Source organism: Chenopodium album, chromosome 6 (assembly GCF_948465745.1).
Source record: "Chenopodium album chromosome 6, dcCheAlbu1.1, whole genome shotgun sequence".
NCBI lineage: Eukaryota > Viridiplantae > Streptophyta > Magnoliopsida > Caryophyllales > Amaranthaceae > Chenopodium > Chenopodium album.
The window spans coordinates 9,739,610-9,883,788 of record NC_137839.1 but is presented as its reverse complement, the minus strand read 5'-3'; the positions used below and the strand labels follow the sequence as shown (position 1 = coordinate 9,883,788).

The 144,179-nt window shown below is 34.1% G+C and overlaps 12 protein-coding genes, 1 long non-coding RNA gene and 1 other non-coding gene across 17 annotated transcripts; 10 read left to right on the top strand and 4 right to left on the bottom strand.

The window, feature by feature from the left end:
• Window positions 1-17,184: 17,184 nt before the first annotated feature.
• LOC145636651 (uncharacterized) lies at window positions 17,185-24,344 on the bottom strand. Its single transcript, XM_081688216.1, has 6 exons — window positions 24,030-24,344; window positions 23,763-23,933; window positions 21,033-21,494; window positions 19,686-20,991; window positions 17,716-17,818; window positions 17,185-17,458 (listed from the first exon to the last, which is right to left on the bottom strand). Exons 1-6 carry the CDS (start codon window positions 24,342-24,344, stop codon window positions 17,185-17,187), a joined length of 2,631 nt encoding a protein of 876 aa, XP_081544342.1.
• Window positions 24,345-37,098: 12,754 nt separating this feature from the next.
• On the top strand, window positions 37,099-44,421 carry LOC145635830 (protein phosphatase 2C 50-like). Its single transcript, XM_081687195.1, has 5 exons — window positions 37,099-37,435; window positions 38,053-39,128; window positions 39,352-39,708; window positions 39,808-39,913; window positions 43,739-44,421. The coding sequence occupies exons 2-5, from the start codon at window positions 38,268-38,270 to the stop codon at window positions 44,071-44,073; spliced, it is 1,659 nt and encodes a 552-aa protein (XP_081543321.1). The 5' UTR covers window positions 37,099-37,435; window positions 38,053-38,267; the 3' UTR covers window positions 44,074-44,421.
• An 11,292-nt stretch (window positions 44,422-55,713) lies between these two features.
• On the top strand, window positions 55,714-61,403 carry LOC145635828 (protein phosphatase 2C 50-like). Of its 2 annotated transcripts, none has more exons than XM_081687193.1 (5): window positions 55,714-56,085; window positions 56,537-57,611; window positions 57,828-58,160; window positions 58,268-58,373; window positions 60,738-61,403. In XM_081687193.1, exons 2-5 carry the CDS (start codon window positions 56,892-56,894, stop codon window positions 61,070-61,072), a joined length of 1,494 nt encoding a protein of 497 aa, XP_081543319.1. In that variant the 5' UTR covers window positions 55,714-56,085; window positions 56,537-56,891; the 3' UTR covers window positions 61,073-61,403. The 2 variants fall into 2 exon arrangements, with proteins under 2 accessions (XP_081543319.1, XP_081543318.1); XM_081687192.1 differs by having other exon boundaries at window positions 56,528-57,611.
• A 650-nt stretch (window positions 61,404-62,053) lies between these two features.
• LOC145635829 (mitogen-activated protein kinase kinase SIPKK-like) lies at window positions 62,054-70,014 on the bottom strand. The gene is made up of 9 exons (XM_081687194.1): window positions 69,792-70,014; window positions 69,615-69,699; window positions 67,463-67,600; window positions 65,751-65,975; window positions 65,453-65,635; window positions 65,115-65,338; window positions 63,626-63,671; window positions 63,410-63,510; window positions 62,054-62,445 (listed from the first exon to the last, which is right to left on the bottom strand). The coding sequence occupies exons 1-8, from the start codon at window positions 69,860-69,862 to the stop codon at window positions 63,421-63,423; spliced, it is 1,062 nt and encodes a 353-aa protein (XP_081543320.1). The 5' UTR covers window positions 69,863-70,014; the 3' UTR covers window positions 62,054-62,445; window positions 63,410-63,420.
• A 545-nt stretch (window positions 70,015-70,559) lies between these two features.
• LOC145634562 (uncharacterized) lies at window positions 70,560-72,731 on the top strand. Of its 3 annotated transcripts, XM_081685984.1 has the most exons (4): window positions 70,561-70,816; window positions 70,924-71,027; window positions 71,498-71,807; window positions 71,907-72,731. In XM_081685984.1, exons 3-4 carry the CDS (start codon window positions 71,514-71,516, stop codon window positions 72,534-72,536), a joined length of 924 nt encoding a protein of 307 aa, XP_081542110.1. In that variant the 5' UTR covers window positions 70,561-70,816; window positions 70,924-71,027; window positions 71,498-71,513; the 3' UTR covers window positions 72,537-72,731. The 3 variants fall into 3 exon arrangements, with proteins under 3 accessions (XP_081542109.1, XP_081542110.1, XP_081542111.1); XM_081685983.1 differs by having other exon boundaries at window positions 70,560-70,816; window positions 70,924-71,807; XM_081685985.1 differs by having other exon boundaries at window positions 70,561-71,027.
• Window positions 72,732-75,719: 2,988 nt separating this feature from the next.
• On the bottom strand, window positions 75,720-79,191 carry LOC145634561 (pre-mRNA cleavage factor Im 25 kDa subunit 1-like). Its single transcript, XM_081685982.1, has 7 exons — window positions 78,676-79,191; window positions 78,522-78,567; window positions 77,461-77,554; window positions 77,307-77,380; window positions 77,116-77,202; window positions 76,912-77,022; window positions 75,720-76,131 (listed from the first exon to the last, which is right to left on the bottom strand). Exons 1-7 carry the CDS (start codon window positions 78,855-78,857, stop codon window positions 76,060-76,062), a joined length of 666 nt encoding a protein of 221 aa, XP_081542108.1. The 5' UTR covers window positions 78,858-79,191; the 3' UTR covers window positions 75,720-76,059.
• A 15,412-nt stretch (window positions 79,192-94,603) lies between these two features.
• Window positions 94,604-95,089, top strand: LOC145636649 (uncharacterized). Its single transcript, XM_081688215.1, has one exon. The coding sequence runs from the start codon at window positions 94,604-94,606 to the stop codon at window positions 95,087-95,089; it is 486 nt and encodes a 161-aa protein (XP_081544341.1).
• A 2,921-nt stretch (window positions 95,090-98,010) lies between these two features.
• LOC145634560 (uncharacterized) lies at window positions 98,011-102,079 on the top strand. Its single transcript, XM_081685981.1, has 5 exons — window positions 98,011-98,343; window positions 99,125-99,207; window positions 100,988-101,114; window positions 101,459-101,576; window positions 101,668-102,079. Exons 2-5 carry the CDS (start codon window positions 99,183-99,185, stop codon window positions 101,743-101,745), a joined length of 348 nt encoding a protein of 115 aa, XP_081542107.1. The 5' UTR covers window positions 98,011-98,343; window positions 99,125-99,182; the 3' UTR covers window positions 101,746-102,079.
• Window positions 102,080-115,332: 13,253 nt separating this feature from the next.
• Window positions 115,333-119,353, bottom strand: LOC145634558 (uncharacterized). Its single transcript, XM_081685980.1, has 6 exons — window positions 119,174-119,353; window positions 118,976-119,050; window positions 117,928-118,055; window positions 116,889-117,384; window positions 115,713-115,826; window positions 115,333-115,630 (listed from the first exon to the last, which is right to left on the bottom strand). The coding sequence occupies exons 1-6, from the start codon at window positions 119,258-119,260 to the stop codon at window positions 115,574-115,576; spliced, it is 957 nt and encodes a 318-aa protein (XP_081542106.1). The 5' UTR covers window positions 119,261-119,353; the 3' UTR covers window positions 115,333-115,573.
• Window positions 119,354-119,465: 112 nt separating this feature from the next.
• Window positions 119,466-119,537, top strand: TRNAP-UGG (transfer RNA proline (anticodon UGG)). The gene has a single exon. It is a non-coding gene; the product is annotated as a tRNA-Pro (tRNA).
• Window positions 119,538-127,946: 8,409 nt separating this feature from the next.
• LOC145636648 (uncharacterized) lies at window positions 127,947-129,550 on the top strand. Its single transcript, XM_081688214.1, has 2 exons — window positions 127,947-128,871; window positions 129,249-129,550. The coding sequence occupies exons 1-2, from the start codon at window positions 127,947-127,949 to the stop codon at window positions 129,548-129,550; spliced, it is 1,227 nt and encodes a 408-aa protein (XP_081544340.1).
• A 6-nt stretch (window positions 129,551-129,556) lies between these two features.
• LOC145636647 (uncharacterized) lies at window positions 129,557-131,275 on the top strand. The gene is made up of 3 exons (XM_081688213.1): window positions 129,557-130,304; window positions 130,545-130,590; window positions 130,678-131,275. The coding sequence occupies exons 1-3, from the start codon at window positions 129,557-129,559 to the stop codon at window positions 131,273-131,275; spliced, it is 1,392 nt and encodes a 463-aa protein (XP_081544339.1).
• Window positions 131,276-131,831: 556 nt separating this feature from the next.
• Window positions 131,832-132,785, top strand: LOC145634557 (uncharacterized). Its single transcript, XR_014113428.1, has 3 exons — window positions 131,832-131,920; window positions 132,197-132,350; window positions 132,484-132,785. It is a non-coding gene; the product is annotated as an uncharacterized LOC145634557 (long non-coding RNA).
• Window positions 132,786-133,752: 967 nt separating this feature from the next.
• Window positions 133,753-135,125, top strand: LOC145634556 (uncharacterized). Its single transcript, XM_081685979.1, has 2 exons — window positions 133,753-133,873; window positions 133,960-135,125. Exon 2 carries the CDS (start codon window positions 134,355-134,357, stop codon window positions 134,883-134,885), a length of 531 nt encoding a protein of 176 aa, XP_081542105.1. The 5' UTR covers window positions 133,753-133,873; window positions 133,960-134,354; the 3' UTR covers window positions 134,886-135,125.
• The last annotated feature ends 9,054 nt before the right edge of the window (window positions 135,126-144,179 follow it).

Sequence of the window (144,179 nt, the reverse complement as noted above, 5' to 3'; positions counted from 1 at the left end):
TTATGATGATTATTATTATTATCATGATTATTATTATGTTGCTTGATACATTATTATTGTTATTGCTTGATCACCTTTTTATTGCATGTTTAAAGGGAATTGGTATTTGCAATCACGCTTAATAAGATAATTAATAATCTTGTTAGGGTTAATTTTGATTATAATTCAAGTGATCGCCAATAATAGTTTATTTGTGCATTAAATTCAACCAACATAGATTAAACAGGTTTAGGGTTAAACCTATTGATTGTATGTTAATCAGAAAGCGCACGTGAATACGAGCAGAATAAAGTAGAGGCCTATTATTAGGGCAGGTTCAATCTCTTTTAGGTTGGATTTTTACCATCATCCCCGAACCCTTATTTGGTTCATGACCTTATGGAGTTGACGATCTCTTGGATCGTTAAGGGGTGTAACCTTCACCTCGTGAACGGTTTACAAGTTCCTTAAAAACTTGTTGGCGACTCTTTTGCTCTATCTTCTTCCCTTTTGGACGCCACCGTACTTTAGTGTATGATCACAGTGGGGTTCAAGCTAGTGGGATTTTAAAGCCGTGATTAGGCGCTTTAAGCTAAGTGAGACGATCTTTCATCAGGTCGATCACTTATTGCAATTGTAATCAAACTGACTACTTAATCATGTCAAATTGCTTATAGGGGCTAACTGGCGTACCAAGGAACCCAAAATTGTTGTATGAAGTCGAAATCACCTTTCTGAGAGGCTTTCGAGCTCTGTTGTTGTTGAGATATTTCTGGCGCCAAGAATTGATTCTGTCGCCGAACGCTGTGATAGGGTCTTCCCTTTTCTGCTACACCTGTATTTATTTTTGAATATAGAACTTTGCCAATCTTTTTAATTATCTTAGGGTTGACCTAAGGCTTAAAATTGCTTGACTCATCGACTTGACACGACTCAAGGTATAAACTTGACTCGATATGTTTGACTGACTCGAGGTTGACTCGACTCGAAGTGTAATGACACATGTGTTAGAATCAAATCAAAGTGATATGGCACGACATGACTCAATGTGTACATGACTCGTGTGTGAATTGTAATGTGATCGTGCGACTCGAAAAAATGCAAAAAGCAAAAATTTTCCGTCATTTTTGTGGAGGGTACCGACTTGAAGCCGAAAAAGAAAGACGTGAAAAAGAAAATCAAAAGTTTGAAGATGTATGTTGAATGAGCTTAGTCAAATGTTGTTTGATACTATTTCTCAAGGTTAAAGGATTAATTCATCCTAGGCTATCTCAACTGTTGACTCCATGATGAAAGTATTTGGGTAACTTAGGCACGGAGGCTAAGCACTTCATACTTCGATGCTATGATGATTATGATTGATGAGTGATTTTGATGAAGCATGCTTCACCGTTAAGATTTCATGACAAAGGGTTCCTAAGGGAAATATATTTGGTCATGTATGCGTGAATGTGTGTGATAGTGACACTAAAGCTAGGCCGCAAGAGCTAAATGTGTGGAAAATTATATTGAAAAGAGTCAAATGGTGGTGACTCTTGGCTAGGTAAGCTAATAATGTAGGGATCAAGCCCCCAAGTCTAGCTCTAAGTGAATAGGGATGAGCATTGGAGATCCCTTGATATGATCATGGTGTAAGTGTGTGAATGTGAATATGAATGCATGTTTATTACGGCCGCACCTCGATGTGAGGTTGCCTACGTATCCATTAGGAATCAGGCCAAACGTAGCTCTAGCCAAACCTCGCACAAGTGTGTGTATACCTCAAAAAGGTCTTTTAAGGGTTGTAACGTGGTTAGGCTAAAGGCTGGAGAAGAAGGGGATAAAGGCTCAAGACCCTAGATAAGCCCCCAAGGTGTGCAACCTCGCTTTTGAATCTTTATAATTTTATGCTTGAGTTTCTACTCTTTTTAGCTCTTTTTGCTTTAGCATTTATTTTATTTTTATAAATGTGGGCAATCCCGATCATGCGGTCTATCACTCACTTGGCATTCATGTTTCTCAGGCACGGTACTGAGCACTCGATAAGAGACGCAATCTGAGACGTGCTCTTATCGAAGATATTTTCACATCAAAGACATGTGAACACTTACCCTTTTGTACACTTTTATTTATTTTTTTGCTTTTGCTTATTTTTATTTTGATCTTTTGAATTACTCAAGCTTGTTTTTTTAGAATTGCATAAGTTGCACACCATCCCATCCCAAGGTTAGGTAGATGTAGGTTGAAAAAATAAAGGTCTATCGTTAGACGAAGCTCAAAGTGGTTTATGAAGAAAAGATTGTAAATTTGAAAGGTGAAAGGAGATATGATGTGGCTACAAGGGGTGCCTCAAATCATTGGTATACCTTTTGCTTAATCCGACATGGTTTTTTTTTTTTTTTTTTTTTTTTGAATGCAATGTAATGAAATGATCATATGCAAGGAAATAAATGCTCATTTTATTAAAAAGGGAATAGAAAAGAAAAACTACAAAAATAATCTAAAGGAAAAGAAAAGGTGCCTATGCTAGACTTATTGGGGAAAGTAAAAAATGAAAAAGAAATAGAAAAAGAGGTCATGAAATCTTTTCGTTGAAACTCGCCTCTTGTCTTGTGTTGTTTCATCATTACCCTCATTTTTTGTTTGTCAATCATATGACTCAAACTCGATTCAACACACATGGATGGAAGGAGTGAAGAAAGATGGAATAGAAAGTGAAAAAAGAAAAAAATGATGGAGGTGGAGGGATATGAAGAATTAGGGATAGAATGTACCCCCTAACTCAAATGACGGAAAAAACCGACTCATGCATGAACCTAAGACATGGCCATGGTGATGTATACTCAAAGTGTGTGCTAAGACTAGTGAGTGTAGGTGACATGTTAAGACTCGTGTCATGACCATGTGGCTAGACTATGTAACTAGACTCAAGCAAAGATTAAGTTAAGACTTCACGTATATGCATTAAACTGGACAGACTGTGGTATTTTAGTCATACCTTTTGATCTGCGACTCTGATTGGGATGAAACCAACTCCAAATTAAAGATAAAACTCGGGGCTACAGATCCACAGGTGGTACGACTCGTAGTTCTTTATAGAACTCCAGATATGACCAAAACAAGTTGACGTTTGTGCAGTATACGGGAATAAAAATCCGGGTTGACTTAAAGGAACTTTGACTCGATTTTATGTTTATTTATTAGCTCAAATTAATTAATTAATTAATTAAACAAAGTCCTTTAGTCATTAATTAGTTTATTTAGTCTTAGCACAAGTCAAACAAACGGTTATGAAAAATCACATAGAGTATGCACAACAAATAATGTACAATTAGTCAAGTAGGCACAATATGATGCAATGAGTTCGCAACCTAACCATGGCTCTAGTTCTCTAAAGTTCGGGATATGGTTTAGTCAAATAGGGTCCATGGTTAATTTTCCAGATGCACCGCGTAGAACCCTAACCGTAAAGGGTTAACGCGTGTGGATAGAACATCGCGAGTTTTTAGAAAAAACTCACTTCCATGGTTTGGTGAACTCAACCTCTCAGATGTACCCTTTGTTGCCAGGAGCGTTCAATCGGGTAGATAGAGCATGAATTCCCAGAGGGTTATGTCCATATGTAGAACACATATGGGTTTCAGAAAAGTGAGAAAAAAATTCAATCAGGAAGCAGGATCGAGCAAACAATACGAAAAACCGGTCGAAATTAGAACGCATATTTCTGGCTCGATATTGGGGGAAATTGGCGCCAGCAAACAGAGACTGGCGCCAACTTTTAACTGTAGTTCCTGGCGCCAATACTAGCGTCTGGCGCTACGGCTAAAAGTTTGGCGCCAAGCTCTGGCCCTTGACGCTACTTCCCACATGCCTCAGCAGCTTTCTGTGCTCAATAAAATCATCCAGTTTCGCGTGGTGTTATTTCAGTCCTAGTTGTGAAAGACATTTCTCAAATTTCCTACGTGTAAAATCCTATGTTTTTGACTCATTACGGATGGTCTTTCCAATGAGAACCTTTTTATGCATATGACAATAATGTTAATCAAAATTACGCACATGAAATACTTAGAACTTTTCGAGTCTCATCCACTCATTCTAAATCATTGCCGAAACAAATTCAGGAATTAAAATAGAAATCCTCCCCAGCGGAGTCGCCAAAAACTGTAGGGAATAATTTCAAGCCTTTAAAATCCCACTAGCTTGAACCCCACTGTGATCATACACTAAAGTACGGTGGCGTCCAAAAGGGAAGAAGATAGAGCAAAAGAGTCGCCAACAAGTTTTTAAGGAACTTGTAAATCGTTCACGAGGTGAAGGTTACACCCCTTAACGATCCAAGAGATCGTCAACTCCATAAGGTCATGAACCAAATAAGGGCTCGGGGATGATGGTACAAATCCAACCTAAAAGATATTGAACCTGCCCTAATAATAGGCCTCTACTTTATTCTGCTCGTATTCATGTGCGCTTTCTGATTAACATACAATCAATAGGTTAACCCTAAACCTGTTTAATTTATGTTGGTTGAATATTAATGCACAAATATACTATTATTGGCGATCACTTGAATTATAATCACAATTAACCCTAACAAGATTATTAATTATCTTATTAAGCGTGGTTACAAGTACAAATTCCCTTTAAACATGCAATAAAAAGGTGATCAAGCAATAACAATAAAATAATAAGCATCAAGCAACATAATAAATAATAATCAACATCATTAATAATAATAATATCAATCATAATCATGTTAAAGCATAGCAAGATCCTAGGCATGATACTAACAAGATTAATAACAAACCCTAGCATGTCACTAAACAATAAAAATCAAATCTTTAGCTCTAACATGATACTAACAATCATAAATATTAGGAAGAATATAGGAAGCATCGTACTTTTAATCATACTTAATATTAAAGTTACCCTAGACATGATACTAGAAATCAAAATAACAATCTAAGCATGATGTCTACATCATAATATCAATTAAACCATTAAAGTACTTACTTGGATGCCTCGTACCTTTTTCTAATAACAAAATACACGCGTTAGTAACTTCAAGGAAAGTAATAAACAAACAATTAAATTAAATAATTGAAAAAGAGATTTGGGACCAAACCCTCATAAATTAAAACCTTTCACGTCTAGGGCGAAGGCAACTTCGAATATGGCTAGGTGTTTCTAGATTTAATGAATGCGGAATTTTGTGTGTGAAAAGCAAAGTTTAGAAAAGAAAGAAAGAAAACAATTCTAATGAAAGAGATGAATGAATGAATAATGAATGAAAAGAATTAATGAATGATTTGTGAATGAAGAGAATGAATGAAGAAGCGAATTGATGATTCTTCGTGAATGAAAACGGAATTTTTAATACGATATTTATAGAGAAAATCATCCAAAAAATATAATTTAACAAAACAGAGTCTGAAGATCGCAAAAACACCTTGGCGCCAGCCCTGGCTAGTTGGCGCCAGGCACCAGTGGCTAGCGCCTGGCGCCAATCCTGGTTCCAGGTGCCAAGGCCTGGGGTTGGACGCCAAAGCGGTTTTCAACGCGTTTTCGAAAATCTGATAAATTTCCCGTACTGGAAGATAAAATAATATAATTTCTTCAAAAATGCTATTTGATCTTGATTAAAACTCTAAAAAGTCCTAATTGAATTAGGAATGAAAAGAACCTTCTAGAATATTCTAGAAAACTAAAACCATTCCTAATTACATTAGGAATGATAAATTATATTAGGCCCTCCCCTAGATCATTAGGCCGTACTTAAAGCTCAAACCGGGCCCAGTTTAGTAAATTGGCCATAACTTCCTCAATATTCATCGGAATTGGGCTTATAAGATATCGTTGGAAAGGTCTTTGCAAACCCCATCCAATTACACCACTATTGGACCCATATCATGGACCAACCAAACTGGATTGGCTGTTTTCTTTAAAATAAAGTTTTCAAAAACAGGGAGAAGAGAAAAGAAATAAAAACTTTCCGCAACACTAAACCTTTCCACACTTTCGTTTCATTTGATTATGATTCGACGTGAAAGGCACTCATCACTGGGTTTGGTTTTGGGGAGCCACAAATGGGTGTCTACAACGATGTTTTGGAATTATGTGTTGCATTAATATTAAACCAATTTAGCATAATAATAGTTTGGAGCAAATTGAATCTTTGTTTGTATGCCTTTGAGATCGCAGGAATCACTTTTCACAATAAGAATCGAGTAGAGGCCAATACGGGCGAATGTGACTTCATGACTCACTTCGTATCATCATCCCCGATCCTCCTTTTGTGGTTCCGAACCATATGGAGTTAGTAATCTCATGGATTATGAACGGGGTGTAACCTTCACGGGTCAATCGTTGTTGCCTATCGTTGTCCCTTTATCGTGCTTGCCTTTTATGATCCGTGAACGGTTTACAAGTTCCTTAAAAACTTGTTGGCGGCTCCCTACTTTCCTTGTCCCTAATCGTATATGTCAATTCCCACTTCCTATGAGTGCCAAACATATTCACACATGCTTAACATAGGCGCACTTCGAGCGACGCCTACAGGTGCCGTGGTGGTTTGGTCGGATCTAGGTCTGTTTAAGGGGCTAAGCGTAACACCCCCAAATCTCCCTCTACGAAAATACCAGTATAATACGTATAATTATACCGTATAGATAGACAATGGCGTATTACCGCCTTGTGATTACGCAAGGCTACTCAACTTACTAAACAAAACAATACTTTGCAGCGGAAACTTCAGTACTCTTCTTTATTAATAATAACTAGAAATAGTAACCAATGTTATGAGTACTCAAAATAGATACAAAACCAACATTTCTAATTTGGTGAAACCAAATCCCGGGACTCCAATGCATCACTTTATTCACTTCACCTGAAATAACACTGCTTACCATTACGGTAAACAGGGCGAACCAAAACATATAAGAAGTACGGGTTAGCAAAATATGCTAAGTACGACAAGTGCAAGATAATTAAACTCAAATTATATTCAAACATGCTTTACAACCAGTTTCAATAATTAATCTAATAACTCCAAACTCATGATTCAAAACCAATTCTAAATATTCCAATAACCATAAAACCAATACCAATCATTTAAAACCAATTCCTCATATTAAAACCAATTCCTCATAATAAGCCAATGAAACCAATTAAACAATTCCTCTCCCAAGTGTCCACACCCCCCAAGCTAGTCTCCTTATGTTACAAGGCTATTCTTGAGGAAAGACCCGGTCATACAAAGTCCAAGGCCTTATCAATAAACCAAATCCGCATAGTGGGATTACTAACATGCTTATAAAGCATAAATAATAATAAATCAATGATTCTATAAATCCTTTTTTAAATCCAATAATTTAACTTTTAATAATAATAATCCAAACTCCTTTTTTCTAATAAATTCAACATGCTTTTAAAATCAATCCCTTTTTAAACATGAATAATAAATTAATAAAAACATGTTATAAAAATCAATACTCCAATTTAAATATTAAAACCAATCTTTTAAACATACTTTTATTTCATAAACCATAATTCAAGTCAATTTAATTCAAGCAACATCAATCATTCAAACATGTTCATTCAAATCGATCACTTTCAAGGTATCTAGCCACCTAAAGTAACTTGATCCTTGCTTATCCAAAATCACTTCAAAAGAACTCTCAAGTAGCTTGATCAAAAACACCCTACAAGTAATTATAACCTAATCAATATAATGTTAACAAATAATCACAAATAATTAAATTGAACCCTCCCAACTATATGTACATGAACCTTTTAAATTTATTCAACATAAACATTATTAAAATCTGATTTTATATAATTAAAACTACTCATAATAATTTTATATTAATCTCCCATAATAATAATAATAATAATAATAATAATAATAATAATAATAATAATTGAATAAGAGAAAAGGAGAAGAAGTGTAAGAAACCAAGGAGAAGAGAGGGGAGGTGGTGGCGGCAGCAGGTGGTGCCGGAGGTTAGAGGGTGGCGGTAAGTGGCGGCCGGAGTGGAGGTGATGTATGGTGGTGGTGGTGGCGCAAGGAAAGAAAAGAAAAGAAAAGAATAAGGAATTGCTTAGAGAATTTGAGAGAGAATTATGACAATTTTGTGTGAGGTTTGATCATGAATTGAAGGGGTATTTATAGGCTAGTATGATAATGAATTATGCTAGGAAAATGTAGGAAGAATTATGGTAAGTAGGGTTTTAGGGATTACTTGAAGAAGTGAGTAAAGATTTAAGGAAAGTTTTGATATTGAAGAGATTGTGTATAATTGAATATGAAAGGTATGTATGTCATGAAAAATATTAAGGAAATTGAAATTACTTGAGGAATAATTAAGAAGAATGAATGGCAAGAAAATATAATGATTGGATATTAAAAAGATGGAAAATTAGAATTAAGGATAATAGGAGATTTTAAGGAGATAATTAAAAATACAAATCACCAAAATATTTTTCCCAAAATCTACATGGGATGGCCGAAATTTTTGAGCTTTCCCAAGCTCATACTTTAGGCCCTTCTATTTAGTATTTAGGAAATTATTTTGCTAGTTTTAAGGAATTAAAATAATTGTGTAAATAATATTTATAATAATAATTAAATAATAAAATACCAAATATTCACCAAATAATTTAACTAATAAAATCATATTTTCACATAGGAAAATCCAAAATTTATTAGTCAAATAAATAATATTTTCAAACTTATTAAAATAATAATAAAATATAGCTTTTGCCTTAGTTAAAATATCCGAAATATATAAATAATCCGATTTTTAAAATAAAACAAATGGATAATAAATCTTATCCAAAATAATAATTTGTTTTAAAAATACTTTTGGCGCCAAAATTCAAATATCATTTTGGCTCCAAGATTTAAATAGTAAGTTGAATTACTAAAATACCTTTTTTAGAAAATAATAATTAATTAATTAATTAGGAAAATGCGTATGAAAATACAGGGTATTACACTAAGTGGGTGGGTTAGCCTTTGTGTTAGAAGGGTAGGTCGGATAGAAGGTTAGGAGGGTGGGTCGGTGTAGGGAATATTTCAAGCCACCCCACACTTGAGCCCCACTGTGATCATACACTTAAGCATGGTGGCGTCCAAAGGGAAGGAAGCTAGAGCAAAAGTGTCGCCAACAAGTTTTAGGAACTTGTAAACCGTTCACATGGTGAAGGTTACACCCCTTAACGATCTAGGAGATCGTTAACTCCAATAGGTCTGGAACCATGACTGGAAGTTCGGAGATGAAGGTACAAATCCAACCTAAAAGAGTTTAAACTTACCCTAAAAATAGGCTTCTACTTTATTCTTCTCGTATTCATGTGCGCTTTCTGACTAACATACAATCAATAGGTTTACTCTAAACCTGTTTAATCTATGTTGGTTGAATATTAATGCACAAACAAATCTATTATTGGCGATCACTTGAATTATAATCATGTTAACCTAAATAAGATTATTAATTAATTTATTAAGTGTGATTACAAGTACAAATTCCCTTTAAACATGCATAAAAGACGTGATTTAGCAATAATAATAATAATAAAAATCAAGCGACATAATAATCATAATAATTATAATCATAATCGAAATAACAATCATAATTAAAATAATCATGTTAAGGCATAATATTAATAGCAAGATCCTAGGCATGATACTAACAAGATTAATAACAAACCCTAGCATGTCACTAAATAATAAATATTAAATCTTTAGCCCTAACATTAATATGATATTAGGAAAAAAAAAAAAGGAAGCATCATAAAAATAAAACATGATATTAGAAATTTAATTAAACCTAAACATGATACTAGAAAGCAATAAAACATCTTAACATGATACTAGGATTAAAAAAAATAATCTAAGCATGATTTCTATATCAAAAGATCAATAAAACAATTAAAGTACTTACTTTGATGTCTCGTACCTCTTTCTAATAACAAAATACACACGTTAGTAACTTCAAGGAAGAGAATATTAAAACAAAACAATTAAATTAAATAATTGAAATAGGGATTTGGGATCAAACCCTCAGATTTATCAAACCTTTCACGTCTAGGGCGAAGGCAACTTCGAACTTGGCTAGGTGTGTCTAGAGCTAATGTATGAGGAATTTTGTAAAAGGGAAGGTTTAGAAAAAGAATAGAGAGAGAGAGAGAGAGAGAGAGAATAAGTTTCTAGCTTTTAGAGATAGAATTAGAGAATTCTGGGTGTTGATGATTTGAAAATAGGAAGATACGACCCCTATTTTTAGGAAAAATAGCACGGGATAGAAGAAAATCATATTCGAAATAAAATACCTCATATTGCAAACGACAAAAATCAACGCCAGACGAAAAAGGTTAGCGCTTGGCGAAGACTCTGTCGTCTCGCGCTGGTCCAAAAGTCAACGCGCTTTTCCACGCGTAATTACCTTTAACACCGGTTGTAGGTAATTATGCATCCAAGCAGTTTTCGAAATCAAATTTAAATATTTTATTCTAAATAAAACATCTTTAAAAGTATAATTATCAATCCTAACCTTTTTAGAATTAAAAAGAACCTTCTAGATATTCCTAGAAGACTAAAATCATTCCTAATCACTTTAGGAATAATAATTAATAGGCCCTCCTCTAGATCACTGGGCCACCTTTAAAATCACTGGGCCTAATATAATTTAATCCATAACTTCCTCATAATTCATCGGAATTGGGCTTATTATATATCATTGGAAAGCTCTTTTCGAGCCCAATCCAACTACACTATTATTGGACCCTTATTATGGACCAAACCAAATTGGACTGGCTATTTTTCATAAATAAGAGTAAGAAAAGAAATATTTTCAAAAATTGAAAGAGAAATATTTTAATAAAAACATCCTCATCATTAGACTTTCCACACTTTCACTTTGTTTGATAATCAAATGACGTGAAAGGTATACGCCACTAGGTTCGGTTTTGGGGAGACACATTTGGGTGTCTACAGTCGGTTTAGGGTTAGGTGGTTGGGTCAGTTTTAGGGTTAGGTGGGTGACGGCTGAAGGGAGGGATGTGGTGGTGTGTAGACTGGGTTTTAGGTGGGTGGGGATTTTTTTAATGTTTTTTTTGTTGCGGTTAGGTTGTTTGGCGGTAGGGGCTGGTGGGTAGTGGAGGTGGTGGTCTATTTAGGCTGGTTGGTGGGTAGTGGAGGTGGTGGTCTGTTTGGGGTTGGAGGTGGTAATACGCCACGCCGGTGGTGGTGTGGTGTTTTTTTAACTTATTTCGGTTGAAACGTCATCCGACCGTATTTACAATTCCGTCGGAAATTTATAACGGACTATTCCGGTGTCGAAAATTATCAAACGACGGAAAATTCCGTTGGGAATCCCGTCGGAAAAGTGTTTCCAATGGAATTTCTAACGAAAAAGGTGATTTTTCCTACCAAGCCGTTTCGGACAACCACTTCCAACGGAGATACTGTCGAAAACCCTTTTTCCGACGGTATTCAGGGTGTTTTCGACGGAATTTTTCCGTCTAAAATGGGCCTATTTCTAGTAGTGCCTTCCTCTAGCGTGTCGGCGTCGACGCTCTACTCCCGTACCACCTAAATTACCTATTTCAACCACAAAACCACCATTATCAAATTCAGAATTCCTTATCCGCCCAGCCCCACCGCAAAACCCTCTAAATGGCCATCCCCTACTCTCGAAAACCTAGCGAATAGGGTTCCAAGGGTGGGAGAGGGCCGATTAGGGTGTTTGTGCGGTGGGGCTACAACATAATTGGTTAAACTTTTAGAATTAGTTTTCAACCAATATAAGTTCTTTTGGTGCAATTTCACTCATATACATCGGATTTATCTTATGATGAGAAAGTTCTTAGAAAATCATTTATCATAAAACTAATCCCTACCAAGTACGTTTAACTATCACTAGTAGAAAAAAGTAAATGGGCAGCCGCAAATGGCAAGCGGTTGTTGAATTCTGCTTCTATAAACACCTAAAAAAAACCCTGAAACAAGTACATGGCAAGCGGTTTGGACATTGAACGGCTTGCCATTTGCTAAAAAAACCTAAAATCGTATGCGACCTTCTTCTTATTTCTCACGCCTCTTTTTCTTCTATCACCTTTCTTATTTCCCACGCTCATTTCTCTCTCCTCTCACACCTCCTTCTCTCTCCTCCTCTCCCCTCATTTCTCACGCCTCCATCTCCTCTCTTTATCTCCTTATCTTTCTCCACAACAACCATTAGCCCACCCAACAACAGCCTACAACACCAACAACAACATCGACGAGCCTGCAACACCAACAACAACATCAACGAGCTTCTTTCTCTTTGTTCTTTCTTTCTCACGACCTTCAATTTTCATGGTTTTTTATGTCAAATTTGACCATGAAAACTCTAGATCTAGAGTTTTCATGATCGAATGTGACCGTTAAAATCCAAATTTCAAGCCAATTTTGAGATTTTGGTGGAATTCAAGGTATGTTTGCTTTTTTCTATCTTTTATTTTTTTAAAAAATTTTATGGTGATGTGTGGTTATATTGGCTTGTTTCAGGCGAATCTGGTTTTGGTGAGGGTCGTGGTAGGTGAAGTGGGTTTATTCTTTGTTTTTTAAGGTGGTTGGTAGTGGGGGTGAATCGAGATAGGGTGTTGGTGGTGGTGGTGGTGGTACGGTGGTGGTGATGCGAGTTAAGGTTGTTGTTGGTGGTGTTGATATATTTGGTGGCGCTGCGCGGCTGGTGATGCGCATGGCTGGTGGTGGAACTGGACAAAAGCAGCAACCATTTTATCAATTTATTTAATGTTTTTTTTTATGAAAATCAGAAAATGTAATATTGAAGCAATTGATTAATGAAAATAATTATGTTTATACATATGTTAAGTTCTTTTGTATCAATTTAATTAAAAAAAAACAATTTTTTTAATTATTATAGGCGTAATGGCAACCGATTTTGGAAGTGGTTTCACGCCAATTAAAACCGCTTGCCATTAACTTCAAATGGAAAGCGGTTTTGAATTGCTTTCCATTTAAATGGAAAATGGGAAATCCCCCAAGCGCAAGCGATTCAAAAATCGCTTTCCATTAAGGTTTTGAGCCGCTGGCCATTTACTATTTTCTACTAGTGTATGAATTGAAATATCTTAATATACATATACTCCAATGTGTAATGATAATGATCAACTTGTTTATCATTAGTTCAAGTCTAACTATTTATACAAGCTACATTTAAACACATATGGACCATAATACATCTAATTAATTACCTAAGACACTTAGAGCATGTTCTGATTTACTTAACTGAACTGAACTAATTGGAGCTGAACAAAATTGAACTAATTTGAATTAAACTGAACTGAGTTGGAACGAATTGTTTATGAGAGAAGGTTATTAGGAGCTGAACTGAACTGAACTAAACTAAAATTAAGGTGAAGAGAATAGGCCCTAAACCCAAATATATACTTACACTAAAGCCTAAACTACAAAATAATAATACTCGTAATAATCCACAATAGTATAAATTTCTAAAATAAAGATGCATCTTGGTTCTACCACATTTTTTATACTTTCATTCACTAAATCACAGTGTCACCTATAGAAGCAATTTCATGAGATTTTGAAAATTTTCAATAGCTTTTAGAGTATGTAGTCTACCAAGTAACAAAGGTTCAAATGTTGTTTTCAGTGAAAATTCCAAAGAATAATAATGTTACAATTAGTGCATAATTTAAGAAATAATATATGGTTTCACGTCACACTTAGCCTCTATTCTACCATTGTGGATGTTCTATATTATTTATTAATTGCAAGCAGATCCATATATGATAGCTTTGTTATGCAACCTTATTCTCTCTTTTTTTTTTAACAATCAGACACTAAGCTAGTTGGCTTTAATATGATAGTAGAGTATAGAAATCTAATGAAAGTATTGTATAATATATATATATATATATATATATATATATATATATGTGTGTGTGTGTGTGTGTGTGTGTGTGTGTGTGTGTGTGTGTGTGTGTGTGTGTGTGTGTGTGTGTGTGGTTTAAGCACCAAGTGTCTCATATGCCAATCCAAAATTGTTCAACAATCTCATAAGAGTACTTTGTCACGAAAATTCTTCAAAAGGATTCCTACCAATGAGAGATGTCTCCATCTCGGAAGTGAAGATACCTATCAAAAAATTAAATCCACCAAGCTTAAGGTTGCGAATAAGCCAATGAAACATCTTTGCATTTTTTGCTGCTGGTACTCACGGCCATGTAAGGAAATACCTAGTTGAGAAATGGAGGGATAAGAAAGATGAAGAAATTCGAGTTTGCAAGTACCTTCCCAAAAACCTAAACTACCTCAAAATGTTAGGGCGAAGCAAGTATTGCTTGTGCCCCCTAGTGGTTATGAAGTGGCAAGTCAAAAGGTAGTCGAAGCTATGTATGCAAAATGTATAATAGTGATTATCAAAGATAATTACACTTTCAATTTTAATGATGTTCTTGATTGGAGTGAATTTTCAATCCATACTCCAGTGAGTAGAATTCCTGAGATTAAGACAATTTTGAAAAGAATTTCCACTAAAAAGTAGTTGAAGTTGGTTAAAGGAGTAAGGAGTCTAAAGTGGCACTTTACATTGAATAGGCCTTCAAAGCCATTTGATTTAATTCATATGATATTACATTCTATATGGTTAAACAGGCTTGGTCTAAGATTACCATATTAATAATATTTTTGAGAATTCTATCAAACATCATTAAAATTAATGTATATTATTTAGCAAAACTGTCTTTTTTTTTTTTTTTTTTTTTTTTTCTTTCAATGGAGCTAGAGTTATTAGCAGCAGTATATATACTGACATCTTAATTCTATTGAGTACACAATTGTCAATATCGATATTGAAAAGGGTGCAAAATGCAAACTCACTTTATTAATTTATGAATAAACCACTAGAATGTAATACCTGAGATTTTAAAACTCGATTTACTTTTCTAATTAGATAATATTATTATTTTACAAAATTGATCAACTGGTAGCAAATTATATTTTGAATCTCTATTTTAACAAGTACAATTGTTTTTATATTAATACAAGTACTATTTAAACATCATGTTATTTTTGAAAGCTAATTATTCTAAAGTATTTTTTTATATAATTTATTTTGGATTAAATTATATATGTTTTTTCTATGTTCCATCAAATGTTCAAAGGTTTGTATCAAAGCGCGAGATTTTGCTTAAGAAAATGATTGTTTTAAAACCCATCTTCCACACAAAATAATCTAAAACTCATCCTAATAATTGAATCAATAACATTAATAGTTGATTATCAATGATTATTGAAATTTTTTATTTTAATCAAAGAGAAAATAATTGTGAGTACCAAAGAGAATTTCCCTAAATTCTAATAATGAAAACAAAATGGTATAATCTATGAACCCAAAAAAATTAAATTATAAATATCAATCTACATTCTACTATTACCAATTACTTTTATTTTCAATATTTTCGATTCGATCTTTCATTCACGCTCTCAATGATAGACATACTCAGCTACTATCTCTTTTAGAATTTTGCTTTAATTTTTTTTTTTTACAAATTTTCTAATCATTAGTATGGTAATTTTAATATTTTTATATAATGTATAAATTGAATTTCAGCTGGAAATGAGGTGGGGATGGCGGGGGGTGGGGCGAAAAAGGTTCGCCGGCGCCGGGGAGGGGGTTTGGACGCCGGCCGTGAAGGAGGGGGGTTTTCGAGGGACAAGGAGGGGTTTAAGGGGAGGGGAAACGGAGGGAGATGGGGCTGGGGGTAAGGGAGGGGTGTCGAGAATAGGGGGTGGGCCATCGCCGGCAACTGGCGCAGGGGGAGGGGTGGGAGCTGGCGGCCGGCGCCGTCTGGCAGGGGCTAGTGGTGGGGCGTTGGGGTGGGGTAGGTCTTGGGTGGTAGGGTATTTTTTTTTTAATTTCTTTTTTTAGTTTTTTTTTTAATTTTTTTATAATTAATTAACTAATATTACAACAACCAATTAGAGGCTGCCACGTGGCATATTAGTCGTTAATGACTAACGGTGAAACACCGTTAGTAATTAAGGGCATTTGGTGACATTTTTCTTAAACTCAGGAGTATTTGGTGTATTTGAAAGTTTTGATGGGTATTTGGTGAATAAAAAAATTACTCAGGGGCATTTCATGAAATTTCCGTTTTAATTATCTTTGGTAAACCTCAATTTGTTATATTAAGCAAATGGTAACATTAATGATGTTATTAGGTTAAAGTCTAACCATGGTTAGCTATAGTTAGAGTTTTATAATAATTAAATAGTTTTCAATACCATAGCCAAGTAGCCACCACCTGACCCTCCCAGGCCGGCGGCACCTAGATCTTACAGGCGAACACCACTCCCTTTCTCCCCTGCCGGCAACCCACCCAATTCTCTTATTTTCTCATTCCTCTTTCCGCCATTAAAACACTTTAAATTCACCTCAAAACCTCACATTCTCTCTCCTCAACTCCACTCTCTCCTCCATTGCCATTCATCTCCTCCCTCTATCTTACCCAATCTACACTCTGAGTTGCAACACTAACCTCGACAAACCTTACTTTTTGCAGGTTTCATTTATTTTGTCCTTGAATCCAAAAACTCAACTCAATTTCACTACATTATACGAAGAATTATGCTTGTTCAAACAAACTTGCAAGAAAAATAGGCTGATTTGTAGGACTTTGTGTGCGTAGAATGATGTGAATTCGTCGAGTTTTCGAGGAAGTGGAGGCCGAAAGAGTAAAATTTTGGTGGGGGAGTGAGGAGGAGGGATAGGAATCAGGGTGGGGGAGTGGGAGAGTGGAGATGGGAAATGGGAATCGGGGGTGAGGGAGGGTTGGGGATCGCCGGTGGAAGAGGTGAGCTTGGCGCCGCCGGTCGGAGAGTGGGTCAGGAGGTGGCTGGGTAAATTGGGGGGGGGGGGGGTTTTAATTTTTAATATAATTTTATTATTAAAAAATGAATAATTAACCTTGATTAGGCTTTAGTTGACTAAGGTTAGGTTTTTAATTAGTATAAAAATCATTAATGTTACCACTTGACTATTATAACTAATTAGAGTTTACCAAGGATAATTAAAATTTTTAGTATTCACCATTTTGAAAATTAGAAAGTTTAGTGTTACCATTTTCCCAAATATATTATTCTCATAATAATATCTATACAAAAAATATATCACATATATTTTTCGATATATCATATTTCTAATGTATAATCTCAGACTTACCCTCAACCATTTCAGCATTCTTTAACAAAATTTTGGCCTTGAGAAACCATAATGATCCATCAGATGGACTTGCAGCTATTTTTGTATTAATGTCATCCAAGAGATTAGAGAAAATCATCTCTTTCTTCGTCTCTTTTATTATTCCCTCTAGCATCTCAACTGCCCCCTTAACACCGGACTCAAAAATCAACTTTAATTCGCCATATTTCTTTAGGGCTTTCTCATATTGTTTTGTTGCACGCAATTCATCACTGCAGTAAATGGAAAAATAAATATAAAACTAACCATCTTCACTGATACTTAAACTCGAAGAACCATGCATGATGCATGTGCTATTATGCTAATATTGGGAAGAAAAAAAATTGATAATATTCTGCAGCAAAAGAAATCAACAGAAATCTGAAAAATAGTAAACTCTTCATTCACCAATAAAGAAAACAATAACTAAACAGTTATTGAACCATCATACGTAAAATGATTAAAAACACAAGGAGGAAAAAAGAATTACCCCTCTAATTTCATCTTAAGTGGATTAGAATCTCTTATACTTTTAAATGCATCTTGTTCATGAAGCTTAAGAGACCTTGCTTGATTAATCACTGCAAATGTCTCTACATAAGGAAAATCAAGTTAGCAAGTTAATAAAATAAAACAATACTCCCTCCGTTCCATAATGTTTTTTACATTTGGAATTATGTGCGATTATTAAGAAATTATGTAAAGTTGAGATATGTTGGAATATTTCAATGATTGAAAGTACAATTTTATTGAAAAATACAATGTTAAACATGTGGGGTGAAGAAATTAGAGGAGAGAGGAGAGAGGAGAGAGAAAGTAATAATAAGTGTTGAAAAACTATTACAATAGTACAAAAAGTACCATAGCACATGGAAAGTAAGAACTTTTGAGTATAAAAATTGTAAAACAAGGGTAATTTTGTCTAAGATTTATGACCAAAATAGGAAAGATACTAAATGTAAAGAATAAAAAGGAACACCCTAAATGGAAACATAAAAAACATTTACGCTTTGTTTGGATAGCAAAGAAGGAAGGAAAAGAAGGGGAGGGAAAATGGAGGAAGGGAAGGGAAAAGAAAGGGAGGAGGAGGTGAGCTCCATTTTCCCTCCAAATCTCTCCAATTTTGGAGAGATTATGGTTATTATAGAGAAAGAGAAAATGGATCCCTCCCTCTCCTTCCCCAAATCTTTTACCCAAACAAAAGATTTTGTCCCCCTCCATTTCTCTTCTCTTCTTTTCCTTTCATTTCTTCCTATCCAAACAAAGTGTTAGGAATAGAGGGAGTACTATTAATAAATATATAAGCTTAAGAGACCTTGCTTAACACCCATATTGATTACTTGTATAAAACATGATTTATGGGTGCACAAATTGTTTTAATGTTTTGAATAGTGATCAAGTTGGTTAATTTAGATAGCTTATGTATGGACTTGAAGCAGTTCTTTACCCCTCCTATCTTACACCCACACACACCCCACCCCACCCTCTTTGACTTGTTATTCTACTTGTCAATGCTAAGTGGCTTGTTATTCGAGCATAAGTTCTTTTGTATATCATAATCCATATCTAAGATCTCAGGCGATAATAGCACACTCCCCTCCATAATAATCTTTTGTTTTCCCTAGGTAGAACGGACAACCAAAAGGCCTAGACTTTGTGTGTTCCGCTCCAACACCTCTATGTGCAAGTGATTGATGATTCTGAAATGCACACTCTTGCTTTTGCTTCTACAATGTAGAAACCTATTTCAAAGGACTTGAGCTTTTCATCAGGTACCACCGTTGTAAGTATACGTATACTATAATGATAAAATATAATGAATAATTCTCTCTGTATTTCTCATTCAACATAAACGGCCACATACAAGTATATATGATGAGCATAGGAAACTTGGAGGGCAAGACCAAATAACCTAAAAGATATGCACAATATATTCTAAGATATATATCCCAAATATTCACAATATTATCTTTCCTAATACCCCCCCTCAAGTTGGAGAGTAAGGATCCCGGACGCCCAACTTGCGCAATAAAAACTGGAATTTAGCTTTTCCCAAAGCTTTTGTAAAAATGTCGGCCAACTAAACCGTCGTAGGAACATACGAGGGTATTATCGTCCCATCTGTAATCGCATCACGAACAAAGTGACAATCTGACTCAATATGCTTTGTTCGTTCATGAAACACTGGATTCTGCGCAATATATAACGCAGACTGACTATCACAATAAAGATGCATCTCATTCTCATGTCGAACACCTAAATCACCAAGTAATCGCTTCAACCACTTTAATTCACAAGTCGTTGCATTCATACAACGATATTCGGCTTCCGATGAAGAAAGGGCCACAGTAGGCTACTTCTTGGTTTTCCATGATACTGGAGACAAACCAAGAAGCACAAACCAACCACTCAAGGACCGTCTAGAGAGAGGACAACCTTCCTAATGTGAATCACACCAACCTTCCAACTGTAAAGCACTATCAGATCTCAATAAAATGCCCTGTCCCGGACTCTTCTTCAAATATCTAACAACTCGCAGAGCTGCTTCCCAATGGTCAATCCTGGGTTTTTGCATAAACTGTGATAAAATGTGTACAGAATATGCTAAATCGGGTCTCGTAACAGACAAATAAATCAGACGACCTATGAGGCGACGATATTTCTCAATATCATGAAAATACTCTCCCTGAGATAAAGCTAACTTGTGATTTTGTTCCATAGGGAACTCTGCAAGTTTAGCATCAAGCAAACCAGCTTCAGTAATAATATCCAGTGCATACTTCCTCTGACAAATAAAAATTCCATGTTTATTCCGGGCTACCTCTAGCCCCAGAAAATATTTCAACACTCCAAGATCTGTCATCTTGAAACAATCTCCCAGATACGATTTAAAATTGAGCATAGCATTTTTATCATTGCCTGCAACAATTAAATCATCAACATATACTAACACATTAAGCTGCATTTTACCTTTTGTCAGAGTAAATAAAGAATAATCATAGTATGACTGTTTAAAGCCATAATTTTTCAAAGCTGTAGCGAGCTTTGCAAACCAGCATCGAGGAGCTTGTTTAAGCCCGTACAATGATTTCAGCATCCTGCAAACTTTGTCAGAATTGTCTTTCTCAAAACCAGGAGGGATTTTCATATATACCTCTTCTTCCAAATCACCATGAAGAAAAGCGTTATGAACGTCCAATTGATGAACTTCCCAATTTTTCACCGCCGCTACTGCAAGAAAAGTTCGAACAGTCACCATCTTTGCAACCGGAGCAAATGTCTCATTGTAGTCTAACCCTTCAACCTGATGATTACCAAAGATGACTAATCTTGCTTTTAATCTCTGCAAATTCCCATGCTCCTCATATTTTTCTTTGTAAACCCATTTGCTTCCAAGTGCCTTTTTGCCCGGTGGAAGTTTCTCTAGCACCCAAGTGCCTTGCTCTTCTAGAGCCTCGATCTCATCCGCCATTGCTTTCCTCCAACCCTCGTGTTTCATGGCCTCCCTGAAATTTTTGGGTTCATTTCCACCTGTAATAGCAGCAATATATGTTCTATGCTTCACAGAAAACCGGTGAGAATCAATAAAATGTGTTATAGGGTAAACTGAGGAAAGTAATGTCGTAGGTGAACGCTGAGATGATGTAGATGGACTTTTATTTCTTATTGTGTGTGTCACAAAGTCACAGTGCTTCACATTCGGAAATTTCTGTCTCATGCCTTTACCCAAGGCTTCGGTCTCACTTGAGATGTTACTTTGATCACCCTGCTGCACAACATTCTGCTCACTTAGAGCAGTTTGCTCACTCCATTCTGCTTCCCAGCATGCTCTTCTGTGCTGCTGCACTCATCTGCCGCACCAGAGCGCACGGAAGAGGGGTTGGCAGGCTCCTCCGCAGCCTGGTCGCGGCCTGTGGGCTCCTGCCGCAGCCCAACCGTGGTTCCCCCTGCTGTCCCCGCAACACCATCAACTCTCCCACCTCCCTCGTGCTCCATATCATTTCCCTCACCATTCACATTCTCTGCCACACACCAATCATCATCACTCACACTCCCAACATCACAATTCCCAACATCACGAGTCAACGAGGCATTCATCAAATCTTTGTTCATACTAGAAGCAATGAACAGGAATTCACTCTCATTAAAAATCACATCCCTTGAAACAAAAATTTCATGGGTCTCTAAGTCATAAACCTTCCACCCCTTTTTCCCGAAAGGATATCCTATAAATACACACTTTCGGCTTCGACTCGCAAACTTATCACCCTTAGTTTTTAGATTGTGCGCATAACACAAACACCCAAACACCCGAATATACTCATATGAAGGTGGTTTGCCAAATAACACATCACAAGGGGTTTTATAATCAAGCAATCGAGAAGGAGTTCTATTAATTAAATGACATGCCGCTTGCACACACTCCCCCCAAAATTTTAAAGGTAAATTTGCTTGAAAACGTAAGGCTCTAGCAACATTCAAAATATGTTGATGTTTTCTCTCAACACGCCCATTTTGTTGAGGCGTGCCCACACATGAGGTCTCAAAATAAATCCCATTGTCAAAAAAATACTCTTTCAAGGAATTGAATTCCGTACCATTATCACTACGGACCACTTTAATTTCTTGAGAAAATTGACGACGAACAATCGCAACAAAATTAAGAAACATATAATAAACTTCTGTTTTATTTCTTAACAAATAAGTCCACACACCCCTAGAGTAATCATCTACTATAGTAAAAAAATAATGAGCACCACAAGAAGATAGAGTCTTGTAAGGCCCCCATAAATCTAAGTGAACAAGCTCAAAAATTCGACTTGCTTTATTTTGACTCAAAGGGAAACTACTCCTATGTTTTTTTGCCCGAGGACTGATGTGTCCATTCTATATAGTATTTTACCCCCGTCCCTTGGTCATAATTAGTAGTGTTTTTGGCTCTTTAGAGCCACTTTTATTACTAATTGGTGTTTTCTAGTGTTTTCGTAGATTTGGTTGACTTTTGCAGGGATTTATGCTTTTGGAGTATTTTCCCGGGATATTTAGGAGCAATCACGAGCATTGGAAAAGCACGACCAGAGTTTATAGCCCAGGGTCGGTTAGAGACATTGAACCGGTGATTAAGGGCTCGGTAGAGGTGATACCGGGGCGTTTGGACCGAGTATTCAAGACCCAAAGAGGAAACCCAGATTGGCCCGAAGAATTTGAGCCCAATCGAAGTCCAAATAGTGGCCCAAATGATCCGCCCGGCCAAAAAGGCTGGCGCCCGGAGGCGCGCCCGGCCGGGCGCGAGATTGTTATTAGAGGTGAAAAAAGGCGCTCCCGATCGGGCGCGTGTTTATTTAGGAAACAATTAGAGTCGTTTTAATTTCTTTTAGTTTAGGATTTTTGTACGGAGTATAAATACTCCTCCGTAATGCGATTTTAGGATCTCTTCTTCTTCTCTTAATCTTTTCTCCTAGACTTTCTCTCTCTACTTAGTTTTCTCTCTCTAAACTCTCTCTCTCTAAACCTTTGTTATTATTTCTTAAATTAATTTCAGAATTATTTTGGTAATGATTTCTCTTCCCTTAATCTTAGTTATTTATTCTATTCCTTTGATCATGATTTATTTTATTGTTTTGCTTAGTTTATATTTAATTATGTGTGAGTAGTTTAATTTCTAGGGTTTGTGGGGATCCATAAATAATATGAAGGGGTAATTTATTGTTGTTAATTATCAATGCTAGATTAATTTCCTATTGATTGATTTAATGCTCTGTGACTAGATTAGGTCTATCTTTTATGCATGAGTTTGACAATATTGATTCAAGAATCGAGAGATGAGAATTAATGTTTAGGTCTAGTTTCAATAGGCAAATTAACTTATAAATGGTTAAGTCAAGATTCGAGAGATGAGATTTAATACCGATAAATTAATTGTGTGATTGTAATAAGTAGCGAGAGTCCTTTACAATTTGATTAATTGATGCATTGATGATTGACTATTATTGATTGTTGGTATTGCATGATGATTTCTTATTGGATTGTTTTAATGTTTTACAATTGCGGCTTGTAAAAGTATAGTAATATTAAATTGATGAATCGAGCAGATGTTAATTTGATATTAAAGGTTATTTTCAATAAGAACTTAGATCTAGTAAATTGCGAGAGCCTGTTAGGTCTATGTTGGTTAATAAATTGCGAGAGCCTGTTAATCATGTTATTTATGCAATGTCAATGATTGATTACCCTATTTTACCCCGGAGTATTGTTTATTGGTGAACCTATGCCCTAAATCCTTTTATATATTATTTTCTCCCTTTTCCTACTCTTTTTAGTTTAGTTTCATATTCAACTTTTAATATTGGTTACTTACATAATTTAGATTATAATATTTAATTAGGATAAAAAGACTTGTTTCCCTGTGGAGATCGACCCTACTTCCCTATCTACTTTAGTTAGTGAATTAGGTAATTATTTTTTATTAGGAGATACGACTTTACCCTATCAAGGACACACATCACATGATTTAAATTTAGTACTACTACGACTCACAAATGGAAGCTGTTGAAGTACTTTACCCGAAGGATGCCCCAATCGTTTATGCCACAACTCTGTGGAATGATCCCTGTCTATCTTCATCGCCTTCACCATAGGAACACCCCGAAAATAATAAAGTCCATCTACTCGTTCACCTGCTCCAATCACGTTCCTCGTTGTGAGGTCCTGTATAACACAAAGTTTGTTAGTAAATTGCATAATACAATTAGATTCGTCACTCAATTGAGTCACCGAAATTAAATTGCAATTTAATTGGAGTACATAAAGAACATTGTCGATTTTTAAACCCCCTTGCAATATCACCGATCCAATTTTTGATGCGTTAGCATTTTTTCCATCCGGCAATCCCACCGGACAATGGCTCACATTGGTCACATTGGTCAAAAGAGACAAATCACATGTCACATGATTCGAGGCCCCTGTATCTATTATCCAACCCAAATCATTTTTATCATGAAACTTGGATTTAATGGATGTCAAGTAGTTCAACAATTGTTGAACTTGAATCGAAGTCACTCCCGCAAGACCACCCACATCAACGTGTGCGGCCTTCACCAAATTCTGATCACCATCCATCAATGGAATCACAAATAATAGTCACTCACAGGTGCTTTGAGAAGAAAAAAAAAATTAAATGATGTTTGTGAACTCTCACAATCTCTCAAGGTTATGCGTAATAATGAATATTACATATAATTGCAATCTCTAGTAAATTATTGTTGGATCAAACCTAAGCTCTTGATACCATGATAAAATATAATGAATAATTCTCTCTTTATTTCTCATTCAACATAAACGGCCACATACAAGTATATATAGAATAGGAAACTTGGAGGGCAAGACCAAATAACCTAAAAGATATGCATAGTATATTCTAAGATATATATCCCAAATATTCACAATATTATCTTTCCTAATATATAATGACACTCGAAGTGCCCTGGTTGGTTGGTGTAAGACAGATATATCTGCAGTTCTTGTAGCTTTCTTCTCTTCCTTTTTTCACCACTTTGATAATCCATTAAATTCTTGTTTTGCTATGTCTCATTCTTAATTTTTTAAATTTATGATGAATTTGACAAGCTAGTTAAGTTTGTATAGTGATAATTAGCAATCGTAGAAATCCACATTTGCCATTTTAGGATACAGTTTATAAAAGGCAAAAGATTGTCCTTTCTGAGATTGCTGATGATCTTACACGAAATGCCTTCTCATTTTTGTTATTAAATTTTTGGTAAATTATCCCAAGTAACCCTGTACTTTAGCACTTTTTCCAAAATAACTCTGACCTTTGCATCCCTATCCATGGTAACCCTAAACTTGTAAAAATGAAAATTTTGGAGAGTTTTTTTTTACGGAGACTTAGCATTGTTACCTTTTTCTTCTTCCTCTCTCACCCCTGTTGTGTTTCCCCTTCAAATTCCCCTATTAAACTACTAAAACCTCAATTACTTTATTTGTTTTCTTAGCTATTTTAACAAATTAACAATGATATTCAACCCCTGTGAGCGAATTGACAATTGATACGTGCCCCATGTGGGCCCATTATATATGAAACGTTAAGTCTCCGTTAAAAAGAATACCAAAAATTTCACTTTTACAAGTTCAGGGTTACCATGGAGGGGGGTGTAAAGGTCAGGGTTATTTTGGAAAAAATGCTAAAGTACAGAGTTACCTGGGATTTCCCTAAAAAAAATTTATTGCTCATGACTCGCATATTGATTATTGTGGAATTTGATGCAAGTAGTGGCTCATAAATGATTGCTAAAAATTGTGTAAAAAGGAATAACTAAGGTAGCTTTTGACCGAGGTGGTTACCCTTACCATGGACGTGTTAAAGCCCTTGTTGATGCACTCTGAACATGGCCTTGTATTTTGAAGCTAATTGTAACTATATTCTCCTTTCTATCAGATTATCATTTTCCTGTGTGTTTCATTTTTTTAACTGCAAATTCCAATGCATATATTTGGTTTTATACAATTAAAATTTTAAGATTATTTTGGGATAATTTTTCACCTCCTGGTAAATTATTGATTTATTTTATATAATTGTAAAGATTTTTTTTACATCAATTTTATTTTTGCTAACAATAATTTATCTACTATTTTAAATTAGAGGTAGTTGGTTGTGAATGAAGTTGATGATTCTATCGAAATAGAAGATAAATTATATATATACTTTTAGTTATTTTAACAAGTTTTGGATTTGAACAATTTTTTTTGTTGATTATAAATTTTATAAATATAATTTGATCTACGAAAAAGAATGTTTATGAGTGATATAGTTATCCTTTGGCGAATGAGATACCATATTTATAATTTATTTATTAATTATAAATACAATTTTCACATAACTAACACCAATGAATTATAAACACTATCCTTTTCTAACAAGAAAATTAATCTAAAAAACAAGCAAATTAATCAAAATATTATATGGTTTAATAAAAAAATATTTTCTTTTTGTGAGATGAATAATTAAATCTATATAAAAAAAAAGCAAATTAATCAAAATATTACATGGTTTAATTATGAATATTATTTCTAAGTGAGATGAATAATACTCCGTAAAAACTATAAAACAAAAAAAAATCTTTTTCTATCAAGAAAATTAATCAAAATATTATATAGTTTAATTAATAATAGGAAAAATTTCCCGGAATAATCCTACTTTTGAGTCGTCCGCCCAAAATAATTTCACATTTGGCTTATTTTTAAATAATTCGACCTTTATAGTCAATCCGCTCCTAATGATCACAACCGGTCAACTAACCTATTATAACAAGTCGCTTGACACACGTTAGCCTGCGATTGGTAAAAAAAAGAATTTTTTTTTTCTTTTTAGAAAAAAAAATTAATCTATACTACTATTTCAAAACAAGAAGTTGGAAGGACATGTGTCCTCTTCATGTTTTTTTGATTAAAAAAATTATTTAACAAAAAAAATCACATGTCTTTACAAATACCTTATTTTTCAAACTATCTTTATACATGAAAATTGATAATGCGTTTTCGAAAAAAAATTGATCATGCCTTTACAAAACAAAACTAACTTTTTTCAAACTAATTGTAAATTTAAGTTCAACCGTTATTTATAAAAAAAAAAATAAATAAAAAAAAGTGAAAAAAGTCTTCACAAAATTACAAAGATGTCACTTTAGTTCGTTTTAAAAATATTAATATAGGGATGCAAAACCCAAATTTAGTTTTTTTTTTTTTTTTCTAAAAAAGAAAGATTATGTTTTTTGTACAAGAAACTTAATTGCTCATAGACCCACCCTATTGAAAATAGTAAGTTCCTTTCTATTTTTCATTCCATTATATATGTATTCATATTTTAAGTTTCATTTATGTTATTATGTATGATCAATTTGTTTGCAAATTTAACATTGAAAGTGAAGATTAAAGCAGGCTTCAAATTATGTTTAGGTAAACCCTTTTCTTCAATTTGGTGTATAATACAGTTTTAATCACATGGAAAATTTTAATTTGTAGTCCTCTTATGTATATTGTACTATATAAGGGAATGCATGATTTGTTTTTGCATGGTTGACACTGTACATATATATGAATGGTATAGTCTTAAAACTTATTTGCCCTTACAATATTGCACATGGCAGGAGAAAAAGAAAGTTAAAGAAGCCTTACATGTGTGCAATGCATATTATAGAATATTAATAATAAGAAAAAGTTACAGAATATTAATCTTGCAAAATAAAATTTGCGAGTTCGACTAAACGACTAGAAGATGATGCTTTCACAATACTTAGTAATACGTTTAAAATATATCTAGAGTATTATTCTTATATATGAAATTGAAATAATTATTATAAGAAAAAATACAATACAAAAATAATTATTATAATACATTAAATAGCCGTGTATTGCAGGGGTTTATGACTAGTTATTTTGAAAAAGCCCACACCAGCCAGAACCACCCTCCTCGTAGCCCGTTTCCACCGGCCAAGCTGCCGACTCCCCTGTCCCACTGTGCTGACCACCCAAAAACTCTCCTGCAGCATCGACAACCTCCTTCCCCTCCCCAGAACCACCAACCTCCATTCTACCACACCACGAAAACCCAAAACTAAAGGTGGCCGGAAACACCTTGCAAACACTCGAAAACCCTTGATCCCAGCCCCCTTCCCCTTCTCCAATCCCTTTTCCGTCTACCTCCCTTCCCCACGCTCCGATTTCATCACTTATCCCCTTCCCACACCTCGATTTTGACCCTTCTCCTCTTCGCATACCTTGATGTCGGTAATGGTTGTGGTGGATTGTTGGCGATGGAAGGGGGTAGGGAGGGTTGGAGAACGGCGCGCGGGGGTCTGCGGTGTGGTCACGGTGGGGCTGACTTCTTTGGGCCTCGTCTAAACTGGTGGTAGGGGCAGAGAGGTGGTTGGGGTGGTTGGGGTCGTTGTGCGGCGGTGTGGTGGTTGATTTAAATTTTAGTTTTCTTTTTTTAAAAAAAATAGTTAATCAATGTTAATTATTAATAATCAATTCTTAAAAACAAAGTTAAAATTAAAACTTGTTTTTTGACCAATCACGTTGTGACAAGTGTAAATAAAACTTAAAAAAAAAATATCCACTCAACCGTTTATAGGTCACTTGGGACCATTGAGAGCAAATTAGCTATAAAATTCAGATTATTTAAAAATAATCCAAAGGTGGAATTATTTTGGGCAGACGACCGAAAGGTGGCATTATTCCGGGCAATTTTTCCATGATAATATTATCTTTTTTTTTACACACGAGGGGCAAGCCCCAAAAAGAGAAAGGAAAACCTAAGACAGAAAGCTAGAAAATTAATATATATATATATATATATATATATATATATATATATATATATATATATATATATATATATATATATATATATATATATATATATATATATATATATATATATATATATATATGCAAACTAGGTTGCTAAGTTAAACAACACAAAGCAGCCTTTTATTCTACATCAAGTGGCTTTAGTTGGGATCTTGTCCCTTGTTACTCCCCTCAAGTCCTTCAATAAAATGGTTTGAAAATAAACTAGGACTGCCTCAAAGATGACTATCTTAGCTTTTCCGTAGTCGTTACTCCATAATTAGCTAATTAACCAATCTGCAACCCGATTAGCCTCTCTGTAGCAATGACTAATAGTAAGCTCCCAATCACGCTTAGCTATAAGGGTCTTACATTTTCGTAATAGATGAATATAAGGAGAGTTGAGGGGAATTGGATCCACCAACATACGAACAATTACCTCCGAGTCCACTGTAACTAGGATTTTTCTATGCCCTTCATTCCAAGCTATAGAAAGACCCCTCAAGACTGGAAGCAATTCAACTTTAGTATTCGAACAAATTCCACAGTTGGAAGCAAAGCATTCAAATAACTCACCCCAATGTCTTCTATTAATACCTTCTGTACTTGGTGGGTCAGGGTTGCCACGTGAAGCTCCATCTGTATTCAAACGAACCAAATTCTCACGAGGAGCTATCCACCGAATTAAGACTTGAGTATGTTTTCTTTTGCGCATGTTAGAGCCCACAATATCCTTCTCAAAAGAACGGCGAATGTCACCCACTTTAGTCATTATAAAGCTATACAGTGATCAAGTGGAATCACAACGTCCCTTTCAAAGCATCTCTCGTTCCTCCATCTCCAAATCCACCAACAAGTGGTAGCAAATATTAGGTTCCACTCACTGCCATCTTCTATCTTGGTTGGGTTCAAATTATTAATAACTCAATTATGGAAATTTAAGTTGTTCACTCACCATTGCAAGCATTTCCCATTTGCGCAATACTACAAGCTGCTAGACACTCTCTCAAAATATGATTCATATTTTCCTCAACATAGCTACACATAGAGCACCTCAAAAGCCCGTAAGATGCCTAAGGAATCGATTTGCATTGGTCATAAGTTTATCATTGTATGCTAACCACATAAATAATCGAGTTCTTTGGGGGGGCTTATATCTTCCAAATATCCTTTCCATCTAATAGTTTCTTGAGGACATTCAACATTACCTGTTCGAATGATATTGAGGGCAGACTTCAAGGAGAAACCACCACCAGGCGAGCCATTCCACACAATACTATCAATGGCTTCTTCATCGTCAATCAACTCATGAGAGTAAATCTCTTGCAGCACATTAGCTGGTAAAAAATCAGCAAAGTATTCAATTTTCCATCTAATTGCAGGGTCCTACATCTCATCCACTAGGTAATCAACCATTGTAGTAGGAGGAGCCACTACTACAAAAAATGGCTAAGAAACCATTCAAAATAGGTCTAAAAAACCAACAATTGTATGATTTCTATATCAATGGTCTCTTAGCATAAGAAACCATACTTTTAGTATGGTTTGTTAGATTGAACAAAAAGACCATGGTTACAAGATGTATGGTTTTTTAGATACCTTTTAATTTGTCTATTCAAGAAGACAAAGGCACCATTTTTGAACAAAAAATGGTTTCTTTGTATGGAGATAAGAGACCACATTTGTAAGAAGTCTGGTGTCTTTGAACATTTTTTTTTTAAAAGGGCCACCGCGCACCGCGCATCATACCCACCATGCTAGCTGCCCCTTCTACCACCCACCCACGCTGCCCCTCCACCTCCACCAAAGTGACCCAATCGACACCTTCAACCACCCACCAAACAAAATTACCATACATGAACAAATTATATCACAAACACCGTATATGAACATCAATCGAAAATTTATATCACAAAAAATAAATTTACAAGTTCAAATTACAATCATCCCACAAAACATTATACTATTAAATTCTTTAATAATAATAATAAAAAAAAGATATAATCTAACAAAAAAATTAATTTTTTTTTACAAAAATTACAACAAATTATGAGGTGATAGGAGTAATTAATAAAACTAATAGATCTAAAACTGAAAAAATAAATAACAAAATAATCAAATTAACTAAAATAACTATGGGGTTAATTTTTCCTCCTCTTGTTCTTCCTATCAAAGATGATTTAATGGAGGAGAAGCACAAAGAAGGTGCATCAATGGATTGGATCGAGGTAAAATCGCTCAATCTAGAACCCGTATTTGGCTCATAGCTGCTTCAATGGAGGAAAACGACGAATATCAACGACTGCTGGAGATGTGACGCGGTGGAAATGTTGATGCTCCGACGAGACACTGACAGTTACAACAATAATAATAAGGCGGTGAAATATTGAAAGATCAGTGAGGTTGGTTTTGGCCTGCAATGTAATTCAATCTTACTCATACTTTGATACTATTAATGATGAGAATGAAATGAGACTAAAAACGTTTGGAGTGATGATATGAACAAAAAATGAAAATGTTAGGGTTTGGGATTTTGCTTTTCACTTAATTAAAAAAGATAAGAGACTATTCGTCCCTAATTTGTGGTGTCTTAGGTTGATTACGTATCTACGTATTCATTATTTTATCTAAGAAACCATTTATCTCTATGTTGTGGTATCTTATTAATTTTCTAAGAAACCACACATCTCAAATATATGGTTTTTTAATCTAAGAAACCTTACAAGTGACTTATATATATGGTGACTTAGATATGGTTCTTTATCCATATTTTGTTGTAGTGAGCATCTATAACTGATTCAATAAGAGGAGCTTTGGTAGCCCAACGTTGATTTAAGTACTCCGTAAAACATAAATGAACAAATAAAAAAAATATGTGCATCGCACGGGCTTTTATCTAATATATTACTATTGTGATTTTTAAAAATTATAGCGATCCACACATCACAATATCTAGAACCGTGCATCGCACGAGCTTACATCTAGTATTAAAACTCAAGGGATTACACATGTTGATGACATGTGTCAATCTTATGTCATCATAAAACTTATGACATAGCGCCACATAGATAATGACATGATAAATTGATAACACATTAGTATTTGGATTAGATTTGAACAATTGCATCCCTTGGAATTTTCAACTTTTTGTTACCACTGTTATATCAAGTAGCCATGGATTAAATTCATTTTTATTCTAGTATAACATTTGTTGTTTCTATTCCACAATTAATGTCACTTTATTACTTAATTTTTTTTACACGGTAAGATACGAGGGGTGTCCCTCCTATCGCAGGAGGGGTGGGTGATGATCGAACCCTGGTCACTAGCATGGACGGAGCTACATGGGGGGCTGGCAGGTGCCCGACCCCCGTAGCCCATTCCCGCGGCCTTTAAAATTTCTATTTGGCCCTTGTAAACTTTTACAATATATACAAATTAACTAACTCATTTGCTAATGATATTTCCTTGGCTTAGTAGTTAACATCTATCCTTGTGTCAAGTATCTTTGGTCAGAGCCTCTGAGGTTCGACTCCCCTCAACAATATTTCCTCTATCAATTTAGTGTTGAAAAAAAGAAAATACATTGTAGTATTCTACTAAAATTATCAAAATATTATCACCGCTAATTAATATAAATAGTTTTGAGTCCGAGCCTAACCGAATGCAAAAAGTCCTCATTGAGAGACTACAAGTCAAGTGTTTAGCTAAGGTCAAATCTGGAACTAAACTATACAAAATTCGGCCCCCGTAGGTTCCAAATCCTGGCTTCGCCCTTGGTCACTAGGGGAGATGGAGGGAAAAACCGTCCCTCAACTCCATGATCCTCAACTGTATTACTTAACTAGCTTAAGGCCCGTGCCATGCACGGTTCGTCTAATTTGCTTAATATCCAACAAATTAAATTTGATAAAACATACAAATCAAATATATAGAAATTATAATGTCACAATCTATATTTATAGCAAAACAACAAATCATCTAAAAAATGGATTTGTAAGTCTGCCCAAACTCGAGAATTTTTCAGGCAGGACTTGATCAGGTCTAGTGTCATATTAGTGAATACTTATTTATAAATGCACTTTTAGTAAACATAAAAAACAATTGAACAACAAACTAAAACCTCCACTAAAATTATTAGCAAAAGTGCAAATATACACAAAATTACAAATAATGTATCACCTTTATATCTAAAAAATTATTTGTTAAACACAACCATTTATTTTATAGCTATACTATACTCTAGAAATCAATTTGTGATAACATGTACATATAGTAGTAAAATTTCATATTCAAATTGTAATTAACTTGAATGTATAGTTATATTGAATTGAAACTGAAATAAAATATTTAAAAAAAATTAGTGATTTTTTAAAGTAATTTCTTTAACATCTATTAAATGAATCAATTTATTTCCCTTAAAAAAAATCAATTTATTATAACTTTTTTGGCAAAATCTAATAATACTCCATTAAAAAAGATAGTTAAAAAGGAGTTGAATTTTTTTTTTTTTTTTTTTGAAAGAAGTTGAAATAATTACTTAAGTAGATTTACATAGAATAATTACATATATGAACACCAAATAAAAAGAAATATATATTTTTCATAATGATGATATAAATATTTGGAATGATTTTATTATAAATTAAATTTTTTATAAAAATAAAAGTTAAAAAGGGATGGGGAGTTTTGGAGGGAAAAAACAACACCAAGATGTGACACGTGTCACTCTTGGTGTCTGTTTTAGTATTATGTTACTAGGTTGGTCCCCGTTCCATGCACGATAATTTACAACAATCATAATTAAATTTTATAAACAAAAAAAAATTAAATTCTAAAAACTTAGTCGACAAAATTTGATCAAAATGAATGATTATGAATAGTATATTAGATATAAAATGATGTAGAAACTAATCAAAATTATGTTAAGAAATTGTTTTATAGCTATATAAATATTTGTGTTAAAGAATCAAATCTTTTTATTCAAAGTAATATATAGTATAAGATTAGGGAATTTTTGTGTTTTTTTGAAAACAGATTAGGGAATTATTTTTTATAAGATTTGTTTCTTTATTAGAGTTTAATAAAAAAAATAAGGACACACCAGAAGATGACACGTGTCATTGCTGGTGTGTCTTTTAGTATATAGTTGACTGATTGATTTTCTTTTCCTTTTTTTTTCTATTCCTCCTATTTTATTTGTCATGTTTTCTTTTCTTTTCCTCTTCTTGTTTTTGGTGCATAAACGATTCACCATCTCTTGCCGCCAGAGGTTAGTTGCTTCTACTTTATCTCTCTTTTATGTTTTTTTGAAAACAAATTAGGGAATGAGTTTTTATAAGATTTATTTCTTTATTAGAATTTAATAAAATAAATAAACTAAGGACACACCAGGAAATGACACATGTCATTATTGTTGGCGTGTCTTTTAGTATAAAGCTATTGATACTAGGTTAGTCCCCGTTCCATGCACGATAATTTACAACAATCATAATTAAATTTTATAAACAAAAAAGTTAAATTCTAAAAACTTAGTTGACAAAATTTGATCAAAATGAATGATTATGAAAAGTATGTTAGATATAAAATGATGTAGAAACTAATCAAAATTATGTTAAGAAATTGTTTTATAGCTATATAAATATTTGTGTTAAAGAATCAAATCTTTTTATTTAAAGTAATATATAGTATAAGATTAGGGAATTTTTGTGTTTTTTTTAAAACATATTAGGGAATTATTTTTTATAAGATTTGTTTCTTTATTAGAGTTTAATAAAAAAAAATAAGGACACACCAGGAGATGATACGTGTCATTGCTGGTGTGTCTTTTAGTACATAGTTGACTGATTGATTTTCTTTTCCTTTTTTTTTTTTCTATTATCCTGTTTTATTTTTGTCATGTTTTCTTTTCTTTTCCCCTTCTTGTTTTTGGTGCATAAACGATTCACCTTCTCTTGCCGCCAGAGGTTAGTTGCTTCTCCTTTATCTCTCTTTTATGTTTTTTTGAAAACAAATTAGGGAATTATTTTTTATAAGATTTGTTTCTTTATTAGAATTTAATAAAAATAAATAAACTAATTTAAGGACACACCAGGAGATGACACATGTCATTGCTGGTGTGTCTTTTAGTATATAGTTATTTATTATTGATTGATTAATTAAGATTCATGAATTGTAACTTTCCATTAAGAATTCTAAAAGTTTTTATATGCAATTTTTTTTTATCATTTTTATGTTATTATTTAAACTTAAGGTAATATTCCAAGATATTATTTAAACTCAAGGTAATTTATTTCATTTTGTATTTAAACATAACCCGGGGCATTGTCCGAACCCCAAACTAGTTATATGTTTATACATTCAACCAGAAATTCAACTCTAAGTATTAATTACATGGTTGATAATTTACATTATTACATTCAACAAGAGCTTCAACTTAATTGGTTTCGAAAAACCTAAAAATAGTTTTTTAAAAAAAATTAAAAAAACAATTTAAACTTTAATTTTTTTTTTTTTATTTTAAATATCATTTTTTTATTTTTGAATTTTATTGTTATTTTAAAAATATATATTAATTCATCTTAATTGCATTATTGATCAAAATAAATCGTGAATATTGGATTGCCATTTAATATATATATACTGTCATCTACATTTTTGACACATCAAATATCAATTACAGGTTTATTGCCTATGATGTTGTTTAGAATTACATAAAATAATTTAAAACTTTGTTCTCTTTATTATTGTACAATTTTAAAAATTGTAAATTTCAATTTTTATTTTAAATATATATTTTCATTTTATTAGTAGTTTTCATTTAAATATTTTGTGGAATATTGTGTCTCCTATTTTATACAAAATAAGTGAATAATACATCTTTAACATATCGAAGATAAAAGGATTTAGGTATGTACGTTGGAATTCTGATGAACCATCACAAACAGTGTTACAAGGGATACGTTTAAATATATGTGTGAAAGAATTTATTGAAGACTTGTTGGCTAGAAACCTTTAATATAATCCGTTTGTGGGAATAATCATGCTAGCCAACTTCACCATTAGGAAAATGCATGGCTTCATATGCTATGTAGACGACAGAAATACTGAAGACAATCCATCTGTGATGATATAGAAAAAAGGACAAGAAGATTTGTATGGGGTGGGATTGAGGAGTAATGTCGCATACAACTTTATCTAGGAGGATTGGAAATTAAGTCCATCAGACAAGCAACTTCAACCTTCTAACAAAGTTAGAGTAAACTGAGGGTGATCACTAATTTGTGTTCTTTGACTGAGAATCTTAAAAAGCAAATGTTGCAAGGGGAGAATCGACATTGACATGTTTGAGCCTAAAGATGACAAGCAAATGCAACCTTTTTTTTTTTTTTTTTTTTTTTTTTTTTTTTTTTCATTGAGTCTAGGTTGAAGGGGCTTACTAATCTAAATGTTCTTTGGTTGAGAGTCTTAAGAAGCATATATATTGCAAGGGGTTATGCGACATTGACGTGTTTGAGCCTAAAGCTAACATGCATGTCAAACATTTTTTTTGAGAAAAGACAAAATTTTATTAAATCTCAAAAAAGATTACACGGAGGCTACTAAGCCCCTAAGCACAATTGCTTGACCCAAGCTAAGTCCTTAGCTCTAACTTTACAAGATGCTATACTACTAATTCTGTTATATACATCCAGACACAATCTATTAATAACTAATGCATGTCAACCATGTGGAGCAGAATTACGAATATTGCTTAAATTTGTATGAGGATTCTAGAATGGTGATTGGTATTGTCCAAAACATTATTTGGAACCATCATGTCTATGGATCATCGAAAAACACTTCAAGAGCTTGCATTGTACGGAGCTACACCCAATAGTGGATGTTGCTAACTTGCTATGTCTATAGTAGTAATTGTTACCTATTTATTTATTTATTATTATGTGTTCTCTTTCTAGGCCTTGCCCTTTGGTTGTACAAAAGAAAAAAAAATATATAATATCTATAATAAGAGTTCTATTGTGAAAGGTAAATTTAATAATCTTGGAATGATTTGATAACTAGAAGATTGTCTATCAATAATGATTTTGCCTTCATCAATGACAAGCTTAATCCCACAATGAAGAACTATAACTTCTACAACAAAGGACATCGAATAATCCGCAAGTGGTACTTAATAAGCTGCAGTTATGACATCTTCCGTTAAGGATCGCGAAACTCCTCACAGGCTTAAACGAATCAAACTTGATCAATGATTACCTAACATGATGTTACATGACTAACTGGATAAAAGCTTTTTCAGATTGATTAGTAGCAAGTTAGCAACAAATGTTTAGTTCGTCAATAAGTTACAATTTCAGACAACATATATACACTCGCAATCTAATCTCTCTTTGTGCATAATAATGGGAATAAACTAACAAGTATAATACCCTATATAAAGATTGTTTCCCACCAAACTTTCCATGCTTATTCTGTTTGTTTTCATGATGACAATTTTGTGAAGTAAAACAAGCAAAAAGGGAGCTTGCGTTCACCTAAAAAAAAAAATACCATACCACTTTTCTGGGTTTCATCGGTTGTGACACGTGTATGTGTTCTCCCCTCCATTGTCACTTTCACCTTTAATTTCTCCCCTAATTATTTCCCATTTACTTGTTTTATCCGTTAAAATAAACAAATCTTTCAAATTTCCAAACTTTAATACAGATTATATTAGTATTAATTACATTTCATTAATCAAATTTATTTTAATTAATTACTAAAAAAAGCATTTTTCTTGCTTTAATTTCTGTTGCGTCTTCTTCTTCTCATTCTCTCCTTCTCTCAGCTCTTTTATACTGGTAAGCAACTCTGTCGCCTCATCTTCTAGCCCCTTTTATTGGTTTTTTTTTTTTAATAGTAATTATTATTATTAATGTATTTCTTTTTTCTTGAACATTAATGATGAATTAAGTTGAGTTTCTTCATTTTATTATCTGGGTTTTTTCTGGGGTAGATTAATTTTGTGATTTGGTGAAGTTGAAAGGTACAGATGATTGAAGGGTGCAGAAAGATTGCCTCAGATCTGGGTAACATACAGTGGACTTTTTAATTTGGGAATAAGGGCATTCATGTGATTATTTTTTTTATATATAATTATTTTTATTGTTAAAAATTTTCATGACCCTTTGCTTTATCTCTAATTTTTGAGATTTTCGGAATCGTAAATAGAAATAAAACTAAAAAAACGTTCTTGTTGGGTTTTTTTTTTCCCATAATTTTCTGGGTTATTAGTAGTTAGATTATTTGAAAGTATTTGAGTTCATTTGATTGATAAGGGTTACTTGAAAAGAAATGGTGTTAGATTTATATGAAATGGAATTGGGTATTTAGTAAAATTGTACAGGATTTATTGATAATAAACTGATCAAAATTTTGTTTGATCTTTGTTGCTGTTTATTTTTGTTTGTTTGAGCAGTAATATTTGTGGGGAGTAGTGAGGGGAGAGAGGAAGGTGATTTTGAATAGATTTAGGTACCGCCTATTTGATGAACTTGGTAGTTTTTGCCTTGGTGTTGAGTGATTGAGAAGTTGATTTGGTACCGGATTCCTTATCCGAGTTTCGTGATCAACACTTATGACTCATACTGAAGTGGGAAGAAAGGTGAAATTGTGTTAATTGGTTTATGATAGATGGAGTTTGTGGAGGAGATTCCGAAAGCAGTTAGTATGCCGTTAATGATTGGCAATCTTGTTAGTGAGGATAAGGCTATTAGTACGCCTCTGCAGCTTGCTGGGCTTGTGCTGAAAGCAAATTCGTATAGCCTGTCTCCGGATAGACCTGAAACAAAAGCACTCTTGGTGCCTAGTACTGTTGGGAATAAGGTTTTTAATTGCAATGATCAGCCTGCCAAACTCAGTACATCTGTAGAATCTTTCTGTGTTAAGAATCACAAGGAAGAGCCTGAATTACTGAGGGTGGTGGTCTCCAATCATAGTTCTGGTGTTTCTAATGATATCATTGGTCAGGAAAACGGGGAAGAAGATTTTGTATCCTACTCACAGTCTTTGGCTAGTGAAAATAGCAGCAATTATGGTGAGGAATCCCTAGCTGTCGAGTCTAATTCTGATGCAAACTCACCGGCCTCAAGTGATACCGAGAAGAACACCCAATCAGTTGCCCCCCAAAAGTATAATACTATGGGATCAAATTCAATGTCGAAGCCTGTTAGAGATGTGTTTGCAGTTGCAGAAGATCTTGATGTGGACGATACTCGTCGACATGATCGAAATATGACGATGGGTCTTCTTGAAGCATCGCATGATAAGATCAACAGAACAAAGAGCAGCCATTGCATATTTGAAATGGGTTCTATACCTCTTTGGGGTTTCACATCTATCTGTGGGAGGAGACCAGAAATGGAAGATGCTCTTGCTGTTATACCGTGTCTCCAAAAGCTTCCAATGAAAGTTTTGGCCGGAGACCACATTTTGAATGGAATGAGTCAGACTGCACATTTTTATGCTGTCTATGATGGACATGGAGGTTCTCAGGTAAATATTGGTGTATTGTTTCTTCAGTTTGCTGCAGATGCGTTTGGTCTATACTTGTGGCCGTGATGGCGTGATGCAATTAAGATTGACCAATTTTCGGACCTCTCTAGTTTATATTTGTCTTTTTTTTTTAAAGTTGCAAGAATAGCACTAATGGTTTTTGTATAAAGAGGGTTATATTACGCAAATTATTGATCTTATTATGTGATTGTTTTTTATTTAGGTTGCTAATTATTGCCGAGATCATCTCCATGTTGCATTGTCCGAAGAGATAGAATTTATGAAGAGGGGTTCCCAAAATGGAAGTTTTCTAGATAACTCAGAGGAGAAATGGGAAAAAGCATTCTTTCGTGCTTTTCATAAAATTGATGCTGAGGTTGGAGGAGTTCATCAAGGCCATACTGGTGTGAATGATGATTCATCTGAGACTAGTCTTGAACCCATCGCACCTGAGACTGTTGGGTCAACAGCTATTGTGGCTGTTGTTTGCTCAACACATATCCTAGTAGCTAACTGTGGTGATTCAAGGGCAGTGCTATGTCGTGCAAAAGCACCCATGCCTTTGTCAGTTGATCATAAAGTAAGACATACGTTATATTCTTGTCCTTTTTTTTCCTCACTTCAGTAACTGCTTGGATGTGATGATTGATCTTCATCTCGCCTTTCATTTTGTTTTCAGCCTGACCGAAAAGATGAATTGGATAGGATAGAAGCTGCAGATGGAAAAGTCATACAATGGAATGGCTACCGTGTTTTTGGTGTACTTGCAATGTCAAGGTCCATTGGTTAGTGATTTCACACCTTGCAAAGCTATTCTTGTCTCCCTTAGTTAACAGTACATAATTTTGGGCTTCTTGCTGTTTCAAGATTTTTTGCTTACTGTTTTTGTCATGATACAAGAATATTGCAACATCTCGCAAGGTCTATATTAATTTATATTCTCAACCTGAATTTTTTTTTTTGGTACTTTGATATAAAGATCATGGCTTCTGTTGCAGAATATCAAGCAACCAAATATCTAACCTTACCACTTTTGGCTAGCTTTTTTTTTTTTTATTTTTTATTTTTTACTTTTTATTTTTATTTTTAATCTAAACAGTCGTGAATCATTTCATTTTTGGTTTAGTAGAATCAATTACAAATCAGTGCAATAGGTTAGAGTGGAAGCAATGAGCTAACATCTTAAAAACAGATTCCATTGATGGCTTAGCTGCATGAATTATTAGCTAAATCTAGATGATTTATTAGACTGCATAGGTACCTTATTTGTTAAATTAGGCAAATAATGTACCACTTTCATTTATAATTCACTTTCTCAGTTGGTGGGGCTGTTGGGGAATTAGGTAACACAAGATTAGATTTGTAATTCGTTGAGTCGTGTTTGCAACTTGCAAGTTCAACCAACTTTTGCGATTGTTTTATAAACTTTATTTATTATATGCTCTATAGGAATCAGCCTAGTGCTAATCAATATATCAATATATTATTATTAAAACTCAATGGCAAGACATGGAATCCCGCCAAATGTCACCATTACTTATGTGGCGTCATGTCGTACTACAATCAATCACCAACGTTTTCCCACTGTAAAAATTGTAATTTGTGATAATTGAACCCATGACCTCACTGCTGCAATGACATAACGTATGACAATGAAGTCATATTAAATAGTGTTAATCGCGTTCATAAATTCTAAAATTTTAACTGTCAGCTTATGTGTAATATCAACAACAATATATATGATTACAAAATTCATCTCATTTATTTCATTTACTCATTCATAATTCTTATATATAGATTATATGTATTTATTATATGTAACCTAAATGTGCATAACAATTTTAAAGGTTTTTTTTATTCACCAAAAAATACGTTTACTTTATTAAGGAATTTTTAATGACAACCGAAGATAAAATCCTTTTAATGAATAAATAAAACAAATATAAAATTAAGGCTACTGCAGATTGAATTATGTATTTTGATGTTCAATTAATTGATTTTTTTAAATAAAACAATGAGCCGAGGCATCGTCCGGGCCAAAAACTAGTTTGGTTATTAATCAAATCAACCTCTGTATGAGCTTTGACTTTTCATGTGGAGATACTTGATTGGAGACTGTTCTATTATCCAGGATCTTATTCTATGAAATTTGACTAGCTATATAAGACTGTTTTGATCACCAAAAACTGTACCTATAGTAGGGGGATGAATGTTGGGTTGATATTGTCCCATCATGTCCAGACAATTAACATTGTGAACATAGTAAAGTCCACACAGGGCAATGTTGGGTTTCTTTGTTATCAGTGTTGTTGTAATTGATGAATTCAACGTGATCAGTGGTTGTAATTCAAACTCTTGGGTTAGTTATTCATGGTATCATTTAGTGAATCTATTAAGATGATTCTGCTCTACAAGCATGCTTGAGAATATGAACTAAATTAAAATCTTATCCTTTTCAAGTCTAGTCTGTCTACTTATGATGACCCTATCGGGTAATACCACTATGATATTAGCATATCATTAGCACTATTGTTGGCTAATCTATTTTTTGGCCTAGGCGATGCCCTGGGTCATTGTTTTATTAAAAAAACAATTGTTTATTTTTGCAAATATTATTGAACATCAAATTCATTACTCAATCTGCAATAACTTAAATTTTACATAAGTTTAATTTATTTGTTAAAACGATTTTATTCTTTGGTTGTCATACAAAATTCCTTGCTAAAGCAAACATATTTTGTGGTTAATGGAAAACCCTTTACATGTGCATTTTTAGGTTACATATTTACCTATATATAAAAACAATGAATGAGTAAATGAAAGAAATGAAATTAATTTTGTAATCATATTGTTGTTGAAATATACACATGTAAGTTGACATTTAAAATTTTAGGGTTTATGGAATGAGTATAACCCTTTCTAATATGACTTTATTGTCATAAGTTGTGTCATTGGAGCGGTGGTTAAATATTACCGCTAACAAATTACAATTTTTTTTAAATGAGGAAACATTACTGATTGATTGTAGTACGACATGACGCCACATAAGCAATGGCGACATATGGTGGGATTGTATGTCTTGCCATTGTGTTTTTATAATTTATATTGATTGATATTGATATGCAAATAGGATAGCTAATTGAGCAATGAAGGACAACTAAAAGTATAAAAGCTTTACTAATTGTGAAATTTAGCACTATTGGTAACTAAATATGCAAATAGGGTATCTAATTATGCTTCTTATATTATTAGTTATTGACCTTTTTTTATTGGTTTTGCTATTTATGTTAATTGTTATCCACTTTCCCGTATTATTAGACATGTTATATACAAATATAAGATTAGTTACCAGATGCACGTCATGTGTAATATGAAATAAGACTGTCATATAATTGTTCTCTCACTTCATGAAACTATTGCGATAGCACTGCATTTGTTCCAGTCGCTGATGCACAATTGTCTCCACAGTTGTGTCAAGCATAGTGCTTTAGAGACTCCTTTTATTGAGCTACAGTGAGCCAGGAAAAAGAGAAACGCTTATCTGTTACTCGTAAAACTTAGGATCAGCTGGAAGATACGATTGTTATAAGGGGGTGGTAGAAAGTTGATTACATTGCTTTACAACTTCTGATGATGTTGCCAGGTTCCAAATTCAGCAGTAAAAGATATATCGTGCCTGATGCATTGGTCAAACATGTGGGTTCCATTGCCACTTCTTCAAGAAAGTGCACACCAAGTATAAAAAAAATGATATTATTCCTTTCATTTTTGCTTTTCTCCTTGGGTGCTCCACTTCTATATGGGTCCCTAGTATAATGGTAATAAACTCTATTCAGTATTTCAGGGTAAGGGAATTTGAGTTATGTTTGGTTTCAAAATAATTTTTTTGGCAGCTAAATTTTATGTATCAGGGAAAACCTTTCAGAATCCAGCTTTCGAATGTCACTTTTCATTGTTTGGTTCATTTGTTAAACATATTGGGAGAGGAAGGGGGAGGAAGTGGAGGATAGGAAGGCATTCTTTGGAAAATACGGCAGTGCTTTCTGAAATGTTTCCAACCTTGGAACTGCATTCTTCTTAACAAAAAAAATCGGGTTTATTTTTCTAATGATGAATGTTTGCAATCTACATTCTGAAAAGGTTCCATTCAAACATGTGTATTCCCATGTTAAGAAATTTCTGGGAAATGCTAAATAGGTAATTGTGTTTAATAGAGCCTTAGGCCATGTTTTCAATTAAGTACTTCATATATATCTGGTGGAATGAGATTCAATTTTGAAGACATGAGTTGTTTAAGTTGTTAGATTGGTGCAGTGATAGTGATGTCGCGAATTTAGATACATATTGCCACTGACCATTGCGCTGCACTTGGTGTAGCTTTACAATGCCTTGTTATAAACTATAAAGTCCTGTCAGGTATAAAGGCTTACCCCTGGTTGCAGGTGCATTCTGCATCCCTTGCATAGTCAAACAATGAGGTTTGAGGACTGCATGGATTAACGGGGTTATAGTGTTAAAAAAAATCTGTTAATTCTATTTAATTCATATTTTATCAAGGTAATACTTTGTTTCAATTTGCTTATACTTTGCACTTTCATTTGCTTTTCCAGGGGATAGATATCTAAAGCCGTGGATTATTCCAGATCCAGAAGTAATGGTAATTCCTAGGTTGAAGGATGATGATTGCCTCATTTTAGCTAGTGATGGCTTATGGGATGTGCTGACGAATGAAGAAGCCTGTGAAGCAGCACGAAGGCGAATTTTGCTGTGGCATAAAAAGAATGGAGGCAGCATGTCCCTGGAGCGGGGAAAGAGTATTGATCCTGCTGCTCAAGCTGCAGCCGATTACCTTGCCAAGCTTGCTTTACAAAAGGGTAGCAAGGATAACATCACGGTTATCGTGGTGGATTTGAAACCTCATAGGAAGTTGAAATGCAAAACTTAGAGGTAACACCGCCCTATTTGAGAGTGGAGTTAGTAATATTTTTTACAATCTTTTTACTCCTTAAGTCTTAGTTATGAGGTTTTCTCTTTGTTTTTTCTTTAGACATGATATAGAAATATCATCTGAGCTATATGGTAACAAATAGCCAAGTAGCTCCGTATAGTTTTTGTAAGGAGCTCCTGGAGTAGCATGATGTATATATGTTATGTATACCCAATTAGTGGAGTGGATGACATAAAATGTCATGCACGCACTGATAGTTTGATAATTAGCCTAAAGTGATCAATAAATTGTGCATTTTCTTTGCTAAGGTAATTGATTATTGATTGTGATAGTTTTATTCACAAATGAGAAGCACTATCCGTACATTCGAGAAATTTGATTTGTATGAGATTGAGTTATGGCTGTTGGTTGAATACATGAATGGAATAATTAGTGAAGGGAGAAGAACTCGTGGAGGGAGCACACACTTTCTTTGCTGCGCCTTACTGGCCTTTGTGCTCTCTTGATATGTGAAGGATGCTGCCAACAGGCCCAACAATTCAACCAGTGAGCTTCCTTTAACTTAACTTATTATAATACTGTTACACGAAAACTTTATATTTTTTGGGGTGTTGAGCCACTAGGACGGGTGATGAGAATCGATTCCAACATTCCTCGAGATTGGAAGGGAAGCTTTTAACCACTTGAGCTATCCCTCTTGAGCAATCCCTCCTATCATTTAACTTTTTTTTTGACAAGTCGTGTGCTCTGCCTAGCTCAGTTGTAGATAAACCACAAGTAGACTTGCAATCCTGACCCGACCTGATTGACCCGACTTGAATGACCCGATTCATAATCCGAAAGTTGACCCAAAAATGACCCGAACCGAACTAACCCAACCCGACCCGAAAAAAAGTTGACCTGAACATGACCCGAAGTGACCCAACCCGAACTTGACCCGACCCGAAACCCAATATGACTCGACTCGATTTTAACCCAAATTGATTGACCCGAATCGACACGACCGATAGTGACCCGACCCGAATTGACTCGAATCCTAAGTGAATAGGGTGAAATAGTGAATTACTTAGTTTAGGGCTTCTTTATTTCCTACGAAATAGGTACTCATGATTTTTTTATTATTATTATTTTTAGGAAATTTTGATTTTTACCACCTTAAAATAATGACTTTATTGAATTTACCACCTCCATAAAAAAAAGATTTACTTTACCACCTCATAAAAAAATTAAACATCAGTTTTCCCACCTCCACCCTGACTCCGGTGACGGAAACTGCCAGTGGGGCCCACTAACTGCCACTTTCCTCCAATGTATTTCATTTAAACACGATTTACCTCTCTCTCCTCCTTTTCTCACCGAATTTCTCACCAAATTTCTCACCTCCTCATCAATTTCGTCTCTCTCTCCTTTGATTTTTGCTGTTTCTCACTGTAACACCTTCTCTTTCCTTAGATTTTTCTCTTTCTCTCTGTAAAAATTGAAACCCTAAACTAGTTTGGGTGGTGAATCGCGCTGGAACCACAAAATTGCTACACATCGGCTTTGCTTGTCATCTTCATCAGGTGGAGGGAAATTAATTGTATTTCAACACCAATCACCATTATCTAACCCTAATTTCAGTAACCAATTAAGAAATCAAAAAACCCCAAATTAATTTAATGTTGCATGAACCCTAAATTTTTAAATCAAATTGGGGTTGAATTGATATAACAAAGCGTTTTATTTCAATTACTCTAAACAAATGCATCAAAATCGCACAAAGATTTGCAAAATATTACAACAGAATTAACACAAATTGCTTACCTGATTGATGTTTGATGTCGAAGAGTTCAACTGATTGCTTCACAATTTGACGGTTTAGGATTGTTAAGGTTGCCCAAAAATACTGATTTGTGAAGAAAATCGCAAAAAAAAATACCCCAAATTTGAAGAATTTGGTGTAGAAATGAAGACCTAGGTTTAAATAGAAGAGAAATCGAAAGAAATTGGGGATAAATTCAAAAAGTAGTCGTTATGGTGGGTCCCCATGCGTTTTCCGTCACCTGAGCTCAGACGAGGTGGGAAAACTGATGTTTAATTTTTTTATGAGGTGGTAAAGTAAATCTTTTTTTTTTGGAGGTGGTAAATTCGACATAGTCGTTATTGGAACGTGGTAAAAATCAAAATTTCCTTATTTTTAACGATTTTACTTTATTTTTCCAACTATTTTTTTTAAAGTGAATCTATTTTGGTGACCCGACACAAACTTGACCCGTATAGACCCGACCCGAATTGACTCGATCTGAATTTGACCCGACCCGAAATTGACCCGAAAATTGATCTTAAAAATTAACCCAACCCGAACAGACCCGACCCGAATTTGACCTGACCCGAACTTGACCCGACCCGAAGTGCTGACCCGATTTTGACCCGAAACTCGAATCAACCCGACTCGACCCAAACCCGACCCGAACATTTACTGACCTGAATTGACCCGACCCGAACCCGACCTGAATGACCTGTTTGCCAGGTATAACCTCAAGTCTTCAGACTCATTTCATATTGATGAGATAAGTAAAGTTAGCCATTAGCCCATTATTATCTTGCATGATAACTGAGTGGGCTAAGTTGATAAAAATACAACGAAGGCCTACAATGCAGTGATGCACAACATGCCTTTCTCAAAGCGAGTGAACGAAGAGTTTCCTAATAAATCCAAGAGATAAACCATTAAATAATGACCTCATTAGCCAGGTTTAGTGTAAGGTTTGATAATAGATTTTTCTGTCCAATTGCCTATTGGTATATGCAACATAGCATGCCACTTACCATAGAAAATGGTGTTAAGAACTGCAACATATGTGATGGATTCCTTGGATTTATGTGGAAGACAATTTTGGCTTACTTTTTTTTTTTTTATTATTTTATTTTATTTTATTATTATTATTATTATTATTATTATTATTATTATTATTATTATTATTATTATTATTATTATTATTATTATTTATTTTTTTTATGTTTTTGTCCCTCCTTTATCGTTTAGATTTTCTTTATGGAGGGGTGTTACAACTTTGGTAGCTTGGTACTTAGTTTTCGTGCCTATCTTTTCCCCTTATCTGCTAGTGTTGTAAATCTATGCTTGTCTTGAGCAAGTGTTTGCTAATTTATATATTCTTCATTCTCTTAAAGAAAATATTTGAAAATAAGGATTGGAAATGGGAATAGAAAGTGAATAAAAGGCACCACATAAGTAATTATTACCAATATTAACTGAAAGACAAATTTTCTAACGCGTTATCTAATAGATATGATCAATACATGAACAAAAAACACTTAGAATGAATGATCGTAAGTCCTCCCACTTAGGTTTGGGATTGTATTAAAGGTTTTCACAATGAAACGTTTCTTCCCACCAACAACAAGAAGTGCAAGCTTTAATGGGGGGTGAGAATACTATTGCTGCTAAGAAGGTTATAAAAGTTCCAACAGCTTCCAAAAGTGAAATCAAGATTGACAGTTGGAAGGTTGTTACAGAGCATGTCATGTCAGCAAAGGCAATTACGAGTTTGTTACAGAACAAGCCATGTCAGCAAAGTTATTATGAGTTATTGTATAAAATTAGTTGATCATAGCTCCTGTTTTAGTTATTCAATTTATTTGTCATAAACTTCATTTGTAAGCTCGAGCTACATAAATAAAGATCAAATATTTTATGCTTTTCTTGTTCATTCTTTAATTTGTTTAATTCGTTCAGTTAATCTTAGATCACAGATTATTACATGGTATCAGAGCTTTTGGTACAATTCTGGAAAACGCTTAGTTCTTCGTTTTAAACATTTTCATTTCAGAAATTTTAGTTCAAATTTATGCTAAAAAATGGCACAAAATCAAACATTAGATCCATCGCAAAATACTTCCCCACCTTACTATATTCATCCTTTCGACAATCCAAGAATGAAATTGGTTTCAAAGAAATTTACAAGTGAAGCTTATAGTGATTGGAAGAGATCAATGATGATTAGCTTATTAGCTAAAAACAAGCTAGGTTTCATCGATGGTAGCATTATAAATCCAAATCCAAAATATGAATTGATTAAATCCCGGGAAAGATTCAATAACATGTTAATTTCCTGGATTGTTGGAGTTTTGGATCAAAATTTGGCAAGAAGTGTAGTGTTTTACTTCAATACAACAAGAGAGATCTGGTTGATTCCTCAAGAGCGTTTTGGTGTATCATCATTAGGGTCAGTGTTGTATACTTTTTACCAGAGTTTGAATGACAAAAAGTAAGGTACAAATGATGTTATAATATCTTTCACCAAAATCAAGAGGTTTTGGGATCAATTGGATTATTTCGATCCTACAATTATACGAACTATTCTTGTCTAACCACTCAGAAATTGTTGAAATCCTAGCAAGATAGAAGATTGATTCAATTCTTGATGAAATTGAATGTTGGTTTTGAGATTGTCAAAGGTAATCTGTTACTCATGCAGCCTTTGCCCGTTATTGCTCATGCTTACAGATTGCTAGTACAAGAAGAGAAACACAAGTGGATCTATAAGCCAGATACAGATTAACCAATGGCTTTTGTAGTAGGCAACATAAGGTTCCATGATGCTCCAAGACTGAACAATTATCATGGCACATGAAAAAGGTCTTACAATGATAACAAGAGAGTTAACTATTATCGTGATCATTGTAAGATTCCTGGTCATAGTATTCAGAGGTATTACAAGGTGAATGGTCATCCTTAAAGATTTTGTAAAGGAAAAAGGGTTGCTGCTGTACTTCAGAAGATTTATGAGTGAACATGGATTCAAAACAATAGGATTTGCCATTTTCTAATGAGCAATATCAACAAATGGTGGAGTACTATGCAAAGTAGAATGATGGTTTAAGTGTTGCAGGATCATCTAAGTTAGCTTATGTGGCAAGTAAACTCATTTCTTCTACACCATTTCCTTGAATAATGGATAGTGGAGCCACAGATAACATATTCTATGATTTGTCATATTTTAGTATCATTGTGCTAGGGTCATGATAATTTCATTACAATTCCTGATGGGACAAGAGTTAAGGTTACTCATATTGGTACAGTTCATCTAGGAAGTGGCATATATAGTGCTGAATGATGTCTTATATATTTCTAATTTCAGGTTCAATCACATTTCTATTCCCAAGATCTGTGTAGATATGAGTTGTTATGATGTTTTTACTAATGACAAATGTGCTTCAGAGTTCTATGATGAAGCCATTGCTTATTGGTAGTCTTTCAGAGGATTATATATATGGTGGAGAGTTCTTTAATCAATGAAAGAAGAACGTGGTATTAAAGATGTAGTTAGAGGTTTTGACGATATGTTGCTTTAGTGAATAATAGTTCTGTTTAAGATGATAAACCAAATTATGGCATCTTAGGATGGGTCATATATCTTTTTCTCAGCTTAAACATCTTTTAGGTTTAGTTTCCAATAATTTGGGTGTTGTAAGTAATTACTATCAAGTCGATCTGTCCAATATCCAAATATACTAGATTACCCTTTGGTGTTAGATGTATAAAGTCTCAGAAATTTTTTGAGCTGTTACTTATAGATATTGGTGTCCTTACAATGTCTTAAATCATAATGGTTGTAATCTATTTCTTACCATAGTGGATGATTTTAGTAAAATGACTTGGGTGTATCTTTTGAATAATAAATCAGATGGTGTTCCTATTTTTGTCAATTTTGTTGCTTATGTTACAAATCAGTTTGGAGTAAAAGTTAAGAAAGTGAGATCTAATAAAGCAAAGGAGCTTTGTGCAGGAGATATGATTTTTTTTTCTTTTTAAATAAAAAAAGGGGATTGAACATCATAGAAGATTAGAAGTTGTACAGACACTCCTCAACAGAATGAAGTTGTTGAGATAAAACACATGCATCTTTTAAAAACTGCAAGATTTTTGTTCTTTCAAGCTAAACACGCCAATGTCATTCTAGAGGGAAGGGGGGGATCAGTGTTATGTGTTGCATATTGGTTACTAGCAAGGGTAGAAAGTTTACAAGGGATGAATATTGAAACAAAGATCAATTTTTTGCAAGGATGTTGTTTTTATGAGCAACATTTTCCTTTTTATATTTCATAGTCAAACAATCAGTCAATTTTCAAACTTTTCCTTCCTGAAGTGACTAATTTCACACCATTTATTAACTCTCAAATCTTGACATTTTTCATCAAGCTTCAACAGAAAAAAAAAAAAAAAAAAAATTATGATCAAAAAAATTCTTCACAAGAATTGTTTGATGTAGCTTCAAACATTGACATTCCTAAGAATCTTGTCCATGAGAATCATGATGTAGTTGATTATATTCCTAGTCTTAGATAGTCTATTAGAGAAAGGCATCCTCATACTTAGAGGCATGATTATATTTGTAATTCTGTTTCATCAATTTCTTCTCATTGGTGTAACGTAATTTAGTACACTACTCTCAATTTCCCAAGTCGCATCATTCATTTGTTGCTACAATTGAAACTTTGAAAGAACCTGTTACTTATGTTCAAGCAATAAAAGATCAGAGTGGGTAGATGTTATATATATGGAGAAATAAAGAGCTAACTACACTATAGAAGAATAACACTTGGATACTAGTTGAACTTCCTGCTAGTAAGAAGCTAATAGGGTGTAAAGGTTCGATTGGTTGCCATAGGTTATACGCATAAGTTTGGTATAAATTTTCAAAGTCCAGTTGTTAAGATGGGAACAGTCAGGTGTCTCATCGCCATTGTTGCTTCTAAAGGATGGTCTTTGTTCCAATTAGACGTGAATAATGCATTTTTGCATGGATATTTATATGAAAAAGTATTATGATAGTTCCTAAAGGGCTTCCTCAGATGAGAAAATATGCAGATTAGTAAAGTCTCTCTATGGCCTCAAACAGGCATATAGGCAGTGGTTTGCAAAACTATTGTCCGAGTTACAGAAAATGGGATTTCAGCAAAGCAAGAATGATTATTCCTTGTTTATCAAGAAGAGAAATGCCCTTGTAACCATTGCTTGGTTTAGTTCTTTTCTTGGCAAACTAGGCATGTCTAACCGGCCTAATTTAAGGGGGATGATGAGAATAGAATTGCTGCTAATAATATTCTAGAATTTCTAGAAGCTTCTAGAAGTGAAATCAAGATTGGAAGTTACAAGGTTGTTGTAGAGCATGCCATGTCAGCAAAGGCAATTACGAGTTTGTTACAAAACAAGTCATGTCAGCAAAGTTGTTATTTAGTTTGATGTGTCTATTTTATATAGTATTTTACCCCCGTCCCTTGGTCATAATTAGTAGTGTTTTTGGCTCTTTAGAGCCACTTTTATTACTAATTGGTGTTTTCTAGTGTTTTCGTAGATTTGGTTGACTTTTGCAGGGAAATATGCTTTTGGAGTATTTTCCCGAGATATTTTGGAGCAATCACAAACATTGGAGAAACACGACCAGATTCTATAGCCCAGGGCCGGTTAGCTAGAGCCATCGAACCGGTGATTAAGGGCTCGGTATAGGTGATACCGGGGCATTTGGACCGAGTATTCAAGACCGGAAGAGGAAACCCAGATTGGCCCGAAGAATTGGAGCCCAATCGTAGTCCAAATAATGGCCCAAGTGAGCCGCCCGACCAAAAAGGCTGGCGCCCGGAGGCGCGCCCGGCCGGGCGGGAGAAGCTAAGGTTGGCGCCCGGTGACGCGCCCGATCGGGTGCGAGATTTGTACTAGAGAGTAAAAAGGCGCGCCCGATCGGGCGCGTGTATTTATTAGGAGACGATTAGCGTCGTTTTAGTTTAGGATTTGTACGGAGTATAAATACTCCTCCGTAATACGATTTTAACTCTCTCTTCTCTTCTTTTACACTTTCTTCACTCTCTTAATGGTTTTCTTAGATTTCTTTCTCTTAAACCTTTGTTCTTAATCTACTCCTAATTCCAGATTTATTTTGGTAACAATTTTTCTTCTCTTAATCTTAGTTGTTTATTTTATTCCTTTCATTATTTCTTACTTTATTGCTTTGATTAGTTTAGTTTTTACCATGTGTGAGTAGTTTTATTTCTAGGGTTTATGGGGATCCATAAATAATATGAAGGGGTAATTTATTGTTGTTAATTATCAATGCTAGATTAATTTCCTATTGATTGGTTTAATGCTCTGTGACTAGATTCGCGCAGATCTTTTATGCATGAGTTTGACAATATTGAGTCGAGATTCGAGAGATGAGAATTGATGTTTAGGTCTAGTTTCAATAGGCAAATTAATTTATAAATGGTTAAGTCGAGATTCGAGAGATGAGATTTAATACCGGTAGATTAATTCTGTGATTGTAATACGTAGCGAAAGCCCTTTATAATCTGGTTAATTGATGCATTGATGATTGACTAATATTGGTTCTTGATATTGCATGCTAATTTCTTATTGAATTGTTTTAACGCTTTATAATTATGGCTTGTAAAAGCATAGCAATATTGAATTGATGAATCGAGCAGATGTTGATTTGATATTAAAGGCTATTTTCAATGGGAACTTAGATCTAGTAAATTGCGAGAGTCTGTTAGATCTATGTTGATTAATAAATTGCGAGAGCCTGTTAAACATGTTATTTATGCAATGTCAATGATTGATTATTATGTTTTACCCTGGAGTATTATTTATTGGTGAACTTATGCCCTAAATCCTTTTATATATTGTTTTCTTCCTATTCTCAATCTTCGTAGTTTAGTTCTTTATTCAAATATAAATATTGGTTACTTCATAATCTAGATTATATTAGTTAATTAGGAATAAAAAGACTTGTTTCCCTGTGGAGTTCGACCCTACTTCCCTATCTGCTTTAGCTAGAGGAGTTAGGTATTATTTTTTATTAGAGGATACGACTTTACCCTGTCATAGTTGTAATATAAATAGTTGGTCATAGCTTCTGTTTTAATTATTCAATTCATTTGTAATAAACTTCATTTGTAAGCTAGCTCGAGCTATAGAAATAAAGATCAAATAATCTTTAATTTGCTAGGGTTGTGCAAGGTGCGGTTTGGAGCGGTTTGGGTCTCAAACCGCACCAAACCGTAAAATTGCGGTTTGTGATTTTTTTTCAAACCGCACCAAACCGCAATTCTATACAAACCGCACCACGATATATGGTTTGGTGCGTTGCGATTTGTTGTTTTTCCACAATTATCATCTTGTTTAGGTTGTGGCATATCCTCTCTCTCAAGAAATCCTTCCTCATTAACATCTTCAGCAAGGGGAGTCCCCATAGAACTTGGACTCCGTTGTACGTATGAGACGAACAAACTAGACCAAAAAAAAAATAATAATAATAAATTAGTTGCACAAAATTTAAAATTAAATAGACTATACACAGATTACTTACATAAAATCTATGACTATGTATAAAACGAACATGAATACGATAGATTTCTAAACAAAGATTAATTTTTTTTTTTAAAAGTACTACTTACTTTAGATGTCTCTGTGAATCTTGTAGTGGAGGCTGACAATTTGCAATATGATTGCATGTGGTGGTCGATTGTCTAAATTTATATGGTCTTGATCTCTCACAAATTAAGTTTTAAAGGAGAAAGAAAGTAGAAATTGATACAGAGACTTCGAGAGGAAAAAGAAAGAGGGAGCGGAGGGCCGGGAGTAGATGAGAATTAGAGATAGATGTCGGCTACTAGAAACTTCATAATAAAATTGGTAACCCTAAAAAAATTTACGATCTTTTATTTTTATATTTGTTTATAAAAATATATATTATAATATCGTATAACGGTTTGCGGTGCGGTGCGGTTTGAAATTTTTTTGAAACCGTAGCAAACCGCAAAATCGCGGTTTGGTCAAATTTGAAAACTGCACCGCAACCGCAAACCGCACCGCAGTTTTCAAACCGCACCAAACCGCAAAATATTTGCTGTTGGGTGTGGTCTAGACTGTACTCTGCGCAGCCCTAATCTTTGCTGTTCTTTTTCAATTTTTTTTTCTTTCGTTTAATTCTTCTAGTTCATCTTAGGTCACGTATATTATTACAATGGGTGCATAATCCACATAAATATTTTGAAAAAGTCTAATTTGCTAGTGTCAATAAATAAAGTTATTGCTTACTTGAATAACTGTTACCTTTAGGTGTTTGGATCATGATTATCAAAGCGTGTTCACTTTCGCTGCTGCTAATCGTGATTCTGTTTTAAGTTATGCAAGTGTTATCACGACGCAAATTGTCAATCCAAATCATATCATTTTGTTAAATACTCGTATTTTTTTTAATCATCCTAAATTCTACACAGTAACCCTCATGTGTTCACTTTTCCACGTTGTGCCCCCCCTTTTAATAATTCCACGTTATAACCTCAAGGTCCATTTATCGACTATGCAGTAACCTTGTCGTTAACCCTCCGTTACATGTTGCTGTTTTTTTTTTTTTTTTAAAACCTCATGTTGCTGTTAGTGGGGCCCACTTTACACCTATTTATTTTTTTTCTCAATTTTCGTGCTTAAAAATGTTCCGTTAAAGGTTTTAAGAGTAATTTTTGTCATAAGATTCCAAATTGAGCTCAAATTTTGCAAAATAATGTAGAAACCCCATTTTGTGAATTCACATTTTTGTAGTTAAATTTAGAATTCACAAAACGGGGCTTCTAAGTTTTTTTTTTTGGGTAAAATCCTAGCTCAATTTGGACCCTTAAGAACCAAAATGACCACTAAAACCCTTAACAGCGCAGCTATTTCAGTTAATCTTCCTCTTCCCCCGCCGCTTTTCCAAAGGAAAAAAGTTCCTAAAAAGCTATCAAATTTCTTCTTAGGCCGGATGGTTCCAAGTGTGTCCATTTTCAAACATCGTACAAACTTTGAAAAGAAAGATAGACGGAATATTTTTCAACTCACAAATCGAGATTTTTTTTAAAAAAAATGCAAAGTGGGTACCACTAACGGTGACCACTACGATAGGATAACGACAAGGTCACTATTGAGACATAATTGTAAGTTAAAAGTTACAGTGTGTAATTTTCAAAAGGATGGGACATAGATTAAAAAAGCCAATACTCGAAGTTTATGGAAATAGACCCTCTCTAATGGTGAGACTCAAGTGAGTTTTTTTTTTAGAGAGAGAGAGAGTATTTTTTGTAATGTATACCAATAAGTTAGTATCTAAACTTAGCAACTCCTAAAGAAAGTTGCTAATTTTATATTTTCAACTTTGAGTCTCATTTGACAAAAAGTGTGGGCCCCTTGTCAATATGCTAATTATTTTGTAATTAATTTTAGTTTTACCTTTTGTTTTTTAATCTTACAATATTTGATATTAAAAATAAATGAATTTGGTGAGCCATAAATAAAAAGTAACATTTGTATATTTTAAAGAGTCTCACCGTTGGGAAATGAGCTTCACATGAATTGTTAAATTGAGAAGTAAGTATGGTATCACCATTAAAGATAAAAAGCAACTCATTTTATATTTCAATACTCAAATTTGAGTTTCACTATTGGAGATGGTGTTATGTTGTAGAATTTCTTTAATTACATTGAACTACACATTTTTTTTTCAATATCACAGTAACACTCTAGACAGTCATCCATAGGATGGGCAGACCATATGAAAACAAAGTCCAAATGAAGTGTCATCAAAGGAACAAATAGAAAAACAAAAAGGCATTTTTTTTCCCTTCCAATAGCAGATGATTTATGGTATGTGTTTAACCTTATCAAGAACAACACAGCTGGCATAATTACATGGAACAAAAATAGCACGAGAACAATCAAACAAACAATGGTCCTCTTCCCCTCCAAAATACACATACTATTAGTTCATAGTATCACAAATTTCGTGGGTTTTCGCTTTTATTACAAGCAGTATTTTGGATCGGATTTTATAGCTGATTGATTGATTGACTGACCCCAAATTTAGGATTTTTAATTGGGTTTGGTGAACTTTGAAAGAAACTGCAAGAACAACTACAACTACTGCTACAAAAACAGTTTCTGGGATTTTGGAGAGAGAAAGATAGCCTCAGATCTGGGTAATAAATCTTGTTGGACTTTAATTTTTTCAACTGGGGTGAACATTCTTGTGATTTCTGACCCCTTTTTGTTGTGTTTCTTTTTCATGACTTTGCCTTTTTATGCTTTCTTTTTCTAGTTCTTGTTAGTTCATAAATTTTATTAGCCTTTTGCTTTCTGGGTTGTTGAAGTTTTTTTCTGGATCACAAGATTATGAAATTTGTGGTGTGTGATTGAGTGAGAAAGAGGGGAAAATTGGGCATTTTTTGATTCTTTTTTAAACAATTGTTTTATATTGGGTGAATTTTTTTGTGAGTAGAGCTAAAGAAGCATGGGAATCTCATTTTCATAGTTAGATTGTTGTTTCTTCATTGTTCTGCAATTTGGGGACTAGATTTGCTGTTTAATTCTTGCTATTTGAAGGTGTGAATGAATCAAAATTAATAGATTTGTGGTGCCCAGTTTTTGCAGTTCATCTTTATAGCTATTGAGATTGGTCAACTTTTGTGGTTCTTGGTGATTTACGCTTCTGGGTATCTGGAATTAGGTGATTGCCTTTGTTTTTAAGGGATCATGTGAAGAGAGAGAGAAAGGGATAGAGAGAAAGGCCGAGACCGAGGTGGGGTGTGCTTCTGGTTGAGGGTTTGGATAATCAGATTGATCACAATGGGGAAAAGGGATTGGGTCGATGACATAGCACGAGCAATGAGTTTGCGGTTATTTGTAATGGGTACTCTATTCATTAGTGAAGTGAAGATTCTTATTTCTAGTAGATTACTAGGCTAAGCAGATACAGTTTTAGGTTTTCTTACGAGCTTATATTGTGATGAAGACGGAGGATTCTTCTTTGATAGGAGATGATAGCTCCTATTGTGAGAATCCGGTAGTGAACTTGGTAGTGGTGAAGGAGCCCTTGTGTGAAAAAGAGAACAACCGAGAACCTAATTCATCTAGAGGGTTAGCTGAAATTGATAGTTGTTGTGCTTCTAGTGATAACATTGATCAAGAAAGCGGAGAGGAAGGTTTATTTTCAAGTTCTCAGTCTGTGACTAGTGATAGAAGTAGCAGCATCAATGGTGAAGAATTTTTGGCATCCGAGCCTAATTCTTTGCCCCAGTCACCTGCTTCAGTGGATCTGGATAAGGGTATTCAAGAATCTGAAGTCACAATTGCTTCCAGCAAATTGGAATTAAAATCTGGGCTGGAGCCTATTGGAGATGTATTGGCAGTGGCAGAGGATCTTGATGTGGAGGGTAATGATTTACGCAATTCAACCTTGTTGCCTGGAGATGAAGTAAATCACGAAAAGATAGTCAGAACAATGAGTAGCCAGTGTGCTTTTGACATGGAATCTGTGCCCCTTTGGGGGTTTACATCTATCTGTGGTAGAAGGCCGGAGATGGAAGATGCACTTGCAGTTGTGCCGTGTTTCCAGAGATTTCCTGCTAAAATGTTGATGGGTGAAAATACAGTGAATGGTATAACTGAAAGTATAAGCCAAGTTGCGCACTTCTATGGTGTATATGATGGACATGGGGGCTGTCAGGTATACAATCATCTCTTCTTTCCTTCAGTTAGCCTTTGTTTGACTTGTTTTTGCTTAAGAGCCTTTTTTTGGTTCTAAAGAATAAATAAAGTATAGTTTACATTGGAAACTTTCAAATCTAGGAGGAATCGTCAAAATAAAGATTTGTGCTATGTATAGTGATATTATTGTATATTTGTGCGAATGGCTTGTCATCTTATGCCACTTGCTTCTCAGGTTGCCAATTATTGTCGGGATCGTTTGCATTTAGCATTGGCAGAGGAAATTGAAGTTGTAAAAGAGAGCTTCCTGAGTGGAGGATCTGGGGAGGATTTGCAACAGCAATGGGAGAAGGCTTTCTCTCGTTGTTTTTTGAAAGTGGATGCTGAGGTTGGGGGAGTCAAGCAAGGGCCTGAGGCTAGTGTAGAACCTGTTGCTCCTGAAACTGTTGGGTCAACGGCTGTTGTAGCAATTGTTTGCCCAACCCATATCATAGTTTCTAATTGTGGAGATTCCAGGGCTGTTCTTTGTCGTGGGAAAGCACCCATGCCATTGTCTGTAGATCATAAAGTAGGTCACTGTTCAGCTTAATTTATTCTCTTTTTGCTATTTTGTTTTTGGTTAAAGATGGTTTCGGAAAAATTGTTGCTCATTTTGTTTTTCCTAATTGTTTCTAGCCTGATCGAAAAGATGAGTGGGATAGGATAGAAGCTGCAGATGGCAAGGTTATACAGTGGAATGGCTACCGTGTCTTTGGTGTTCTTGCTATGTCAAGATCAATCGGTAAGATTTTCTTTGCTGGTTACTAAAATCTAAATGCTATCTTTTATTTAATAATGCAGCTCTGCAAGTTCAAGGCCTGAAGGAAGAATTTTACCTCTATATTTTTAAAATTTTAATCAGGAGTTTGTGTTCCTTATACCATATACGGAGTACCGTAGGCTTTCGTAATTTACTGCAAATATGTTTGTGTTCCTTGTATACTGTGTCTATTATGTTAGCCAATTAAGGCAACATTGTTGTGGGAGATTTTTTAGCATTTAGTGGTGGGTGACTTGGTATGGCTTACTCATGCTGCTAATAGGGATTTAGCTAATATAGTAACTTCACCTTGTACAGTTGTACATGGATTTAAACATTCCTGTTCGTTGGGGCTTTGGCTACAAGAGATGTGGCTTTTGCCAATATGTGAATTTTGAATTAAATGGCAGGTGGCGAATTTGGTGCGAGTATTTTTTTTTTTAAATACAGTTATCTAAATATCTAGTCTCTTGGGCCAAGGAGTGATTCAAGCCAAGATGTTGAGAACCATTGAGATAATTGGATCTTTTAGATAAAGGTGTCTATGATTAGCTGATAATTCCTGTTGTGGTTTATATGGTTGAGTTGTTCATATATTGGAGAAGTTCCTGGAGTAAGTTGTGGAAAGAGAATTCGAATATTAATGTTCATACAAGGCCACAATATTATCAGATATTTGAGCAGTATCAGCTTTTATTGGGTGCAGCTTGAGGAATTGAGACACTTAAGAATTTGGTTATTGATCATGTTCTATTGGCATCTGGTTGGTTATATTGCCTCGTTTTGATTTCCTATTTAAAACTCCCACAAGATATTGTCTGATATTCAGTGTGATTGGTACCAATGTATTATAGGAATGATTGGCACATTTGGGTCCTCAAATCTTTCTAGCAATGCCTTGTCAAAACATGAATGGTGGAATATATGAATTGACAATTGAGCACTGACCTTTCAAGGTGATATAATTATGATGGCTATTTTTCTAGACTTTGATTGAGTATTCTTAAGTACTTTGCAGTCCATCTGTGTTTGTGCCTAGTGAGTGGTTGAACCGTTCTCTTGATTTTCTTTGTCGATGAATGTTCACCTTAAGCAACTTAGAGGCTTAGACTGAATCTTCAAATTATGGCTTTATGTCATAAGGCAACAGGATGCATGTTGTTCACAACTTACAAAATAGAGCGAGTTGGACAAACTGTAGTGCTATTTGCACTTCTTACGGGTAGAAATACTACTTGAAAATGTCAATTAGTTGAATGTGTACAACAAAAGTGCCATTATTTAAAGAAAGGCCATACACCAAAATTCTTCTAGGATATCTATAGGGAAGCACTGAGTAGCCACAGTTGAAGACATAAACTTGCCCATGAGTTTTTGATTGTAGGCCTTAAGTTCATTAATGCTCGAAGTAGATTTGCAGGATCAGACTTTGGGATAGTATGGATCATGAAATTGACTTTAAAACTTTTGGAATGGTTTTTGTTTATCCTGATTGCTGCTGTTTACATTAAAGGTAGTCCTAGAGTTGTCATACATGTACCATAGAGTAGAGTAGAAAGGCATATTCTGCACTTTGAATATCTGATCGTCAGTGAATACTTTAGAGACTTGCCCATTGTCAGACTTGTTCATCTTATGAACATTTTCCTTTCTAATTTTTAGTCCAAAATGGAGCTTCAATATCAATATTTGAGTATCTACTTATGCTCAGTATGAGTGCTTATGATATGAAGAAGCTAGGTCTATGGGTGTTGGATTTGACTTCCAGTAGCAGTGTCTAACACAGATAGGTGTCTAAGTGTTGGATGTGTCTATTTAATCGAAAAATTGGATGATTTTGGTCCAAATTGAAGTATCAAGTGTCAGAATGTTGAATATCCAACATAGATGCTGAATCGAAGTGAAGAGTCTGAGCTGTCTAATGTTTTATGAGTAACAATGGCAACATTTTAACCCAATTCAGGATTTTGTGATGTAGCTAGATCAGCATATATGTTATACGTTTAATGCATTAGGATGACTGAACAAAATTTGGTGCTGCCTTTTAAAGTTTTCAGATTGCTGATACTGATTGATATACAAAGAAGTCACTTCATCAATTGAATAAACAAGATGTGATTATTCCTCTTATATAAGCTAGTGATTAAGTACATTAATGGGTTGTCATATTAAATGTTATGGAGATCCATGCATCAAATGATTGCGCACATGGATATTGAACTTTCTTGGCACTTTGTTCATAGATGGGTAAAAGTAGTTGATGATGGAGGCTTATTCACTTTATGTATAAATACTTGCAACCAAAATTCTAAATATAGATTCTTATTTTACTCGAATTTCTTTCAGGTGATCGTTACTTGAAACCATGGATTATACCAGACCCAGAAGTGACAATAGTTCAGCGGGCTAAGGATGATGATTGCCTTATTCTTGCCAGTGATGGTTTATGGGATGTCCTGAGCAATGAAGAAGCTTGCGATGCAGCACGAAGGAGAATTCTGCTCTGGCATAAAAAGAATGGCACTAATATCATTTCGGATAGAGGCAAGGGCGTTGATTTGGCTGCTCAAGCTGCGGCAGATTACCTCTCCAAGCTTGCTCTCCAGAAAGGAAGCAAAGACAACATTACTGTCATTGTGGTTGACTTGAAACCTTATAGGAAATTCAAAACTAAAACATGAAACATTTCAAAGGTTCACCTTTATTTTGGCAAAATGTTAATTCTTTTTTTATATTTTTATTTTTTTTCTATAATTTTTTTTGCTTCTTTTGGCCTGTAGTTTGTATGAGGTAGAAATATCTGTCAGCTCTCAGAAGCATCACATAATCTTGGATTGTAACATATATTTGTAAGCCCATCTTTTTAAAATGGGCTGATTTGGAGCTCAAGAACATGTATAGTATATTTCAGATAGAGCTAGCAAGAATATCCTAGTTTCTGTTGGTATAAGTTCTAACTAAGAACAACTTTATGAACAGTTTTACTCTTAAGAAAAGCTCTTTCCATGCAAATTGAATGTGAGGAATTCTCTAGTGCAATGTTCAGGTTCAAGTCTCTGTTGCTGATCTTCATATTCGCGTGTTAAATCTTGTGGAAGCATTGTTTGGGAGATCTACTCCTAATATTTCGTGTCTTTTGTTTACAGTAATTGGATGATTTAATATTATGATTCTTGAGAAAGCAATGAAGAGGAAGGTAACATGAATGTGATTGCCATGTGCAATGTTTCCTGGTTTGATGTAAAAGTTTTGTAGCATTGATCTTCTAATAGAATGATACGAAGTAGCAGCATAGCTTGTAGTTCTTTGAAATTGGGATCGCAGATGGCAGAAATATATTGATGGTGGTGGTGAGCTTCATTTTCGTGAAGTCTCATTGAAACAGATTGAAGCTTTTTTTCCTTAAAATGGCAAATATAGAAACATGAGAAATGACATAAAAAGACTTGTGATATATTAACAAGTTTATCACAGATATAAACTTGTATTTCCTCTAAAGCATTTCCATAGTAAAACTCATTTTTATAAAAAAAAAGGCGGAGAAAAGAAAGGGTGATCAATGAAAAAAAAAAAAAAAAAAAAAACCTCCATACGGTATAGTTTTCAGAAAAACCAACCACAACGCCAATCCGGGGAACCAATGCCCAACAGAATACTTCAAATAGTGTAATTCAAGCATCGAGTAATGCCCATATTTAGCTCAGCAATATCAAACAGTGTAGTTCAAGCATCGAGTAATGCCCATAATTTAGCTTAGCAATACACATGTGCATGAAAAATTGACAAAACATTGATTCCTTCAAGAGTAGAAGCCTAAAGTTGACAGATACTGCAGTTGGACAGCTGATCATTTCAATGCTGAAAACTGCATCAATCAAAAGCTTTCTGTCATGAACAAAAATACATATTCCTAACTCTAAAGTCTCATGGGCTCATGGCATTAGCACCCTTCAACATCCATCAACTTCTCAAGCATTGTGTGGTTTTTGGGACAAGAATTCCGCATCTAATTTCATTTGCTCTGATAGAAGATTGCCTCCATAGTGTTTTGTACCTAATAATTGAAGTCCAAATTCCAGAAAAGGAGTTATGCGCCCGAGACCACAAAGAAATATACACATTTTTAGCCACCATATGTTGTCATGATTGCTAGATTCAATTAGCTAGTGTTTGGTAACTCAAATTTAACTTGCATTCTTTGAATTCAAATCCAATTGAAATTCTGAAATTGAATTCCAAATTAAGTGCTATGCAAACACTAATAATTTCAATTCCAAAATTTCAATACATTTTTAGCATTTTATGTCTAAACTTAAAAATATAATTAATCACACCATTATTGGAGTTCCAATTCTAGCCAATATAGCCAATAAATTCCTCCGCTGCCGCTGCCAGTGTTTGAGGAGAAGCAAAGGAGGCAGAGATCAACCGAAGCTTGAGAGCGTGAAAAGGATGTACAACTATTGGTGGAAAAGTGAGAATTGTTGAGGGAAGAATGATAAAGGAGTTCAAACATAAACGAAAAACACCATTGACAGAGTTTTCATATCTTTTAATGGTAAAATATTGCCGCCAGTGGCGGCTTTGATTGATTTAATGGTGATGGCATAAAAAGGAGAGAGATGGACGGAAGGAGGACTGGAGGAGAGAAGAGATAGAAAGGAGCAAAGGAGAGAGGAGTGAGAATGACAAGAAATGAAGAATTTGAAAAGAAGAGTGTAGGAGAGTAATTTTAAATTTTTATTTCTCAACAATGTTTTAGTTTGTCTCGGATTTGGATCAAATCCAATTCCAAATTTTTTAATCTGCCAAACACTTGATATTCAATTTAGGATTTCAAATGAAATCTCAACACCCAAACAGAGCATTAAGGATTTTCATGACCAGCTTGCTATTCCTTCTAATTGAGGCCATACTTCCGACTTCCTAGGTAATTTGTCACCTTTGAGGCTTTGACTCAACTGCATTGAATAAATTTTAACAAGTAACATTTTACTAGTATCAAATCAAAGACTTACCAGAACAAATCCTACAAGGTTGTGAGTGGAGATCCAGCATTTGAGAAGTATGATGCCAGATCAATATGCAAGTCATCATACATACTGAGGAAAGGATGTTCCTGAATAACATATGAAACCAGCCAGTACTTTGTAAGGTTTGCAGAACAAATTGCTTCAGACCCAAATTAATTACGAAGTATATGTATGAGGAGAGCAAAAAATTGAGCCACATACCATTAGCTGTTGAGCTGAGAGCCTAGCCTTTGGATCTTTCTGTAAGCTGAGTAAATAAACAAAATTTAGCATAGAAAAATTATAAAGCTAATGCAGATTGTAAGAAATGCAAGGAATGATTTGAAATTTGCTACATCAGGATACTCTCCAATTTTTTGATTTTAAGTTAAATGTTGTCTCAAAAGTCCTAGGATGCACAAGCACACACATTATATTGGGATTGTCCATTGATTGCTAGAGCCATACCTGTTGGGTTTAACTTTCCTATGGAAAACACATTAACTAATTCAACGGTTTACACGATCGGCAAGCCTGAAGTCAGGATTTATTACTACTGCCATTGCAAACTTGAGTCCGTAAATAATGTTTGTCAAAGTTACTAGATTTAGAAGGAAGCCTTAAATTAAAACTGCCCTACAAAAGACAGCCTATACAGGAATGGTCTTCTATACACCTGCCCTCTGCAAAGAAGAAAATGAGTCCAATGACCAGAAAGATCTATTCTTTTTGTTAAGCCTAACTGTGTGGGTGCATGGGTGGTTTGGAGAAGGATGTTGTGGTGGCTTAGTAAGCAAAGGGCTCCAAAGGCTATGCTCCACAATACGAACACTAAGTAGACAAGATGCCATTGATTATTGCTGTATGTTATACAGATTGAGGGAGGCAGAAGGTGCAAGGCTGTGCAACAAACAGTTTCTCTATGTGATCAATACTTTAATGGACATATGATACTCTAAAGTTAATGATCACAGTGAAGCAAGTTGTTTCTTATAATTCAAACCACAACTAGACTAAGAGCACTACATGGCTTAGCACATTAATTTTTAACCACCAAAACAGCCTGCAATATCCATGCTACTGACACTACTATACTGACTGTCAGCAATCTGATGCAAGCATCCTTGACAGGTTGAAATGTCAAATGTCTTGTTTATTCTCATGACATCACTTGCAAAAAAAAAAAAAAAAATTCAAAATATCCCGCAGTGGGTCCTCCTCTTGTTCTGGTGGGTCTTTCACTTTGTTCAGTGTGTAAATAGTACTATGTATAAAACTTTGGACTATCTTCAGAAGGTACCCGAAACATTGAAGAAATGTCAGGTTGAAACCTGATGCAACAATCCTTCACAGGTTGAAATGTTAATTGTCTTGTTTATGATTTCTCATGACATCGCTTTCAAAAAGGGAGAATTGACATGAACACTCCAGTGTTCACCCATTTTCTAATTAAACCCTACCTTTGATGATACAAAACATTAAAAAATAGGCCGCAGTGGCTCTCTCTCTCTCTCTCTACAAGGGCGGATATAACTTCTAATTTTGTAAGTCAAATTATATATGCAAGAGCTCACAGTATATTGTGGATGGGAAAGTAAAAAGTACCCTTCACAAATTTTTAATTTGCCATCTATGTTTGTCCTTGGAATGAAATGATTCCAAAACAATATATTACTTGACGAGAGAGAGAGCGAGGGAGAGAGAGAGATACCACGAGGATACAAATGAACAGAACTCAGGAGAAAACAGGTCAGAGCGAGCACAAGGTGGTGGCTGCTCAATAATGGTCTGCATAATTGAAAAATAATTAATCCAACCATCATCTTCATCTGGTAGTGGGTAGGGAAATTTTCCTGTTGCACATTCTAGCACAACCAAACCAAAGCTCCAGATGTCACTTTTGGCATTATAGTTTTCTTCACTGAATCTCTCAGGCTGCATAACATCAATGCACATGGCAATTTAGAGAGATCACCAGACAGCTGTCAGAACCTCAAAACAGACTCCTGAAATCGTATGCACAATAAATCATATTAAGGTAAAACTTACAGCCATATAGTGATACGTCCCGATTTTAGTGTTAGCCTGGGCGGAAGTACTTGCAACAATTGCACTAACACCAAAATCAGTAATCTTGACTTCTCCTCTATGATTTATCAACAAATTTGACGGCTTTAAGTCTCTATGAATGATGTGCTTCTCATGATGAAGATAATACATACCTCTTACCACCTAAAAATGTAGAATCAATCAGATGTTATCAAAAGTAAAAAATAGGACAAGAGAACACATTAGGAAATTGAAGACATCATCTAATATGCTTAGTTTATTATTGCATACTATCTACCTGTTTACAGATGGCTGCAAGATACTCTTCTGGGATAGTTTTTACTTTTTTCAATAAGTCTACAAGGGATCCACCATCCATGTACTCCAGAATTATTGAGAAAGCCTCATTCTGGTAAAAACACTGGTAGCAGGCAACAACATAGGGACATTCAAGTGACTGATTGATTTTCAGTTCTCGTGCGGTCTGCTTGCGAGCAGACTCTTCAATGTTCATCTGAATAACCTGAAAGTAAGGTTGTATAAATTAATAAACTGCCAAAATAAGATACATCATATTACTAACATAGTCAACATAGGCCGTAGGGGTTAATGATTCCAAATATCAGATTTCTAAAGTCAGAATTTAAAAAGTCAATAAGATCAATATATAAAATGCACCATCAATTTTGTTCAAGATCAAATCTAAAATGGACAAACATTTAGAGGTTGTCAGGTTGGTCAAGTGAATAAGTTAGAATTCCACTTGGAGCTCATTAAACCAAAACTGAGATCCTAGGCTTCTCAAAGTACCAGTCCAACGTGCATAATTTGTAATCAACTTCATTCATGAGGCAAAGGGGTAGGGATCAACAATTCCAGGAAAGTACATTAAATGTCCTGAACCAGGACATAGAGATCTACCCAATTAAAGAGTTGGTAACAATTTATTCTGAAAATTCAGCCAGATCACTAAATTAGTTACAGAATTGAACTAACTAAAGACAGGGGATTGACCCAAGCATTCCGGATTGGGCCTTGTTTGGGCAAAAGCTTTTTGGAGAGCTTTTAGCTTATTGAGGCCTGTTAGAGCCTTACTGACAAAAGCTACATTGGGAGTTTGGTAAACTGCTTATTGAATGAGATTTTTGGGCTTACAAAATTCTTTTTGAAAATGCTCATAATAGGAGCTTTTTGGTTTGTTAAGCATAAACATTTTAGTTATCACGTACACTGAAACAGCTTACAATTAATAGCTACCAAACATACTTAAACAACCAGCCAACTAGTCAAATCAGTTATACAACCAACTATATCACTAGCGAACAGCTAATTACCAAACAGGGCCTAAATCAATAGTTTTGCATTCTTGAATGATGTTCAATGTAATGATGCCTTCAGTACACAAAAAATATAAACATTAAGGTAAGGAGGTTGATGGAGATAAATTAGAGAGAAAAAATGGGTAGTGAGTGTGTGTCTCAAGGAGGATGAACAGGAGGTAAAACCATAAAAGTAGAATGTAACCTTTGATTTGAGGATTTTTTTAAACTTCACCACCTTTAAAAAACCCCCTATGCCTGGAAAAGCCATGGGCCATGTCATTACTCTCCTTACATTACCTCTTTCCAGGGGGCTTGGTTTTGAAGTAATTCACTTGAAATTATGGCAGAAACACCACTAGATGGGGGTTTTGAAGTAATTCACTTGAAATTATGGCAGAAATTAAGGTTTGAAGTAAACCGTTGGACAACCAGATTTCAATGTGAAGTGGAAAAAAAAAAATGGTTTGGCAAGGGGTTTGATCCCGCGCCAAGCTAGTGATTGTATTTCAATTAAAGTACTTGACTACTGAGTTACGGACATTCATAGTGTTACACAGTACTTTCGTTTATATTTAATTTATATTTTTGTTTCCTCTGAATTACGAATTTTCTCCCGAATTCAATATGGGTTCAGCTGCATCAGAATGCATTGAAAACCCTACAACCTTCTAGTCTAGTAATTTCTTACCTTCAAAGCAAAGAACTGGTTAGTCCATTTGTGCTGTACCAGCTGCACAAGTCCACCACTACCTTTGCCAATGACCTTAATCGTGTCTACATCAGCCAAGCTTATCTGGTTGTCCAACGGCTTGATGGGGGGAGGAGGCTGAGGAAACAAATCAGATGATAGTGAGCAGTTATTTATTTATCAAACAAAATCAAGACTAAACGCTAAGTTGCACTTCATTATAGGCATTAAAAATAACATTGAATACTGGAAAAGAATGGCTTTTGGTGTCCTTAATGCTTATTATAAAACCAAGTGTCGATGATTTTAGTTAGTTAACTACCATTCTTGCACTTTGGGGAGGGAAGAGATCGAGCGGTAAGAGTTTTCCACATGCCAAATTAAAGAGTTTTTTTTTTTTTTTTTTTTTTTTTTTTTTAAAGAGCCTAGTCGTGCCAACATTGCCCTTCATATGAAATAGTTTATATACTACCTCCGTTAAATGTTTTCTGCAACTTTGGGAGGGTTTGCGGTTCACGAAGCAAAATTTGATAATAGTGATTAATGTATTATAAGGGTATGTAATTAAGGTGGAGAGAGAATATTTGGATGATTAATTAACCACCCACTACCACCCCTCAGACCAGCCAACACCACCGCGGCACCGCCTTCACCAACACCACCGCCGCCTTCAACGCCGGCTTCACCACCACCACTACCATCCCCACGATACCACCACGAAACCCCCACCATTTTAGATCTGACGGAATTAACCACCACCACCACCACCACCATTCTCCCAAAACCCCCACGAAATCACCACCGGCCCCTAGATTTGACGGAAACCATCAAACCACCAACACCATTCTCACAAAACCACCACGAAACCCCCACAAAACCCCCACGAAACCACCATCAACCCAACGAAACCCCCACAAAACCACCTTCAGCCCAACGAAACCCCCACGAAACCACCACCACCATTCTTACGAAAGCCCCCATAGATCGACGGAAACCCACTACGAAATAATCACCACCAATTCAACAAACCCATCAAGAATTCAATTTCTTGAAAGTTGAAGAGAGAGAAAGAAGATCTAAAAAGATGATGAAAGATAATGATATGGAATGAGGAGAGAGAAAATATGGGGGAAGATGAAGGTGGTTGGGGTAAAAATTGGGTGAGAGATTAGTGATTAATTAAATTTGGTTATAGTTAGTAACTTGTGTTTTAATTTTTTAAATGAGGGTAAAATTGACATTTAACTAGTTTTTTTTACTAAAAGTGGAAAGAAATTTTTTTGTTGCACATAATGTTTAGCGGACAAAAATAGTAAAAGTTGCAGAAAACATTTAACAGAGGTTGTATAAGAAAAAAAAGGAATCATTTTGATGTATATATATTTCTTAAAAATATTAAATTATGAAGTATTATTTTTTAGCAACTAGAAAGTTAAAAACACTCTCTTTTGGTATATAAGATGCATGAATATTTTTGTCTATACATGGAAAAATCCATCAAAGGAAAGAAGAAGTATCATCAAGGCTGAAATTAGGATAAGCCACTGAAATCTCTTGATAAGATCATCACAAGCAGCACAAACAAGTCAATGTACTGAACCATACCCAGTCACCATCCAATTTCCGGTCATATGGATTCCATAAGGGAAGAGGGAAATTAAGTTGCTCCAGTATATACTGAAAGGCCAGCTTGTCACTCCCTTTTATTGATTAGACATTTACTAAATTGTCATTCCGTTATACGAAATAAATTAGAAAAATCCGACAACTTAGCGAAATTTACTTCGTATTTTATACAATTTGGTTCCTTATAATCCAAATCTAACAATGTAGTTCGATAATTAATTTATTCAACTGTGTAGGAGCTAACAATCATACCTATGAACAAAATTATGCAATTTAAATTAAACCTTTCCTTTAAAAACAGTATAAGAAATTTATGATGAAATTAGGAAATCTCGATCATTTCGATTCATTTACAGCTTTCTAGGTTTCTAATCAAAATCTCTAGTAAGAATTAGAAATCCTTTCACAACAATTACTTCCGCCATTTTATTTCACAACATCAAACTTAAATTTCAATCAACAGTATTAAGATCAGAAAATTGAATTAAACTTGAATAATTAAGTAGTTGGTAGAAAAGTAACTTACAGCATCAGAATCAGTTTGAGAAACAATTCGAATTCCATCCAAATTAACCAGAAGATCGCCATGACGAAATGTACCACTTTGAGTTCTACCAAAAAATCAAAATCAGAGAAATTAAAATGATGAAGAATACAAAATGAAATACATTATCATAATCAAGTAATTGAAGGAAAGAATTACAGAAATTTGGCAAGAGAATCTTCATCAGGAGGAACATCGAGCCTGAGATTGAAGCCGCCTCTGTTGGGCATAGTTGGTGTAGCTGAAGAGAAGATTGAGAGAGAGAGAATGATTTAGGAGAGAGAAAGAAGAGAAAAGTCTAACGAAGTCGTCGTTGTTGATTTGATTTAGCAGAGAGGAGAAATTTGAAAGAAAATGCGGTGGGTTTTGACATGTCAGAGATTCATCATAATTGACGCGGATATACAAAGTAGGTACGGTGGAAAAAAGAATAATTGGGACCTAGGCCACTAACACTCTAGCGGTATCGATTTATCGGTTCGCTTTGGAAGGTCATTTTAGATTTAAGGGTCTGTTCCGACTGACTGAACTTAGCTGAACTGAATTGAACCGAGCTGAACTGAACTGAGCTGAACTGAGCTGAACTGAACTTATTAATTAGTGATTTTTAACTACGGATTAGTGATCTTTGATTATTTATTGATATTTATTACTATACATATGTGTATATACAAATGTACATATTAAAATATTTACGAAAAATATACTATATAATTATAATTATAAAATGTATGGAAAATATATTATAAAATGTATGGAAAATATATTAAAAACTTGAAACCTCTAAACATTTTAAACACATATACTATTTAATTCAAAAATAAAATAGTATTAGGACAAAAGAACACAAAATACTTACATGTATCTAACCCATTTAAACAAATTTTAAATAAAATAATATATATATAAAAATAAAAATAAAAAAAAAAAACCCAACAAAACACCCTAACTAACCCACGATGCTCTAACCCCAAATAAAGAGAAAGAAAAACACTTTCTCCTTCCTCCTGCATTCACCCATTCGGCAGCGCCCCAAACGGCGGTTGTCCAAGCTAAGGTTAGTATCAGCGGCGGTTGTCCAAGCTAAGGTTAGTATCAGCGCCCCCTTCTGCCTGTAGTCCACCAGCGGCGGTGCCTAGGCGGTTGTTTTGATTTTTCGGCGGCCTGAAGGTGTCCAAGCTAAGGTTAGTATCATTCCTCCTTTCTAATTGGAGATTTTGTTTATAATTTTTGTTTATAATTGGAGATTTTGTTTATAATTTTTGTTTATAATTTTTGTTTATAATTGGAGATCGGCGGCCTGAAGGTGTCCAAGCTAAGGTGTCGAAGCTAAGGTTAGTATCATTCGACGGCCTGAAGGTGTCCAAGCTATTTAGATAGTTCTGTTTTGGATAGGTTAGTATCATTCATCCTTTCTAATTGGAGATTTTGTTTATAATTTTTCTTTTTTAATCTTGAATCCTAGCTCTTATTTTATTTGGAGATTGCAACCTAAGCCAGATTTGAAAAACAGTTTGGTCATTGAAGCTTGAATCGACCTCTCTTATTTGTGTTGTTTAAGACATTGAATCGACCTCTCTTTACTGTTGTTGTTACAATTGTAGTATGAATTGAATTATGAATTGAATAGTTGTTGAATTAATTTCTAATTGCCTAATTTCTAATTGAATAGTATGAATTGCAGTGTAGTTATTTTTTTAATATCATAAAATTAAAGCTATGATTAATTGATTATAAGAAAGCATGTAGAAATCAATCAATATTTCTCCCAAAAAAAAAAAAAAAAAAAGAGAGTAATCCATCAGTAAGTTACTTTGGTTACTTTGTGGTGTAATGTTTGTTTTGTTACTTTGGTTGATGTTTAGCCATATCTTGTTTGCAATGAGTACCAAACGGGCATCATTCACTTCGGACATTGTGACCATACTTTTGGGAATCTTGCCGGATCATGTCACCCCGGCTGGGGGGAAAGTTGATTGGGATAATGTTGCAAATATTTTAAATCAAAGAACAGGAAAGACATTTTCAGCCGTTTCTGTTAAGAATTGGTTCTCGAATATGAAAGAAAAACACAAAGCTTGGAGAGAATTGAAGAGATGGACTGGTCTTGGATTGGGGCCGAATAATTGCCCTCTAGTTGATCTTGAATCAGAAAGATGGCTAGCCTTTTCTAAGGTACTTGTTGTGTATTTTTATCCATTTAAATTTCTATACTGTACACATATGTTTTTTTTCCCCACTAATGCATCTCTTTGAAACGGAATCCTTTTTCAGAAATATAAATCCAACGGAAGATCCCTTCTTAGGACTCCATTCGAGAATGAGCAAGAATGGAATAACATTTTCAAAGGTGGTTATGCAAGTGGTGATTTAAGTTTTACACCTGTTTCACTTGGGCATAAAGAACGGGAAGATGTTGATGAAGTTGAAGATGAAGGACCAGGTGACTCTGATGATGTTCCAGGAGATGAAACCCAAACCCCCAACATTTCCATCCAGCCTTCTGTTGCCCGAAGTGACCCAAAAAAACGTAAAAGCATTGACAGCCATCCTTCTAGAATTTCTGGTAAAAAGTCCAGGGAAGAGGATATTGATGCGTGTCTTGATGTACTGAGACGATCTTCTTTAAGTCAATCTTCTAAACCCAAAAATGCTTTTGATGAAGTTCTCAGTATCTTGGACTCCATGGGGACTATAGAACAGTATGGGGAATCCTTTGCTGTAGATATTCTTGATAGCTTTCGCAAAACTCCCGGTGCTGTTGATATTTTCACCATTTTGCGTTCTGATGAAGGGAGACTTCACTTCATCAGGAAGCATTGTAAGCTTCCTGATGAAACGTATAAGCCAGACACCACTTTCAGTTCATTAATATCTGAAGATGTCTTGATGTATGACAGCTAGTATGTTAGGTTGGAATTTTGTGACTTTCTGCCGGCTTTTATGTTTGTGATCAAATTTTCAATGTGGATTTTAGTTACAACATATGTTGTTGTAATATGATCGGATGATTTCGGTTACATTATTTCTGTTATGTATGTTTTTATCAACTTTTGTGACCACTATGTATCAACTTTTATTTATGCTTTTTATTTTAAATTTCGTATAAAGTAATTTGCGTTAAATTTTTTGTTGGTTATGTAGAATGGATGATGAGTTGGTGCAAGAAAGTTTGACACGTATAGCATTGTATGAGCTACGGAGATTGACGTCCCAAGTTGAACGGATACCTATGCATGTTGGTGGGGAAACGGGGAGCCAATGGATTCATAGGATAGTGACAGGCCATCATAATTTGTGTAAAGAACAACTTCGGCTAAGTAGAGAAATATTTATAAGTCTTGCTAATGTCCTCAGAGCACAACAATTGTTGACAGATGGTTCTGGTAAACATATGCACATTGAAGAGCAACTTGGGATAGGTTTGTACATGCTTGCCAAACCTGCTTCCGTTCGTGATGCTGCTGAAAGATTTCAACATGGGGTATCTACTATTTCGAGGTATTTCCACAAAGTGTTAGAGGCATTGCAGACATTGTCAACTCAAATAATTCGACCTTATCAAAGTTTGAATGAAACACCTCCTGAAATTCAAAACAACAACAAACTCTGGCCTTTCTTTAAGGTACACATTCACATTAAATTTTCAAGATGATTAGTGTCTATGTAATAACCTTGTTCACTTTTGTGCTTAGGATTGTATTGGTGCCATTGATGGTACCCTCATACATGCAGTTGTTGCCGATGCTATGGGTAAGGCCCACAGAGATCGAAAAGGGGATAAATCATGGAATGTGATGGCAGTGTGTTCACATAACATGTTGTTTACTCACATCAACGTAGGCTACGAAGGCAGTACACATGATAGCACCGTTTGGAAGCGAAGTTTAGGAGAAGCAAGAATGGGATTCCCTCATCCACCGCCTGGTACAAACTAAATTTCATGAATAAAATGGGAAAATTTATTAGTTTCGTTAACTAACATTATCATTATTGCACAGGAAAATACTATGTAGTTGATTCAGCGTATCCTAATACACTCGGGTACTTAAGTCCCCATACAGGACGTGATTTGAGGTATCATTTGCCTGATTTCAAGAGATCAGGTCCTCCGCAAGGAATGTTTGAGCATTTCAATTACCTACACTCGTCTTGTCGAAATGTAATTGAGCGGATTTTTGCAATTCTGAAAAATAGGTGGAAGGTTCTACAACCTAAATTGATGCCGCAAATGGAATTACGTTTTCAGTTGCAAATAATCGTTGCTTGTTGTACTCTACACAATTTTATTCGTTTACATGAACTAGGGATTCCAATCACGCACCAAGTTGAAGTCATGGAGCGAAGAGAAGATCATACTATGTACGATCCTAACAGAAAAGCAGCTATGGATATTGTACGACAAGAAATAACTGATCAGATATGGGAGTTAGTTCAGAGGAATGCCGAGGTAATGGAGGAGTTTGGTGGACAAGAAGAAGACGAAGAACTAACTGACTATGAAAATTAGTTTAAGTTGTGTAGTACTCTAATTTTCTCAATGAGATTAACATTAGAAATATGTTTCAAAAAAATAGAACCATTTGAACAATGAATTGTATCAATATTATTATTGTTATTATTATTATTATTAATTATTGATAATTATTATTATTATTTATTGATTATTATTATTAGTATTATTAGTATTATTATTATTAATATTATTGTTATTATTATTATTATTATTATTATTATTATTATTATTATTATTATTATTATTATTATTATTATTTTTGATGTTGTTGTCGTTGAATAAGAGCTTAAAAGAATGAAATTTGGCTTTATATCATTAGCAATATCATTAGACATAAATTAAGAGCTGAGCTGAACTGAACTGAACTGAACTGAACTGAGCTGAACTGAACTGAACTGAACTGAACTGAACTGAACTGAACTGAATTTCAACGGAACAGAACAGGCCCTAAGTCCTGCAACATTAGTGTACCTATTAAGGGCTTGTTTTATTCAACTTAATTTCACTTCATTTTAATTAAACTTCTAATTTCCTTCTTACATAAACAATTCATTTCAGTTTAGTTTAGCTCCAATTTGGGCTGTTGAGAATGAAATTTTTTCCCTGCAGGCGAATGTATGATGATTCGTGCATCCAGTTTTGTTTTTTAAAAAAAGTGAAAACACCTTTTTTTTTTTTTTTTTTGTTTTTTTTTTTTTTGTTTCCTGTTTTTGGTTTTTAGTTTTAAAAAAAAACAGAAAACTAAAAACCAAAAATGATGTCAAACAAGCCCTAATTTGTTTGTATTCTTTTTTTAAAATGTAATAATTGGTCGGTTTCTTCAAGAACTTCATATAGTTTCTCATTGTAACACCAAAACCACATAATCACAAATTTACACCAAGAAGTTGAAAAAAAACTACCAATCGAACTCAAATTGAACAACTATGCATGTCGAAATTGTACTTACCTTTTGTTTTCGTCAGTCATCTTGAACAATTTTGCACCAAGAAGTTTGAAGTTAACGATTTCTTTATTAAGGTTTGATGAACTTGAGGTGGTTTTCAATTTTTTCTTTTTTGGGAGAGAAATCTTGTAGAGAGAGAAAAATTCTAGAGAGAGGTATAGTTTAAAATGATTTGAAATTACTGTATGGTAAAAAAAATAATTACTATTTATCTTTTTGCTTTTTTACAAAAAAGAAGCTCAATATAACTCGTGTACATTAGAATTGAACAATATGTTCTTTCTTTAACCATGTACATTATGATATGGAATGTACATTATGATACATCATAATGTACATTCCGCAGCGGATGCACCATGCGGATCGTGCATCCACCTGCAGGAATCACCCATTGTGTTGAGAATTAGTTAGTTTTCTAGTAGAATGGAAAGTGGTTAAAGGAGTCAAAATACGATTTAGATGGTATTGCACAAAGAGGAAGGGAAAAAAAAAAAGTTTATTGCTTGGTAACATACTAGTGATTGTCCGAGAAGTGATCCATGCCATAAAAAAAGAATGGGTTGAAAATCTATAGACATATAGTTCAAGATTTAGGCATTAAGGAAATACGGACAAAGTATTTAGTTAACATGTTTCGGAGACATAAGAAACAGTCAAACACAATGTAGTTCCAATATTATGTTGATATACAAAGTAGTACCACTCTTCCTCAAAAAGACTATTTGATACAAATGTAACAGCAAAAATACACCTAGCTAATTTCAAAACCAAATAAATCTATCTTATATACCAATACAGTTACAACTTACAACCACTATCAACAAATCTATGATACTAGTAAAAAGTTCACTATACAAAGAAAGCGCCAGTAGACTACAATGTGCTCTGCCCAGAACTAAAATCCTTTCTGCTACATACAATTTATCTTCAACACAATATATTGTATATAATTGCTTCCACGAACTTTAAGCCTCGATCATGTTGAACGAATACTTTGATAATAGCTGCGGGATCCCAGCTATTATGGGTCCATATGTCTACAAGCATAAGATTATAAACTTATCAATCTTCTAACAAAAGTATTTTCAGCAACACAACATCATATAAGATGAAAAGCTATTGAAATTGTCCACGAAAAAAGTAATTAGAAAGATCAGAGACAGGAGAGTACAAAGGGTGTGACTTCCTACACAAAACATATGAACCATAGTGAAGAAAAGCAACATAATGGGCAGTTTGGCACAATGTATTTACGATTTTAGAATTTTAGGCTCAGCACAAGATGATACTAATGTTGGGATTCACTCCAATAAACTGAAATAAAAGATTAAAATAATAACAGTTCAATCCCAAAGTAATACCACCCACTATGCTGAAACTGATCAAATTTACAAGATCCCCAACTGACTTGAATAACCAACTGAACAAGTATATTCGAACCACATTTTAGCAGGTTGAGGCTGACTAGCTGAGGGTCCGGATCCAATGCATGAAAAGAGCTTCTATTTAACCATGTCAACTGTATATTAGTGGAATGAGATAAGCAATAACTTAGGAAGTTCTATGGTACCTCACAAGCAACTTCGATGAGAGTAGTGTTTAAGCTTTCTCTTTATATGCAACAAACAAACTTGTGATCTGACACTTATTGACTAAACAGACATCACGACATAAATGGTGACTTAATTAAATAATCCAGGCAAAACGCTTTTATAACACCCATCTAAGTTAAGGTTTCAAGGGAAACTACAGTACCACGCAATTCCAAATCCACACAAATAGCTGAATCATACAACAATTTAAAACAAGGTTGATACCTTGTGGTTGTCATGAACCTGACATAACGGAACAGCGAGCAATTTTAGGTTCTTTGGCACGATAAATTTTCGACTTACTGGCAACTTCACCAAAAATAGCTTAGCACACTCCTACAAACATGACAGTCAAATTAAATCAGTCAAGTACACAATTATATAGATATGAAAATCTAGTACAGTAAATGATAATATGTACGAGCTAACCTTGGGCTGCTTAATATTAGGGGGCAAATATGGGTAGAGCACGGTCTCAAAATCTGGCCTCCACCACATTCCCAGGCAATCTCCCACCTAGATTTAGAAAGATAGCTAATTAAAGTTATAATATTCTAAGATTATAATTTAAGTAAAGCAATAATAAATTAAATATTAAGAGCAATCAATGATATAATTACCTCCCATTCTACCTCATCACTGTCTTCATCAAGAGATAGCTTCCTTGATAGTTTGCGACGCAATCCTTCAAGATCTAAATCACAAGCAAAGTAAGCAAATGTACTCCCCTACCTCTACATCTCGAAACAGTAATGAACTTATGATGTGAATTACCTGATTCACCCTGCCTTAAGCGGCCTCCAGGAAGGTCAAAAGTTCGATTCTTAACTTGTAACAATAAGAGATGGGGGTGTTTAAATAACTCAACCTGAAATGATAAGTTCCCTCATCATTGTAACATTGTGTTCTAACAAAATCAAACAACTAATTCAGTAAGCCAAAAGGTTAAATAGCCATTCTCATCTAATGATACCTTGGCTTCTTACACGCTTTAGGTGACACTTTACACAAACCACTATAACCAATTATATTAAAAATTTTACACTAGTGTGACATGCCCTCACACAAGACTAAAAATTCCAACATTTTACGTCAAGTGATCAAACCCTTATAGTGGTTTAAGTAAACACCAAACCTCGTACAAAACCGATGTGTTTTGACTTTAGAGTTTAGAGGCTTTAGACCCATTTAACAATATTAGATGTGGATGTTTAAACAGCTCAACCTCAAATAATAAGTTTCCTCAACATTGTAACACAAGAACACCTGCACAAGTGCACAACATTTTGTGTTCTAAGCTTCTAACAGAGATTAACAACTAATAAGCCCAAAGGTTTACTAATTACCCTCACCTTACGATACCTTGCGCGTAAGGGTAAATCAACAGTGATTGATACTTAGCAAGTTAGCATAAACTACTAAAGCAAATCAAATTAGAAAATTCAACACTAGAGTGACATAGTCTCGCTAAAGACCAATTATCATAGAGAATATACGTAGAATATTCTTTTCCCAGGTTTAGGAAATGAAACATTTTTCGTACCAAATCTTTTATACTCCCTTTGTGTCAAGGAAAAATGTAACTTCATTCCATTTTGAGGTGTTTTTATTCGATATATCCATTTATACTTTATTCTACTCTTATTTTGGGTAGTAGTGGTTTCCTAGTTAGCACGAAAAGCCAACCACTATACCATTACTAGTGCATAGACTTTAGCTCCATTTATTTGTACACGAGAAATGCTTATAATTAGCCTTAGGACCGCGTATATCAAAACCGTTAATAAATTCATAACAATAACAGTAAACATAAACCCAAGGAAAGAAGGATTTACCAAAATAACAGCTTGAACATTAGTCCTTAATCCACGAGCTTCATAACTAAACAAAAACAACACCCAATAAAAATAAACAACAAAATCAAATCAAAATTCAACAAACCCCAATTCAATTCAATCAAAAACAAACAGATTAGAGAGAAAATAGTACTTAAATTTCAAGCGAAGAAGCGAGTCAGCAATTGTTTCATCCTTAGTAGAAAGAGCATCTTTAGACCCAAAATAGTAGCGGTTTAAAGGGTAAACATCAACCACATAATCCGCTAATCTCTCACCCTCTTGTGGGTTGTCATCGGCGCCATTAGCAAGTACGACCACTTCTCCTTCTCTCATCTTTCTATTTTGGGAAAGTTTCAGTTGTTTACTGTAAAGAGTAAATACTGGGAGTTTCCTTTTATATATGATGGTGTTGGAGAAAGAGATGATAGCGGATTTTGCGCGAAGGTTGTGGAAGAAGAAAGAGAGAGAGGGTTGATTGTGGGTGGAAGGTGGTGGAGTTGTTGTTGAGTGTTGAGGTGGGAGAAAGTGGAGGAGTTTCTAGAGGGTGGATGGATTTTTAAACTTTTTTATGGATTGTGACATTTTGAAAGTTGTAGATGAAGGTACTGTGCACTTCCTCAGCACCTGGCAGAGGTGACAGGGCTAACCAATAAATATGAGGATTAACTTATATGACTGGAAATTGGAGAAATTTAAATTTTGGCTTGAGTCCTAATACACCGTCCATCCCATTTTTAAAGGCTCATTTCAGGAGGAAATACTAACATAGATTTGATATGTAAATACATATCAAACCTTAAAATATTAAAAGGTATTGTAAAGTACATGGGGTGAGAGAAAGGAGGAGAGAGATGGACAAGTGAAACCAGTTTTTAAATGTACTATTGAAAACTTATATAATACGGAGTATCATTGAGTATGTAGTGATATTATTTCTATACGTACTTAGTACCACTAAATGAATATACAGTACCATTGAATGAATATATAGTACCACTGAATGTTCAATGATACTTTTTGATCATCTAGTGATACTATTAATCACCCAGGGATACACTTAAATCAAGCACGTGGGGGGAGAGAAAGGAGGAGAGAGATGAGTAAATTCCATGCGAAATGTATCAAATGCCCCTTGATATGTATATACAAGTACCTATCAAACCTCCTTTTGGAAGGCCTCGTATTTCACAGGGTTTGATTACAAAGGAAAAAGCATGTGTGAATTACATTGGCTATTATAAATAATACAATATTTTGTTTTTTAGTGGAGACAAAAAGGAAAAGGCATGTGTGAAGTACATATGGACACCAATTTTAAAAGGTATAAAGTGGAGTATGTAGGTAATTATACATGAAACAAAAATAGAAAAAAGCAATTAGGGCCTGTTCTGATTTACTGAATTGAGTTGAACTGGTTGAAGCTAAACTGAATGAAGAGAGCAGGCTCTTAATTTTAAGACACCCAATTAGAAACATGCACTTTAAAATAGGGTGGAGGGAGTAATATTTATTGGTGTTAAATTATAACGCGTTTTGTGTGCGACTGACTACTCACCGTTTGTAGAACAAAGTAACCCCTAGAATACTGATCGAGTAACTCCTATAACAATGATCAAGTAATCCCTATATATTATACTAATATATCTTAATACCTACAACACTAACGAATTAACCCTTGTAATAATGACCGAGTAATCCCATGATATACGATTGTTAGTTGAGACGAACACTACAAGAGGGGGTGAATCGTATGTGAGTTCCTATTGACTACTTTTTGCGGAATGTAAAACATAATGTAAAGGAACTTGCAATGCACATAATATTTTACGAGGGAACCTTCTAGGGCCCAGCTGGAAGTAAAATTTCGTTCCTTCTAAGGGATTTTCAAACCAAACCAATTCACTATAATAGGGCAAATTTCACAAGTTATAAACCTATTATAATCAAGCTATACTCACAAGTTCCATAATGAACTTGCTACACTGTAGAACTCTATCCTACCCAATCTAAGTCCCTGACTCAGATTCACTCGTACTTCCTGAATATTGATTCTAATATATGAGGCAAGCTACGCATGAAACCCGAAACTAATATGACAAACATATAGACTTAGCACACTTACACAATTAAGCACACTTGGGGTCGGGGCCTAATGTCACGAAATGCGTATCGAGGGCCAACAATTGTCCCCACAAACCAACACAAGTCCTTCCGGCGCATTTAATCCTCACCTATGCGCACCTCGAGAAAACTTCTCAGGAGGTCACCCATCCCAAGACTACTCCCAACCAAGCACGCTTAACTGTGAAATATCTTAGCAAATGAGCTCCCTAAAAGGAAGATGCACCTTGTTGATATGAGTAGTATATCAAATCCTTTTAAAGCAATCATGAGGGGTATTACAATAATGAATTTGGATTTCTACTATAGAAAGTAGGGTTTTCAAAAGATAAACATGTTAATTTTCCAAAATCCAAAAACACGGTTTTTAAGTAAATCTTTTTAGAAGAAAATCTTTTAGAAAATTTTACAAAGATAAATTATCTCAAAGAATAATAATATCTTTTTGATAACTAATTTTTTAAGAAAATAAATCTTGTTAGAAAATCTTTTCCTAAAAACTTATCTTTTAAACTTTCCAATTTTAAGAATATTGCCAAGCTTTTGTCACGTACTCCCTCCGTTTTTAAATACTTGCTCCATTTCTCTTGGACACGCATGCTGATGCTAATCTTTGATCACTAATATCTTTAATTATCAATAAGTATAAATTCTAACAATTGAAAATTAATAATCTATTCATTGAGATGATTCCAACAAGTACCCGCAAGACCATATTTTTTCTTATGTATAAATCACAAACATTAGTCAAAGTAGGATAAATGAATAGTGCAAAAATAGAAATGGAGCAAGTATTTAAAAACGGAGGGAGTATCTAATAGATCTCATGCGTAAACCCACTTAACATATTTACAACAATTCTAAAAGATAAAGACTTAACAAAACTGAATTGCTGCATCAAAACTTTGTTTGCGTAGGATACTTGTGTAATCCCCCGTATTTTTAAATATTTTATAAATAAAAATTTATTTTATTTGTAATATTTATTTGTTGTTTTTCATAATTTAATTTCAAAAGGTTCAAATTATTAATCTAGGTCGAAATTTATTTGAACAAATTATTTTATGCACCTTTATTCTACAATTTACGTCCAATCACACAAGCCTAACCCATTTGTTTACTTAATCGACCCATTATTTTTATGAGGCCCAATCTTCTTATTTACCCTACAATTCTCTCCTATAAATACTCCATTAATCCCCAAAAATTTCCCACACAAAAGGGTTAGTCTTATTTTCTTTCTCCTTAGTTTTATTAATTTGTGTAATTATAATTATTGATTTATGGGTTTTGATTTTATTGTTTGAAATTAATTTAATTAGTATCAAATTGTATTTTGATGATTAAACTTTATAATTTCAGATTTTATAAGTGTCCTAATTTTCAGATTTTGTAAATTTTATAACCTAGGGTTTTTAATTATTGAAAATCATGATTTTAGGGTTTTTATGAACAATTGATTAGGGCTTTTATAGTAATGATGTTTTGAAATTTTGGTGATTATAAGTACTAATTAGTTTAACTTAATTCTAGATTGTTTAGAACACTTAAATTCGTGTTTTAATTTTAAGATTTCCGTTCATTAATATTAATCCCGTTTTAATCCCGATCAGGTTCTGAACTCATCCGATTTTGACAAAAAAGTAGTGTTTTCCATGTGGAAACCACCCTCTCGTGGCCAAATTCAGCCTCTAAATATGATTTTCGGGCAGTTTTTGATTTTAACGAAGTTTTTTTATACTTAAAATATTATCCTTGAGTTTGATTAATAAAATTAATTATGTTTAAAGTTAATTAAGCATAAATATATTTTTTTTATTGAAGTTTTAAGTGCTGGAAATAGTTCCTAAGTACTACTTTTGATGTTTTATAAAGAGGGTTTAATCACCCATTAAAAAGGGAGATTATTAGAGGTTTTTAAATAATTTTAAGATTTTTATTAAACTTTAAACTTGTTGTAATTTTATGTATAAGAGTGTATTTTAAGGTTTTTATGAAGAAAATTTAAAGAACTATATATAAGCCTTTAATTTTAACTAAAGGGAGGGTTTTAAAGTGTTGTTTGATTTGGATTTTGAAGGTTTTAAAGTAAGTTAGTGTTGCTGTAAATTTGATTGATTGGGTATTGATTGAGATGTTATTGTTTGGTTTAGGAGAGGAGTTTATTGAAGGTGATTTCTAATTTTTAAGTGGCCAACCGAATTGTTTACACGAGGAACGTACATGTCTACTTCGTTGTAAGTAGTATCATGTTTAGGTACCAAAGAAAAGAACTTAGTTGCATGATTAGAGAACACTTGGATGAAAATTGTTTGGTTATACATTTAATTAATTCATGTGCTTATGTTTATGAGACATGTTTTGGTGAATTGATTATGTTTGTATGGAATTATGGATGCAAACATGTTGAATTATATTGGATTAATTGTTTGTATGGAATGTTGATACAAGCATAATTTTATTGGATTGGTTTGTTAACCACATTTGGATTATTAAAGGATTGGACGGAATTGAATGGTTTAAGTGGAATGAATTTATTAATTATTCCACAAGGTTGTTATTTATTTTATTTATTACTCAATCATGACTCGTTAGTATGTTGAGTAAAGGTGGATTAAGCCGAATGGATAGGTGAGTTGACTATGTTCAACAATTTGGATAATTTGGAAGTTTAATGAAATTAAAAGTCAATTTGTGATGTGATCACCCTTGTTCTAATAAGATTAAAAGTAAATTGATGTATGAATTTATGTATGGTCTAATTGATTGAGTCGGCTATTACTTAAAATTGTAATCACGTAAAGTGAAACATGGATGAGCAATAAAACTCTAGAAAGCGTGCACTTCTAGAGTATTGACAATTATGGGTTGGGGTACACGGTGGTAGCCCGTGGCTTTCCGAGGCTTGTTTGATCAACATGTCCTCTTTTCTTTTGGTATTTACATTTTATTTTTATAATGAAAGTTAGATGGGATCCTAGACTAACTTTGTGAGAATGGAGTCGCGCCCATTCTTGCATCGCGCTAAACTTTTATTTTAAATGGTCATTTGGGACCAAAATGATTTGGTGGATTGGACAACCTCGTCTATTGCTTACTCCAAATTAAATTAATTAAATTAAATATAAAGAGTCACGTGTTTGGAATTGATTAGCAAGTATATTGAGTCGATTGAATTGTTTAAGTGTGGAGTCTTGATTAATGAATTCGTGTTGTATGTTTATTTACTTTAATTAGTTGAGCATGCTAGGTTTTGTGCGTTGTAGCTTGTATGTACTCAGCTTTGCTGATTGCGTGCTTTTGTGTGTTTTCTTTTGGTCATGGCCTTCGTCTTTCAATGACCCTGTGATGATCCAATTATTACACATGTATTATTGGGGAGCAGTATTGCACAGGTTAGCTTGATGATGTGAAGTTCGGGGATTTGACATACGCATTGTCAAGGGATTGGTGTGATTGAGAGTATTCATTCTTTGTGTTGAACTTATTTATGTTTTACTATTTTAATTATGTTTTGGGATTTTGGAATATTGGTTTGGTTTTAATAAGGGCCTTTATGGTTCCAATTTGTAAGCTTTGACTTATTGGTTTTCTAAATTATATTATTTTAAGATTTAAGTTGGATTTCTGCTGCAATACTTTGATAAAGCCTTAACGTTTTAACACGTGGCGGAAACATGCCAATGGTTCTCCTCTATTTTTATTTAAAGTAAGTGGTTTGGAAAAGGGAGAATTATTGGGGTGTTACAACTTGGGCTTTACGCAGTCCAGGACTAAGTTCCTACTGTCAATTCCATTCCAGTCCCAAACTGGAACTTTGCAGGCCAAATTTTTCTTAAACTTGTTGTCTTCATCGTAGACCAAGTCAACTCCATCCATAAATTTGTTGTCTTCAGGTTCCTATTAAGGAACTTCGTTAGTTCCTGTGAGGGATCTCTTCTTCTATCTTCCTTAACTTTCCTTTAGTTTTTATGAGTCTTCAAGCCTAGTGTTAGAATCCAACTCCTTTTGATGTATTAGATTCCCTTTAAGTGCTTTCCTAGAGTTTAGTTTATGCTTTCTTAGCTTGAGGTCCCATTATTGTGTTACTGTCAGATCAGTGTTCACTAGGGATTCTCCTTGTATGTCATTTAAAGCTCTTTAGAGGGTGAATGATTAATGAAATCTTAAGCCTTCTACCAAGTATTGCTTTGCTTTTATGCTTGTTTGTTGTTAGACCTTTATAGATATTGTGTCTTACTTGCATAATAGCTCCCCTCCAAACCAACTTGATGCATTAAGAACTCGTGGTTCGGACCTACTTGTGCCCGCCTTGAAGTATCGGCCGTCACAAGCCCCGAGCACCTGCACTCTGTCGCCCAAATAGACGCGAGTGCTCCTTTGATTTAATTGCCCGCTTGTGTTGCTTTGTGCTCACAAGCCCCTCTTCCGCTCAAGGCTAGCGTTCTTGCCGCCAAAAGGCTAGAGCACGCCGCATGTTTTCGGGGTCCAAACTCCCGGACCGTGACACCTAGGCTACTCTTTCACTTCCAAAGTCAACTTCACATGTTCTAGTTACAACACTAAGAGAACTCTTATTAGTTTGAAGTTTGCTTTGTTTAAGTTCATCATCATCAAAACCTTTAAGGTTCAACAACGATCATCCACATATAAAAATTGGTGATTAAATTATGGTTAAATTGTATTGTTATCAACCCAAAATAATTCTTTATTACATCAAAAGAAAAAAAAAATCTTTATTGGTAAAAATTAATGCAAAATGTCTTGTTGATACTAATAGAAGTTTTTGTTGTTATTAAGATGATACCAGTCATACCACCAAAGATTTTAAGCACAATTCAATACCAACGAGCGTGATTTGGGTCATTTATGAGAATCATGACTCAAGTTATTAGAAGTTGAGAAATTTCATAGAGCTTGAGCCAAAGCTTTGAAATTTCAAGTTTGGTAGCACTTGACTTGAATCACAAATAAATGATTTTGACATTTACTTTATTAATATAGCATATTTCTTTTTCCTCAAAAACACACTAATTCATGCAATGCACCCCAAGTGGACTATACATTAAAATCACTTACCAAAGTTTGTAGATTAATTAAACACATTATAAACTTAAGCCTTATACAAGTTCATATACCAAAAGCTTAAGCTAATGGTTGAGTCCTAAGATTATGTTTTATACTCTATCACTCCCCCTCACATGAAAGGCCCTTTGGGCTTGAAATGTGGATGCAACACAGGACCACCCATACCTGGTGCGAAACAATTCCACTTTAAAGGAGGGGCGGATGAGATTCGAACCCGTGACCTTTGTGTCACGCTGACTCCGATAACATGTTAAAGGACCAACTCAACCAAAAGGTTAAGCTGATGGTTAAGCTGATGGTTAAGGCCCAGGAATATGTTTTATACTCTATCATACTTTATCCGCTCCATTGTATATAAAGTATTTTGTACTTATTATTATACTATATTCATAGAGAAGAATTTTTGGGTGTTACATAAGATTTGCTCAATATAAACGATCTCTACTCTATTAAAATGACAAAATATGTCCATATAAGATATACAAATAAAATTAATCTAAATTTGATTTAATCATAAATAATGTTCGACTTCATTGAAGTTTTTTATTTGTTTAAATTAATGTTGGATAAAAAAGGGATGTTTTAAAAGAGCGCTACCAACCTGTGCCAATTGCATGGTGCTGCGTCAAAGCAAGTAGGACAACGTTGCGAGCTTGTGCATGGGTAAATTTTGGTGGAAATAAAACAAGTTTACATTAGGTACAATAATGACACAAGACCTACTTGAGCACAAGACAATACGTACATATTCGTAACGTTGCTATGAACTCATCTATATTCCAAAAAAGTTCTACATCAACAAAAAGTTTTTCTCTCTCTAGAATTTGGAGAGTGTAACCTCTCTAGTGTGACTGGAGACGCTTTCTTCTAACAACACAAAGTCATCTGCCTAGCGCTTTCTTTCTCATTCTTCTCCTCTAACCAATTTTCTTCTCTAATTATTTTCCTACTTCAATATGTTTCACCGCAGCTGTAATCACCTAAATGGAATAGGGATTTGCATTCCTAAGCAGCCTTATATATGACTATCTAGAAGACGTTAACAAGTATAATCTGACAGTTGTTGCCAAGGTGTTTGACATTAGAGAGTTCTCTGAATTTCAAATTCAGAATTGGGTGGATAGTATCTGGAAAACTAATTCTCACATCATAGTCTAGAAGGTTAGTCATGCTAAGGATTTGTTCTTCTTCTTCTGCACTTCAGTGGAGGACCGGGATAATTTAATCTCGTTAGGATCAGCCTCCTACAAAGGAGCTTTCCTCAGTTTCAAAGGGTGGATAATGGGATCGAATGTCATGACTATGGACTTTTCAGAAGCCACAATCTGGATGAGGGTTGAAAGTTTGCCAACAGAGGAATGCCAACCTCAAGTAGCCATAAGGATCTTGGAAAGGCTGGGAAGGGTTATCAGATTTGAATAGCCTTCACTGGATGATAGACCTCACAGCTTGCTGAGAGCAAAGGTCATAGTCCCGTTTGATAGACCCCTGGTGCCAGGATTCTTCTATGAATTAACTCCTAAAAAAGCGTTGTGGGTGTTTTTGAGGTATGAAGGGGTGTTTCTCTACTGCCATGCGTGTGGTAATGACAACCAATGTGTAAAGTCCCAGCCCAGTAAGCAAGTAGCAATGTACGAAATAGAATAAGGAGCTTATGTGGTCTGAATCATGACATCCTGCTAGCCAGATCTCCAACACCCCTATACTCTAAAAGACTTATGGGCTTAGAGGACAAGGAAAGATTTCGCACTTCAAGAGTTAACTTAACAGTCTACCCTCATCCTAGCCCAGTTTCAGAGTCCCCTGTTCACACACCTCCTAATCAATCATCGAATCAGGAGTCTGGTGGAAATGGGAGAAGTAATGCACAATCAGAAAATGATCAATCTAATGATGAATCGGATGCATCCTCGTCCTCAAGCTTTGGGAATTCAATTAACCTGGGCCTAAGTCAAGGGGGTAGGAAAAGAGGCAGCCCAGAACAGGGTATCAGTGATAATCAGGAGGCAACCTTGGAAAACAAAAGACAAAAGAATTGTTTGGTGGGAGATGCACCTGCTGAGGACTCCAAAGAGTATAAGAAGGAGATTCCCGGAGATAACATGATCTCAATCAGAGGTAGAAGAGGTTTACCTGAGTTACCCCATGTCATAATCCCTGCTCTTCAAGTGGGCAATGGAAGAGAGGAGAGGCTAAAATGGCTAGCTCAACCCTTAGTGAAACAGCAAAAGATCAAGAGAGACTATGCTAGAACTTGGTGTACTAGAACAAGCCCTCCAACTACCACCGAGAGCCAAAGAATCAAACTAGTCAAATTCACGGATTCACCCCTTTCGGATAAGGATCAAATCACTCCTAAGATGTCAGAGACTGGTCATTTAGGTTCAAAGGGGGAGAAAGGAGGTGCTAAAAAAGACAATTCGAAAGAAGGAGATGAGGCCATGGCTGTAACGGAGTATACCTACGACGGAGTTAGTGCAAAACACCGTTCCATCTTTGTTTCAGAACGGGAAGGCAAACGAAGCCCAGGTACTACTCTCCCAACTAACTCCTTTATGACTCTGGTAAATGATTTGGAACAAGTTGACCATACACCATTGACCCCTGTGGAGTATGAGCGAAATGTGGAGAGGGTAGTGCTAGTTCAGCAACCTCGAGACACAAAAACTATCTCATCCCACAGTGGCATTTATGCCTCTTCAAACTCTTCCTCTTCTCTTAATGCCATCCCCCCGTATTTACCTCCTGATATATTATTGCATTTAGTTTTCCCAACCACTGGCAATGAATGCGACTCGGTGCTTAGCTTACCTGATTTATTCGTTTATTCTCTATTATTTAAGGGTATTACTCCGTTTTATTCGGTTAGTCCTACCTGGAACTATCACTCTCACTTATTGTAGGGAATAATTTCAAGCCTTAAAATCCCACTAGCTCGAACCCCACTGTGATCATACACTAAAGTACGGTGGCGTCCAAAAGGGAAGAAGATAGAGCAAAAGAGTCACCAACAAGTTTTTAAGGAACTTGTAAACCGTTCACGAGGGGAAGGTTACACCCCTTAACGATCCAAGAGATCGTCAACTCCATAAGGTCTAGAACCAAATAAGGGTTCGGGGATAAAGGTACAAATCCAACCTAAAAGAGATTGAACCTGTCCTAATAATAGGCCTCTACTTTATTCTGATCGTATTCATGTGCGCTTTCTGATTAACATGCAATCAATAGGATTAACCCTAAACCTGTTTAATCTATGTTGGTTGAATTTAATGCACAAATAAACTATTATTGGTGATCACTTGAATTATAATCAAAGTTAACCTAAACAAGATTATTAAATATCTTATTAAGCGTGATTACAAGTACAAATTCCCTTTAAACATGCATAAAAGGTGATCAAGCAATAAATAATAAGCATCAAGCAACATAATAAACAATATCATGAATAATAATTATAATAAGGAAATTTTGATTTTTACCACCTTCAAATAACCACTTAATTGAATTTACCACCTCCAAAAAAAAAAGATTTACTTTACCACCACCAAAATTTCCAAAAATTCGATTTTACCACCAACTACCAGATTCCGTCCATGAATCCGTTAGTATGGCCCACATTTTTGACGTTTCTTCTTCATCTTCCCCGATCTTCCATGTCAACCAACCAGCAACGAAATCAACTACCTCGATTGGTCGGAATTTCATGTGGGTTTCGCGTCTGGGTGGTGGTGGTTTCGAGTCGCGATCGTTTTGCGTGTGGCTGGCGTGGTTTCTGGTCTAAGTGGTGGTGGTTTTGAGTCGGGGTGGTTTCGCGTCTGGGTGACGGTTGTTTCTGGTCTGGGTTTGGATGGTGGTGGGGTTGGTCGTAGCTGTTAGGTGGTGGCTAGGGTTTTGAGGTTGGAAATAGGTGGAAAGGGGTAGAAATCGGTGCGGCTGTGGTGTGCGGTGCGGTGGTAGCGATTAGGTGGTGGGTTGGTCGTAGCTATTAGGTGTTGACTAGGGTTTTGAGGTCGGAAATTGGTGGAAAAGGGGGTCGAAATCGGCGCGGCTGTGGTGTGCGGTGCGGTGGTAGCGGTTAGGTGGTGGGGTTGGTCGTAGCTGTTAGGTGGTGGCTAGGGTTTTGAGGTCGAAATCGGTGCGGTGGTTGTGGGTCCCGACGGTGGCTGGTAGCGGTTAGGTGGTGGGGGCTGGTTGTAACGGTTAGGTGGTGGGGCTGGTCGTAGCCGGTCCAGCGGTGGGGGTCCCGACGGTGGCAGCAACCACCGGTTGCTTGATGGGGATTTTTTTTTATTTTTTTTAAAACTTAACCAATAATATGGCGACACGTGTGCAAGGTAGGCCCCACTAACGGATTTTTGGACGGAATCCGTTAGTTGGAGGTGATTGGTGGTAAAACTGATGTTTAATTTTTTTATGAGGTGGTAAAGTAAATTTTTTTTTTTTGGAGGTGGTAAATTCAATTAAGTGGTTATTTGAAGGTGGTAAAAATTAAAATTTCCTTATAATAATCATAAATACAATAATATTCATGTTAAAGCATAAAAGCAAGATCCTAGGCATGATACTAACAAGATTAATAACAAACCCTAGCATGTCACTAAGCAATAAAAATCAAATCTTTAACCCTAACTTGATACTAACAATCATAAATATTAGGAAGAAAATAGGAAGCATCGCAACAATTATATTTAACATTAAAAATACCCTAGACATGATACTAGGAATATCATAATAACAATCTAAACATGATATCTACATTATAATATCAATTAATCAATTAAAGTACTTACTTTGATGCCTCGTACCTCTTTCTAATAACAAAATACACACGTTAGTAACTTCAAGGAAAATAATAATCAAAACAATTAAATTAAATAATTGAAAGAGAGATTTGGGACCAAACCCTCAGAAATTAAAACCTTTCACGCCTAGGGCGAAGGCAACTTCGAATATAGCTAGGTGTTTCTAGATCTTGTGAATGCGGAATTTTGTATGAAAAAGTAAGAAAGAATTGAATGCTAAAGAATACTTGAGAATGAGAGAATTGGTGAATTAGATGAATGTAGATGATGAAAACGTGAAAATTGGTGAATGAAAACGGAGATTTTAATACGATATTTAAGAGAAAATCAGCCAAAAAAGATAATTTAACAAAACAGAGTCTGACGATCGCAAAACAGGATTGGCGCCAACCCTGGCTAGCTGGCGCCAGGCACCAGTGGCTAGCGCCAGGCGCCAATGGCTAGCGCCTGGCGCCAAGCCTGGTTCTAGGCGCCAAGGCCTGGGGTTGGACGCCAAACTGGATTTCAACGCGTTTTCGAAAATCTGATAAATTTCCCGTACTGGAAGATAAAATAATATAATTCCTTCGAAAATGCTATTTGATCTTGATTAAAACTCTGAAAAGTCAACAAAGTCAACTTATCAATGCTAATTGAATTAGGAATGAAAAGAACCTTCTAGAAGATTCTAGAAGACTAAAACCATTCCTAATTGCATTAGGAATGATAAATCATATTAGGCCCTCCCCTAGATCATTGGGCCGTACATAAAGCTCAAACCGGGCCCAGTTTGGTAAATTGGCCATAACTTCCTCAATATTCATCGGAATTGTGCTTATAATATATCGTTGGAAAGGTCTTTGCAAGCCCCATCCAACTACACCACTATTGGACCCATATAATGGACCAACCAAACTGGATTGGCTGTTTCCTTAAAATAAAGTTTTCAAAAACAGAGAGAAGAGAAAAGAAATAAAAACTTTCCGCAAAACTAGACTTTCCACACTTTCGTTTCATTCGATTATGATTCGACGTGAAAGGTACTCATCACTGGGTTTGGTTTTGGGGAGACACAAATGGGTGTCTACACTTACCTTTTCTAGCCCAACCACCAACTACCTTTCCCTTCCCCCACATGTCGACTTTAAAAATGGAAAAAGATGGCGAGTATAAAGTACTCCTCTGTCCCACAGATAGGGTTTATACTCTCAACCCATTATTGGATCCTTTCAGACCAAAAAGCATTCTTGTTGACCCTATTATTAGGAAAATAGAATTCTTTTTCCCAAAGGAAATGATGAATGAACAAGAGCTAAAAACCTACCGTGAGTACCAAGCTACTCATTCCTATGTCTCCCTCCAATGTCTGATGGAAAGCTCTCCAAAGAACCAAACCGTTCCTTCTGCTAACCACCTCTAGAAAAATCCAGCTCATGAATGGCCAAAGTTAAAGGGCCTTGAGGGAGCTTCGGCCTCATACACTTGTGACAACCCTGGTTCTCCTTCCACTTTGAAGGATACCCCACCTAACTCCCCTGCATCCATAGAATCCTTCAATACTACACCCTCTTCAATTTCCTCTGATTCCATGAACTCCCTTCTCAACTTAAGCAAACTGGATATTCAGTCTAGTGAAGATTCGTCAGATTTTGAGTTGGAGTTCTACTCTCATGATGAGAAAAAGGTGCTCTTTAAAAAGAGGAAGGGGAGGAGATTTACAGAGGAAGGTCCAAGAAAAAAGGTCTGGAGCCCTAACGTGGAGAGTGATCTGAAGGTGGTGCTTAACTCGGAGGGTGTGGGGGTGAAGAGAGCTCAGATGTTGGAAGGACTGGCAAGCGCAAAAGGAAGCAAGAGCAGCCTGGACAAGGTTGAAAGGATGTGTGATAAGGTGAGATATGGGCTAAGCAAGGAAGATGATCTCTAGGAGAAGTTCATGGAGATAGAGGAAGGAGGAAACTCAGCTACGAGGATTTAAGTTCTGAGAATAGCAACCAAAGAAGATACAGTCAGCTCGGATGAGGAGGTGACTAGCAAGGGTGAAGATCAGGGAAGGACAAGGAAGGTCTGTGATGATGGCGCGGCTGGCCAACAGCCTCGAGAGGGAAAATGAGCATCCTCAGCTGGAACTGCAGGGGATCAAATGACAAAAGCTCCCCAATTTTCCCAGTAGCTAAACTAGTTGCGGTAAGGTTTAATGTAGATCTTATTTTCTTGTGTGAAACTAAATGTAATTATGACTCTATAACTTCAATTTTTAGTAGATGGGGTTTTAATGGTAGTGCGGGTTGCGATGCAGATGCTAGCAAAGGAGGACTGTTCCTTTGTTGGTCGGATAGGGTGGTAGTGAGGGTGATAGAAACTCACCCCTACGTACTTTTGTGTAATATATTACTAGTAGGAGGCTTTAACTATTACGTTGCGTGTGTCTATGGTAATCCGTATGTGGCTGATCGTACTAGTGTGTGGAACAAATTGCATGACCTCATGACAACCTATAATGGTAACATTGTGCTAATAGGAGACTTCAATCAAATAGAGTCTCTAGAGCAAAAAATAGGGGGGTAGTCGAATTATCCCGGGACGTAGCGATTTCGTAAATTGGACTATAGAAAACAAGCTAATTAAAATCCCATGCACGGGACTAAAATTTACATGGTGCAATAATAGAGTGGATGATCCAATTTACGAACAATTAGACAGAGCCTATGCAAAAGATGGTTGGAAATCCATGTTTCCTGACGCATTGGTATGGAATTTACCAATTATGTTCTCTGATCATGCCCCAGTAGTCCTCCAGCTCCACGAGACGAGAGGATCAAAGTGCACGGCGTACAAAATGGAAGCTTGGTTCTTAAAGAAGGAAGAAGTGAAGGAGATGGTGGAAAATATTTGGAAGGCGAACACCCAAGGATCACCATTGTATAAAATACAAAAGAAAGTCTTTCAATGCAGACAAGGCTTAAAACATTGGTGTTTAGACGTCAAGCATAGACAAAATAGTTGGAACTGGCAGGTTATTAGGGAACAATTTGAAACACACCAAAATCATGAGGATCGAGACCTACTCTCCTCACCATCAGAAATAACAGCGAGGAAGCACCTCGAGGAGGAGGCCACCAAAAAGTGGTGGTATTGGAGACAGAGAGCAAAATCGAAATGGGATGAATATGGGGATCAGTCTACAACCTTTTTCTTCAAGAGTGTTAAGCAAAGGACAGTAATAATGGAAATAAGAGCTTTGCAAAGTTCCAGTGGTGCCTGGATCACTAATGCAGACGAAATTAAAGCCCAGTTTAAAGCCCACTTCCAAGACCTATACAATGGGCTCCCAATCTCGGAAGAACAAGCCCAACAGCGGGGCCTAATAGAGGAATGGTTGAGAGATATCCCGTCACTAAAACAGGCAAGTAAGACCTGGCTTTCAAAGCCATTCACAGAAGGAGAAATCAAAGAGGCTGTTTTCGCTCCTAAACCTCTTAAATTACCAGGTCCAGATAGGGCTCCACCAATGTTCTTTCAAGAAAACTGGAATACTATCCGATCAGATATAGTCAAAGCAGTTCAACATTTCTTCAGAACCGGAAATTTGTTAAGAGAATGCAATAAGACGTTCATCACTCTTATCCCGAAGAAAAAGCAACCATCGAGGATGGATGATTTTCGACCAATCAGCCTGTGCAACTTCATGTACAAGATCATTTCAAAATGTTTGGTGAACAGACTTAAAAAGATTCTCCCGGAAACAATTGGAGAATTCCAGAACACTTTTGTACTAGGTAGGAGTATGGTGGACAACTGCTATATAGCACATGAGTTACTAAGCCAGGTAAAGGCAAGAAGGAAAGGAGGCTTCTTTGAGGCTATGCTAAAGATAGACTTAAGCAAGGCATACGATCGAGTCTACTGGACCTGGTGGATCACATATTAAAGAAAATGGAGTTCCCAGATGATTGGAGAAAGTGGATTCGAAGCTGCATCCAAACGGTTTCCTATGCGGTTCTGGTCAATGGAGAGGAATCAGATTTTTTCAAGCCTGAAGCTGGTCTAAGATAGGGAGATCTCCTATCTCCCTATACCTTCATCCTGGTTATGGAAGTACTTTTGAGGAAATTGATAAGACTCCAAAGCGAAGGAGTTATTCGAGGAATCAAGGTAGCACAAAGAGCACCTGAAATAAATCATCTATTTTTTGCAGACGACGCCCTTCTCTGTTTCAAGGCAACGCCTTCTTCATGCAGAGCAATTAAAAGAGTACCGGACGAATTCTGCCTCATTTCAGGAGAAGTGGTGAATGCACAGAAGTCTTCTATCATTTTCAGCCTAAATACCCCTGCGAGATTTATTAGAATCCTAAGACAACTGCTTAAGGTTCAGAGCTATAAAGAGCTAGGAAAATACCTGGGTTGTCCCATGGATGTGGATGGGAGATCAAGCACAAAATTTAATAACATCGTAGATAAAATTCAACAAAAGATCTCCTCATGGAAGTTCTCAATGCTAAACCAAGCAGCTGAGCTAGTTTTGATTAATGGAATCTTTGTGGCAATGGCTCAGCATATCCTGTCTCTGTACTAGTGCCCAAGGATTGTAGTTAAAAAAGAAAATAGCATCCTCATGAGATTCTGGTGGAGCACGAAGTACGAAAAAACGGCAATTTGCTGGAGGACACAGGAAGTTCTTCACCTGCATAAGAATGATGGAGGTCTTGGACTTAAAAGCTTGGAGCACATCAATACTAGCCTGCTCATGAGACAAGGATGGAGACTATACAAGAATCCAGGAATGCTAGCAAGCAGAGTTTTTAATGCTAAGTATGGGGGGGGGGGATCCAATAAAGTTGGGTTACAAGGGCAAGCATTGCAAAAAGGGATCCTGAGCAGGAAATAGTCTAATAAGAGCTGCTAAGATCATGAAAGAAGGAATTGGTAGAAGAATTGGGAATGGACAGGACACGAGTATATGGCAGTACATATGGGTAAGGAAGAATAAAATACAGGTAAGCAACCAACTAGCAGGATCACAAATGGAAAAGGTAAGTGACCTTATGACTTCAGACAGAAGATGGAATGCCAACTTAATCTAGAGCACCTTTGAGGAAAATACAGCTCGAGATATTTTATCAGTGCACATTCCAATACAAGAATGCGAGGATGAGTTCACATGGATCCTAGAAAGAACAGGGGAATTCAGTTTTAAATCGGGGTACTGGATGGCAGCAAATCAAAAGAAAGAGACCATATGGAGTCCAACATCCAAATCATTCTGGAAATTGTGGTGGAAAGTGCCCCTGCCACCAAAATTGAAGATGTTTATCTGGAAAATCTCTCAGAATATCATCCCTACAAGGGAGAATTTGGGGAAAAGAGGCATATGTTTAGACGGTCTTTGCAATCTTTGCAACAAAGCACCAGAAGACATGAACCACTTGTTCCGGTTATGTGAAATATCTCAAAGGGTGTGGGCGTCCTCACCTCTTAGGATTAACTCAGCTAACCCCCAGTTTCTGTCTTGCAGGGAATGGGACTTTAATTTCATTCAATATTGTATGGCACAGCTGAAGAGCAGCCCACAATTATTACCTAACTTTGTGGCGACCCTCTAGGCAATTTGGCTGCATAGAAACAATATCATCTTTAGAGGCGTGAGTGTTAATCCCAAATATATCTTGGAGTTAGCACAGTTGCACGCGGCTAAATGGGAGGAGATCTAGACCTGGAAACAAAAGAGTCAGGATTCCAACCAAAACCCCAAGACAACAACACTTCTAGTTATATGGAAGTCAGGGAATGCTACAACTCATTCTTTTGTTTCAGTATGCGTGGATACAGCATGGAAATAGGAGAAGGGGAAACAGGGGAAAAACTGGAGAGCAGCCATAGCATGGACAACAGAAAATGCGCATCTACATCACATTCAAGGGAGTAAGAGAATTTTTGCTCTTACACCAACTCAGGTTGAGGGAATTGTAGTACTGGAAGCCTTAAAACATGCTCACACAGAGGTAAAGAATCTGGTCATAAAAACGGATTCAATGCAACTGGTAAAGGCTATAAAGAATCCAGAGGATGCAGAAGAGGAGCTGAAACATATTGTCAAAGATATTTTTCTCGAAGCTAGGAAGAGACACTATGTTGTTTGTATCAAAGTAGATAGAAGTATGGTTAATAAAGCCCATATGCTAGCCTCTCATTGTAGGAAGCAGGGGTAAGGTGGAGGTGTTCCCTCCTTTCCACACCTGTTAAAAAAAAAAAAAAAAAAAGAAAAGAAAAGACAATACGTACATAATTTTCTAGATTTTATTTTATAGAGATTTTTTTTTAAAAAAAATTCAAAATTATGCTTACTATAACATATCATTAGAAAGTAGAAAACTCTACTTTCCAACCCAATTTAACCTTGCATCAACAATTGTTATATTTTGGACAAAAGGTAGAGAGGTGTTCAATTTGATCCTTGTTTTTATAAAAATCTCATGTCATTTGTTATAAATCAAAATTAGGCTTATGATAGTCACCAAAGGTCTTAGTAAAATGGCTTATTCAATCATTTGAAGTTCACATATAAAAGTTTAGGTTGATGGATTATTGTATGAGCAATTGAGCATGGCTTCGAGCAGAAAAAGACTGTATGGTAGTAAGCGCTTAATGAGATGTAGGTATTTGAATGAGATTTTTTTAATTTATTTTTTTTTATTTTGATTTGATGAGTAGGGTTTAAAGCAATTCATTAAGCTTTTTTTCCAAATGATAAAAGCCAAAAACCAAATTAAATATTAATGAATGATACATATTCCTTTTTTAGGCTTGTCAAAACCCTTAATGACTAAACTTATACAATCTCCAGGTTTTTTTTTTTTTTTTTTTTTAAAGAAGTAACTTGCAGACTCGATTTTTTTAAAATTATTTTTTAATTATATTGAACCTTATATGCAATCGAAAGTTTGAAATATCTATTCAATTATCTACTTAGGTCCTGTTTGGTGATAGCGTTTGAGGTACCGGTTAGCGTTTTGACCAGTCAAAACACTACTAGAAAAAATTTGAAAAGTTTGGTAAATAACGATTTTAGCGGTTAGCGATAAAGGTAACGTTCAGGTAGCTTTTCTCAAACGTTAGAAATAGTAGTGTTTAGAAGTAGCGGGTAGCGTTTGACAAATTTTTATTACTTTTTAAACAATATTTATATGAATTTTAATATATTTATATATTTTAGCATTGCAACCGCTACTTTTTCCAAACACTCATATAATCAATCGTTACTTTGACAGTCAACCTCTACTATTACTAATTGACCGCTACTTTTTCCAAACACTCATATAATCAAACGTTAATTGACAGCTACTCGCTACCTTAACAGTTATCCATTACTCGACCGCTAAAAATCAATGCTACCGCTACTTTTATCAAATGAGACCTTAGTATGATGGTTATTTTTTAATTTTCACTATCCACATAAAGACACAATACTCCTAAATTTGAGCCGAAAACTCACCCTCAATCCTTAATATTCCACATACAAAACAAAAAAGAAGAAAGAAAAATTCCAAAAAGGCGGTAGTAGGAGAAATTGCATAAAAGTTGTTATTATCAAAACTTTAAAATTAAAAATAGAAAAAGTCAAATAAATTGAAAAATATTTATTTGCACATCGAACAGTCAGCTTCTTCCCCCGACCCCCGGTTGTTAATGCGCAGTGACCGATTAGTTTGCTTTACTTTGCTTAGACTTCTCCCATTTTTCACCCCTTCTCTCACTCAACTTCTCTCCCAATTTTCTCTCTCCTAAAATTCCACTAAACTAAACAACCCCTTAATCTTTTCTTCAACAAAGGTTAGTCATCTGTATTGGGTTTTTCTTTTAAGTTATTTTTTCTTTATTTAGTGCTAGATTGTTGAATTGTTGTTGTTATGGGAATTTATGGTGATCTGGGGTTTTGTTGATTTTCTGGGTTTTTTTGTTGAATAATGGAAGTTTAGCAAGACAATGAAATACCCAGAAGAAAATTGTGCAATTATGTTAGTTTTATAGTGATTTTATCTCGAAGTATGCTTGATTTGACCATTTTAAATGAGGGAATTTTGAGTTAAATGAATAATTTAATGTTTTTTTGTTTGATTCAATTGATGTAATTAATGGGTTAATCTGTTTGCAATTGAGGTATGTGATTTTTAGTTGTAGATTTGACCATTGTTTTTATTGAATTTGTCTTCTGAAGCTGTTTAAGATTATTGGGTTTTGCATGGTATTTGCATCTTGAAGAAAGAATTATATTCGTTGATTGAAGAATGAAATACTGAAATAGCTGCACTTTAATTAGGTGGAAGTGGGAAAAGATTTGTAAAGTAGTTTCAAGGATTTGTTTGACATTTAGAGGAAATAAAAATGAATTATGTTGTGACATGAATGTGAAATTAGTTGATATGGGTGAGATGGATTGGAGAAATGAGGCTTGTTTTGGTTCTCTTACACGGATATGATTGTTTGATTATAAACTTAAACCACTTGTAGTGTGCAAATTGTGTAACGTATATGTTACCGTTTGTTTAATTATGAGTGATTTGTACATAAGTATGATTTGAGATGTATTACATTTTTGGCTTTGGTGATGCAGGGATTGGAGGCTTGCTGCTGCTGAGAATTTGACAAACTCGATTGCTCGAGATTGTTGAATGCCACACTCAGTAATGGACAAGAGTATGGATTCTATCCTAATTTTGTCATTTGATTGTGTTGCATGACTTTTTCTCTCATTAACTTATTTGAGCCCCTTGAAAAAATCTGAATTGTGTACCATTCTTACTTTATCATCATCTTAGTAGTGTGTTCATTTTTCCACGACTAGTTATTCTAAAAGCATTAATATGTACAAATGGTCATAGACTCATGAGGATGTATTCTTAATATGTCTCCTTGTTATTCATGCATATGCAATTACTTGTGATTGTTTGTTATCTTGTTTGCTGGGTATATATTTTATAATTTCACAAACCCCCAACTGAAATGGAGGTAGCGGTAGTGAAAAAGGAATTAGATTATGTTTTCTTTTTATTGGTTTAATATAGCTGGTGTCACACTACCCTTAGTTTCTTGGATATGTTCTTTCCAAGCCTTCTGAATGTCGTACTTGTGATTAAGAAGGCTCTAGGAGTTCGCTATCAATATTAATGACAAATTTTACATGGAAATGATGGATCTGTCTTAACTACGTGGAGAAAGGCTTTCTTTCTGATACTTCACAACATTTCTATATCTCATGATAGTACATTGGGGTCCCTTTCTTCAAAACTATCTATGAGTTGTATCTTTAAATGCAGTTCTTTCTGTTCATTGATATAAAAAAATTGAAGAATGAGTTTGATATGGGATTAGCTCTTCCAACTAAAATTTCCAGTGATTGCAAATGTGCTGAAAATCTGATACACTATTTATTGGTCCTTGTGCTTAGCATACCTTTGTTTTGGGGCTTATTACCTCATTGTTTCTCAACATCTTTGACTCCAGTATGTTTAGATTTGCCAACTAAAATTTGCAAATCCAGCTATCATCTGAGCTACTCCTCAAGTTGCAAAGTGCAAACGCATATTGTGTTAAACATGAATATATGACCAAGGACAACAGATACTCAGTGTATTTTACTGCTGTATGTCTAAATGGTTTAGAGAACTTTGGAGACCTAAAGGATATCTTAGGATGCTATCTCTGTTCTTTGACATATACTTTGTGTGAGGTCACGCTAATTTTGTATGGAGGAAGGATTTCTCCTTGGTCCCCAAAGTCCAAAACAGTACTTATTTAATGATTGAACCTGAGATTGGTAATCCCAGAGGGCTAAACCTGAAGAGTTAAATCTGACTACTTCAATTAGTGCGATGATAAGATCATATGATTAGCTTCTAGGCCTTTTGAAACCTGCCGCTGAATACTCCCAACATTTTAGAGGTAACCATCAAGAGTTCTTTATTTGTTTTCTAGATTTAGGCTATGTTCACTTCACCTTAAAAATATAATATTCATTAAAAATAATTTCAGTTCAGTTAAATTCAGTTCAGTTGAAATCAGTAAATATAAATAAGAAATATAATAGAGATTTAGTAAAAATAATTTCAGTTCAACAAAAATAATTTCAGTTCAGCAAAAATAATTTCAGTTCAGTAAAAAATAATTTCAATTCAGCAAAAATAAGGTGAAGTGAATGAGGCCTTTAATTTAGTAAATAAGCTAAGCTTTCACTTTCAATCTTCAGGGTGCCTTTGTCCACCTAAATAGTGCTCATAACTATTGATTATTCCCTTAGAAAAATTACTGAACTAGATTTCTTTGCGAAACAATTGATTGTTCTCTCTAAGAGTAGCTCACCTCTTGTCCTTGTTAAATTTAGACATTTATATTTTGTCTTCACTGATTTGATTTATTTTGACTGCAATGGAATAGGGTTCATAAAATCTTTGCTCAAGATGTATTTATGGATTTGTAGGGCAAGCAAAGGATGTTGCAGAACACGGGAAGACCAAATACACTCTTATTAAAGATGTAGAAGACTACCAACCTGGACTCTATGAGAAGCGTCTTCCTTGCTTTGGCTGCGGGCTGGGGTGGTTTTCGTAAGCATCTCTTTTCTCCATTCTTAGTGCTTGTTTGGTTGACATACAATTTTTGATTTTCTGATTAGTGGAAATCTGTAAAGCTGTTTGGTTGACAAACACACTTAATATGGCTTACCTAGCCCCATGCCTTTAGGCAAGTGGTATTTTCCACAGGAAATTCTGCTTCCTCAGTCAACCAAACAAGTTTCTTACATTGTAGGGAATGAAACTTCCCTGGAATCGCATTTTTCACGGGAAGTACAATTTCTTGCATATAACCAAATGACCACTTTAATATTCAGCTTTCCTTTAATACTTCTGTTATCATGATTGTGAAATCTTTCCCATGTCCTGTTGTGCAGTTTTCTTTTTGGTTTCTTGTTTCCTCCGATGTGGTTTTACGCAACAATCCTATATTTTGGGAACTACTACCGTAAAGATCCAAGAGAACGAGCTGGCCTTGCTGCTTCCGCAATATTAGTATGTTATCCCCCCTTTTTTATGTGAATTACTGAAAATCCTTTCCCCCCTTTATACACGTCCTTAATATGATTCTTAACTCTTAATGCAGGCTTTGGGTTGCTCTGTTGTAGTATTAATATTTCTGCTCATTCGGCTATTCTGGTTTGCATCAACAACAACAGTGTAAATACACATTTTCACTTAGCAACTGCCATCAAAAGTGGTAGTGGTATGTGACAGACTATAGATGCATACACTATAGATGCATACACTTGGTGCAAGATTGACCAAATTTCGGGAAAACCCTCCCCATAAGATGGATGAATCAGAGATAATGATTTTATTAGGCCATTGTATCATACTGTGAAGGATTCACCAAATAAATATTTATACTGTGAAGGTTAGTGAGAAAGCAATAGATGATTTGTGTGGATTTGTATATTATACAATCGTTTGACATGTATTTACACACAATTGAGGAATAAAGTGACTGGTGCAGACGCGCAGTTCATAATTTAGTTGTCTCTTTTTGTATGTACTTGTGGGCTTGTGGCTTATCAGCTTATGCACATGAAGAAGCACTACAATATGCTTACTGCTAATTGATATTCCATGAAAGGCCTTACAAATGTGAGCAAGTCCCTACTAATAGTTACTCTTGTCAATGATAAAAACAAGTGTCCACTAGTACTTTTAGACCTCATTTAGTATAAACATTTATACCAACATGAGATTTAAAAGTACCAAGAGTCTTATTGGTACTTTTAGACCTCATTTTGTGCCAACACGAGGTCTACATGTACCTATAGAGATTTGTTATTGTCATTAATGACGACAATAATTGTTGATCTAGACGACCTCTACAAATGCTCATTAAAAGCACTCTCTATCCATTATTGTCAATTGGTCCTAATCCATTGACGGCGAGCTAGGCAAGTAGATAGCATGGACACACACTGTAGCCAATTGGCCATGGTCCATGGATAATCATAAATAAATTATACGAAGTACAACTTAAGGAGGACATATTCACTACCACCAATCTTTAAAATTTATTACAAAGTATTTTATTTTATTTTATTTTAATGGCAAATTTGTCAAAAAAAAAAAAAACTTTTAAAAGCACTATTTTGCGAAAAAAAACATTTTTTAAAAGTTTTTTGGTTAAAAAAAACCACCACTTTTTTTTTTTTTTTTTTTTTTTTTTTTTTTTTTTTTTTTTTTGCGAGAGGAAACCTATTTCCTTAATTATCCTTTAATTTTTTTTTAGACTCTAATTAGTCCCATTTCTTCTAATTAACCACCAACCCACCCAATTACTTAATAATTATATATAATTTATACATTTGAAAAAAAAAAAAAAAAAAAAAAACCCACCACCCTAGCCACCAACCAACCACCCTTCCCCCTTTTCCTCCCTTTCCCCCTCCCTTTGAAGCAACCCCTTCACCCACATAACTCGCCGCCCAAATCCCCCCACCTCTGGTGACCTGCCTCCACCACCGGTGGACTATCCCTTTCCCCCCCTATCCCTATCGGTGACCACCACCTCCCTTCGAATTTTTGGATCTTATATACTCAAACAAGCTCAAATAAAGTCCAAATCAATTCCAATTTATTTGTTTCTCAATCACCCTAGTATCACATGCATACATAATCAAAATCAAAACAAGCATCAATTGCAAGAAAGATGCAAAAAATTAAAAACTTCCAAGTCAATTTTCTAGGGTTTTTCATAATCAATAAGGAGATGGTTGTTGGGATGTGATTAGGAGGAAAGCGAGGGTCGCCAGAGGTGGGGGGATCCGGACAGCCACTACATGTCTATTGCCAAACATTTTTTTTTTAAATTAAGTAGTGGTTTAACCAAGTCAAAGCACTATAAGTTATATAAAATCTACTCAAATGCTACTGTTAAACACGTCCAAAGTATATTGCACTGTAAAATAATGATAAATGTCTATTGCAATAATAAGTAATAGAGGACCAGTGTTATTATGTCAAATCAACAATATCAATTGTCCTCTCTACATCACTAAATTCTAGCACTAATTATGAATGCTATGTTGCTGTTTGATAGTTCAAACAACATACATTATCTTTTTCAATTAAAATAGCATTGTGTAGTCTACCATTACTAAAATTACTGCCTTTCTTGATACCTTTTGACATAATTTTCTAACGCATGAGTTTTTAAAAAGTTGCATAGTATATAAGCATATCAATTAGCCAAGTACCATTGAAACTTTTTTACCTTGCTACGTTGTTATGCATATATCATCTTTTTCATGTAGACTAGTCTACAACTACAACTTTATATTCTAGATGATTAATACAATCAGAGGCTGATCATAATTAAGTTGGGAATGGTCACGCTTTTTCCACATAAATAAAGTGGCTCGTATATATATGAAATATATCAAGCCAATGTGTTTTCTTGGGATAGGTTGGGTCTACAATAGGACAAAATTAGGCAAAATAAACTAAAATTGAGTTGGATAAATTATTTTAGACAAGATCTAATAAATTTAGATAAAGTAGGAGTATATAAGTTTAGAAAAAAAAAAAAAATTGTCACCATTAATCCCAACTTTGTCTCGTCCGCCAATATTATTCTCAACTTTCGTTTATCCCCTCTCACTCCAAACTTTATACCATATTAATTTTTATCATTCCCTTATGACCTGCAGCCGGTTAATCAGGTTAACATTTGTGAATTAGATTTATTATTTTATTTTTTTTGCACACGTGTCAATATGTAATTATATTGGTTGGAAAAAAAAAAGGAGAAAAAAAATAAAATTTAAAAATAAATAAATAAATAAATATCCTAAAACTAACCCAGCAGTTGCCCTACCTCCACCACCACACCACAACCACCGACGCACACCCTCCCCACATGCAGCCCAGCGCAACCAGCCACCACACACATTCCTTTCCCAGCCTACCACTACTAGAAAACCCATCACAACTGGTTTTCGTGGCTGATTGTCACCAGTTTTCGAAGGGGCTGAATGGTTAGGGGAAAAGGGCGAAATTCGACGGGGAAAGGGGAAAAATTCGAAGGGGAAAGGATCGGAAGATGTGGGCGAAATCAGCAGGGAAGGGAAAGGGGCGGGTTTCGAGGGCGGGGGAGGGGTTTTCGGGGATGTGGGCGATTTTCCGGCGGGGTGGGGTGGGGTGTTATGTTTTTCGGGATAGGGGTGGGGGCTGGGTTTGATAGTTGGGCTTTTTTTTTAATTTTCTTTGGACGCATCAGTGTGGGCACATGTCTAGGTAACCTGCTACATCAAGTTAGATGACCGGTTTAGGATGATAAAAATTAATAGGGTATAAAGTTGAGAGTGATAGGGAATAAACGAAAGTTGGGATTAATATTGGCGGACGAGACAAATTTGGGATTAATGATGACAATTTTTCAAAAAATAAAGTAAGAAAAAATAAAGGATATCCAAGTTCAATTGTTAGAATATAACAAAGAGTTACTAATTGTCTAGATCAACAAGGCTTATGAGTGGCTAGTCATGGTGTGTACTGATAGAGAATATCCATAGAATATTCTCATCCTAGGTTTAGGATATATTTTGTACAAGATTATCTTTGATATCTTTACGTACATATCTTATAGTTACCTAATATGATTAGGTTTCTCATTGTAACCCTATAAATATTGATAAATGGAAATCACTCTAATCAAGGAGTTTACATTATCTGACATGGTATCACAGCTTAGGTGAGATCTTGGGATCATATACAAAAATTCTCACCCTGCCGGTGGGTTAGAAAATTAAACCCACCGGCGGGATATACACAAATTTGTTATGCTTCCGCAAACACACACATTTTCTTTTTTTGCTTCCGCGTTTTAATTATGGAGTACGATGGTTGACCATCACCGGCAACCCCTCTTGTGCTCCAACTAATTCCCACCACACATAGGAGCTTTGTGCACCACCTCTACCTCTAGGTTCTCCACCTAATACGCCACCTAGCTCACTCATAGTCTTCCTTCTTTAGCCTAATATGTGAGTGAAATGCAATCTTGCATAGCGTATCCGATGACTGATAATAGTCTTGGATGAGCCAGACCCACAAGACGAACCACCCCTTTGTTTGTCTTTTTTTTTCTCAATGTCGTTGTTGGCCTCCACCACCTTAGTTACATTGTAGTCTTGCTCCTGACCCCTTCTACTTGGCAGGAGCCTTGTTCAACTACACTACAATAACTTAAAGGGAGTGTTGGATTTTTGGCACTAACAACACTTATATTTTTTACCTTTTCAATTTATTGTTAATTTTAATTATCACAAGTACATGCGGTGGAATTTGTTATTCTCTAAGTCCAACCGCTACTTAGCTTGTTTTAATTTGGTGGAATTTATCTTGTTGTGTAGGTCAATTTTTTTTTAGAGGTAAACACTTACTAGTGGTTAAGTGGTGTGGGATTTATGCTATCTTATTTGTTTTTTCTTCAACTGTGATTTCCCGCAGTAGTGTAGTGTCTTCTTCCCGATGATGGTTTGATCCCTTAGCTTCTTCTTCACTGGATCTGCAACTTAGCCCAGGTCTGTGTGCGGCTCTTCTCCTTCTCCTCCGGCCTAGCAGTACTTATCTCTACTCTACGTAGGTCGTGGCTGTTGCTTCTAATCGTCATCACCAGCATATGTCTACTACTTCTCTTTTGATCATGGGTTACCATACTATCCTTACCGCTCGATGCGTGATTCAGATCTAGTCTGAGCATCAGATTTTCTCCCGCTCCGACTACGGGGGTGTGATAGAGAATATCCATAGAATATTCTCATCCTAGGTTTAGGATATATTTTGTACAAGATTATCTTTGATATCTGTACATATCTTATAGTTACCTAATATGATTAGGTTTCTCATTGTAACCCTATAAATATTGATCAATGAAAATCACTCTAATCAAGGAGTTTACATTATCTGACATGTACCTGTATTTGTTTAAAAGAGTAATTTATTTAATGTTAATTATTCATATATAAAGATAACTTGATATGTCCATAAGAGTAATTCTAATTATACGAGTAACATCAATTAATTAAAATAAATAAATAAGTAATTATAATTGTTTATTTGAGTAACCCCGGCCCTATTCTTTTGTTTTAATAACTAAAAGAATAAATACACCTGTATACAAGAGCAACCCAATTTTTCCATTACACTAACTCCTCATTTGTCAAAGTAAACCCATTTGATTATTCTCTTAACCGCTAAAAATACTCAATTAAAGTGCTTATATGTGAAGTGGTCACACCATCAACTAATGACCTGGGTGTGGTTGGCCACAATATAAGGTGTTGCTCATCTGGTATGAGAATTTACTTTCCATGGGAATTTGTATTTCATAAGAATTAATTCCTACATCCAATTCCTAGAAATTGCTTAAATTTGTTTGGTTAGTATAAAGGAAGTTGCAAATTATAGTAATTTTAACTTACTTAGGGGGTTTGGGTAATTAACTTCTCATGTTTTGTGAGAACTTATAACTCCCATGAATTTGCAATTCACGCATTTACACTTTTTATTTAATCAAACAAGTCAGTCATTTTTAAATTCTCGTAATTTTCTACTTCCTTCATTTTCTTTGTACAACCAAACAAAAGTCCAGATTGGTTTTAAGATGAAGCCTGAATGGGCTTGTATGCAATAGACTCCTCCGGCGTGGTCTTATATAAGGCTCGATGAAAATTAGTCATTAGTATGTGCAAGTACAAAATTTTCTACCCTAACAAGTTCTATATCCATAGCGAAGTTCATACTTTTGTCTTTTTCTCGATGAAGTCTTTTTCTTTATAGAAAAATATAGTGCTTTAGCTCATGGATAATTTTTAAAATCTGGCAATAACTCATCAGGATTTGGTACATATAAAAAGTGGCAGGCGGCTGATAAGCTTAGTTGATATAGTTAGTTTGTAATAAAATGTGGGTTGTATGTTGTACCCGTGTCACGTCAGCTTTGATATCATGTTAAGGATTAATTCAACCAAAAGTTTAAATTGATGGTTGAGACCCAATAATGAACTTGTTTGATAAATGATTTTTCATTGGCTTTTTGATTGGTTTTTGGCTTTTTCATTTGATCAAACATCCAAAATTTGTGTTTGGTAAATGGCTTTTTCAACCAGTTGAAAAGCTAGCTTTTAAGCCAAAATGAAAAAGCTACTTGGAGTAGCTTTTGCCTTTTGGCTACCTAAGTCACTAATAACATCCAACAACCAATTTTACCAAACATGTTTTTAGACTAATAAAAAATCCAACAGCCAACAAAAAAAAAAACCAATACAAAAAGTCAGTCAAACTAGATTCGTGTGCAATGTCAAATTATAGAGACGATGAAATGACATGATAATAAGAAGGAGAGTTTGGAACACGTATTAACTTTACGGTGAATTCATTTCAAGATAAATTGACAATGAAAGGAGTATATCATCAAACTTTTATGCGTTTTATTACTTCGTAAAGAGGTTAAATAGTTTATCCTTGAGACAAAATACACTACTTTCCACTTATAAGTGTCGCAAGGATTTAAGAGCTATATGGAACCGTAACTTTTTTTTTTTACCGTGTTGGATATTTTATGAAGGTAAATCATTATCCAGTTACTTCACTAAAGGCTCAATAAGTAGCTCAAAAGAGTTTTCACACCAAAACCAAATCACAATGGGAGTAGTAGTTTCAACTTATAAGGTGTTTAGTGAATCTTTATTTATTCGTTGCATTAAACCATAGCTTATGTATAAGGACTAAGGAGAGTTTAACTTCGTACAATCCTAATAATGTTTCATCCTAAAATCAACCGGTATTATGCAAAGTGATCTAGCTACTAGTGAATTCTTGACAGAAACTCCAGGTTTGAGCGTGGCAGAAGCTAAGTAATGTTTTTTAGGCGAGCAATTTCAATGTCAAGTTAATTGTCAAACTTGCTTGTCATACAAACTAGGATTGCAAATCTATTCTTCCTTCTAGTTAATTTATACCATAATGGTTAATCTAATTGTCATTTAGTTTTTTCAACTTTATTTTTTGAATAAGTAATATTTTATTAGAGAATTAATTTCTAAACTAATTAGCTTAGCTAAGCTAATTTGTATGGCCAAACTAATTATAGAATTATCCTCCAATGATTTGGCTATTAGCTTGAAAATTATTAAAGTTGCAAACTAGTCCCCAGAAGTTTTGCGTTTTTACAATACTGATATGAGAATGTTGTTATGGAGATACTCCCTCTGTTTTTAAATACTTGCTCCATTTCTCTTGAACACGCATGCCGATGTTAATATTTGATCACTAATATTTTTAATTATCAATGAGTATAAATTCTAACAATTGAAAATTAATAATCTATTAATTAAGATGATTCTAACAAGTACCCACAAGACTATATTTTTTCTTATGCATAAATCACAAACATTAGTCAAAGTAGGACAAATGAATAGTGCAAAAAATAGAAATGAAGCAAATATTTACAAACGGAGGGAGTATTTGAAAATTTCCTTCATTGCCATTTAAGCTTATTAGTATCTCCACTTTCCTTATACATCAATGTTGTCAAAACTTTCATAATCTCATAATTCGGCCTAGTACAAAGTTAGCTTAGATTAGAATTTAAATCATGTAGCCTGGAGATTATTATTAGATCGATAGCATGACTAGAGGGGGACCTTCCACCGGGGCCATTCGGAGCCTGGCCCCCCGTAAATTATTGTAATTAATTAGTTGATGAACTAAAACAATCTATATTTACTTATAAAATTTTTGGACATAGTGATACTTTTAAGGAAGAGGTAAAATATTTAAATTCCAGTCCCTCTAATGTTTTCAGCCAAGATCCACCACTGAGCATGACATACGTGCAAGTGTGCAACAACATCAAGATCTTTAGAGTAAACAAGTACGATAATATACAACAACATAACATAACTTTTATTCATGCTTTTGATTACAAAGTACAAAGTCACTCGATAATACTAGCTCACTCGTAACATAGAAAATAAAACACCCCTCTAGGAGCTTATTTATAGTAGCACGTACATAAGCAAGTAGAAAGGCACGAGGAGTTTACGTAGAAAGTAATACGTAAACTCGTCGGCCATATATGATTAGTTAGAGCATCATGGTACACCAGCTCCAACAACAGGAGCATCATGAAACTTACGAGTGTTTTGTACTTGAGCAACATCATCATCATTCAATGGGTATGCTTCAGCCTGCTGCTCAACGCGGCCACAGTATGCTGGTCCGCGGCCACAGTAGCCATACTGGCTACAACACATCCCCCTTGGGCATCTTCCATGCCTGCATTCGCCGGCTGCGAGTGATGTTTCCACCATCAAGGCGGTCATGATCACCATGATTATCACTAAGCTCTTCATGGTCTTCATCATTTTCACTCTTTTTTTGTTTTCTTGTTTTGTTTTTGTTATGAGTTTTTTTTTGTGTGTCTAATGTGGTTATGAATTAGGGCTATTTATAGGGATTTGAGATGGGTAATATTGGAATTTTTATGTATCTTATAGGGTGATTAACATTTATTTATTTATTTTTTTTAAAGATGAGGCATTAAAGCAATACTCTTTGGTCAAAATAAATTAACCAATATTTTCTAAAGTTCAGTAAAAGTAATTTCAGTTCATAAAAATAAGGTGAAAGGAACATATATACAAGGCCTAAAGTTTATTTTGATTACATACCTATTATATTTGTTCATCAGTGTTACTGATTTTTGATTGAGTATATAAACGATTTTGGACTTCAACCATAATCTTAAGCTTCTAATTGAATTGAATGGTCCTTTAACATGGTATCAAGAGCCAGTGTGACACAAAGGTTACGGGATCAAAACTCAGCCGCCCCTTCTTTCAAAGTGGAATATCAAACGCTAGGTATGGTGGGGCCCATGCTATATCTACACTTTAAGTTCAATGAACACTCATATAAGGGGAAGTGATAGAGTATATACTCCGTAACTGATCTTAGACTTCAACCACCACCTTAACTTTTTGGTTGAATTGGTTCTCTAACAATTTTAACTATTATAACTTATTTTTACGAAACCTTTATTATATTTGTTCTTTAGCGTTACTAATTTTTTCTATTAAAACCTATTTATATTTAACCAAACTTTTTTTTTTTTTTTTTTTTTTTTTTTTGCTGAACTTAATTTTACTACTTACTACTTCCTCTGTTTATTTTTAGTTGACACGTTTCTTTAGTCACGTTTGTCAATGCACAACTACAACCATTTATATCTCTAACCGATAAGCAAAAATTATGAAAAGTTGAAAATATATATTGTGACGAATCTAACAAGATCTCATATGGCTATATTTTTTTATTATGTATATAAAGCACAAAACACGGTCAAAGGGGAGTGTGTGAATAGTGCTAAAGTCAAAACGTGCGAGTGTCACCAAAAAAAAAAAAAAAAAAAACGAAAGTAGTATTATTTTTAATGAACTTAAATTACTTTTGTTGAATATTATTTTATGAAATAAGGTGAAATGAACAAGGCCTTAGTCAAATTTGTATTATTCATAATGCTCCTTACTAATGTTTACATAATTTAATTAATAAAAAGTGAAGATATTGATAGTTAAAATTAGATGTTGGCAAATTGTAATTCCCTACTTTATAAAAAGTACAAAAGAACTCTTATGAATAGTGTGATGACTTTTTTACCCGTAAAAATGTTTATTTACCCATATACCCTTTTATGTCATATTAACTCTTATGCTTCCGTATTTATTTCTCTAGGCTTCTTTAGGTCTTTTTTGGTTAAAGGAATTTGGATGGAAAAGAAAAGAAAGGAAATTGTTTTAATCAAATTCCCATGTTTGGTTGAATAAATGACATAAAAATCTAAAGGAAAGGAAGGGAAGTGGGAGGAAAGTCTCTTAACAAAATTTTGGCTTTTCTTTCCTCCCAAAATCGGAGGAATTTGACTGGAAAGAGAAAAATTAAAGTAATTTCCTTTCTCTTCCCTTCATTTCCTATTCATCAACCAAATATTGGAAAATAAAATCACCTTCCTTTCCCTTCTTTTCCTTTCTTTTCCCTTCCCATCCTTTCTCTTCTTTTCCTTTACTAATATTGAACCAAACAAAGCCTTAGTCTTCCTTCCCTTTCAACTTCCAACCTTTTCCTCTCTTTTAAACCCCTCTTTCTCTCTCCTTCCTCTTTTACTTCCCTACTCTCTTTTTCTCCTCCATTAAAGCGAAGGAGTCCTCCATTAAAGCACCTAACAAGCTAAGCCACATGAAGAAGAGGAAGAGGAAAAGGAAGAGGAAAAGGAGGAGGAGGAGGAGGAGAAAATTGTTGAATTTAATGGCAAAACTATTTAACGTGAAAATAATACTCTTTAAAGGGTGGGGGAATAGTCTGGATATAACCCACTTTGTTACTATTTTCTTTAAAACAAACACACACACAAACCCACTGAATTTAATTACCTAATCATCTAGTTAGACATTTTTCTTTTGAATGTTTTTCTGTTAAATTTTAAGTTGTAACATTTTAACTTTCACGTTTGTCAATACATAATTTCAGTCTCTTGTATCTCTAATTATAGACATATAAATAATCTAAAGATTAAATATTAAAAACATATATATTAATCGAAATGAATCTAATAAGATCTCACATGACTATTTTGTCCAACAAAAAAAGTCAATAAAATAAAGATCAATTATTAAAAAAAAAAAAAAAATGAAAAAAGTATATATTTTCAAGTGTTGCAACTAAAAGTGACGGATTACTTCTTAGTCATTTTACACCATAAAAAACTTACAACTAAAAAGTGAATAGTATTTATATATTTTCAAGTGTTACATTTTTGTACCTATGCAAGGGTATGATTATCAACAAATTACTTCTTAGTATATGTGTTCAAAAACCTACCCAGTAAGTTTTGGGTGTCATGACAAGCTATTACAACTCAACCATGCATAAACATGGATTATAACACGGGCGACTCCCCTAGTCTTATTATAAGCGAAGAGTTTTAAACTTATAAAATAAGTTTGGGCCAAGACACAAGTTTAACAAGGAGAGATAAACCTTACCATTAAAGGAGTAGAGTAAGTAAATCTAAACATTCAAAACGTACAAGAAAATGGGGCATGCAGTTTGAGATGAAAGTCTAATTTATCTGTGGGAATGTGGGATGGAACATGTTACAATCTTACGGAGTACAATTTTATAAGTTTAAGCACTATCATATTGACTTGCACAGCTCAAAATATTGTTGTTAGCTTTTTCAAATTTCTACTTAATCCAATTTTAAGCACTATCATATTGACTTGCACAGCTCAAAATCCAGTTTGACTAATTCTTTTATAAAGCAATTCGAGATAATATTATGAGATTATTATGCATGAAATTTAATATAATTTATGAGATTATTTTTATAAATGTATAAATTTCAAAATATCAAATGTTTATAATAATTACCATAATAGTTAATGAGTTTTATAGTCAAAATGATAAACAATAAGTATAAGGCCCCGTTCACTTCATCTTATTTTTGCCGAACTGAAGTTATTTTTACTGAACTGAAAATATTTTTACAGATTTTCTATTATAATTCTTTTTTAAGATAACTGAATTTTATTGAACCGAGCTCATTTTTACTGAACTGAGCTTATTTTTACTGAACTGAAACTAAATTCACTGAACTCAAATTAATTTTGCTGAACTAAAATTATTTTTACTGAAACAAAATTATATTTGCTGAACTTAAATTATTTTTACTGGACTTAAATTAATTTTACTGGACTTAAATTAATTTTACTGAACTGAAATTATTTTTGCTGAACTAAAATTATTTTTACAGATTTTCTATTATAATTCTTCTTTAAGATAACTGAATTTTACTGAATTGAGCTTTTTTCTACTGAATTGAAATTATTTTTACTTTTTTTTTTAAGGTGAAGTGAACAGGGTCTAGATAAAATAAAAATCAATTACATGGTACAATAAAATAAATAGTAGAAGTAATAATAGCAAGTATATGATATATTTTAAGGCCTGGACATAGACTTGACTAAAATTTGAAAAGAAAATGGGTAGACTAATCTACAATAAGATGATGATACATAGTTCCACCAGCACACGCAATTTGAATTTTATGTACTCATATAATATAGTTTCCAAAAAGCCCATGGATTATATTTTATATTACACTTTTTTTTTTTTTTTTTTTTTTTTAATGCAATAGTTTGATTTTTGCACTATTTATATTCTAAATTTCTATTCTTAACTTGATTTTTACTAAGGATTTATTTATAAAAACCACATATTATTATGTAACTAGGTTAGTTCCCGTGCCATGCACGGTAATCTTCAATAACCATTATAAAACTATCATTATAATTAGTTTTTATAAACAAAAAAATTTCTAAAAATATAGTTGACAAATTTTGAGGAAAATAAAGGATTACGAAAGATATGTTAGATATTAACAGACGTAGAAAATGAGCAAATTTATGTTAAGAATTTTTTTTATAGCTATATAAATATTTTTGTTAAAGATACGTCAATTTTTTTTTTATTTTAAGTAATTATATTGTGTAAGGTTATGGAATTTTTGTAAATAAGATTTAATTCTTTAATTGAAATTTATTAAAAAAAAATAAAAATAAAAAAAACTGAGGACACATCATAAAATGACACGTGTCACTGCTGGTGTGTCTTTTAGTATATAGTTATTGATATATCTTTGTATTAGTCACGATTTACATTCTAATACAAAAATATAGACACAAATAGTCAATATTATCTCAGTAAATGTATGTGTCAGTCAAATTGTCTTCTACGAAGTTTTAGCTTCCTTGTGGTGCTTCAATAAGGACAGGAATATGCATCCAAATACGCCAAGTCCTACAAAATAAAGAAAACACTACAAAAACACTAAACATAAGGTATTCCATCCGTCACTAATTGTTTGTCCCATTGCAAATATTTGGGTCGAACTCTTAAATTTTGACTCTAAATTCCCATTTCCCATTGATCTATAATAAGAACACTAGTGATATTCAGAAGAAGAACAAAAGCAAGAAAATCTTAAGAAAGGCAAGATTGAAATTAAAACAAAATTTTGGTAAATTACTTTGTGGGGGAAAACCTTGACACTTCTCATCCCAATTTCTACTAGCACAACCAAAAACATCAAAAGTCATCAAAGAGAAAAACAAGAGTGAAGCAAATCTTAATTGGTGGTAACAACGTCTAGTGGAATTACTTGGGAACTCTAGCAACATAGTACGATATATATTTCTGCAATACTAGACATCGAATGTTAAGCTACCAACCTTACATGCCATCAAATTTAGTCTATAGATTTAGGGCGTGTTCACATTAACTTCTGTTCAGTTAAGCTCCTAATTTCCCTCTCTCATAAAATATTCAGTTCAGTTCAGCTCCAACCAGTTCAGTTCAGTTCAGTTCAGCTCCAATCAGTTCAGTTCAGTTTAACTCAATAAATGTGAACAGACCCTTATAGCTCAAATTAAATTGCAGGATAAAAATCTAGTTGAATGTTGACAGCTTGCTCATTACTATAAGTAGACCTGTTGAACGATCTTATGATCTCACCTTGTCCTCGCAGTTAGTTTTAAATTCACAAGTGTTCACTGAGATGCTATACTCCTGGAGAGTTTTCAAAACCAGTTTTGGTAATTTCATCTCTAGAACTCTATCTGGAGATTGTTCCCGGTACATAGGAAACAAACCAGTACAGCAACAAAGGTACTTCAACGTGGCAAACAAAAAACATGATCTTAACAATATATGTTGAATAACATCTTCAATTACTTCTCAGTGTTCAATGTAGTCATTAATACAAAATTTAGATTCTAGTCTAGTACAAAATTGCTTAGAATTGCTTCTTCCAGAAGAAAGAATACTCATCCAATGAATGCATACCAGGTTTCTGGGTGAAAGTCTACTGTTTTCTCCAGTTTATGTATCGCTCCAATAATTAACATCGACTGTTAAACTGCCAATCTTACATACTTGCCATCAACTACAAATTTTGAGCTTGAATTAACCTGCAGGATAAAACTACTTGTATTAGATTGTTGACAGCTTCTCTACCATAAGAAGACTTGTTAAAAGATCTTATGATCTCACCTTCTCTTCAAGGGTAGTTCTAAATTCAATATCGTTCACTGAAATGCCAGACTCCTGGAGGCTTTTCGACACCAGTTTTGGAAGTTTCTTCATCTTCAGAGCTCCATCTGGAGCCTGTTCCCAGTACAGAAAATTATAGTTCAAACATCGTGACACCAGTACAGCCACAAAGGTAAAAATATAACATGATATCTACTACCCAAAGATCACAGTACTCAACATTATCCAATGATATTCAGGATGGGATCTAAAAGTGACCTGATTAGATCAATGATGGAAAACACTTTATTTGGACATAGTGAAGCATAATTTAACATTTATGAATAAATAGAAGAGTCAAGGGAGAGGCTGGACTCAAAAGATCCTGTATCTTTGCTTTATCTTAAAGCATCCTAAAATTCAGACTCAGTAGTTTCACAAAGCTACCGGGAAATTAATCATCTATTCGTCTAATATTTCATATGAAATACTCTCCAAGTTTTACCAACTTTACTTGCTTATTGTGACACCCTGGAATTCAAATATTACTGTACTTCTCCTAATTGAGATGACTATAGCCATGACAAGACTTTGTCTAAATACTTTAATTTAAAAGTCAGTATCAATTCATACATGGATTGCCAAATGCCAAAATGGAACAAAGGTTCACAAAACTTGTATGGCTCATAATTGAATTTATCACCTTAAAGTAGGTAGCTGAAGAGTGAAAATTATATCCAATATGGTTATACCTAGGAGCCAGGACCACAATTGATACAAAAGCCAGTAACAAACTAACATTCTAACAATAAGACCTTAAATCAAAAGGACGGATGAAAAGGGAGGAAGGAGAGGTAGGGGAAGATGGTCTGGTACTCTGGTGCAATAGGTGCATTTCTTTGCAAATATTTCTAAAATTTGACTTCTTTCGGTCCTTCTTTCCTTCCCATCATTTCCTATCTTTTCCCTCAATGAGTGCATACCTTAGTTATTTATCCTCAATGACTGTGCATCCAGAATATGAGTAAAAGTTTAAAATCACTGCTAGAAATTACTACATAGCCTTTTTTTTCAGCAATGAACCATAAAACAACAGCAACAACGACAAAGCCTTAGTCTCAAAATAAAGCAATGAACCATACACAATATGAAAATGTTTATAGAAATATTCAAAAAGAAAGCAGAACAGATACTCACAGATTTAAGCACGGAAGATATCAGCTTCTTCCACTTAATTTCTTTTCCAGTACCAGTGGTGCCTCCCTCACCTTCCTTTGCTTCATTTTTGGCTTTCTTCTTTTCTGTACCTTTAACCTCTGAGTCTTTCCTGCCTTTCTTTGACTTCTTAGGTGCTTCCTCTGCTTCTTCTTGAGTAACAAAACCATTAACTGCTCCATTTGCACATTTTTCCATGTCAATAGATGCGTCTTTTTTTCTCTTTTTCACAGAAACATTCCCATTTTCAGCTGAAGAATTATCATTTCCTAAGGCCTCATTTGAATCCTTTATACTTTTGTCAATTGGAACTTCAGTTTTGGGAGTGTTTTCTGTAGAGTCTTTATTGGTTACAGCCCCTTCCTCAGGTGGATTAGGCTGTTGTTTTGCAGTAAAGGCTCGGGCTTTAGCTCTGTGCTTCTTTCCATCAGCATGCAAAAGCAAAGCCTGCTGGCTAGTAGCTTTGGTGTTGCAAAGACTACATATCAAATGTAAGCGTTAATAAATAAATAATGGTACCAAAGAAACTGATTCGGCAAGTTTTGAAAAAGAGAAAAGGTTCCTTATATAAAACCAAATCACAGTTTCAGACAACAGCTTCAGTTCATTATCAACGTAAGAGTGTAAGCCAATCTTCAAAGAATTTTGATGATCCAACAACAAAGCAAGAAGGAAAATTGAGGGTACTGATACTCTCCATAATAATAATTATTATTAAAAGATGTTAGCTCAACTTAAAAACTGAACATCTTCATCACTATGTACACACAGTTATGCTTAAACTGAACTTTGGTCTCATATTATGGACAAGAGAGACGAAACAATTGGGGCAAGACCTTGCAGCATTTGTCTTAACACTAAATAAAAGGACAATAAGATCAACATTGTGTGGCAAAACCATCAAGGTAAAGTTGAGATCATAGCTCAGCTAACAGGTGCCTTTAAATAACTAATAATTAATATTGGTTTATCCACATGCATAGAGAAGGCCTCTACAAACATATTTTAAAAAAAGATGCACCTGCAAAACCATGGATATCGATTAGATAATCCAATATTTATATCAACATCTGGCTTTGGCTTATCATTATTTGGCTTTGCAGGTGTACCAGTTGCAGCTTTTGCTTGACCCTTTGGACCATACTTTTCCTGAAAAACACAACGTATTGAAATGAATTTCCACCCTGAACTATAAAAAAGAACTTAAGCACGGCATTGAACGCTATAAAAATAAAACATCTCCAAAATGATGGCTTCAAATCCAATTAATAACTCATTAACCAAACAGATTATTTCTAACACTCGGAAAGGCCAAATATTAATCAAAAAGCTGACAAGTAAAAAACCAAACAAGGCCAAGATGAGGGCAATGTATTCTCCATAATTCCATTAAAAGGCAAGAGAGAAACTTTCAACCATGAATCACATTCCATTAGCAATGCACCACTGTAAAAGAAAGCCTTTAAAGAGCATGCCTTAAATCAGTTGTTTGAATAAGTAAAATTTTAATCGAATGCCTCCAAAGGGGAAAAAATGACCATAACTCTTGGTATAAAAATATATAGAACTCCAAATAAAAATATATACATAGAACTCAAATAATCCATGGAATAATATTAATTTGAACATAACTCTTGGTATGTAAGACTCCTAAACTCAGTCTAAAGTCACTTCGTCTCACTAACAATTTCTCTATTCCTAATGAAATCCGAAATATGAGAGTAATTCAAACCATACAAAAGCAATTCGTTTTTGGTTTTCGCTTTCACAATCATTCCCTTTCCGAAAAATGAGAGTAATTCAAGCCATACATTGCATCTCCTTAACTCCTTGTCGACGAAAAATCACAAATACTAACTTATGTATAATAACCAATACCATCATATTTTTAATGCAATTGCAAGCAGAAAAACCAACCCCAATTTATAATTCCAGCAAATTAATTCAATCCAATATTAATCTACCATTTTTTCCCATCTTCATTGAAAATAAAATTAATAGAAAATACCCATTAAAATAACCAAAACAATAAAAATAAAATTTGCTAAATATCAGTAATGAAATCATACAGCTTCAGTTATGCATTGAGTGTGAGATTGAACACGCTGCTGATCGAACACCTCCCCACAATCGATGCAAGATAACTGTTCCAGAAATTCAAATGTCAAAAACCCATTACTTCAAATAAAATATCACAGTAAATTTCCAGAAAAAATTACAAAAACATTCAAAAAAAAAAAAAAAAAGAGAGAGAGAGATTTATAAACCTTATATGCAGAGCACATGCGAAAATGATTAGGGAGTTTAGGCTTCTTGAGATTTTCCCCACAATCTTCACATTGAAACCAAACCATTTTGATTTTTCTTGTTTACAAAAAATTGGGGGAAAATGGGGATTTGGTTTAGTTCTAATTTCTAGGGTTTTTGGTTTTGGAAGAAGGGTTTTTGGTGCAGTTTTCAGCCATTTTTATTTGTTTTTTCACAAACAATTGATGAAAACAGCTAATTAAATACTTAATACATATAAATATGTTATTGTTAAATATTTTACAACAATAAGGGCGTTTGGTCTAGTGGTATGATTCTCGCTTTGGGTGCGAGAGGTCCCGAGTTCGATTCTCGGAACGCCCCATTTTTGATAAAATTTTAATTTGTAGACTTTTGTTTTTCTTTTTAACTTTTATAATTTTGAAACCTTTTTTTCTTTTTAACTTTGTTCTTATTAATTATTTCACAAATTCTTATAAGTGATTGGTCACACCATGTGGCCTATAGGTGTGATTATGAGACAATTTAGTTCGCGAGCTACATGTGCTTGACTCGACCAAAACTCAACTCGTGTTAGCTTGGCTCGATCTCGAACTCGATTTGGGACCTTAATGAGTCGAGTCGAGCAACTTACTACTCGACTCGAAAAGCTCGCGAGTAGCTCGATTTAATTTCTAATATACAAGAACATTAAACTAAAAACACACTATTACTTTACTTAAATTACGAAGTATTACAATTCTATGAGAAAATAAAGCAAATTTAGATTGTATAATTAATAAAATGTTATGTATATTACTAATATTAGACTGTTGATGGTATGTATATCAGTAAATGTGTATAATTGTACAAACTATAAAAATATTTATATGATGTTACACAACTTGTACCACATCGAAAAAACATAATGAGTATAGTAGAATTAGAGATATATAAGAGAACACTAATGTTATTAGAGGTTCTAAAAACCCACATTCCCATATTGAAGTTTTGGAAAAGATCAAAGAAGGGCAAGAAATGTTATCCAATCCCTTTCTATAAATGTGAGGAGTTTGCTACTGTAGCTTAGGAACAGTAGCGCGGTTTACTGTAGCTTAGGAACAGTGGATTGTCATTTCTGCCCTTGTCACGTGCTTTTTCCTTCTTTTCTTTTCTGTTTCTTCTTTTTGTCTCTTTCTTCTATTCTCTCTCCATATTACTTTATCTTTGTTGTCTTTCTCTGTTATTATTCTTTTTGTTTTTTTGTTTTATTTTTTTTTCCATTTCGGATCATCCTTTTTGTTGTGTGTTTTTTGCTTGATTTGGTTGAATTGATTATGGGAGCAATCATTGTGCTTTTATTGTTGTGTTTTTTGCTTTTATTAATATTATCCAAACCCTTTCTATAAATGTGAGGAGTTTGCTACTGTAGCTTAGGAACAGTAGCGCGGTTTACTGTAGCTTTGGAACAGTGGATTGTCATTTCTGCCCTTGTCACGTGCTTCTTCCTTCTTTTCTTTTCTGTTTCTTCTTTTTGTCTCTTTCTTCTATTCTCTCTCCATATTACTTTATCTTTGTTGTCTTTCTCTGTTATTATTCTTTTTGTTTTATTTTTTTTTTCCATTTCGGATCATCCTTTTTGTTGTGTGTTTTTTGCTTGATTTGATTGAATTGATTATGGGAGCAATCATTGTGCTTTTATTGTTGTGTTTTTTGCTTTTATTAATATTAATATTAATAAATGTCGATCAATTAATTATGGGATAAATTTATTTTGTTTTTTTTAATTGTGGTTGTAATTGTGGGTGTAATTAATTTATTTTGTGTTCTTTTATTGTGGGTGTATTTAATTATGGGTGTAATTTTTTTTTTAAATGTCGTTTTTTCATTTTTGGGAGTAATTATTTTTGGTTAATGAATTATATTTTGTAATTATTTTGGATTAGTAGGAGTTATTAATTTTGTTTTTATCTGTAATAATTTAATAAATGTTGATCAATTAATTATGGGATAAATTTATTTCGTATTTTTTTATTGTGGTTGTAATTGTGGGTGTAATTAATTTATTTTGTGTTCTTTTATTGTGGGTGTATTTAATTATGGGTGTAATTTTTTTTAAATGTCGTTTTTTCATTTTTGGGAGTAATTATTTTTGGTTAATGAATTATATTTTGTAATTATTTTGGATTAGTAGGAGTTATTAATTTTGTTTTTATCTGTAATAATTTATTTATTGTTTTTTCCCCTTTTGTTAATGAGTGAGAGACTAATAATGTTTAATTATTAATTTGGATATTACACGAGTGATATAGATAGAAGTGATGATCAGTATTAATTTTGCATGTGTGTAAGCTTTTGGTTTTAAAGTTGTAATTGACTATACTCTAATATTGATTGTTTGATTGTATATTACTATATTGTATCTAAATATTTTTGTAAGAGATTTAATATTATAAGTGCAAATATAGTAATATTAAAATATTCCTTAGATTTGTCAAATTAGGAATTCTTGAAAAAGTAGCTTTGGTGAGTTGTACTTTATGTTGCTTGTGGTTTTAGGTTAACTTAAAATACATACATGCATAAGTCTTGTTATATACTGCACTCAAAGCATTTCAGCAGTTTATATTTTGATAGAGCTCTTTGTTTGCATGAACCGTAAAAAGGTATCATTTATTGGTTTTTCTGATTTCCTTCTATTTCTGGTGAATCCTCCAGTTGTTCTGTATTTTTTGTTAATTTCCTTTCGATTGCTTTGTGGTTTTACTAGGTTTGTTCATCCTTTGGAAGTTATTATAGTGATTATTGTTGTGGTTGAAGTACTTCTTTTGGTAAGTTTTTGTGCTATGTATATTGAGATTGTTTCTGGTTTTTGTGTGGTTAAATTTTTGGCTTCATCGTTCATTGCATTAGATGTATTTATTTGTGCTTGTAGTTTTAGTAATAGTGATTAATTGTAAGAAATAGTAGTGGCTTTTATACTCTCTTATTATTTTCAGTAGATGTGTTTGGTTTAAGATAAGATATAGCTTTGATGGTGGGTTAATAGTGTTTGAGTTTTTTTGCTTCATGTGGTTTTCCATTCTTTGTCTCTTCTTATTCCATTGTTTAGGTTGTTTTAATTTCCTTTGTTTAGGTTGTGATTTTAAGCTTCACATGTGGTTTTCTATTCTTTGTCTCTTGCTACTCCATTATTCAGGTTGTTCCAATTTCCTTGTTGTTTTTGACTCTTACCAGTCTAGTTATTTGGTTATCCCTATTGAGCAATTGTTGTGTAGCTAACAGTGACATACTCTTTTGCCATTTAATTTAAAGCTTTAGACTATTCTTTAAAATGAGAAATACTCCAAGGATTAGTAATCGAATGTTTTAAACTTCATCCTTGAAGTAATCTTGTTCAAAAGAACTGTGCAAAGTTTTGAGTAAAGGAGCAAAAGAGGCTGTCAGTGTTGGCTAGAGGATAATTGCTCTGTAGGGAAAATTATTTAGGTGGGTTGGTGCGAGTGAGAATAAAAGGAAATTTGAATAAAGTGGGTTATGGAGTAGGGATTGATTAGCATTGGGAAATCCTGTCATAATATAACAAACAAAATAAATTGAGTAGGGGAAATATTGAGAAATTAACTATTGCAATATTAGGCTGCAAGTAAGCCATTTATTTATCTGAATCAATCATTTGATGTTTCAGATTGATATTAGAATGTTGTTCACATCATGATGGCTTCTTCCAAGTTTAAAAAAATGCAATGCATTTGATTCTTAAAAGATTAAGTGCCATAAAAGTGTTTAGGTTTTTATTTTCATGTGGTTTGCTTTTCATTGTCTCTTGGTACTCTATTATTCAAGTTCTTTTAATTTCCTTTTTTTTGACTTTTACCAGTCTTACTATTTGATTATCCTTGTTGATCAATTATTGTCCAGCTAACAGTGACAAACTCTTTTGCCGATTCACTCTAAGCTTTACACTGTTCTCTGGAATCAGAATTATTCCAAGGATTAGTAATCAAGTGTTTTGAACTTCATCCTTGGAGTACTTCTCTTTCGAAAGAACTTTGTAAAGTTTCGAGTAAAGGAGCAAAAGAGGTTGTCACGGTTGGCTAGAGGATTGGTGGTCTTTAGGGAAAATTATGTAGGTAGGCTGGTGCGGGTGGAAATAGAAGGGGATTTGAATAACGTGAGTTATGGAGTAGGGATTGATTAGCATTGGGAAATCCTGAAATATGATAACTTGATCACAGCTTTGGAAACAGGTTCTTTGAATCAGAACCTTTTCTTGAGAGTATATTTGGCCTTTTGTCATCTAAACTTTCAAATAGCTAAATTGAAATAGTATATTAATATTAAAAGTCATGCACTGCTTTCTTTGTAACTTGGATTACATGTATATGTTTGAGTTGTAAATTGAAACATAGTAGCTTCATTTTATCTATTACTTTTAGATTATGTATTGTTCTGGTTATTAGTGAAGTTAATACTCACTTTTGTCGTTATGTGTGTGTATGTTTTTATCATGAATATTGTTTATATTCATAAGGTCAGTTTCTTAAATTATAGAAATGTGGCATTTTCAGGTTATGGCTTCTTCATCTTCTTCACGCGAAAAAATTTCTATCCCTTTCCAGCCACTATTGGTTCAGATCACTGATTGTCTTGACTTCCCTAGGCCTACTTATTCTGTGATCCAGTTAAGTGTAGTTCATGTGTGTATATAAGAACTGAGGGTGAGCGTGGTATTTTCTGGTTTGATGGAGAAGCAGTTACCATTGAGGAATCTAAAGAGAATGCAGCTCAGAGAGCAATGTCCTTTTTAATTAAGAAATATGGTGTGTGTGTTAGTGATTTCACAATGGATAGAATGCGAATGTATGACTTGTGTGGAAAGTTGTATAGGCTAAAACGCAAAACTGTAGAATGTCGTAATGGAACAAATAATTATAGTAAGAAGATTGTAGGTGATGTTCTACATGTTGCACTTGATTTTGTGGCCTTTCTTCCTAAAGTCATTAGGCAAACTGGTGTTCTTGTAACTGGTTTAGAAACATTGTATTCAGAAAGGCAGGGTTATATATCTTGGCTTATAGTCACTTCTGCTTATGTCACCAGTGGGATGGAGTGTATATTCAGTGAATTGTGTGTGGATAGCAATGAGTCTGTACAAATGGTTGCTAAGAAAACAATTTATTATATTATGCAGTTATATAATTTGGATATTGTGGATGCAAACTATGGATGTGCAAGTTTTAGAGGAGTTTTATGTTCTCTAGAAAGGGAAAGTTGTTTAGCAGTAGAAGAGCGAAAGAAAGGGCATAAATATAATGCACAACCGTTACCTTTCTTAGCTGCAGAAAGTCCATCTACTCTATCTAAGGATTTCTGAAGCTGTTGTGATTGTTCCTGCTCCAAGCACTCCTGCTCTTTTAGTTTTGAAAAGGCTATCAGGGACTTCGGGTGTACCCAAGTCTGAAACTAGCATTTCCTCTGTAGCAGCAAAAAGAATTAAATTTGTATAGGTCTAGAATTTTAGTTAGCAAAATACATTATGTCTGATGTAGTTGTATATCAACTATCTTATGTTATGTATCTTTTTGGATTAAAGCTTTGTAATATGTAGTTAAGAATGTTTAATTATATACCAATTTTCATGATGTATCATAAATTATGTTTACATCTATGTGGTTGTATGAAACACTTTTGAATATATATATATGGTTATTCTAAATTTATGTCGAACAAATTTCGTTGTTATTTAGATAATATAATATAACTTTTGTGCTATTGTTATAGCTACAATGATTTATTTATTAGACCCTTATTTATGGTACTATTGCTTTGATTAATAGCTCAATATGTGATATTATGAATATGTTTTAATATGAGCTTCATGTCAAGGTCTTTACCAAATACAGTTAGACGTCGGCATGTAATAGCAGTCATATCGCAGTCAAATATTATCAGGTGCTTACTATATGCAGTTTGTTTTAAAGTTGCCTATTTCAATTGATTGCTTATGCATTGTGTATATTTATTTAGATTTGTTTCATTAAGTGTTTACAATGATAGTACATGAACAAACAGGACTGGTATATTGCGTAAGCAAAGTGCTGTTCAAGAAGCAGCAAATCCCAATGGTAGAATAATAGTATTGAAGAGAGTTAAAAATTTTATTTATTCCCTACATATTATTAATTGCCAAATAGACTGAAATACTAAAGATATAATTATTATCAATCCAGCTACGACAGTTCCTGGTTCTGGAACTGAATTGCTGAATACACAAAATAATACTTTGAGAGATGAGGTTAACATGGCAATTGAAGCAGAGGTTACCCCTTACAATGATAGAGTAACTAGGCTTACAACACGAGTAAGCAGACGAAGCAGGATAATTCAAATGGGGACTCAATCGCAATCTGTGAGGTATTTATAGTATGATGTAGTGCCAAGTTAATGTGGAGTTTCTTCTCTTGAATAGTAATCAAATAAGTTTTGTCTGTTTTTAAAAGAATGTTTGTTTTAATGTTGCCTACTTCAATTGATTGCTTTTGTAGTGTGTATATATATTTGAATTTGTTTCATATAGTGTTTATAATGACAGTGCACAAACCAGTAGGACTGGCAGATTGCGTAGGCAAAGTGCTGCTCAAGAGGCAGCGAATTGTAATGGTAGAATAATAGTATTGAAGATTGTTAAAAGTTTTAGTTATTCTCTACATACTATTAATTGCTAAATAGACTGAGATACTAAAGATATAGTTATAAATGCAGCTGTGGCAAAACCTGATTCTGGAACTGAGTTGCTGAATACACAGAATAGTAGTTTGAGGTATATACAGACTTTTCAAAAGTTGTGGTTTATAGTATTGATAGTGTTATAATGTTATAAGTACTTTTCTAACTCTCTACTACCTGCTAAAGTAGGCCTAACAAACGTAGGCGTCCAAATCTTTCACGTGTGAATACTTCAGGTAGTTTAAACTTTCAGATTTATTCATGGATATGTTGAAATGGATGTTGATTATGAATAGACTGCTTTGAGTGATGTAGATGAGCTCAACATGAGAATTGAGTCAGAGGTTACTACTCACAATGTCAGAGTAACTAGGCGTACAACACGAGTAAGCAGACGAAGCGAAGTTATTGGAATGGGATCTCAGTCGCAACCTGTGAGGTATTTATAATATAATGCAGTGGCAAGTTAATGTTGAGCTCCTTCTTATGAACAGCAATCAAATGAATCTTGTCTTGTTTTTTTTTTTTTAAAAAAAAAAAATGACTGTTTTGCATTTTATTACTAGGACTACGATGGCTAGGCAGACACAGAGTCGACACCCTATTCGGAATATTGGTATTAACTATTCTATTCATTTTGTAGACTACACAAAAAAGTTCTATTTCATGTTCGTGAATGATATTAGTATATTAATGCACTATTTGTTTTGTAGAAATTCCAGCAGCTACGATTGGGTTACGATTGCATATTGGTCCTGCAAAATTAGTTCTGCCACATTATTGTTCTAAATGTAATGCTAAAAAGTTTGCATATGAGACATTGCATTTTTGTTGTGGTAATGGAGAAGTGCAAATTGCTGTCAATGAATATCCCTTAGAGTTAAAGAGACTCTTTACAAGTGATGATGAAGATGCTCTTCATTTTAAGAAATATGCTCGGTTGTACAACAATTTATTTGCTTTCAGCTCACTGGGTGGTAATTATGATTCTGATACGCACAAGGGAATTTATGTGTTTAAGGGGCATGGTCAAATGTATCACTTTGTTCAGGATTTACTTCCTACTGATGGGAAAGCTAAGTATTTACAGCTTTATTTCTATGATGGTCAACATGAAAGTACTAATCGCACAAAAAGTTTCCCAGAAGTAAGGGAAGATATAGTGGCTATATTGATGAATGTCACGAGGGATAATCCATATGCCAAGTTATTTAGATCTTTGCAAGAAATTCCTGTTGATCAAACCACAACTATTGTGCTGAATAAAGATACAGTTTTGGATCAAAGAGTGTACAATGCTCCATCGGTTGATGAAGTTGCTGGTATATGGCCAGATAACTCAGGCTCTAGCCATAGTAGTAGTCCTCATATTGTTGTTCAAGGTAGATCTTCAGAATCTCATCGCATTCAACATTTTTATGGGTGTTATGATCCATTGCAATACCCTATTTTATTTCCAAGAGGTGAATGTGGATGGACTCAAGGGCTCAAGAAAACAACATGGGGAGGGAGACAACAATCAGCTAATCAAGTTGATCCTATTATGTCATGTGTTGTTCATACTGAGGATGAGTTACTTGCAGAAGAAAAGTCACGTATGTTCTGACCTATTGATTTATACTAGATCTTTTTAATATACATTTTACGTTCACATTTTATATAATAATTTGTGTTTTTTGAAATAATTTGTGTTCTTCAAGACGGAATACAAAAGCAGACAAGCATGTGTCGGCTAGAGAATATTATGCTTACAAATTACAAATAAGGCCTAATAATTTGCTACTTCGAGCAGGGAGATGTTTACAGCAGTATATAGTTGATATGTATGTCAAAATAGAAAATACAAGGCTGGATTTCTTTTGTAAGAATCAAGATACAATCAGAGCTGATTTATATCAAGGTGTTCTTGATTCTCTGGATTGTGGTGAAACTGTTGTAGCAAATGTTGGGCGTAGAGTTATACTACCGCCTACTTATATAGGAGGACCATGAGATATGAAAAAGATATATTATAATGCATTGGCTTTGGTGCACAAGTTTGGGAAACCTGATCTTTTTGTAACAATGACTTGTAATGCAAACTGGCCTGAGATAAAAAATGAATTGGGTCCTAATGAACAAGCACAAGATCGCCCTGATTTAGTAGCACGCATTTTTCATGCTAAATTAATTTCTTTGAAAAAAGAAATCAAGGAAAACAAGTGCTTTGGTGAAGTTGCAGCTATGATATTTGTGGTTGAATTTCATAAACGAGGGCTTCCACATGCTCACTTTCTGGTTATCTTAAAACCAGAGTGCAAGCTGAAGAGTATTGAAGATTATGATAGATTTGTGTCTGCAGAGATATCTCCCACTACATCTCCTGTACTTCGGAAAATAGTACTACAACATATGATGCATGGGCCATGTGGAAACTTGAATCCTAAATGTTCATGTATGCGCAGATTAAGGAATACAGAATCTTGCAAATCTGGTTACCCTAAACAGTTGTCTGATGACACCATTGTAAACAAAGAAGGCTATCCTTTATACAGACGAAAAAACACAGGAGAGCATGTTAAAATAAGAGGTGCTCAATTGGACAATCGTTGGGTCATACCATATAATCCATACTTGTCTGTGTTGTTTGATAGCCATATAAATGTTGAGGTCTGTTCAACTATCAGAGCTGTCAAATATTTGTATAAATATGTGTATAAAGGTCATGATCGAATCCAATATAACATTGTACCTGAAAAAGAGAATGTTGTTGATGAGATTAAGCAGTATCAATCTGGGAGGTGGGTGTCATCGTGCGAAGATGTGTGGAGAATTTTTGGTTTCGATCTATTTGAAATGTATCCTCCGGTTCTTCCATTACCAGTACATTTACCGAACATGCAAAGCATTTTTCTTAGGCCACATGAACGGCTACAGTCTGTTGTTTCTGATGGTATGCGGCGTAGAACTCCGTTGACTGAATTCTTTAAAATCAATTCCGTTATACCAGGTATGTATACATTATTATTAATTTGCAAGTTAGTATTTCTTATATACTGTGTTGTCCCTTTGCACAAAATTTTATACTTTCTTGATATCTAATTATTCGTACTGCATTTATATTAGACAATAATACAAACTGTTATATTTAGGATAGAGTTTTCTGCCAGTTGTTAACCAGATTTTCAAACCTGTAGATCAAAATTATTTAATTTAACATTTAAAAACCAAATTTAACTTAGCTAATGAAACTAACTTAACTAATTGAACAATTATAAAATACATATATAGAAAACAAAATGAATTTATTAAACAAATGATCAAATGAATTAGCAGAGTGATAGAGTTGCCTAACCATTTTTGCTTAATGCCTAAACTCGTCTCAAGGTGGTACGAGTTATTTATATGGAGAATTTTGTGAGCATTATCGATGGGATGCATCTAGCAAAGAGTGGATTCAAAGAAAAGCAAACATCATAGTTGTTGGTAGATTAGCATTTGTTTATCCAGCTGAAGGAGAGCATTTCTTTCTTAGATTACTTCTAATAAATGTTAGAAGTCCAACATCTTTTGAGAATCTCAGAACTGTGAATGGGCACTTATACCCTACATTTCAGGAAGCTTCTTTAAAATTAGGATTACTTGTGGAAGATGATATAGGTGATCTTTGTATGTCAGAAGCAGAATAAACTCACATGCCTATGGCTTTACGCCGTTTATTTGCAACTATTCTGATATTCTGTCAACCAAAAGACCCTTATGCTTTATGGTGTAAATATTTTACATCTTTATCTGAAGATTTCCAACATCAATATCAAGATAATGTTCTTAAAGTTAAGCAGTTGACCATTAGGTCACTTGAGCAATATCTTGAAGCAATGGGTAAATCACTAAAAAGTGTAGGATTGCCTAAATTGTGTTTTGGTGAAGAAGATGACTTTCAGCGTATGAAAGACATTATTGATGCTCTAGATGCTCCTATACCTCAGTCATGTATTGATTGTATTGATCATCTCAATAGTGAGCAGTTGGTTGCTTTTTCACAGATAATGCAATATGTCCAGCTAGGGAAATCTAGAGCATTTTTTATAGATGGACCTGGTGGCACCGGTAAAACCTTCTTGTATAATGCTTTATATGAAAAAATAAGGTTAATGAATAAAATAGTACTGCCTACAGCTACTTCTGGGATTGCGGCAGCCAACATTCCTTCTGGTAGAAGTGCTCATTCAAGGTTCAAAATCCCGATTGATATTGAAGCTTCGTTAGCATGTGATGTACCTAAACAAGGTAGCCTAGTAGCACTTTTGAAGGAAACAACATTAATCATTTGGGATGAAGCTTCTATGGCCAATAAAAGTAACTTAGAATCGTTAGATCTATTACTGCAAGATATATGTAGTAATAACAAACTGTTTGGTGAGAAATTGGTTGTTCTTGGAGGTGATTTTCGTCAAGTATTACCTGTTGTTCCGCTTAAGAATCAAAAGGAAATTGTGCAATCCAGCATTGTTACTTCATATATATAGCCTCGGCTCATCAAATTCCAACTGACACAGAATCAAAGAGCCAAGGATGATCCAAAATTCTCTTCTTTCTTACTTGCTCTAGGAAATGGTCAATTACAGTAGCCTGAAAATGCATATGTTCAATTGCCTGCAAATATTTCTAAACCTTTTGCAGCTAATGTGGATCCTGTATCAGAAGTTTTCACATCAGTCTTTCCAGAGTTTTATAAAGGAGATTTTGATGAAACTTGATTCACTGAGAGAGCTATTTTAACTCATTTAAATGATATTGTTGATTCTATCAACAGTTCACTTATACAACAATTTCCTGGTAATGCTGTTATATATAAAAGTTTTGACACAATTCTAAGTGATACGTGTGACGTGTATCCTACGGAAGTTTTGAATAAACTATGTCCTGGTGGTTTAAGTCCTAATGAGCTTGTTTTGAAAAAAAATTGTCCCGTTATATTGCTTCGAAATCTACTTCCTTCTACTGGTTTATGTAATGGGACACACCTCATCTGCAAGAATTTTTTCTCAAATACTGTTCAATGTGTCATTGCGGTAGGCCAATACAAAGGCACTGAAGTTTTTATTCCACGGATTAATCTCCGACCTTCTGCTTCAGTTAGGTACCCTTTCCAATTTGAAAAGAAACAGTTCCCTCTAAAACTGAGCTTTGCCATGACAATAAATAAATCACAAGGACAAACCCTAAATCGAGTTTCTATTTATCTACCTCGTCCTTGTTTTTCTCATGGACAACTATATGTTGCTCTGTCACGAGCTAGGAAACAAACTGATGTAACTGTTTTCTCTACCATGCCTCTAGAAGAGTTCCCTTCAACTTCTGTTAAAAATGTAGTTTGTTATGAAGTTTTAAGATTAGCTGAGATTTGTTAAGAAATGTCAATGCAATCAGCTGTATTTTGTAGTTTGCCTTACTATAGGTAGTCATAGAATTACTATGGATGTTGTTTTATTGTTTAAGATACATATGCAATGTTGCATATTTTTTGTATGTAATGTAATCTACTACACAAACAAATGGAACCAAAGAAAAAACAAAAAGATAAATATCCATATATAAGCATCACAATATATACACATATGTCTTAAGTCAAATTAGCTATGAAATGTAGAACAACCAAATAGTAGCTTCATCAATAAACCTAAAGTAATATAACAGTTATAAAAATTGTATATCTCTTGTTAAATAAAACAATTAAAATAGAAAGAATATATATAAATTAAAGCAACTTTTAGCCTACTATTGTTTTAAAATAAAAGTATGAAATCTTTTCAAAGTATAAGTAAGATCTAATGAAACCTACAAGATATGACATATGCCTTCAGCCTTAAGGAATATGAAAGAGGACAAATCTTTGAACTGTGTTTACATGCAACTTACTATTCATCTCACATGTGCATCTCTCTGTCCTTATTCTCTTTTGTGCAGCCTATATATAAAAAAAGAGTCATTATCCATGACTGTGTTTCAAGAAGCTCCAAAGCTCTCAAACTATCAATTACTACTGCATATTCAAGGTATAACTCTTCCTCTTCTTTTCATTGATTTCATTTATATTAGATTTTTCACATATATTCATGCTTTGCTGTTTTTTTCTTGCTTCTATAGTATAGTTAATTTCTAAAACTATATAAACTTAAATTAATTATATTCAAAATTTACAATAATCTACAGCAAATAAAGGTGCTTGCAAAGTACCAACTTAAATTCAGTCTATATGAAATTGTGAAGTTATTGTGATGTATAAATGCAACATGTTTTCTCATATATAAATACATGTTTATATTCTGTAGGTACATAATCATGGAACAAGGGTATGTATATCTGAATGAGTTAAACAACAATAGCAAGAATTATAGTGTTAAAGTCAAAGTTGTAGAAAAATCAAGGCCAAAAACTTCTAAAAAAGGAATTCTGTTTCAGACTTTGATACTTATTGATGAAAAGGTACTTTCCTATCTTCAGTTGATTATATGCTTTCAATACTAATATAAATACATATAGACTAGATATTTAGGTTTGCTATCAAAGTTACATCTAGGAAAGTTAGCAATAGTAGTTGATTAAGTGTAAATTACAGGAAAATAAAATGAAGGGTGCATTGTTCGGGGAACAAGTTGACAGCTTCAATGAAGCAATAGTCTATAATAGCCAGTATATCATTTCAAATGCTCCTATCAAGCTTGTTTAATAACGATGGAGAAACAATTCAGATGAACTTCCTTTCCAGATGAGTTTTGGAGGACAAACTGTGGTGCAGAAAGTGAAGTGTGAAGGAACAACAGATGGACCACTGTTTCAGGCTATACAATCGATTCATCGTATTGTAATACCAGGCACTAAATATGGTAACCAATATCTAACCTTCTGATTATATATATATATATATATATATATATATATATATATATATATATATATATATAGAGAGAGAGAGAGAGAGAAAAAAAAAAAGGAAAACAGCAAAGACAAGAAGGAAAAGATCATTCCTTTATCCATCATTATCACTACTTAGTATTCCTGTTTTTGTAGATGTTTTAGGCATTGTTCTGTACGTAGAAGATAAAGTTCGAATTATCAATGTTAATCAGGGCCGAGAGTTGCATGTTAGAAAAATTGTGATAACTGATCAGACGTAAGTCTATACATAATCTTAACTTTATACACACTTGTTCATAGAAAATTATCTTAGACTATATTTAAAATTGTCTTTGGATTTCCAGCATTGACCAACCTCTTGTCATAACTACTTGGAATGATTTAGCTGATAATGCTTGTGATGCTACTAGCCTATATGCTAAAACCTTTGATGTGATTGGCTTCACTGCTTTAAGACCATCTATGCATAAAGGTATGCATCAATATAAATACTAATTTCATAATTCAAATTTGTGAACTATATTATGTATTTATCTGCATAAACTAACTTCTAAAAGTTCTTTACTAGGATTCTCTTTGTCTACTGGTATGTCTACTGAGATCATATATGATCCTAAAGGGGATAAAGCCAAAATCCTTAGAGAATGGTATGTATAGAACAACATTATATCACTTAATGTTTGATATAACTGAATTTAATAAATAGTAATTAACTTTCTATATAGGGCATGGTTTCACACTCAGCGGCTTCTAGATAGCCAGGCAAAGGTACTGCAGGTGCGCTCTGCACCTACAGATACAAGAACAATAGATATTCAGAGTCTGAGAACAAAAAAAGTAAAACATGCTCCACTTTCAAGATCAGATCACAATTCAACTATTTTCTATAAAAAACATCTACTAATATGTATGTCTATTTATGCTATAGCCATGTGATGTACTTTAGGAAGAGCGACATTGGTTACAAGTTATTTAAGAAATGTTGTTGCTTATATTGGGTCTTCAGTTTGTGGGAAACGTATAGATATTCCAGTTGGGACAGAGTTTAGCTGTGCCAACTGCAAAAAAAAAGATAGCATTTCTGCATATCGGTAAGAAATGTGAACTGTAAACTTTTCAATGCAGAAGCATAACTGTATATTACTAATATAGAGAATTACCCTTGATATCATTGCAGAGCTACATTCAAATTTGAAGCCATAGATGACTCAGGAACAATGACTTTCACAACTTTTACGACTGACACAGAAAAACTATTAGGAATATCTGCACACAAAATTCATTTGATAAAACACTCTGTAAGCATTTTTCAGATATTTATACTTACTGCAATGCCTTCATAATTTAATGAACTTTTACCTGTTTTTAAGGAATAACATAATTGTCACATTAATAATGGTTACATAGGAAAATGTTCAGATATTTGATTTAATTCAGCAGCAGATTTGTGACAGCCATGTTCTGGTACAAGTAGGTCCAACAACAGCTCTTTCAAGAAACAATGTTCTTCAGTGGTGTTTGAAAGGCATAAAAGTTGAAGTAAGCAGCACAAAAGAAAATGATAGCAATTCCATGTCAGTGTCTTCAACACTTGCACAGAATCACAATGCTGAAGAAAAAAAAGCAGGAAACTTGTCTTCTGATCAGAATGAACTGATACAAGTACCTAAATCACACACTACGAATTCTAAAAATGTTAAGGCAACAGAATATGAAGAAACTGATGATATGGCCACAGCTAACTCATTGCTAGAGTTATCACAGCAGCCAGCTAAGAAAAGGTATACTGAAACACATATTGCCAAGCTCAAAAGTGATGAGAAAGATGGGAATCCTACTATACTTGGTGACTTTGCTGCTTCAGGTTCCACAATGCAAGATTTCTTATCTTTTGACCCTGTTCAGCAATTTGATGATTCTATCAATCAAGAACAAGGGGCGAAAAAAGGTACTGAAGCCATTCCCACAAAGGCAACACCAAAGAAAAGCTCCTTGACTTCTCTGTCTACAACAACAGAAGCTATAAATACAACACGAAGAGGTGTTGTGAAAATCAACAACCAGCTTGAAATTGTGGATACTATGGATATGCAGCATCAATAAAGTAACATAGCTTGTTAGACATTAAAATATATTTAGTACTTTAGCAAAATGGTGATGAAATTTTTTGAATAGAAATATATTTTGTGTCATGCATGACTTGAAAGATGAAAACATTATAAGAATAATGCTTATTCATGCATGTTACTGACTTAGTTAAGTTAGCTTTGATGGACCTTTAATTTAGCAACATGAATATTTTGCTTTTGTATACTTAAAAATATGTAAGTGTGTAATATATGATGTTTATGATAACCCATCTATTTCTATGGTTCAATGCAAAGGAAAGCTCTTATTACTTTACTTTTAATGAAATGATGTTAAATTATATTAATAGTGCAGCTTATTACAGTTTGATATTATTGATTTATAGTATACATGGTTCAGCTAATGTTATTATATAAAGTTAGCTTATATTGACAAATTTAAAAGCTTAGAAAGTTGATTTTGCTTTATAACAATTTATAATTTATAAATTCATTAAAAAGACATTTATTCTATAATGATGTCCTAAAAGAACTTAAATCTTCATGCACTTTCTCCTCCTTGTACCCTTGATCTTTCTATATAATCTTAGCCTTTACCAAGTCACCTATTTATTTCAGTTTTCCTCATTCTCCTTACATGCTTTTAGTCTCTCTATTTTCCCTTACTCCTATTCTTTATTCCTCTGTTATTCTCTCCCTTCTCTCTTATTATGATTTTAATTTCATCTATTACTCATTGTATAATAATAACAAGCAAACTAAGAACATTTACAGACAATATTATATATACAAATAGCTATAGTTTGAATTGTAATCTATGAATGTAATTAGACAAACCATATGAACTAGATTTCCATTAAGTCACTTTTAAACTAAATATCTAAAAAACACTTCTTAACAGAAAACATTGATCTAAAGAAGCAACAAAACAGTTACATAGCTAAGCAAACTTAACCTTTCTTTTTTTTTTTTTCCAGTCTTAATATACATGCAAATCTAAACAGTAAAAAGTATAGGTATGATAGTCTTATGCTTATTACAAAAGTTAAGTTAAAAAAAAGATCAAAATCTTCTCTGCAAAATATTCCACTACCACAGACCAATATAATTAACAATATATAGAAAAGTTCATGCAACAAAGATCAGCCATAGGTTTACTTGCACTAAATCTAAACCATCTATTCACTTTCATTCTCTATTATAAATAGTTCATCCTTAGAAATCAGAAATTTACTTTTACAAAAAAAAAAAAAAAAAAAAAAAAAAAAACACACACACACACACACACATACACAAAAAAGCTCTTTGATTCACTATTATAATACTGAAAGCAGACGAAAGGCAGCTACAAAATACTCTACAAACCTAGGTAATTTACTTCCTCTTTAATGTAACACTATAAAATAAATGCTACTAAACTTGCTATGTTTATATTGCTTATGTCTAATTACATTTCTTAACAAATTTGCATGCCAAAAATCCATTACCTAATCTCATATTTGATTATTGAATACAGAGCTAAAAATGAAGCCAGAATTGTTGTATATTGAAGAACTAAATCCTGAAAGTAAAGAATACAGAATCCAAGTGAAATTAGTAACCATTGGAAATCAGCATCAATCTTTTACTGATGGTACACTTTATGAAACATACCTATTTGCTGATGAAAAGGTATTTTTTGTACTTTCTCTATCAAACACTGCTATTCATTGATGAAAAAGGTGTAATTTGTATTCTAATAACATATACATAGCCTCCCTTGTCCTTATTATAAACCACATAGCATATAATAATTATCAAAAGAAAAATCACCATATAGTTATCTGTTATGAGTTTCAACATAGATAAAGCCATATAATTATGCATATTGATCATAAAAATGATTGATATACTAGAATATTAAGTACCAAATTCGTATTCTGACAATAAAGGACAAATTTCATACAAAACTAAGTAGATAAACATATAATTAATACCTATACCACTTAATATAATAACCTCAAGTGCAAATTAAATTATAAATTATGTTGTTAATTTTATCAATTTTATCATGCAAAATTTTAAAAGATCTTCTATTTTAACAATATCTTTTTAACACATACACTTATATTTATTGTTAAATAGGGAACTTTGATACATGGTCGTTTGATAGATGATGAGATACAAACTATTGGACCAAAATTTTCAATGAACAAGCATTATGAGATTATCAATGCTCCTGTGAATCTGATGCCACCACATTTTAAGATTGCTGCTACAAAAATTCCATATGAATTAGCTTTTGGAGCACCAGCTGTGATTCATCCAATATGTCCAAGAACTGGTCATGCAGAACCTGATTTTGCTCAAATCTCTACAATTGCTACAACTCATTTTCTTGATGAAATATGTGGTATGATAGAGTACTGCTTCAATTCAATTTTGAATATATTCTATCAGGTATTTAACACGACTTTATTGCAGAACTGAAACAAGGAACCATTTTCACAAAAAATATTTGTGATGACTCTACATATGGTATATCATATTAATACAAATATAAATGTTAAACAAATGTTGATACAGAAGTCATTAACACTTGCATCCTCTTTCTAGATGTATTAGGTGTAGTATTATTTCTAGAAGAAGAAGCTCGACTTGTAGACTCTTTCTATGGGCACCAAGACTATGTTAGAGAGGTTGTTATAACAGATCAAATGTAAGGCTATGTCCAATCTCTTTCATATTCAAATCATTATACGATTCAATAACCAAAATATAACAAATCTAATTTATATCATATTGAAATAGGAATGCACAACCTGTGATTGTTAATTTATGGAATCATTTAGCTGGAACTGCATCTGATACTTTGAATGTGTGGGCTGAAAAGTTCATAATGGTTGGATTCACATCAGTTAAACCCGGTAGGATACAAGGTTAGTATTCCACTTTAAACAATAAGTCTAATTATTAGCATTGAACATAGGTTGATCCTCATATTTTTCTTATAGGGTTTTCTCTATCTACTGGAATGACCAGTAAAATTATCTACGATCCACAGGGTGATAGAGCTAATGTTCTGCGTGAATGGTATTTGTACTGCTTTTATAAGTTATGAAAAATAAATTTGACTTCATATCACCTATTTTAACACAAAAATCAATACACAGGGCAAAACTTTACACCCAACTGCTGCTAGATTGACAAGACAGAATTCTACAAGTTCGTAATCCTTAAACAGACAAAGACACTGTCACAATTCAATATCTCAATTCAATATCTGAAAGAAAAAAGGTTAGTTCCTCAAACTATACATTCTTATACAATGAAAAACTCTATACTTCATTTAATTATATATAACTAACTCCATAATAATCATCAAACCAAACTAACTATGATAATGTAAACAGCCGCCGAATGCAGAAGTATTGGATATCTGCAACAATACAGTCTGCAATATACCTAGGCTGCTTACAATGTGGAAAACCCACAAATTACCCAGAGGGAAGACACTTTGCATGTAGAAAATGCTACACATGAGAGACAGTGTCATGTTTCAGGCATATAAAAATTCTACTACAACTACTTATATCCAATTTTGAAAATTAGATACTTCTATAACTATATATTCAACTTTTTACATGCAGAGCTGCTTTCACTTTTGAAGCTATTGATGCTACCAACAGCATCTCCTTCACAACACTTAACAATGAAACTGAGAAAATCTTTGGAATGAAAGCCGAACAGCTCCACGAAGAAAAGTGTAAGAATTTTTATCCCACTAAACAAATATGCATATTAAGTGTGAAATACATTTCCTAAAGAAGGAATTAGATTCTTTTTTCATTCCAAATAGTACTCACAACAATTAATATCATCACAACAAGACTCATGTCTTTTAACATTGAAGAACTGGAGATTACTTCAAAGTTGTTCAATTTTAAGGTTGGACCAACATCGGCATTGACTGCCAGCAACACACTGAAGTGGTCAATAGAAGCAGTTGTCATTAATTCTACCGATAATAAAACTTCATTCCTTTGGTCACTACAAAAACAAGTTCGAACATCAGTGAAAAAAAAACAGCACCTGTCACTCAGTGAAACAAGCAGTAACGTACATAGAGCAACATCTTCTGAACAACAAACCAACATATCAGCAGCTGAGGCTACAGGAGAAGGTGAAGAAAACAAAGAAGAGATCTGAAACACCAATATCACACCATGAACTATGCAGAACAACTCTTTCAAGATTGGGTGAGAATTTCATTTTGCTAGAGTACATATTCAACTTCCAAGTACCAACATATAAAGACTGCATTTTGCTCATTTTGCAGCATCATAACTTTAGTGGCTACTAAAAGTAACATATATTGTTACTACATTTTGGTATTTTGTATCTTGTAAAAAGTTAGTATCCTTCCATAACCCTCTATCTATATACAAATTAGATAAACCTACCTATGTAATTAGTACATGAAAAAATAGACAAAATCTTTTGATGGTTTTTCAGTGAACATTTAGCATACATAATACATGTTCTTATGAAAAATACAATCTATGTATTTTGTGGCTAAAATTAGATGTACCGAATCAATCTTTATAATATAGAATCTAGAATTAGATGTACTTTCATGCTTCAATTTTGCAAGGCATTTATAATCTTAAAACTACTACATTTCCGTTATACAAAAACAGAAAATGAAAACAAATTATACAAAACAAGTGAATACAAGTACAACTTGATCACCATTATATCCCATAACAAAAATGAAATCAATAAATATCATTGATACATATCTTTATGATTTCAATATTTAATAGAATAATTGAACTCTGGTACAACTTCAACTAGATTACTATCATCATACAGAACATTGCCACCAACACCACCTTCATTACAATCTTCTACACCCAATGAATGGACACTTGATTCACCAACATAGATCTGCATCTTGATATCTTTATCAACATCATTTTTTAGCAATTGTAAATATAAAACCATTTCATGTGAAACCTGAGATATATAACTAATGAAGCTAATCACCTCTGCACTTTACTCTCTTTTGGGTTAGGAATCCAGATTTTTGGAACAAATGAATAAGAAGTTGACATAGCAGATTTATTTTTCATTTACAAAAATTACAAGCAAACTCAAATATAATATCACTAAGTTGCTTAAAAAGAATAAATAAAGACTATATACTTGTTCTTCAAGGCAATGTATATAGTTCACTTTTTTTTGGCCTATTTCACGTGTCTTAATTTACTTAATTTTTATATTCTCTACTTTTTTCCTCTATTAATCAAGGTTGTATCCTAACATTTTATAAAAATCACCATCCAACAAGTAAAATGCTAAGCTTAATTGATTTACAACATACAACTTACGCATAAGAACAAGAATTAAAGTTCTCTATTTGATTATGGTGGCCGGGCTGGGCTTTTAAAAAACAAAAGGCTCCATACTTTCATATTTATATAAGGATAATATGCTTATTGATCTCATGTCATAGAATAGACATAACAAAACATAAGACTATAGTCATATAGCACTACTAAACTAAGCCAAAATGAAAGTCATACAATTAACTTATCAAATTAAGTTCTTATTGATTCAAACTAATAACATTAAAAATCAGTACTAAATTGCAAATAAACATAAAAAGCAATACGATTGCCCCGACTAAGCTTGAACACAACGCCTTCATCTACTTGTACATCATATTCATTGATAAATTTATCAACTCCTTTTTTAATAAAAAACACTTCACAATTCTATTTCCAGAAGTGTGTATCTTCAATTCAGCTTCAAATTTTGAATCATAAAGCCGCAACAATATTTTCGTTGTCTCTTCAAGATTTTGAAAATTATCTCGAGCAAAATCCACTGGTACATTCTACATCCAACAACACAAACAAATGGAACCAAAGAAAAAACAAAAAGATAAATATCCATATATAAGCATCACAATATATACTAAATGATATCTTTAAAATATCAACCATATATACATAAGTAAATAAACTAAGTAAATAAACAAAGTTAAAAACACATACTATAATTCCTTGTGAATGATACGATTCTGAAAACACAAATTGGAAATTACGCCCTTTTAATCTAGCTGACATACTATTTGCCCAACTATTTGCCTCAATCATCCATTCCGAGCGTCCTTCAATCAAAGGCTTACGACCACGCTTGTTACCACCACTACTACCTATATTTTCCATATTCTTTTCAATATGAGAATAAAAACAATACAACAATCATACTTTTATAGACAACAAATTAAACAAATGAAATACGTTATTCACACTTAAGTCAACCAAACACTTAATACTACTAAAAACCACATTAACCTTTGACTTTAATATGCATGAAACCAATTCCCTACAAGAATTAAGCAGCAAAATGTAACTGCATCCACAAGTTACAATTACATATCCCAAAGTAATACCTTAGTCAAACATATAGTAAATAATATACTTAATAATGTCTTTCACATTAATATAACACCTTAATATTCATAAAAATAACTTGCTTAGACTATGCATATATAATAATATTCACATAGACTATGCATATATTCTCATATATTAACTTGAAACATAATAAACAATAAGCAAACTTCCCACTCTAAAACACTGCTACCCCTTTTATAATTTAACATAACCGAAAAAAAAATTTAAAGAATACCAGTTGGCCTAATGCATATATCAGTTGGGATTTTAGAACGAAGCCCACTAATGAATCTATAGCCAATTGAACAAGCTTACCATACAACACCAAATAGTATTACCAATAATAATTCTATACATTCACTTAATTAATCCATTGATGAACACACAAACCCATAAAACAATTACGTCAGCCTATTACCGATAACTTGGGGAACCACGCAACGCGCGCGGGTCCACAACTAGTAAAATTAAAGTAACACAAAAATATTCTAGAAAATGATTAGTGCGGGCCTTATATTGGACAAGCTATTGAGTTCAAAATCAAGTCGAGCTCGAGTTTAAGCTCGAGTGTTGAACTAATGAGTCGAGTTCAAGCTAGAAAATGTAAGCTCGCGAGTTTACAAGCGCGAATTTGAGTTAAGCCTAGTGAGTTCGAGTCGAGTTTAGTACACTCGTGCTTGACTTGAATTATAATCAGCCCTAGTGTGGCCAACCATCATAGGGGTTACTTTATTAGTACAAGCTACTCAAATAGTTATAAGAGTTATAGGGGTTATTTTGTCCAGTGGCGGATCCACTAAGGCACAAGGGGTAGCACATGCTACCCCTAAAAATTTTGGGGGGGGGGGGAAAGAGTTCAAAGAGACCTGTTATCTTAAATAACTGGTCTCTTTGAGGCTGCTATAAAAAGTAGCAACAAACCCGCCTGTTTCCATACTAAAACAAAAGAGATCTGTTATATATAAACAGGTCTCTTAGATTCTGCCTTTTTATTGAACATACTTTCCATGTTAAAAGAAAATAGATCTGTTATGCATAAAACAGGTCTCTTATCTTAATTTTATTTTCTTACTTATTTAATTTTTTTTATTATTGATTACTTTTACTTATATTTGTACATAAGTTTTCGTTTTTGAAGGACTCTCATTTATAAAAATTATAAAGTAATAGAATCTATCTACCAAAATGAATTTTTAAAATTTAAAGGCTAATTATTAAACGATAATACTAATATATAATATAGAACTTTTTTCTAATTTTTTTCCCCTTATTATTCTATGCTACTCCTATTTAGAATTCCTGGATCCGCCACTGATTTCGCCAATATTAGAGGGGATACTCGGTTAGTGTTATAAGGATTATTTGATTAGTCAATTAGTTAGTGTTGTAAGGAGTTACTTTTTTCTTTTATAAGCGGCACATGGTCTCGCTGATTTTTTTTTTTTTTTTAGCTAGGTGCACAAAGTATAGAATCACCAGAATTTTAAACAACAGGTAAACTTCCATAAAATTTTCTAAAAAAGGTGAGTAAACTTGAGTATATATTACTATATTAGTAGTATTAGTTCTTTACATGAGCAACTTTCGGATATTCAATGGAAAAAAGGAGTATTTTCATAAATTACTCTAGTTTGTACTTGTTTAATAAATTATTATAAATAAGGCACGTTAATGTAGGGTATCTCTATTTTTGCAATTTGCTAACTAATTATGAATTTAAAATTGAGTTAGAATCCCTTTCTTTAGTAGGAAATGGACAATTCATTTATAGATTAAGAAATGAAGATTCAAGGAAATATCCAAGATGTTCTAATCTTAATATATAATTAGAACTTTTTTAGTTTTGGTGATTTTCTATTTACAGCAATAAATTTCTGTTAAATTAAGTTTCGAAATTTAAAGGGTAAAAAAAATCACTGATTTACCATGACTTTACATTGTTCATCATTTTTTAATCAGTTATTTCACTTTTCTTATTTATTCATAAAGCAAAGAAAAAAAATTAATTATTTAAAGTTCATGTTACTGTTCTACTTTTTGGGGTTGTTGATTCTTTTTTAAAAAATAATAAATTATCTTATTATTTTGTAATTGAAAAAAAAGGAAAACAATTGGCGGGAAAATTTTTGTTGTGGATACGACACGTGTACTTTTGGGATAGATAATATAGTATTGGTTGATTGATGTTAGGTTTGACTAGTTTATGCCCGGGTGATGCCCGGATTGTTGATAAACTTTTAGAATAAACTTTTTGGCTCGAATGTTCATTAATACAGTCATGTAATCCATTTTAATAATGCATGATATTTAGATATATGATATCCTATCGCTTATTTATAGAATAGTGTACTTTTTGTATATATATAAACCAAAATTATTTTTACTGATTAAAACTTTTTTTTACTAATACTCTATTTTTTTAACTTAATTAAATATATTATAAATGGATCTCATTTTAAAGAACTTTTTGAAATGAATTTTATGATGAAAATCAAACTGAGTTATAGGATATTTATTAAAACTTATGATTAATTTTGTATGTACGAAATATTAGAAGTATAGTGGTAATAAAATTGTATACAACATTTTTATCTTTAAAAATCTATCCAAAAATTGCTTACTTAGCATCATTTGTGTCACAATAATACCTAATTGTCGCCTATGTGGTGCGACACTTAGCGAAAAATTAGAATGCCAAGTGTCCTTATCTTTGTCACCTGGGTGCGAGACCGACTTTATTTATTAGTGATTAGTTTTTTGCCCGGGCGACGCCCGGATTGTTGATGAAATTTTATGATAAACTTTATAATTTGAATATTAAATATGCTCATATAATATTTTTTCTTTTTCTGATTAGAACTTAT

Excerpts from the sequence above, each read along its gene's own strand:
- LOC145636651 (XM_081688216.1), bottom strand. The coding sequence starts at position 24,344 with ATGGATGGTGATCAGAATTTGGTGAAGGCCGCACACGTTGATGTGGGT. Across the intron at positions 23,934-24,029 it reads AAATCGACAATGTTCTTTAT|GACCTCACAACGAGGAACGT; the intron begins GTACTCCAATTA and ends TGTGTTATACAG. Across the intron at positions 17,459-17,715 it reads CTTAAGATGAAATTAGAGGG|TGATGAATTGCGTGCAACAA; the intron begins GTAATTCTTTTT and ends CATTTACTGCAG.
- LOC145635830 (XM_081687195.1), top strand. The coding sequence starts at position 38,268 with ATGGAGTTTGTGGAGGAGATTCCGAAAGCAGTTAGTATGCCGTTAATG. Across the intron at positions 39,709-39,807 it reads CTTTGTCAGTTGATCATAAA|CCTGACCGAAAAGATGAATT; the intron begins GTAAGACATACG and ends TTTTGTTTTCAG. Across the intron at positions 39,914-43,738 it reads TGCAATGTCAAGGTCCATTG|GGGATAGATATCTAAAGCCG; the intron begins GTTAGTGATTTC and ends TTGCTTTTCCAG.
- LOC145635828 (XM_081687193.1), top strand. The coding sequence starts at position 56,892 with ATGAAGACGGAGGATTCTTCTTTGATAGGAGATGATAGCTCCTATTGT. Across the intron at positions 57,612-57,827 it reads ATGGACATGGGGGCTGTCAG|GTTGCCAATTATTGTCGGGA; the intron begins GTATACAATCAT and ends CTTGCTTCTCAG. Across the intron at positions 58,161-58,267 it reads CATTGTCTGTAGATCATAAA|CCTGATCGAAAAGATGAGTG; the intron begins GTAGGTCACTGT and ends AATTGTTTCTAG.
- LOC145635829 (XM_081687194.1), bottom strand. The coding sequence starts at position 69,862 with ATGCCCAACAGAGGCGGCTTCAATCTCAGGCTCGATGTTCCTCCTGAT. Across the intron at positions 69,700-69,791 it reads GATTCTCTTGCCAAATTTCT|AACTCAAAGTGGTACATTTC; the intron begins GTAATTCTTTCC and ends ATTTTTTGGTAG. Across the intron at positions 65,339-65,452 it reads GGACGTATCACTATATGGCT|CCTGAGAGATTCAGTGAAGA; the intron begins GTAAGTTTTACC and ends GATGTTATGCAG.
- LOC145634562 (XM_081685983.1), top strand. The coding sequence starts at position 71,466 with ATGTTTGTTTTGTTACTTTGGTTGATGTTTAGCCATATCTTGTTTGCA. Across the intron at positions 71,808-71,906 it reads GATGGCTAGCCTTTTCTAAG|AAATATAAATCCAACGGAAG; the intron begins GTACTTGTTGTG and ends ATCCTTTTTCAG.
- LOC145634561 (XM_081685982.1), bottom strand. The coding sequence starts at position 78,857 with ATGAGAGAAGGAGAAGTGGTCGTACTTGCTAATGGCGCCGATGACAAC. Across the intron at positions 77,023-77,115 it reads CTAATATTAAGCAGCCCAAG|GAGTGTGCTAAGCTATTTTT; the intron begins GTTAGCTCGTAC and ends TCATGTTTGTAG. Across the intron at positions 76,132-76,911 it reads AGGTTCATGACAACCACAAG|ACATATGGACCCATAATAGC; the intron begins GTATCAACCTTG and ends TTATGCTTGTAG.
- LOC145636649 (XM_081688215.1), top strand. The coding sequence starts at position 94,604 with ATGGAAGTACTTTTGAGGAAATTGATAAGACTCCAAAGCGAAGGAGTT.
- LOC145634560 (XM_081685981.1), top strand. The coding sequence starts at position 99,183 with ATGCCACACTCAGTAATGGACAAGA. Across the intron at positions 99,208-100,987 it reads ACACTCAGTAATGGACAAGA|GGCAAGCAAAGGATGTTGCA; the intron begins GTATGGATTCTA and ends ATGGATTTGTAG. Across the intron at positions 101,577-101,667 it reads TTGCTGCTTCCGCAATATTA|GCTTTGGGTTGCTCTGTTGT; the intron begins GTATGTTATCCC and ends CTCTTAATGCAG.
- LOC145634558 (XM_081685980.1), bottom strand. The coding sequence starts at position 119,260 with ATGGTTTGGTTTCAATGTGAAGATTGTGGGGAAAATCTCAAGAAGCCT. Across the intron at positions 119,051-119,173 it reads GCATGTGCTCTGCATATAAG|TTATCTTGCATCGATTGTGG; the intron begins GTTTATAAATCT and ends TTTCTGGAACAG. Across the intron at positions 115,631-115,712 it reads GAACTACCCTTGAAGAGAAG|GTTAATTCAAGCTCAAAATT; the intron begins GTGAGATCATAA and ends TTTATCCTGCAG.
- LOC145636648 (XM_081688214.1), top strand. The coding sequence starts at position 127,947 with ATGACTTGTAATGCAAACTGGCCTGAGATAAAAAATGAATTGGGTCCT. Across the intron at positions 128,872-129,248 it reads AATCAATTCCGTTATACCAG|GTGGTACGAGTTATTTATAT; the intron begins GTATGTATACAT and ends ACTCGTCTCAAG.
- LOC145636647 (XM_081688213.1), top strand. The coding sequence starts at position 129,557 with ATGCCTATGGCTTTACGCCGTTTATTTGCAACTATTCTGATATTCTGT. Across the intron at positions 130,305-130,544 it reads GAAATTGGTTGTTCTTGGAG|CTAATGTGGATCCTGTATCA; the intron begins GTGATTTTCGTC and ends AACCTTTTGCAG. Across the intron at positions 130,591-130,677 it reads TTCACATCAGTCTTTCCAGA|TTCACTTATACAACAATTTC; the intron begins GTTTTATAAAGG and ends TTCTATCAACAG.
- LOC145634556 (XM_081685979.1), top strand. The coding sequence starts at position 134,355 with ATGTCAGTGTCTTCAACACTTGCACAGAATCACAATGCTGAAGAAAAA.